The 144,179-nt window shown below is 41.3% G+C and overlaps 1 long non-coding RNA gene across 1 annotated transcript; it reads left to right on the top strand.

Moving 5' to 3' along the window:
• The first annotated feature begins 35,196 nt into the window (after positions 1–35,196).
• LOC311517323 lies at positions 35,197–122,435 on the top strand. Its single transcript, XR_014710662.1, has 3 exons — positions 35,197–35,253; positions 59,382–59,443; positions 122,348–122,435. It is a non-coding gene; the product is annotated as an uncharacterized lncRNA (long non-coding RNA).
• The last annotated feature ends 21,744 nt before the right edge of the window (positions 122,436–144,179 follow it).

Here is a 144,179-nt window from a genome sequence, read left to right as displayed (position 1 = left end):
ATTCTATGAAAGATTGCCACACACTGGTTTTAGATAAAGCAGAAACAAAAGATAAATTTTAAGTGATTATAAGGGATAGTACCCAGAGCAAAGCAGATTACTTAGCAAAGAAATAAAAAACCCAAACTAAGTTTAATATACTAAATACATTGGATATAAATAGCAGATCCTCACCTTAACTAATGATACAAGCAGGCTGCAGATTCTTAAGGAGCAAGCTGCACTTGCTTACAGCTTGGAATCCCCACGTGTTCCATTCACAGGCTAAAAATCCCTTTAGCCTGGGCCCAGCACTTCCCCCAGTTCAGTCTTTGTTCCTCAGATGTTTCCGCGAGTCTTCCTGGGTGGGGAGTCAGTGAAGAACCAAGATGATGTCACTCCCCTGCCTTATACAGCTTTAGCATAGGGCGGGAACCCTTTGTTTCAAAGGTTGGTTCCCACGCCACTAAGTGGAAATATACTGACATCCCAAGATGAAGTCAGGCACCAGGTGACGTGGTCACATGTCCCTGTAGTGTCACAGCAGCCACTACTCGGAAGCTGTCTGTAGCATCCTCAGGAAGGCTCCCTAGGTGGGAGATAAGCTTCTCCTAAGACCTATTGTTTCTTCCTAATGGCTCATTAACCTGAATGTGCCCTTCCCAGCCAGCCATCTAGACTCAGCGCATTCTGCCTAGTGGGCGTTGCCCCAGTGTAACTACATTTTGAAATACAAAAACATAGTCAATATTCATAAATTTGGATACAAAAATGACACGTGAATACAAATAGGATAATCATATTCAGCAAAACATAACCTTTTCAATGATATCTCACACAACCTATCTTGCATAAAATATTTAACAGTCATAATCATATCATAATATCACTTGGAAGACTATGGGATACAGTGTCACAACTACCAACATCTGATATTTATAAAGTAGCTCATGTGTGGTCTGTTTTATATGCTTTTTTGTGCTGCATCAGCTGTTATAAAGGGATGTAGCTCCATTAAAGTCTGTGAGGCTACACCATTTTATACAAGGTGTACTCCTGTGGGGATTCTGCATGACTGCGCGCTTGCAGAAAATGCCCCCCCACCATGGGTGCAGTGTTTGGGGGGGATTTTCCCCCTCCAAACAGAGGCGAGGCATGGGCGGCACACAGGGTTATGTGCCACTGCCCCCCTCGTTTCTGCAAGCGCAGAGCTGCCCAGCTGAAGGAGGTTGTGTCTGGGCTCCACAGTCAGATGGGTCCTAGTGCTAGTCATGCTCCCCTTCTGTGTGCTGGGAGCCTTCCCGTTTTCTGGGCAACAGTGAGTACCTGTGGTGGGGCTGGGTAAGGGGTGGTTGGGGAAAATGAGGGAAGAGGGGTGAGGGAGTGGGGGGAAGAGGCAGTGGGGAAGGAAGGGGGTGGAATGGGACAGGGGGAGGGAATGTGGGAGTGAAGGTAGAGGGATGGAGAAGAAAAGGGGATAGGGAAATCACTGGGAGAAGCGAGAGCCCAGTATGCAGTGTCCCCTTGGCAGCAGCTGGGGCTCCCCCATTAAGCAGGCCCGTCAAACCCTCATCCTGACAAGCCCCCCACCCCTATGACAAGCCCCCCACCCCACTGATCCTCAACCAGCTGCACCTGGACTCCCACCCCATCAAGCCCCACTGCGTCAGCACCTGGACCCCCCATTAAGCCCCCACACCCAGACCCACTGCTGAGCCCCATCTCCCCACACCCAGACCAGCCCTGCAGAGTCCCATGGCCCCTGCACCTGCATCCCCGCAATGAACCCCTTGCATCCAGATCTCCCTCTGAGCCACCTACACCCAGATTGCCCCACACAGAAACCTTTCTCCCCACACTCGGATCCCCCCACACTAAGCCCCTCCAAACTTGGATCTGCTGGGCTGAGCCTGCCTGCCCACACCTGGCGCAGAGGAGCAGGACCTTGGAGTGTTTCTGGGGCAGGCTCAGCCCTTGAACTGTGTCAGGGTCAGGTGCAGCTTCACTGACGAGTTCCTGTGCCGGGGAGGTGGGGGCTTCAGGGTGATCTCCCACCTTAGTGCAGCCAGTGTCCTGTGCTCGCCACTGCTGTGCTGGAGCCACGTTTATTTATTGACAAATAAAATTTGCAGAATTTTAAAATATTGTGCACATAATTTTTAATTTTTTGGCGCAGAATTCCCTCAGGAGTAAAGGTGAAGATCTGGCCCAGTGTTTGAAGACTCTAATTTCACATGAAAATTTAGTCTTTTAAAATGAAATCTGGAAAAATAAATTAAAAAAAATGTCTGACATGAAAGTAGAACTAGGATAAAAACTGAAAGATGTGTACCCCAGTTCTCCCCTCCACAATTTTTTGTTGAAATTTTAAAAAAAACCAACCACTTGATCAGCTACATAGCTGTTGAAGAATAGCAAAGATTTTGCTGACTTCTTTATTTTTCTTTCAATTTTTCATTGACATTTCAAACTTATTCAACCAACCCTACATAAAAATCTGAAGCGTAATTCTGGGCACAGAATTTTACCTCTGTGTGTGAGGTAAAAAAGGGAAATAGATAGATACACAATTAAACACTGAAATAAGAACTAGCTTTCAGGGAGAAAAACGTAGTTTATGATGATTAGTTAAATCTTTCAGGTTCCCTTATTTTTATCTAAATGACAGGAGCCATATTCACATCTATAGAATAACCAGTGTTGAACTGCAGCTTGTTTGGTCACAATCTAACTTTCCATGTGTTCAGTGAGGTGACAGTTATTGTAATTACCGCATACAAAAGCATCTTTTTTAGCACAGATGTGACAATACCAATGAAGTAGCTGTCGGCAACATTGCATCCTTTTCCCCCGTCTTTCCTAAGAAAGTAGAGCTAATCAGTTAATTCTGGTATGCAAGGTCAAGTCTGGACAAGTTTGATTATATTTTTTCAATATGCAAGAGACTAGGGAGATATTTAATTTCAAGTTTCACTGCTGAATATTATTGTGCTAGCATGAAGTAATTCTCAACAACTTCCCTATCCTAGGCATATCATAGTTGTAGCCTCATGCTTATAATGTAAACAGAAAATAGGAGGTGTTTGCTACAATTACATATTGCAGAAATGTCCTTAGCTGTATTAAAAAGTGATGGAAACAATCATTGTCCTGAAGGCTGAAGCAAGGCTCAAATAAAAGAAAGTCAGCTAAAGCACAGCAGAATCTCTCTCTTTCTTAGGAGCACCGTCACCATAGCAACCAAGTGCTTAGACTCTTCAGCGCAAACCTGTGCTTAGGACCTTCCGTCTTTATCTGAGTGTAACTCTTTGAATCAGTTTCCCAGGGCAAATACTCTACAATTTGAAACTCTTTGTTCATTAATATTCCTTGATATTTGGTTTAAAATGAGTTGTTTAGGTGAATGCTTCTGCCAGGATATCATTTACTAGAGTATTTGGGGAAAGCAAACATAGTAGAGTTAAATTTGTTTTTTTAAAACAAATATATATAGAAAATCTATTGCTGCCTTTGCCTTCTGTCAGTGGCTTGTTGGGGAAGTACCAATGCTTGTTTAGGTATTTGTTACTTGAAAGGCTCAAAAATCATGAGTCTCATCCCCCCAAATCATGAAATAAATTTTTGATTATTTTGCCTTCAGGTTTTTCAGCCTTTTAGGGTTCCCACAAGTCAAGTTTTCAAGATTTTCTCTGAAGCCATGGGGACTAGAAATTTAACTTAAAAAGAAAAAAAGAAAGCTGAGATTCTTATGGAATCACATGTCTCTGGTAGTTGGTGCTTTAAGTACAACTCCAGTTATCATGAGTCTTAAGATAAAATTTCAACCGTTGGCAACACCGATGTCTGGCTGCTTCCTCCCAATGTTGGCTATGGGTGTAATAAATTCAGACTGTATACAACCCAGTGGTCTCACCTTGAACATGCTTGCTTTCCTTCTTCCATGGTGTCTAGTGGAGGGCTGCTGAAGAGGCTTCTTCCACTGCATTGAGGGGGATAGAAAGCTGCCCCGACATGGGATCTCTGCCACTCAGCCTCACAGTCAGAGACTAATGAAACTCAATCTACCTGGATTTTCCAAGAGAAGATTAAAAGATGACTTGATCGTGGTCTTAAATTTCTACATGGGGAAAAGATTTCTGATAGTAGAGGGCTCTTTCATTTCGCAGACAAAGGCATAACAAGATCCAATGGCTGGAAACTGAAGCTAGACAAATACAGTCTAAAATAAGGTACAACTTTTAAACGGTGAGGGTAATTAAGTCTTTAAACACAGATTGGCTACCTTTCTAAAAGATATGCTGTAGGTCAAACAGAAGTTATGGGCATGCTGTAAGAATCACTTGGTAAAACATTATGGCTTGTTTATGCAGGAGTTCACACTAGAATTCAGGGGTGGCTAACCTGTGGCTCCGGAGCCACATGCTGCTCTTCAGAAGTTAATATGCGACTCCTTGTATAGGCACCAACTCTGGGAATGGAGCTATAGGCGCCAGCTTTCCAGTGTGATGGGGGTGCTCACTGCTCAACCCCTGGCTCTGCCCCCACTCCACCCCTTCCTAACCCCTCCCCTGAGCCTGTCGTGCCCTCACTCCTCCCCTTTCCCTCCCCCCAGAGCCTCCTGCACCCACAGGTGGGGCTGCCAGTGGGTGGGAGGTGCTTGGAGCAGGGTGGGAGAGTTGATGGGCGGGCTGCTGATGTATTACTGTGGCTGTTTGGCAATGTTCATTGGTAAATTCTGGCTCCTTCTCGGGCTCAGGTTGGCCACCCTTGCACTAGATGATCATGGTAGTTCCTGCTGGGCTTATAAACTATGAATCTGTTTATTAATAGTGAGATGGTGAGTTACTGATTGGTGGGTGGTGACAATGAGATCTTCATGCACCTCTTTCTTCTGATTAATTCTGCTGGGTTAACAGCAGCTCCTGAGTGTATGGCCTCCAAGGAACCCCAGAGTGGACCACATTTTAATAAAGAACTTGTCTTGTGGACCAACCAGTCTCCCATTCAGAGTTGCATGGACCAACTCCTTTCATTGGCGATGGAATAAACATCTGTGCATCAACTACAACAATTAAAGTATTTAATTAGGTTAATGGAATTTAGTAGCTAGAAATAAGGAGCCATGTGACCAGCTCGCTCTCAGCAGATCAAAAGCAAGTGCTCCATGTACCATCAACGGTCCAAACACCCTTCCATGAGAACTTCAGACTAATGCGCACTAACAACTGGTTTGCTGTGACTGGGGAGTAAATGCTAGGTCCTGCAGTATCCACAGTAGTCATTGTGCAACTGCTTACTAGGGCTTTAACACCGAAGTCATCAGTTTTGACCAATGTTCTAGTATTCATTGCCCGGTAGATGTTATTGGAATATGCTCATGTTTGGATGGTCACTTGGGAGTGGTCTGACATTTTATAGATGTGCTAATACCATACTTACATCATAGTATTTGAATGCCTTTCAGTTGCTTTAAGCAATGTGACTACACATCTGTCATATGTTGGTTTGTTTTCTCATTCCCTCCCCAGGGGGAGAAGTGTGTACAATGGCATGTCTTGTTTTGGTGAGGATTTTTTAAAAATATACATCTTTTTATTTCTTTGTGTAAGAGAAGGTAAGGTCAACGAAATGTACCCTGCATCTAGAGCAGAATATGGTGAGGTTTGTGATAGTCCCTAATTCCTGCGGAGTTCATTTCACAGTCTCAAACTGGTCCCCAAGAAAGTAGAGTTGTTGACTACAATCTTCATCCTGGAGCTTTACGTGGTCTTTTAGATATCTGGGGCCCAGGCCACTGAGTGTCTTGAAGATCAGGACCAAGACCTTGAACTTGACTTGAAATTCTATGGGAAGCTGGTGTAGAGAGTGGAGAATAGATGTGATGTGCTCGCAGTAGCTGAGGAGATGCACTACAGTATTCTATACTACTTGGAGTTTCCTAGTGCTGATGTCTTTGTGCCCAGGTATATCACATCACTGCAGTCCATCTGAGAGGTGACAAAGGCATGAATAATTAAGGCCAGGCATCATTTGCCAGGATGGGATGGAGTTTCCTAGCCAACCAGAGACGGTGGAAAGTGTTACTCATGCATGTTGCTATGTGATAGCTTAACATCAGCGAGGAATCCAAGAGTATACCTAAACTAGAGACCGAATTGACCAATTGTGAGTGTATATCTTCAACCAAAGCAGACTGCAAGCTCTTCAAAGTGCTTTTCTTTGCCCACCAACATCATTTCTTTCTTGTTCGTATTCAGCCAGCTGCTCTTCATCTATGAGTTAATCTCATCCAAGCAAGGGGCCATCTTTGTGGTAGTGGTATAGTTGTATGTGGTGAAGGATGAGTAGAGCTGTGTGCCACGTGCATCTTGCTGGCACTTAAGTCAGTATTGTCTGGCCAGCTCATGTATTTGGTTGCCTGTAGATACTGAAAAGATGGGTCTAGTGGTAGAGGTGGTTTCCCATCATTACTCGCTGGGCGTGTCCCTCCACTTAGGTTGCAAACTATTTTAGCACATTACCCTGGCCCCCCCGACCCACTTCCCAGGTGAGAGAGCAGAATCTCATGGACAACATTGTCTTATGTGGCTGTTCAGGTATTGTGGTGGCTCATTTGCCAAGAGATACGGGCTTCTGTTTTATACAGACAATAAAACACCTATTTTTACAGCATGTTTGCACACATTATAACAAAGGATCACTTTGTTTATTTCTCTCCTACTAGTTTCACTGTGATAACATCTGTCAAACAACAAATAACAACACATGAATTGTTTGTATAAATATTAATGAGGGTACTATATTCGTCATGGAGATCAAAGTAAATCTCATATAAGCTTTTACATTTTTAATATCTTTTATTATTTAAGGAAGATTACTTTTACTCACATCATTTCTTCACGTATTGCCTTGCTTACTCTGTGTGTGTGTGTGTGTGTGTGTGATTCCATTACTGGAGTAAATACAACTGGCTGGTGAAAATATTCTGGTGGGGGGGAGGGCTGAACCTGCCCCGCATTCACCCCACAGTGGCAGCTCCAGTCCTCTGGGCCTGGGCCTGGCTCCCCACTCCAACTCGTTAGGTCTCCCACTTGCAGATTCAGAGGCACCCACAATAGTGTGACTTGACTTGTGTGCAGGTGAGCCCCTCCCCACAATGCTCTGCCCCTACCTGAAGCTGCTGGATGTGGGGCTTCAGGATCTCCCCCTTCCCCTGGAACTCTCCTCCCATCCCGACAATAATCTCAGGGTTATTCTCCTCCCCAGGGACTACCATCAGTTTTGAATCCATTTAATATGATTATAATATATTCAGTATTTTCAATTATACTCTGATTTGTTATAATTGTATGTGTTTAAATCAGAACGTCGTGCAACACTAAGTTAAACGCTTTACCAAAATCTAGTATATTATGCGAACAGTTACTTTTTGTCAACTAAATTTCTGATCTCACCAAAAAAGTTGGTTTGTTTGACCAAACCTATTTTGCATTAAGCCAAGTTGATTTGCATTAATTATGCTACTACCCTTTAGTTCTTTACTGATTGTGTCCCAAATCAGCTTTTGATGTATGATATACATATGCATACACCTAGCATGTACATTCCCCACACCCACCCACGACCCTGACAAGTAGCTGTGCACAAATTTAAACTCATGCACTGTCAGCTTTCGAGTCTGCACACAAGGTGGAAAATTAGAGGTAATGTTGGTTTACACTGTGGAAAAGTTTGAGAACCCCTGCTTTAACAGACAAGCGACTCTTGTTCATGTTCTCTGGCTGCCTGGCAAATGAGAATCATTTGCCAGTTAAGTATCTTGGACTGATTTTAGATCACAGGCCTGTGCTCCAACACCACATGGTATGTGGCAGTAGAGCTGCAGGAATGCACTGTAACATCTTGCGACTCTGTGGCATCTCTTGTGAAGCCTCAATGGCTACACTATAAATATCAGTTCTTACCTACAGATAATCACCTTGTGGCTATAGAGTAAAATTTTCAGTTGTTTAGGTTCTTCTAAAAATTTTACTCACATGCTGTAACATGTTTTCTATTGAGAACGAGCATTTTCACGAACACAGTAGCTACTGGCCTCTGGCTAACATTCATTCGCTACATATCATAGAATCATAGAATATCGGGGTTGGAAGGGACCTCAGGAGGTCATCTAGTCCAACCCCCTGCTCAAAGCAGGACCAATCCCCAACTAAATCATCCAGCCAGGGCTTTGTCAAGCCTGATCTTAAAAACCTCAAAGGAAGGAGATTCCACCACCTCCCTAGGTAACGCATTCCAGTGCTTCACCACCCTCTTAGTGAAAAAGTTTATCCTAATATCCAACCTAAACCTCCCCCACTTCAACTTGAGAGCATTACTCCTTGTTCTGTCATCTGGTACCACTGAGAGCAGTCTAGATCCATCCTCTTTGGAACCCCTTTTCAGGTAGTTGAAAGCAGCTATCAAATCCCCCCTCATTCTTCTCTTCCGCAGACTAAACAATCCCAGTTCCCTCAGCCTCTCCTCATAAGTCATGTGTTCCAGTCCCCATATCATTTTTGTTGCCCTCTGCTGGACATTTTCCAGTTTTTTCACATCCTTCTTGTAGTGTGGGGCCCAAAACTGAACACAGTACTCCAGATGAGGCCTTACCAATGTCAAATAGAGGGGAACAATCACGTCTCTCGATCTGCTGGCAATGCCCCTACTTATACATCCCAAAATGCCATTAGCTTTCTTGGCAACAAGGGCACACTGTTGACACACATCCAGCTTCTTGTCCACTGTAACCCCTAGGTCCTTTTCTGCAGAACTGCTGCCTAGCCATTCGGTCCCTAGTCTGTAGCGGTGCATTGGATTCTTCCGTCCTAAGTGCAGGACTCTGCACTTGTCCTTGTTGAACCTCATCAGATTTCTTTTGGCCCAATCCTCTAATTTGTCTAGGTCCCTCTGTATGCTATCCCTACCCTCCAGCATATCTACCACTCCTCCCAGTTTAGTGGCATCTGCAAACTTGCTGAGGGTGCAGTCCACACCATCCTCCAGATCATTAATGAAGATATTGAACAAAACCCGGCCCCAGGACTGACCCTTGGGGCACTCCGCTTGATACTGGCTGCCAACTAGACATGGAGCCATTGATCACTACCCCGCTGAGCCTGACGATCTAACCAGCTTTCTATCCACCTTATAGTCAAGTAGAAGTCTGTGCTAATCACATTAACACTTCCCCATTTTGAGATTTACATGAGCAATTGAACAATGCTCCTGGTTCAGTGACCTTGATATAAAACCCCCATTCTTTTAATTCCCTGCCTATAATGTAGCAGATGATAATGAATACAAAAAGCAGCAGTGCATGTACGTCCTGCTGAAAATCACTATTCACGATCATTTCATATTGCACACAGTAACTCTGAAATGCTTACTGACTGTAATGTTATGGTTACATTTTTGTCAGAGTTGAGCATCACATATCTTCTGTGCAAAACTTTTTTTTATGTGTGAAACCACCAAACTTCGCTCCACTAGCCCTGTCGTCTTTCCATTTTCCTATTTTAAATAATGCCATCACCTTTTAGAATGCATCAGATGCTCATTCTGTCTACTGGTATCTGCATATCTACTTCCCTGCATAGTCCAGAAAAATTACTGATGACCAATTGTTGTAGCTTGTTGAAAATGTTCCATCAAAACTTTTTGATGGAAAATGGCTCTTCAGTTAAACAGGTATTCTGACACTTGTTTCCATTTTCATGGAAAATCAAACATTTCTTCATGTTTGACAACCAAAATCGGGGGGCAGGGGGGATCAATTTTAAACCAAAATATTTTTTCATCAGAAGATTCAAAAATATTATGGAAAAACAATTTTGTTTTTATCAAAAGTTTTCATGGGCCAGGATGGGTGGGGGGAATACTTTCTTGACCATGAAATCAACATCTCTGGTCATCATAGAATCATAGAATATCAGGGTTGGAAGGGACCCCAGAAGGTCATCTAGTCCAACCCCCTGCTTGAAGCAGGACCAATTCCCAGTTAAATCATCCCAGCCAGGGCTTTGTCAAGCCTGACCTTAAAAACCTCTAAGGAAGGAGATTCTACCACCTCCCTAGGTAACACATTCCAGTGTTTCACCACCCTCTTAGTGAAAAAGTTTTTCCTAATATCCAATCTAAACCTCCCCCACTGCAACTTGAGACCATTACTCCTCGTTCTGTCATCTGCTACCATTGAGAACAGTCTAGAGCCATCCTCTTTGGAACCCCCTTTCAGGTAGTTGAAAGCAGCTATCAAATCCCCCCTCATTCTTCTCTTCTTCAGGCTAAACAATCCCAGCTCCCTCAGCCTCTCCTCATAACTCATGTGTTCCAGTCCCCTAATCATTTTTGTTGCCCTTCGCTGGACTCTCTCCAATTTATCCACATCCTTCTTGAAGTGTGGGGCCCAAAACTGGACACAGTACTCCAGATGAGGCCTCACCAATATCGAATAGAGGGGAACGATCACGTCCCTCGATCTGCTCGCTATGCCCCTACTTATACATCCCAAAATGCCATTGGCCTTCTTGGCAACAAGGGCACACTGCTGACTCATATCCAGCTTCTCGTCCACTGTCACCCCTAGGTCCTTTTCCGCAGAACTGCTGCCTAGCCATTCGGTCCCTAGTCTGTAGCTGTGCATTGGGTTCTTCCGTCCTAAGTGCAGGACCCTGCACTTATCCTTGTTGAACCTCATCAGATTTCTTTTGGCCCAATCCTCCAATTTGTCTAGGTCTTTCTGTATCCTATCCCTCCCCTCCAGCGTATCTACCACTCCTCCCAGTTTAGTATCATCCGCAAATTTGCTGAGAGTGCAATCCACACCATCCTCCAGATCATTTATGAAGATATTGAACAAAACCGGCCCCAGGACTGACCCTTGGGGTACTCCACTTGATACCGGCTGCCAACTAGACATGGAGCCATTGATCACTACCCGTTGAGCCCACGTCCCTTATCCTTGCTAGAGCACCCATATTTATGGTCACTGCTTTCCTCTATCCCCAATAATGTAGCACTGTGATGATATTCCATAAAGGGCTCACAGCTTTGCAAGAAATACCAGTGCAACCTCTTCAAATGAGTTCTTATGAAAATATCTGTCTGTCTCCTGGCCTGTCTGTCTCATCAGAACTCTCCAGAGACCAGTTCTATTTATTTCATGTGAAATGTATAATTCTCTTTAATACCTGTATTCTCATATGGGTAGGCCAGTCATTTTCATGAGGTGCTTTTACACATCACGTTGCAATAATTTATGGGTATGGTGAAAAAGCAGGGAAGCAGGACTAAGAAAAAGAGGGTTATTTGCTCAGATTGCCTTTTCTGTTACAAAAAATCTTACAATGATGGTGCAGTGGTGTGCAAGGTTGGATGCTACATATATGAAAATGCTATTTATAGCACTACCAAGATTTTATGATTTGCTTTACTAAAATTATTTTATTTACCTTATGACCAGTAAGAAGTGATATGTGCAACAGGGAGTCATCAAATGGTTTACCTTCATCCAGTGCACACTAAATTCATTCGCTTAATGGAAACATAGTACAGTGATAGTGATGTGCAGTCAGTGTTTTAACAAGAGGTGTCGTGAAAATTCTCTCTATTAGTCAGTGATAAAACCGTGTACCGCCAGCGTTCATGAGAGCTTGGGCAGTCAAGGTATGAAGGAATGGGGAATCTATCACTTGTTTTCCCATTTCAAAACAAAGGAAGGAGGCACAATCATGACAAAGGAAACAGACTTCTACTTTAAGATGAAATTTGCTGCAAATATTTTTATTTTGTTCCTGAAAAATAAACTGTGCATACTGGTGACATAGTGTGATGGCGCCAGCCTCTTCCTGATGCGGGGGCTGAGGTTGGTTAGACAAAAAATTGGGGGGGAGATGCACCCTCCCCCACCACAAGCCCTCACCCCTTTCTGTGACCCTACCCCTTGCTCCTCCTCAGGTAAGTGCTGGCCCCTCCTTTTCCTCCTCCAAGGCTCAGCCCCCTAGCCAGGTTGGAATCTCGAAGCCAGAGCTGGGCAGTGGGGGGAAGCTGCTGCACTGGCTGATGCCATGGTGTGGGAATCCACAGCACTCCCCAATCTCCTCCTCCTGTTGTTGCTGCTTGGGGCAGGAGAGTGGCTTCTCCTCAGCTCCCAGCCGCCCTTCGACTGCTCACAGCCCATAACAGCCTCCCAGGTAGGAGGATACGGCTCTGGGGCTGGCAGAGAGCAGCAACCACAGAGTACTGGGCCCAGAAGCCCAGGCTGGAGTGGGTCAGTCTGGGCTGCTGTGGGGAGCCCCGGACCCTCCACCTGCCCTGGGTGGCACAAACCAGTGGGCAGGGACCTGGGCCAGGACCAGCTCTCCGGCCCCCTGCCTGGACTTACTTCTGCACTGCTGCTGGCGGCAGCGCTGTTTTAAGAGCTGGGCGGCTGGAGAGCGGCGGCTGCTGGCCGGGAGCTCAGATCAGAAAGCAGCAGTGGAGAAGTAACATTTGACCTTTGTGCTAGGAGAGGTGGATACAGAGGGGCTAAGGCAAATTTGGGGGTGGCTATAGCCCCCCACAAGCGCTGCCCCTAATGATGGCCACTATCTTAGCCTACACTGTATGGATTGAACCAGGGCCAAAAGGATAAGGCTCTGTTGCTTCAGCTAAAGATCCAGGCTCCACAGCAGGGGGCTGTATCAGTTATCTCCGGCAGAACAGTCACGGAGACGGACCTGTAATATATGTGCTAAACCACTGGGTTACAATAGTACAGTGTTCCATGTATGCAAGAGGATGAATAAACTGTGGGTGAGGGGAAAATGTTTTCTGGATATAAATCTAGGCATACACAGTTACCAGATTTACAGGGGTTTTATCCCATTTTAAGCAATAAACATCTCAAAGGTTATTTACCAAGTGCTTAACGTTGGTAAATCCCTTATTCCATTTTATTTCTCAACTTTCATTATTTTGCTTTCCTGTGCTTATAGCATTTAGTTATTTTATTCTGCATTCTGTAATAAAATTTCAAAATCCCATTTTGCTATAGCATCGAGTGCCAAGCACTTTTCTGCTCAGTACAAACTCTCTTTTTGTAAAAATCATGTCCTTCGCCACCTGGCAGCCTGTTCCTAATTCATGCACATTTGATTACAGCTGGTAGAAAAAGCAGAGTTTTCCAAGGACACTGTGCAGACTTGCCCAGTGGAAATTATAACCTCTATAAATTGTTTAATGACCAAATGTTGTTTTCTCAGGCCTATTTCATCAGACCGCAGCTCTGGTGGAAGTACTGGACCTGCTGAGATGCCAGGATGACATGTCTAACCGGAATCACACTGAAGGTAACTAAACAGCTCTGATTTAGGATAGCTATTTCCATAAGTTTTTATTCCATTCCATAGGCAAATCTAAGGACATATTTATATTTGTTTTTGAAAAATCAAAGATCAATTGCTTTTAAATTCTCAAAGAATTGATTATTTAAATTCTTCTAAAAAGTATTATTTGTAGTATAGTAACATCCAGAGTCACCCACCTCCATCAGGATGGATGGCCCTTTGTTCTAGGTGCTGGACAAACAATGCGTAACAGAACAACCTCTGTCCCAAAGAATGTACAATCTGAATTAAATAATATGTACAATCTAAGTCAAAACACCATGATATTTTTAAGTAGATGATCATTAAAATGAGATATACTATTTTAGGGACAGATTGTCATATCCTTGCTTAAATGGAATAATACTTTACTTCATAAGAATTCATATACTCTTTCTATCAGTAGATCTTAAAGCATATTACAAAGAAGACCAGCTGGGGAAACTACATCACAGGAAGACAAACTGACTTACCCAAGTGGCTAATGGCAGAACCAGGAATAGAAGACAGGTCTTCTGAGTCCCACTCCATTACACCTTCCACTAGACTACACTGCCTCCTCTTAGTCCCGTTGGTTTTAGTCCTAGTGCTCAAGAAGTAAGGTACTATTAATATAAATAAGGCTAGCACAGTATGGCTCACAGGGAGAAACTAATAGCATCAGTAAACTTTGATGCCAATAATATTCTTTAACTTGCACTTTTCTATCTTATGCCAGTTCATATTTTAAATTGTTTTGCCTAATTATCTGGTTATTATTTCATATGTTAGAAAATATATTTTGAGATGAAAGACTCAAGAAATACAAGTGTCTCACATAGGGCAGGTCTGCACTACGTGGAAAAGTCGATCTAAGCTACGCAATTTGAGTTACGTTAGTAGCATAACTCAAGTCGACGTAGCTTAGATCTACTTACCGCGGGGTCCACACCTTGCTGGGTCGACAGGAGAAATGTTCCCGTCGACTCCCCTTACTCTTCTTGTTCCGGTGGAGTACCGGAGTCAAGAGGAAAGCGATAGGCAGTTGATTTAGTAGGTCTTCACTATACCCGCTAAATCAACCCCCACTGGATCGATTGCTGCAGCGTCAATCCCACCGGTAGTGGAGACAAGCCCTCAGTAAAGTGATTGTAGCATATAAAGTCCTACAAATCAATAAGGTCAAATTTTCAAAGGTCTGTCCATTTGCGGCATTTACCACATTAGACATGCAAGTCACTGTCATACATGGTTTCTGTGCATCATTAATTGCATATACACACAATAGAATTTATACATACAAAACTGATTTGTGTTAGATTTGGAAAAGCAAATTTGCTTGATCCATGGGAATGCTAGTATGCAGAAAAATAGTGCACAAAAAGTGCACACAAAAATGATTATGAACTCAAAGAAAGAGGCCACATTTGAAAATGTGGTACATAGCGACGTTTTTAGATTTGCATGAGTCAGAAAATGGAATAGAAAAAATAAAATAAAATTTAACGATTAAAGAGCAAAATCCACTTCAGTGGACAGCTCTATTTCAGGTTTCAGAGTAGCAGCCGTGTTAGTCTGTAATCGTAAAAAGAAAAGGAGTACTTGTGGCAGCTTAGAGACTAACAAATTTATTTGAGCATAAGCTTTCGTGAGCTACAGCTCACTTCATCGGATGCATTCAGTGGAAAATACAGTGGGGATATTTATATACACAGAGAACATGAAACAATGGGTGTTACAATACACACTGTAAGGAGAGTGATCACTTAAGATGAGCTAATATGAGCAGGAGAGCGGGGGGTGGGGGAGAGGAATAAAACCTTTTGTACTGATAATCAAGGTGGGCCATTTCCAGCAGTTGACAAGAACGTCTGAGGAACAGTGGGGGGTGGGGGAGAATAAACATGGGGAAATAGTTTACTTTGTGTAATGACCCATCCACTCCCTGTCTCGATTCAAGCCTAAGTTAATTGTATCTGCTATGGGTACCCACATGGTCCCACACTATGCCAACATTTTTATGGCTGACTTAGAACAACACTTCCTCAGCTCTCGTCCCCTAATGCCCCTACTCTACTTGCGCTACATTGATGACATCTTCATCATCTGGACCCATGGAAAAGAAGCCCTTGAGGAATTCCACCATGATTTCAACAATTTCCATCCCACCATCAACCTCAGCCTGGACCAGTCCACACAAGAGATCCACTTCCTGGACACTATGGTGCTAATAAGCGATGGTCACATAAACACCACCCTATACCGGAAACCTACTGACCGCTATTCCTACCTACATGCCTCCAGCTTTCACCCAGATCACACCACACGATCCATTGTCTACAGCCAAGCTCTATGATACAACCGCATTTGCTCCAACCCCTCAGACAGAGACAAACACCTACAAGATCCCTATCAAGCATTCTTACAACTACAATACCCACCTGCTGAAGTGAAGAAACAGATTGACAGAGCCAGAAGAGTACCCAGAAGTCACCTACTACAGGACACGCCCAACAAAGAAAGTAACAGAATGCCACTAGCCATCACCTTCAGCCCCCAACTAAAACCTCTCCAACGCATCCTCAAGGATCTACAACCTATCCTGAAGGACGATCCATCACTCTCACAGATCTTGGGAGACAGGCCAGTCCTTGCTTACAGACAGCCCCCCAACCTGAAGCAAATACTCACCAGCAACCACACACCACACAACAAAAACACTAACCCAGGAACCTATCCTTGCAACAAAGCCCGTTGCCAACTGTGTCCACATATCTATTCAGGGGACACCATCATAGGGCCTAATCACATCAGCCACACTATCGGAGGCTCGTTCACCTGCACATCCACCAATGTGATATATGCCATCATGTGCCAGCAATTCCCCTCTTCTATGTACATTGGTCAAACTGGACAGTCTCTACGTAAAAGAATAAATGGACACAAATCAGACGTCAAGAATTATAACATTCAAAAACCAGTCGGAGAACACTTCAATCTGTCTGGTCACTCGATTACAGACCTACAATTAACAATTAGGATACAATTAACTGGATTACAATTAATTGGATACAATTAACTTAGGCTTGAATAGAGACTGGGAGTGGATGTGTCATTACACAAAGTAAACTATTTCCCCATGTTTATCCCCCCCCATCCCCCACTGTTCCTCAGACGTTCTTGTCAACTGCTGGAAATGGCCAACCTTGATTATCACAACAAAAGGTTTTCTCCCCCCTCCCCCGCCCGCTCTCCTGCTGGTATTAGCTCATCTTAACTGATCGCTCTCCTTACAGTGTGTATGGTAACACCCATTGTTTCATGTTCTCTGTGTATATAAAATCTGCCCACTGTATTTTCCACTGAATGCATCCGATGAAGTGAGCTGTAGCTCACGAAAGCTTATGCTCAAATAAATTTGTTAGTCTCTAAGGTGCCACAAGTACTCCAGCTCTATTTCAGTTACTTTTATGTATGCTAGAGGACGACAGTAACGATTTTTAAAATTTTAAACTAGTCAGAATGGAAATCTGCAGGGAGATGCCTTTGCAAAATGGACCTAACTATTTGTTATTGTATATTCAGTTTGAAGTTTGAGGGTGAGCGTAGAGAAATGCAACCTTTTCTCTTTGTAATGCATTGTTCTGATGCTTTCCTCACACTTGAGAGTAACCTAAAAATACATTAAACCACTGTGCCTGCCTGTATGCTTCAATATAATGAACACACAACCTCAAATTAGCAAGCTGTAACCACTCCAGGTAATATTTCAAATGGAAATGTGGATACCTTTTCAGTCAGGTGTGTCACTCTTCTACCGTTAAGTTTGAAAAGGCAAGTTGCATGAATGTGTTGCATTAGTAAAATAACATTCCAGAGGTGCAAATGAATAAGCAAACAAAGCAATTTTCCTGCATGCTGTACCTTTTTCATGGCCTTTTAAAAATGGTCCACTGTTTATTGTTACATTTTAGATACAATAGGCTTGATTCTCCTCTCTCTCACCTGGATGCAAATCAAAAGTAATTCAGCTGAAGTCAATAAGGTTACACTGGTGTAAAGCTAGTAAATGTGAAAAGAGAATTAAGTTAATTATATCTACTTCTCTTCTATTCTACACTGGTTTTACACCATTATAACTCCACTAACTTCACTGGAGTTACTGTTAATTTACACCTGTGTGAGTGGAGAAGCAGGCCCTTTGTTTTTATTTCCAGAAGCTAAGACACTTTAGGCCATGAGCATTGCTCTGACATATGCCCCACATATCTCATGTTCACACATAATTTACACAAGGAAGTTGCAATCAAAGTTACTTGAATTAATTGAACCTAATTCTGCCCTTCCTCTGATTATAGAGGAGTTTACATGGATGTTAGGAAGAAGATAATTTAGGCCAGCATTTTACCAACCACAAAACTCTCTCGTGTTCATTATGCAAAAAACCTTAAAGGCGGTAAAAGCTAAAAATAAACAAAAAAAATGGCTAAAACCCCAAAAATGTGTCTAAAAGTGTGAGTTATGTTTTATTTTGTTCCTGCAACATAAACCAGCTTTGCCTGAGTAAGGACAGCAGGATTAGGCCATGTTTTGGTGGGGCTGAAAGGTCAAATTCTGCCACTAGATTTGAGTGTGAGGATCCCTTTTGCTTCACTGAAAGCAGTACATGTTTATTGAAGCATTAAATTTGTCTTAACAGCAACTCTGACTAGAATCCATTTGAACCTGTCAGCATCGTTAGAGAATTGCTCACTCTTCCTTTTACAGCCTCCGGCATGTTTATAATGTGCAAAATAAAGATTATTTTACATTACAAACATGGGTCCAGGATCTCAGTTGCAATAGTCAATGCTTGATTCAATTGCCATTGGAGTTAATGGTGCTATGCTGATTTACGGATCTGGCCCATGGATTTTTGTCTTTACTGAAGTAACTTTTAATGCATGTCCCACGTGCTATGATCAGTGTTAACATTAGAGATGGGCCCAATACACAAAATTTAGATTTGGATCCAGAACTGGATTTCCACCCTTACCCAATGCTTGGGGTTGTGCTGAGGCAGAGCTTTAATTCTCTTCTATGTGCAGATCCATAGTGGTGAACTTTGTCGGTGAAAAGGTGAGAAGTCAAACAGTACTCATTTGAGTTTTTTTTTTTTAAAGGGGGCAATTTACTTTACAATCCATGCTTTTATATTTAAAAAGGAGTATCAGGGATCACCTAACACTATCTTAATTACACAGTTAGCACTTATACAGGAGTATGTAGAGAAAGTGCCTCATTTGAAACATGTTTTTCCACAGAGTGTGTTTTCAATACGTGAGTGCAGAAGATATGTCTTGTCTCATAACTGAAGCTCAGTCTTCTATTATGCACCCTTATATTATGGAATAATTAGTAGAGCTTTTCTCTAGTTCAGCTAAGATTTGGTCATGAGGTTAGAACCTTTGTACATTTGATTATTGCTACTCTGTACTTGTGGACACTCTGTAATTAAGCTGTTACATTAAATATTGTACGTTGTACTCAGTCCAGATAGATGATAAACAGCCACAGCTGCTAATAAAGTTATAGGACCAGAGCCTCAGCTGGTGTAAATTGGCCTAGTTCCACTGAAATCAATGGAGCAAGGCCAATTTATACCAGTTTAGCTCTGGCTTATCTTTGTAACCACATTCATTTGGAATGTCCTGAAGCAGAAAGTTACATACAACCATGCTGAGCTAAGTAGTGGTTAAACTTGTACATATATTTGGGGAAAAAATGTCTTTCATATGATGGATGAGGTTCAGACAACATGGGTTTAACTTCTGGCTCTGACACAAACGTCCTGTGTTTCCTTGGATAAATACCTTAATTGCTCTGGCCCAGATCCTCAAAGGTATTTAAGCACTTAAATACCAGGCTGTAGGGTATGGTGGGTCTTCCAATCTTTGCAGTTGAAGATATTCCACTTTATATAAATAATCATTAGAACAAAGACTCAGATTTCCCAGGTGAGTTCCTTAACAACTAGGCAATAGACTCATTTTCACTCTTGCACAATGAATATGTAATTAGTAATACAAAGTGGGATAGCTACAACACAAGAAATTGAGAGCAATCCATCCTAGAATACCCTATAGCCTGCATTCAAGTCCCTGTTCTATACCAGGTAGAACAGAGATTCAAACCCAGGTCTCCCACATCCCAGATAAGTGCCCTGACCATTAAGTATAAGGGGAAGGCTGGGGGTGGTCCATTTTTGACCGGGTGTTCGGTTGAAAACTGGACACCTGGCAACCCTTGGGGCACTACTACCACCTTCTTGTTGAGAGGCCTGGGGCTTAAGCCCTGTCCCCCTCCTTGGTATTTCCTACAGTCTCGTTAGTGTAGGCAGCTCCCTGCTCAGCTTGCTGCTTTCTGAGAATCCTTTTCTCTCTCCTTTGGGAGATTTGGCACTTAACCCAGGGCTGAGAATTCCATTAGGTGCGTAAAAGTTAGGTATTGCAACACTGAGCTCTGCAACACCCTTAAGTTCCTTTGTGGGTCTAGCCCAGAGATCCTGTGCATTTTTTCTTAGGTACATACTAAAAATCAGATCTGGAGTATGTACTTCTATGTGAAGGAATAAAAGCCATCTGATAGACCATGTCAGATAAGGTGAATATGTGGTTTTGCACCTGTGTGTCAAAATCATCGACATGGATGCTTACATCTTCTAAGATAGTGAGTTTAGGGGTCTGTTTGGTGGTTGGTAGATCAGCAGTATCTAACTTGACAATTTATATAGACATACTCAAATCTGCCATTTCCTCCCCATTGAACAACATTGAGTTCCAGGGTGGTGGGAGGGAACCTCTCCCTACCTACAGCTCAGGTGAAATGTTAAGATTACGGAATGGTGGCCATATAACAAAAGGTTATTCCAGTCCACACACTGTCACATTTGATGAAGAAGTCTTGTTTAAAAGAATGGACATTTTAATTATTGGGCTTTATGAAAAAATGACAAATATTAGTATATATTTGGCATAGATCCAGCTGTAGTTGTGAGTGTTACGCAATGAAACAAGAGGATAGTTGCTGATCAGAGATCGTAAGATGTGGTTGTATTGGTGTCTCCTACACATCTCACAGAAAGAATTAGGAGGACTTCAAAAGGAGTATTTGCAACAGATGTTCTTCAGACACATTCAGGCAGAACTTATTTAAGTTCCATACATAGAAGAAAGGTGACAGTCTAGAAAATATTATTCTGTGTGGTCAAGTATCTCTAACATGGTAAGATGGATGATGGGAAAACTATTTATTAAGACAAGAAAGTGAGTTACAATAATTGAGCAGTAAAGGCAGTACAAAACTGAAAACTGAAGAGCACTTGTCCATCTTGCCTGTAGGCCAGAAGTTGATGATAACATTTCCAAATTACTTAATATTGCCAGGAAACACTGAAAAACACTTCAAATTGTTGTGGATTTTTTCCCCCTTCTGTTTCTATTTTGCTAACACTGGAAATGTTTTATATGAAAATGACACTTCTAATGAGAAAAGATTAACTTTTCTGGTTAAGGTAGGACTAATTAAACATACCTGTCTTATTAATGTTTGTAAAACACTTGGAGATCCTTAGATTGAATGTGCTGTTATGCAGGGCACTGTTATCATCCTTTTCCTCTTCCTGTCAGATAAACTTATAACCAGTTATTGTACTTTACTTGAATGAAACAATAACCACATAACCACAATAAATAACCATGAGGCATAATCCTCAAGAAAATAAATATAAAACCATTTGGTGAAATTGCACATTTTGGTATATTTACTGGTGACGACATTGTGGTAAGAAATTTACCTACGTTTTGTGCCCAGGGTCTAAATTCTTGACCAAGGGAAAGGGTGAGAGAAGGCACTGGGAGTCAGAAAGTCTGCATCAAGATTCCAGTTGGTGCAAGATCTGTGCAATCTTGCATCCCATAGCCTCACTGCCTCAGTGGTAGGTGGCACGGACCATGAAGCAGGCAATGATTAGGGTGGCTGGGGAATGAGTTACTTCAGTTCATCCCCTATGCAGCTTCTGCCGTGGAGAATTCTGGGTGGTGACAAAAAGTGACTTCATCTGGTGGAAACCTTGAAGTAGAACAGGTAGCTCCTGTCCTTTGCTGGATGAATCCAAATGTCTATCAAGCACAGTTATCAGACAGGTGAAGCAGGAGATAACAATTTCAGAAGGGTTAGGAATTTGGCCCGAGTTTTTTGCAAAACATGTTAGTTTTTTCCTTGTTTATGTGCTCTTATTGGTGAAAACACATTATCACCCCACTGAGATCCCATTACATGCCTCATTTTTGCTTGAAGATTATTTTTAATGGGTAATAAAACACAAAAGTTGTCTTTCATGTAAAGATAAATAAATTATATGTACACAATATGACATATGTAGGGAAGTGTTTTTTTTAAATTGGATTAGTCTAGGAAGTCCCAAACAAAGACCTAACTGCATCACTAAGACATGACTGCACTAATGTCAGGCATAAGCCCAATGACATGGGTATTTTGCAAATGTATTTGCCCTCAGCTACTTTCATTTTTAAAAGTATAAATATATTGTAGCATACAAAACATAGACCTCTGTCATACAGAGTCTTGTCAAGAAAATACTGGGCACATAGCCCACAGTATGAATTCCAGCAATTTGCATGAATTTGACACTTTTAAGCTTTTGATTATGCACATGTTCCCCTGTATCTTCTGTTAAACATTTAAAACTAACTTCCTACTGCCCTTCCTTCTGAGGTGTGTTGTAATTGGCTGAAATAAAATTATGATTTTAAAAACATACACAATTATAAAATATCACTTAGCCTGTGATCTATGCTGCCTACTGGCATTTTTAAATATTTATTTTTATTTGTGTGGCTTTTCTATAACACTAGCAATGTCTTTGGTTTTTCCTGTCTCTTCCAGAGTATTCTTTAATTCCTCTCAAATGATGTCAGTTTATGGGATTACTTTAATTCTCTTAGATGTCTTTCCAGAATTCATGAACTTATACCAGTGACCTCACTCCACATGAGTGGACACTTGGAATGTGCAAATGTGCAGTAAGCTTCCTGCCAGTTAGTACCAACCATTCCGAGATGCTTTCAGCAAAAACCCTATTAACTGCTGAGTGTAAGGAAAGAAAATGATGTTGATGCCCAACTGCTTCTCTGAAGTCCTTGATGATTCTCAGCATCTGTTTTGCTTCTAGGGCCATTAAGTTATGCCTGACATTAGTGCAGTTACTCATTTTGGTTTCCACGTTTAAAAATAGAAAATATTTTAAATCAAGGTACATATTCAAACTGTAATTTAAATGAACTGGAGAATGATTCTAACTGTGAGGTCCGGGGACTGTTACATTTTTAAGCAATACAGAGACCACAATTCTGTGTCAATACCTCCCTGCTGAACACTTCAAAGGAATTCTTCTTTCCAGCCAGAGAATTTATTCTAGAGGGGAGGAAGTTTCTCCCTTAGGTTCAAAGGGTCATTGTGAGAGAATTCATATAATTTGTAGGGACTGGTGACTTGAGCCAGAAATCTGCAAAACACCATGAATATCAGCCATATACAGTGAGGTGATTGTTTCTGGGTGCCAGTCAGAAAATATTCAGCATGTGGATATTTGGGAGTGTGCATACCAAAAGAGGGGTGGGATGAGAGAGAGACTTTCAAGTGTGATAAAAATATATCAGCCAATGAATGTCTGGATTTAAACTCCTGAGGCCAGATCCTAGACTGCTTCTAAGGTCCCCATGCACCACTAGGCGTAAAGGCACCTTAAATCTGCTGTCAAGGGGTAAGTGAGGATTTCCTGAACATGAGGGAATCCTGGGCTGGTGTAAAGCCATCCCGTCTGACTTGGGCCAACACTTCCATTCCCCACACCCAAAGCAGGGGGAATGTTGAGGCTATCAGGATGGGGAAGAGAGGACATTACAAGAGCTGGAAGACATGGGGCTGGAGCGCAAGGCATTCCACTAATCTGCCATCTGCAGAAGGGTCCGTAAGGAACTGTTCTAACTAGCAAAAGCTAGTGCAGTCCTCTGCCCATAGAAGTGTGTGCTGGGGCTGATGTGGCCCCAGTCAACTAAAGATCAGGGAGGAACAAAAGTATTAGAACTGCCTTTGCTTCCCTCATCCTCAGCTATACCAAGCATGGGTTTGGCACACCTGAGGATTGTGCCCCCCCCCAATCCCAGAGCCTATACTATAGATACAAAGGGACTGAATTAGCAATTCCTAACTTTTTAAGTTTTTATTTTACTGCTATAATAGTAATCTTTTGACATAGCAGCTTGTATGTAATATATGCATGAATTGTGCTACTTGCTACTAAATGCCTTTGAGGGGAAACTAGACAACAGTTTAGGGCAGGACGTAAAGCATAATACTACCAGGAATAAGGCCCTGCAGCTGCAGCTGCTCAGTCTCCTGATGGCCTAATGAGCACAGCTGAGCTGCCCAACAGACAGCCCCACCTGATTAGCCAGCAGGCCTGTTCTTAAGCCCAGCAGTAGCTCAATGCATATGCCTGTGGATTCTCTATTTCCTTTGCCCTTGCCCTTCTCCAGCCCAGCCCAGGCCCTACCCTGCCTTCCCTGACTCCAGGTAATCTGGTTCTGATTTTAAATTCTAGTTCTTGTTCTGCCTGGACTCTGGCATTTGGGCTCTGATGCTGACTCCTGCTCTCCTTGCTAGACCAAACTGCCCATATGCTGATCTCCTGACAAATAACACATCCAAGTGAAACTGCAGGGGTAATTTATGAGAGTAGCCTATGTTTACGCAAATTAGTATTTTCCCAGGTTATCTGGATTAACAACAACACCTGTATAATTATTCTCTTTTGTAGTACTTCTGATCTATAGACCTTAAAGCACTTCCCAAAGGAAGGGAGCACTTTTATCCCGATTTTACAGATGAGGGAAATAGGTGATCTCTGGCAAGTCAGTCAAGCCAGGGGCAGAGCTGGGAATGGCTTGAATCCTTCCTGGAGGGCTGCACATGGTGTGTAGTGATGGGAAACTGCACCTCTACAACAAGACTCCCTCACTTGTATAGTCCCACAAGGATCAATTATCTCTCCAGTCCTACTCATTCAACAACATGCAGTCACTGGGTGAACTGGGCACACAACATGGACTACAATGCCAGCAATATGTGACTGGCAGACAGCTCTACCTGTCCTTCACCATGTACAGCTATACCACCAAGATGGCACAGTGCTTAGATGAGAACAGCTCATAGATGAAGAACAGCTGTTGTAGCTGAACCTGAGTGGGATGGAGTTGATGCTGGTGAGCAGACAAAAGCATTTCTGAAGAGTTTGCAGCCCTGGTGCAGACTCCTTTGGTTGAAGGCGGACACCCATAATGCTTAATTCAGTCTATAATTTAGGAGTGCTCTTGGATTCTTCATTGATGCTAAGGTATAACAGAACAGCATCTGTGAGTAATGCTTTCTATTACAGCTGGTTGGCTAGGAGAGACTGTCCAATCTTGGCAGATGATGATCTGGCCTCAGTTATTCACATGTCAGGGTACATCTATACTTCACCTAAGAGGTGTAATTCCCAGCTCAGGTAGAGGTACATATGCTAACTCTACTCAAGCTAGCATGCCAAATATACTAGTGTGGATATGGTGAAACAGGCGATGAATCAGGCTAGGATCTCAGATAAGGTTGTACTCGTGTGGCTAGCCTGAGCTGCCACATGTCCCTGTGTGGCCCCATGGCTAGGTTTAGCAAGCTAGCTTGAGCAGAACTAGAGTGTGTACATCTGTCTAAGGTGAGAATTATCCTTCCCAGCTGCAGTGTAGACATATCCCTAGTCACTTCTCAGCTGGACTACTGCAATGTGATATACATGGGCGTGAAGCTGTCAGTACTTAGGAAACTCCAACTAGTAAAGAATGCTGCAGTGCATCTCTTCAGTAACACAGGCTACTGCAAACATATCAGACTTGCCCTCCCATCTCTGGCTTCCTATAGACTATTGAATTTTGGCTCTTATCTTCAAAGTGCTCCATTGGCTGTGCCCACGATACCTAAGAAATGCACTAAAATTGCAGGTTGAAGACTGGTCAACCATTATGCTCCTCTGGCACAATAGAATGCTCTTCAATAGGGTAAAGCTTGTCTATGCAGGAGACCAGAGCTTTCGTGGGGATGGCTCCAAGACTGTGGAATCAACTCCCCTGGGAACTAATGACCATCACCTGTGTCACTGCCTTCTGCTCTAAGTGCACGTTTCTTTGACCTTGCCTTATCTAGTAGAAACTTATAACAGTGTGTCTAGATGTAAGCAAGCTTTGAATGAGCTCTGTCCTAACATCTAGTGACGAGCTGGAGGGAAAAGAGTTCAGGAGCAGACTGTATTTGCATAAACACCCCTACTCTGCCAAAGTCCTCAGCAGAGGGAACTCTTCTGCCAAAATGATGGATTTTGTCTGGTGTTGGGTTACAAATCACTCTAGTATTTGAGTACGGGGTAATGGAATATTATCCTAATCGTATGAGTAAAGGGAAGAAAAACTATACTTAGCCTGCTCTGATTGAGGAGAGCCACCCTAAGCTGAACCTCACTTGCTAAGGAAGGGGTAGGGAATGTCAAATCCTAATGAAAGAGAGTGAGGACTGCAGGCAGATGCTTGTGCCTGGTAGCGTGGGCTCTGCCTTAAGAGTTCTGGGCACTATTTGACCCTGCCCTATTCTACTGTTTAAAGAGAAAGATGATCAGACTCAATTGAGGGTCTTTATTTTGCTAGGTGATTGCTAGAGCTGCAGTCACTGATAACCCCAGGTCTAGCTGCTGAGCTTTAGACCTGGTGTGGGTGAGTGCTGCTGTGAAAGAGACTGCCCAGCCCACTGAGGCTCCCCCATACCTTCTGCAATCATTAAGAGCTGGTTTAAATGGTAGAACTTCAGAATGTGACATCAAAGTGATTGGTGGCATGGTTTGATGAAACATATGTGTGCACATTCTTGGGGTGGGAGGTGAACTTACGTGAATGCACCTCTGAACTCGGGGCCTGTGCTGACCAAGGACCGCAACTGTGCATGGGGTGCAGGGGAGGGAGAGGGCAATGGCAGGTTAAAAGAACATTTGTTAGACTTTCACATCTCAAGGTGAGAAACTGAGGCAAAGGACACTGCCCAATGTACCCAGGGGTGGGTGTTTGCTCATGGTCACATACTTTCATATTTTTCCAAATTAATGAGTCTTGAGGCAGTTCTGTGTTATATTATGAAGAAGAACCTCTAGATATTGAACCTGGCCCTCGGTGCTGCTGACTCCACCTGGCAGAAGGGTTACATATAATATACAAGTTCTACTTCTCTTTCTGTAAAAAAATTCTAAAACAAAAAACTCTTCATTATACACACTTCTCCCCCTCAGAAGTGGATGAGAGAAATCACATGAGATAGATATTAATCAAATTGCTTAATGCACTATTGGAAGGTACTCATATGCTATGGTGAAGAGCACAGTATAAGAACCTGTAGAGAACAGAAGAGAATCCAGGTCTCCCTAGTGCCAGGCAAGTGCTGTACTTACTAGGCCACATGCCTTCTGACTGCCTCATGAACAGTGCCATGGGTTGTTTAGTGACTATGAGCAGTCAGGAGAATCATAGATTTAAATCTCATCCAACAAGACAGTACCTTTAGAAGAACAGTTCCCTCTAAAACTCTGCTGGGCCTTTGGCCTAGTACTGATTTGGAGAGAAGAGCACGGTCTATTGAATCGCCAACAACCTTTTCCGTAATAGCCTGTGCTTTCGTCACACGTCTTTTAGCCAATCACTAAACAGACTCAACCTTACTAAAGGAACTTCCCTCCTTAGTACTTTCATCTTACTGAATTCAACACTCATCTGAAAGTTCAGATGAGAAATGCTTATTGCCACATATATGCAATACATGGTGTTTAAAAATAAAGATTAATTAAAATTACCATTTCTAGCCTATGTTTAGGCCACTGCAGTGTGAATGTTAAAAAGTTCTGTTTAAGAAGTTAAATATTAGCATTCTTCTGATTGTTAAACCAGTAATTCAGCAGAAAGGAAAAAAGAAAAAACACTTGCAATCTTTTATGTCAGGCTCCCACATTCTGGCTATCACAAATTAGTTTTAGAAAGATATCAGCTCAGAAATGATAGTTTTAATTGTTATTTTTAAATGCATTTCATTGACCATGTTGTGTAGTTGTAGCTGTGTCAGTCCCAGGGTATAATAGAGAGAACGTGGGGGAAGCTGATCCAGTAAAAGATATTACCTCACCTGGCTTGTCTCTTTCATTGAACATGCAAGACCCCTCTCCCCCCCCCAAAAAACACAAAACAAAACCCAACCTCTTCTCATTATATGTACTTATTTGAGCTAAATTGGTGCCACTTTCCTACATCCTTTCTCCATACAACCAACGGTACTTAGCCAGAGTAGTTTCTTCATCTTCCATGCTTAAGGCCATGAGCTGGGGCCACAAGCTGCATGTCACTTTAATAATATTTGGGCTGTATTGTTACTGGAAGATTTGAAACTTATTATTTTATCCTATCTATTCACCAGAATTGCAAAATATGCTACTGGAGGATTTGAACCCAATTCTATCAGGTCAATGATATTACTTAAAACCACTGCTTTTAATTTAAACCCTCTATTCTGGTATTAAAGGTTATGGTCTACCCTATGGACTTTCCAGAGAAAAGCCATTGACCAGGGCCAATTAAATTTCCCCTTAAAGGACACAGATACAGCCCTCCAATCAAGAATAGGCAGCAAGCAGTAAATTCTTTGAAAACAAAAATAACTTTTATTGTAATCTTTCACTTCTGAATAAGAGGAGATAGAGGTAAAAATAAATAAAACAAACAGTAAAGGTTACAGATACAATATAAAGGAAGTGGCATGATAGATAAAAACACAACACAGCAATAAGTTACAATTAACTATCACATAACTATAACAATATAATCATTTACTTAACACTATACTTCGTAACAATGTATCAAGTCAAATACATAGAACAATATATTAGTTAACACTTAATACTAAATACTTAACCCTAAACATCCAATAAATGCTGATCAGGCAGTTATCAGATGGGTAGGGAGATCTCACTCAAACCACAGGCATCCAGCTTTATTTACGTTGGAACCCCCTATGCCTCGGGATGTTAAATAGAAAAGAATTAAAACGTAGAGGCTTTTATAAAATCTCTCTGACTTGTCCCTGGAACGGTCCTTCTGCTCTGTCAAGTCTTTTGGAGAGCGGTGTCTGTTGGTGGTCTGTGCGCTGCTGCCTGCTGGGTAGCTCACTGCTGCCTTCCCCTGAGGTAAGTGTCCTCTCAGGCAGGAGAGAGGGAAACCTGCTGGCTGCTGCTGCAAAAACCTCCTGCTGGCAGGGTGCCAGGAGCAATCGTTGGTAAGGCTGCTGTTTTAGTGGCTGGGCTTCCAAGCAGTTCTTCAGCTTTACAGGTGGCTTCTCTTGCACAGGTATCATCTCATAGATGTTTGGCAGTGTTCTGCTCTCTTGCTGATCACTATCTCTGCAGAGTTAGCTGCTGCCTTTATATATGATATATGATTTTTGCAGCTCATTACATAATTTATTATCATTTGACCAATCAGCATGCAAGGATTTGCATATGCTAATTTATATCGCACGTACCGACGTGACAGTCAACTCAGCCAATTAGCGTCCAGATATTAGCGTATGCTAATTACTGGGTCACATATGCGAATGTGTACAGAAAGCTCCTCCCCTGTTCCTCCATTGTCTCATGGACTTCTATGGGCTTAATACATTTCTATGGGGTTTTTCAGATGACCTTTAGATGAACTCTAGCTATTTCCTGTCTGGAAGTCCCATTGGCTTCTATAGGCTACAATGTATTCCTATGGGATTTTGCTGAGTCATTCCCCACAGGAAACAATGTAATCCCTTGTCTAGATTGCATCATCCCTATTCATTTCTATGAGCTCCCATGTATTCCTATGGCCGCCATTACTGTATTTTCTAATTTAAACTAGTACTAATTTAATTAAAGCCCTATTCTTAAAACTAATTACTCTTCTAAAGATGTCAGAGGGTCCTGACACCATCACCACTCCTTTTATTAAAGCAAATTTTACAATTTTGGCAAATTTAAACCCCTTCTGAGGTTTTTCTGAAGATTCTCTCCATTCAGAGCCTGATAAGGTATTCTGGGCAACTGAGGAAAAATTCTCTCACCATAGTGTAATGCCTGGTAATAGCCTTCAAGAGGTGTGGTTATTTTTGTTTTGTTTTGTTTTTTTGTTTTTTTTTTTTTTTTTGCTATACACATACCTCCCCCAAGGATTCAAGGACAAAAATGTAATTATGAGCGATATGGGAAATGACTGGTCTAAAGTCTGCAGTTTTCAAAGTTAGTGCTGTGCTACTAAACTAATAAAACAACTCAATTTATGCCAACAGAGACTTCTTTATACTGTATCTAGTCCAGATAGCCTTATCTATTACTGAGTAGAAAGAGACCATTTTTGTTGCTGTGTAGAACATTTTCAAAGGATTTTGAATTCTCATGATTTTCTGTATCCTTGTATTTTATAGTATTCCCCAGTTTAGAGAAAATATTTTGTGGTTTTACCAAACTATAAATGACTTAAAGTGAACAAAATAAAATTAATTTCACAATGGAATGCCTAACTATGTGGACCCAGTACCTTTTAGGATTCAGCTCCATGTGTTTTCTTGAGCAGGAAACTAGTTGCCAGGATTACTGGAATCTAGTCCTAATTCTGCTACTCTCTTGCTGTGTGAGATTTATATTCTCCTTAGTTCTCCATTATAGAATGGGCTAAATAATGCTTATCCATCATGGTGTGGGGACTTAAATAAATAATGCTTATATGGTGATACTTTGAATTGAAAAGGGCTGAATAATTGCAAAATAATATATAACTTGGGACAAAATGTTCTCTCTTCCCTCTTCTCCCCCATCAAAAGTATACAATCTTTAATACTTGTGGCACCTTAGAGACTAACCAATTTATTTGAGCATAAGCTTTCGTGAGCAACTCACCAGCAACCACATACCACACAGCAGAACCACTAACCCAGGAACCTATCCTTGCAACAAAGCCCGTTGCCAACTGTGCCCACATATCTATTCAGGGGACACCAACACAGGGCCTAATAACATCAGCCACACTATCAGAGGCTCATTCACCTGCACATCCACCAATGTGATATATGCCATCATGTGCCAGCAATGCCCCTCTGCCATGTACATTGGTCAAACTGGACAGTCTCTACGTAAAAGAATAAATGGACACAAATCAGATGTCAAGAATTATAACATTCATAAACCAGTCGGAGAACACTTCAATCTCTCTGGTCACGCGATTACAGACATGAAAGTTGCGATATTACAACAAAAAAACTTCAAATCCAGATTCCAGCCAGAAACTGTTGAATTGGAATTCATTTGCAAATTGGATACAATTAACTTAGGCTTGAATAGAGACTGGGAGTGGCTAAGTCATTATGCAAGGTAACCTATTTCCCCTTGTTTTTTCCTACCCCCCCCCCGATCCCCTCAGACGTTCTCGTTAAACCCTGGATTTGTGCTGGAAATGGCCCACCTTGATTATCATACACATTGTAAGGAGAGTGATCACTTTAGATAAGCTATTACCAGCAGGAGAGTGGGGTGGAGGGAGGTATTTTTTCATGCTTTGTGTGTATAAAAAGATCTTCTACACTTTGCACAGTATGCATCCGATGAAGTGAGCTGTAGCTCACGAAAGCTTATGCTCAAATAAATTGGTTAGTCTCTAACATGCCACAAGTACTCCTTTTCTTTTTGCGAATACAGACTAACATGGCTGTTACTCTGAAACCAATCTTTAATACATGACTACTAGGTATGGGACTAAACAAAACTCCAGATCCAAACACATCTGAACTTTGGCTGAAATTCTGAACTTTGCAGCTAGCATCTGTTTTTATAATAGGACAATCTTAAACCATGGAGCAAAATGCCACCAGATTTTGGAGTAGCTTTAGCTGGATCTAGAATTTGTACGGATAATCTCTAACTACAGGTAAAATACAATATGTATCTATTTCTGTCCTTTTTCAAACATTCAATGTATATATTCATGGGTTTTCTAGGTGGAAAAAATCCAGTTACAGTTGAGTTATTTGTCTTGTTCTTATATTAAAGATGAAATAGTTAATTCTGGCATGTTAAAATTGTTAGTTAATTCTAGTACATTTGGGGTATTTTAGTCTCCCTCTCTTATATATAATGTGACTCATAAAAGAAACTAGGAACATTTTTCACTAATTCAACTAAATTCAGAATGATGAAAGCATCCAAATGTTAAAGATTTATAACACAAAATAGTGCAGTGGTAGCTTGAAATTAGAAAAGAGTGATGCAATCTAAGAGGGTATGGCATTTTAAAGTAGCATTACTTCGAAAGCCATTGGCAGTTTAAAAAAACCCAACACCACTACTGGACATGGTGGGAAGCCCAGGGAGTAATTGATTTCAAACAGGGTTACAAAAATATCTTTTTAAAGGGCATAATTAAAAAGACAGATTTATAGAGTATCTTCCAAATTACTATGTATTTTTTAAAAAAGTGAAGTACATAATTCCATATAGTGACATGGCTAAAAATTACAGCCCCATCACCTGTTTATATCTTTGATCAATAATTAAAGGGTTTTGTTTGATTTCATTCAATGGTAGTTTCTTTCTTAGTGGTTTACATCATTCAGGAAGATCAATGGTTTAATCATGTTATCATTCAGCCAGTTTGGGTTCAAATCCATTTGGTGGGATTTTTCACTGTTGAAAAGGGCATCTTTTCAGGTTAGGAGGATCTGAAGGGCTCAAGACTAAGGTCTAACAAAACCTCATGTATCCATTCAGTATTGATTTGCAGTCTGGAATGTAAAATCTGTAACATCCATTACAGATCACTCTGATTGCTAAGAGAATTTTATGAAGAACTTTCTGTTAGAGTATGTTAAAGTCATATTTAAACAGATAGGTTTCTCTTAGTTTGTATCTCACTTGGTCTGACAATCTCCTTTAGTAGTGGAAGAAAAGCCTCCCTCTCATGATATTCAAAAACTATACATTAAAGCCCCCATGGTACAATTTGTTCTGCCTGGGTGGACCCCTGCATCTTCGAGAGGCCCTATTAAATTTAATGGGGTGCACACAAGCATATAGGGGTCCACCTGAACAAATTACAGGATCTTTACACCTTTACACCTTTTTTGATCTTGCTGTGCCAAAATGTTTAATATTTCCTGTCTTAGCACAAATTAAAGTTTATTTGTATTTATGTAAAGATTTTAAAAGGAAACATAGAATACAAAATATGAAATGTTATGTTAATGCAATTCTCTGTCTTTTTTAAAATGCAACCCATAATTAATAAGACTGTTTGTTCGTTTCTGAAGTCCTCTTTGTCAAACTAGGAATCTTTGGGATAAATGCAACCAAAGGGAAGTGGCTGCAAATCTACTGATTTCATTGGGTCAGATCTTGCCTTTCTGTATGCATGCAAGTAGTTCCATTATCTTTAGTGGAGTTTGTCAGGCTGACTTCAGTAGTACTGCTCAGAATTAGTAAAACAAGCAGGATTTGACCCTGTTGTACCCTAGATAGCTGGAAACTCTTCATCTGAAGGTGTTGAAAACTTTACCTCCTATAAAAAGAAAAGGGGTACTTGTGGCACCTTAGAGACTTACAAATTTATTTGAGCTCATATATTTGAGCATTTATACAGCTCACTTCATCGGATGCATTCAGGCTATAGTGAGATAGTGAACTGGAATCAGGTTATGCAGTTAGCATCTGATTCACAGTTTAGCAACACTTTTAAAGATTTTGAATCAAAGCCTGCTCATGTTTCAAGGTAACAGCAGTCTTTACATTGATTTAGTTCTGAGCAAGATTGGGAAAAGTTCTGTTAATTAGATCTCTCCTTCTTACCCTGCATCTCTCATGTGCACAACCACACCTATGACTTCTTCCTGTTCATGCCTCCAGTAGGAGCATCCTTCTAGCCATTCACTGCATTTCTTGGTTTGCTTTCCACTAGTTTCCAGGTTTCTTCTGACTCCTCGTCATTCCAGTAACTCACAGCATGCTTCCTGAAAATTCACAACACTCACTTTCTTTCACTTGATCAATGGTGCCTTGTCCTCAACATATCACCTCTTCTATTCCACTGACTCTTATGACCTGATTTGGAGTCCACCATGACAATCCTTACCTTCCCACTTGAAATAATGTAGACCCTCCTACTTATACATTGTATTGTGGGGCACATCAGTGACCCACATTAAATTAACTCTTGAAATCAGTGAAGTTCTTAGGCCCCAGGAAAGAGGCCCATCATCAATTTTTAAATTTGGGGGGAGAGAAGGGAGGTATTTAGACATGCAAAAGATGGCCTGGGGAAACAAGTGCTTACTTATGGTATCAGCAGTCCTAAGTTCAAGCCCCAAGAAGCATTTACAGCACAAGTCAAAATGATCAAACATAAATTATGGACTTGATGCAGAAATTATTGTGAGGTTCCATGGCCGCCTTTGTGCAGGTGGTCAGAACAGATTATTGTAATGGTCCCTTCTAGCTGTAAAAATCTATGAATGCTTGAGTTGTGGATCCAGGACTAAGTTAAGGAGTTGTTGGTAGAGACTGAGAAAGGTGTAAAAGAATGAGAGGAGGTAGTCTCAAGAAGTTCAGTTATGGTTCAAACTTCAGACTGAATGTTTTGAGAGTCACCCATCCTAAGTGTAAAATGAGTCATTTAAACTTTTTGATACATCCTTTTTGTAATGTTCTATTACCTCAACATTTGATATTTTTCAGTTTAAACAGAACTGTGGGTCTCTGCTACAACAGTAACATTAAGTAAATAAATTACAAATTGTTTCATCTATGTAAACTTTTAGGGGGGGAAAAACCTGTTTAATTTAGTTTCAATTCACCATGTAAATTGGCATCATTTGTGTAACTGGTGTGGTTGGTTCGCTAAAAATAAGTTTAGACAAACTAAAATAAATTGGGTAAACATATGCAAATACAGGTAGTGTCAGCAGAAAGTTATAAATACAGGTGGCAGGTGGTTGGTGGATTTGCCGTCAAAAGATAAAATCTGACTCAAGAAGTCCAAAACAAACTGAGGAAAACAGATACTAACTGCTCTAGTTTATATGGGAATAGTTCTTCTACAATATTTATCTAAGCTCTTCAGAGTTGTTCTTAAAGGATGGCAATTTCCTCTTTAAAAGAGTCCAAGCAATTACACTGGCTTTACAGACACCTCTTATCAAAATATTTCCCACAGGTATTTTATGTAGCTGTAGGTTTTTCAGACTGTGGCGCCTGCTTCTGAGCTTCCCTCTGACTCCCTTAGGCCACAAGCTCATGAATCATTACATTACCTGTCTTCTGAGTAAGGCAAGAGGGACTAAATCAGCAGTTGTGGGCTGACTCATTCTCTCCTTATTGCCTTACTAAAAATAGGCCCAGTGGTTTTGTTTACTCTCCTTGCTTCTCAGGTTTTCCCTATAATCCTGCAGACTGACTTTTCCTAGGGCAGGAAATTGAAAGAGGACAATATGTTAGCTTGTTTTGACTGAGAGAGAAAGGCATGAGAGACCAATATAGGAGGATGTAAGCAGCTATGTTCAGATAATGAGTAACAGGAAATTTGAACTGGTGAATAGTAGCCATGGTAGCTGTTATCAACAGGTGGCTGTTGAGTAAAGCTTCAGTGATCCAGACAGATCAACACACAAGAAACAACCGCGGTATCACTTTAAAAAAAATTGAAACCATGTAAGCATTTTCTCATACTTTTGGAATGAATGAAAATGTATGTCAGGAGCTGTAAATAAAAAGGCATAACTGTTTGCAACATCATTGCCTTTCATTTAGTACAACCTTGTTCGTTTTGGGTTTCTTAATATATTTTTAATCCCTCTTGCTTAGCACAATCACTAGTAAGGAAAGGAGTAACTGCAAAAACTCTAATGATTTAAGTCATTGCTGTAGGTCCCTACCTGGCCATGAGGGGACAAATGTGGGATTCTCATCTGTGCTGTCTGAATCAAATTAACCCATTTGAATGGATATGTTCTAGATTTGTGGGATCCTTTTAATTTGTTTGTATTATTTATAGCCAGATTTGCTTTCCCCTTAAAGCTACTTCAAATTCCCCCTTCCATCCTTCAGTTTTTAAAACTGTAGGCTGCTTCTTCCCATATAGTGTACAGAGAAGGGTTTCCAAACTAACAGGTGTATCCCCTGGTGCATCTGAGTAATCCTACTTTTTCAGCTTGTGAATCACAGGGCCACTTTCAGCTCACTTACCAGTGCCATTTTCAGAGTAACACAGATGATTTCAGAGGAGTTAGTCTGGAATGGCACTGGAATAGCTGAGGTAAGAATCTAGTATACTGACTTCACTGGGACTACTCACATGCTTGAAGTTAGTCAGGTATTTAAGCACCTTGCTGAATCAGAGCCTTAATTTCTGTCAAGATATAAATTTTATAATATTATAGAAGCCTTTGAAACAGGTTTTGAATATAAACACGTATTCCATTTCTCTTTCTACCCTCAAATTCATGATGAGTAATCATTTTGCTGGTGAGCATGTTGTCACCATCAATGAATGAATGAATAATAGTTCTGGGGTTATCATGCCCTCTGGTTAATCTAATGATTTTTCTGCAGTGGTTTTTTAAAAATGTCATGTAAGTGCTTTTTGTCATAATTAGGTTTTATTGTCCCCCTGGAGGAGGTTTCTGACTGTTTTTGTGGCGGTAAAGTTCTCTTTCATTTAGCTGACCTTTGAAACTTGGAGCTGGGCTGTGTTAAGATCTTACAGCAATCACTTGATAGCTTTCAGTACCATTGACACTACTTTATTTTTAGTTTGATTTTTCAGTCTGTGTTTCCCTTCAAAAGGAAGCATGACCCATGTATACTGGGCTTGCTTGTGAAACAGATTCTTCTGTGAGCCATAGCAATTTGTTTTCTAGAAATCATTTTTAGAAGAGCAAAAGGCCTTGAAGATTTTTGGGTGACCCTCAGCCACACTGGGATTTTTATCACACCTATCAGCTGATATTTATGCAATCACCAGTTCAGAGAAACCCACTAATTAGTGGATTATTTCTGGTTTTAAAGAAACCTTTCTAGCTATTTCCCCTCCCACCTCCCTTCCATTGCTTCTCTCTGCTTTTGCTCTGTCTTGACTATGCCTGATGTCGTCAAAACCATCTGAGCATATTCATAATGAAATCTTTTTGAAACAATGACACTCTTGTTCTGTCCTCTTCAGTTCAGTTCCTGGCAAATGTTGATGACATAAGTCTAGGTTATTTCCTCTACTGATTTCTCTTTTTACAGAAAATTAAATCACTTTCTGACTTACTGTTTTTAATTATTAAAAACAAAGGCCAATTTGAAGCCACAGGCTGCTAGCACTTTTTACTCTGTAGTGAACTTTGTAAAATGAAAATAAGGTGACTTTGAAAGATTGTTTTGATTCTAAAAATATGGAAATGTTGATAGTAAAACAAGTTAGCATATTCAAACTATTCAGCACAACCTGTAATGGCCACTAGTGAAGAGTTACATCGGCCAGGGATTTGCTTACAATTTCTATGCATATAATTAGTGTGTAAGATAATATATACAAGTCTTCTGAACTCTGGAAGCCTATATTAGGATGACTTAATGTGGGGAAAGGTCTATTGACTTGTAAATATAATGGATGAGCTGCCCACCTTTGTATGCCCATAGGGACCCTGATTCTAATGTCACTCACACTGGTATTAATCAGAACTAACTTCCTTAAAATCAGTGGAGCTCCACCAATGTAAAACTAGAGCAGTTGGCTCTACAACTCCCCTTCTGACCCTCATGCCCCTGCTGCAGTTTTAAAAGCAGAGGATGTTTCTGAAGTAATCCAAATGCATAGCAGCGAGAAGAGAATAGGTGAAACAGGGAGGTGAGGTCCATGTTTCTCCTTCCTGCTCCAATTTTCAGAGTCCACAATGTCTCTCTCTACTCCCCAACTTTGAGCCTATGGTAAGGGAAGACCAGGTCAGCCCCAACACCAACCCTGAAAATGCTGCTACATATAGCAGCCTCAGCTAATGCAGCACTCCCTTCTCTCTCCATTGTTGAGCCACCAAAGAGCTGATGAGCTCATTCTCACTCAGCAGCTGAACTACAGAGGCTGACTCAGCCAGAAAGGGAAGCCAGAGGCAAGACTTCAACTTTGCTCTGGGAAATTGCACTCACAATAAGAATAGGAAGAAGAGTCCCCGTGCTAGATTCCCAGAGCACGTTGGAGGAAGCAGCTAGCCCCACTACTAATGTTGGGGGAGAGTACTGTAGTGCCAGGAGAGGGATAGACACTATCTGGGAGACTGGACCAAAACAGGGGTGAGGGTATGAGTGTATGTAGAGATTATGGGGAATGATCACCACTAAGTATGGGGGAAGGGATCAGAGCACAGTGGGGAGCAGACAGGGGTTAAGCAGTAAGGGGGAGCAGTCTGGAGCAACACTCCCATTCAGGTAAAACCAGATGGGAATCCTCCCTGGATCGGGCCAGCAGCACTGCTCCTTCACACCTCCCTCTCCTCCTCAGCTTATGCAGTGAAAGCTTCCCCATCCTGATTCAATCTACTTTAAGCACAGTGGACAGGGCACACAGAACACCCAGGAGGACAGAGCAGTGGGAGCACAGAACATGAGGGTTGCATGGGTAGGTAGAGCAACTTTGCTGGGGACCACAGAATGCAATACCCACGTGCATAGGCAAATGCACACACAGATGGACACACGCATTAATGATACACATCTGAGGCTAAAATGTCTTCACTGGACCCTCCCCCTACTTTTTTCTTTTTGAGTTGTAGCTACAAGGGAAGGCTCTTGTCTGGCCTGTAGACTATCTGTAAATATTAGTCTGTGCGATATTTGCTGTTTGCTACTCCCTGTTTGCCAGATGTGGAAAAGAGTCCTACCCTCATGAGTTGTTAGTCTCCCCCACTCGTTAAAATGGAGGGTCCCTTGTCCCAATCATACATTTGATGAAAAAGCAGTAATAGCAGGTGGAATCACCCATTACGGCCCCTCTTTTTTTCCTGGCATTGCTATGTGAGGTAGCTGTCAGCTAAAGAGCTGTTTTTAGGCCACATGACCTCTTTAAAATTTTTCTCTGTCTGGATTGAATTGACTGTAAGCCAGTCAGAGGAGAACTTACCACTGCATTAGTATATCAGAGGATGTTGTAAGCATGTTGAGGTCATTCCCATGAGTAAGTGGGCTACCTGGGTACTGGGTTAGTCAAAGCATCTGATTCCTCCTCTTTTCCAAGCTCGCCACTTAATGCATTATGTAGACACTACTGTTAGGGGACTGCTCCTTCCTTCAGACTAAGGAGCAACCTGCACAGCTATGGAACAAGGAAGGCTCATAGAACTGCTGTGAGTAAGCAACCTTGGAGGTGGCTGTCTGTTGTTGGATAAGGCCTTGGCAACAAAAGAACAGGAACATTGTACGTTACTTAGTACTTTGAATTGTTTGCCATGAAATACGTAGCGCCAGTTATACTTAGGTCCGAGTCTTTATGTGAACTCATATGTGCTGTTTGATTAAAGGAATTTTATCAGCCAATAGAAATTACATGGGAATGTGAGCTTTGCCAAAGAGTCCTGTTTTTATTGTAAAGAATGACTAATGAGTCTGTTGTGTAGACCAAGCCTATCTGTATAACTACGTTGCTCAGAGGTGTGTGGAAAACCCATGCTCCTAGATGGATGCAGTTTATACCGACTGAACCCCTGGTAAAGACAGCACTATGTTGATCAGCGGGCGTCTCCTGCTCTCAGGAAGGTGCAGTACCTGCGTTGACAAAAGAAGTTCTATCATTGGCGTAGGTAGAGACTTCACTAGTTGCTACAGTGGCACAAATGGATCAGTGCAGCTATGCTGATGCTGCATTGTATATGTAGACTGTTAGGGGGCTTATTCCTTCACTCTCCCACTTCCCTGGTCCTTCTCGCATGAACCAAGAGCAACAATACCCGAAGTCCGAAGGTGCAAACAATTCAATGTTATTGGGGTGAACTTCCAGCAAGCTTACATCCAAGTTCCTTTTTCCTTATTTTCAAATATCAATTTACTTCCTATTTGCCCCTAATTTATATAGTAATATTCTTAGCTATACCTTAACCAGTCATTCTGCTGAAATTTACCTAACCAATCCTAACATATTGTAACATGGTTAGCTAACCAATTATATCCCACCACCTTAATTAGTTTACACCCAGCAAAATTAATTATACAGCAGACAGAAACAATCACAGAACCAGACGGAGACCATGCAAATAAACAGTAGCAAAGTGGAAACTATAATGACAAAACAATACAGAAGTGAGGATTTCACAATTACATCTATAAAGACATAAGGGTTTCCCAGCTGTGTCTAATGATAAGTGAATTCTTACCAGACAGAAAACTATCAACCTAAATTTACTTTTACATCTTCTAGGCTCTTCCCTTTCTCTGGAGGTGATAGATCAGATCACCTTCCTAACAGCCCCATATTGACTAGTTTGAAATGTGAGGATGTAACTGTTCGCTTCCCAGCTTATGGCTGCCTCTGCTGCTTAGCCAAAGGCATTGGCCTAAGAACAGGGCCTCAGACGGTCACAATGAGAGAAGGCCCTTACACAGATTCTTTCTTGTATACCTCTATTACTAGCTAAATTACTAACTACATATACCTACATTCTTAAAGTATAGGCCTTTACAGGCAGGCCTGAATATCTATATCTTAACATAGACAAGCCCTAATAAGGTCTTACAAGTGTTGTGTGCTTTTCATCTTGAAATACTTTACAAACTATGGGCTCAAATCTGCAACCCTTACACATCTTAAGTAGTACTCACTCACTAGAACAGTCCCAATGAACTCTCCTTATTAGAGTGGTCCACTCCTACTCGTTTTCCACTGGGACAGTTGCCATCAGGTCTTTTTTATATGAACCTCATCCACCTTCCAGTCCAGTGGTGGGCAACCTGTGGCCCATCAGGGTAATCTGATTGCAGGCCATGAGACATTTTGCTGACATTGACCATCCACAGGCATGGCCTCCCGCAGCTCCCAGTGCCCACAGTTCTCTGATCCCAGACAATGGGAGCTGCGGGAAGTGACGGGCAGCACATTCCTGCAGCCCACCACTTCCTGCAGCTCCCATTGGCTGGGAATGGTGAACCGTGGTCATTGCGAGCTGCGGGGGGCTGTGCCTGCGGATGTTCAACATCGGCAAAATGTCTTGTGGCCCGCCATGAGATTACCCTGGTGGGCTGCCCATGGGCCACAGGTTGCCCACCACTGTTCCAGTCCATCCAAAATACTGCTGCCCAAACTCTTTCCCTGATGTCATTGTACAGACTCACTAATGGGAATGGTGCCATGAACTCTAGCAGAAAGTACTACTCAGCATGAAGAACAGTTAAATCTGGCTCTCAGTGCTGAAGGGGAGGAAACAGAAACAACCAGCACAGTACACTCTGCACAATAGTTGGTCTGAGGAGGAACATTTCAATATAGATTCTTAAAGGGAATTCTCATTGGTAGTTACAAGTAAGAAAAACTGTCTTCATGACACTGAAGCATATGGCATGGAAACAACAATATTTCATAGCACTGTTCTTCAGAGGATCTTTAACCCTATTAAACACTGGTTGATTAGTCTTAAGGAGAGCTGGTTGGGAATTTTTCAGCAAAATCCTTTTTCATTGGAAAATGCTAATTCATTGAAACCGAAACTTTGCAGGAAAGGGATTGTTCTGAAAAATCTTGGTTTAAACCATTTTTTTTTAAAGAAAAAAATCAAAATTGTTTAAACATCTTTTTTTTCATTTTTTAAATGAAAAATTTTGAGCGTTTGGATTCTAAATTTCTTTTTGCTTGGAAATTTAAGCTAATTATAAAAAACTAAGAGTTGAGAACAATTTTTTTTTTAATTATTGTTTCAGTCGACCCAAATACTCATGAGGTTTTTTTTAAAATGGTAATTTTTCATTATTTCAACCTTTTGCCCCAATTCAGGACAGGAAATTTTTTCAAATGTCAAATTTTTCCCTGAATGTCAAAATTGTTTCCCACATTACTCTTGAGGACATGATGATGGAGGTAAGCTATACCTAGATTGATAAATTGAAGCACAGAGAATTAAGTGATCCATGCAAGATCATGCAGAGAGTAAAAGGCAGAATTAGATCTCCCAGTCTTGTGCTTTATCCAGGAGACAAATTGCCATTCTTCACTTGACTTTAAAAAAAGAAGAGGAAGAAAACACATAAATCACAACACTCAAGGTTTTTAAAACTAGGGAAATACAACCTAGATGGAGCTACTATAGGGAAGGTGCATAATTGGCTGTAAAACTGTTCCTAGAGAGTAGTTATCAATGGGTCACAATCAACCTGGAAGGGCATACTAAATGGGGTACCGCAGAGATCAGTTCTGGGTCTGGTTCTGTTCAATATCTTCATCAATTATTTAGATAATGGCATAGAGAGTACACTTAAGTTTGAGGATGATACCAAGCTGAGAGGCATTGCAAGTGCTTTGGGGGATAGGATTAACATTCAGAAGGACAAATGCAAAGTACTCCATTTAGGAAGGAACAATCAGTGGCTCACATACAAAATGGGAAATGACTGCCTACGCAGGAGTACTGCAGAAAGAGATCTGGGGGTCATAGTGGATCACAAGCTAAATATGAGTCACAGTGTAACACTGTTACAAAAAAAAGCAAACATCATTCTGGGATGTATTAGCAGGAGTGTTGTAAGCAATACTCGAAGTAATTCTTCCACTCTAGTCCATGCTGATTAGGCCTCAGCTGGAGTATTGTGTCCAGTTCTGGGCACCACGTTTCAGGAAAGATGTGGACAAATTGGAGAAAGTCTAGAGAAGAGCAATAAAAATGATTAAAGGTCTAGAAAACATGACCTATGAGGGAAGATTGAAAAAACTAGGCTTGTTTACTCTGGAGAAGAGAAGACTGAGAGGGGACATAACAGTTTTGAAGTACATAAAAGGTTGTTAAAAGGAGGAGGGAGAAGAATTGTTGTTAACATCTGAGGATAGGACAAGAAGCAATGGGCTTAAATTGAAGCATGAGTGGTTTAGGTTAGACATTAGAAAAAACTTCCTAACTGTTAAGGTGGTTAAGCACTGGAATAAATTGGCCAGGGAGGTTGTGGTATCTCCATCCCTGGAGATTTTTAAGAGCAGGTTAGACAAACACCTGTTAGGGATGGTCTATAATACTTAATGCTGACATGAGTGCAGGGGACTGGACTAGATGACCTCTCAAGGTCCCTTTGAGTCCTAAAATTCTATGATTCTACTTAAAACAAGAGTTATTCAAAGAATAGTTGAGTATTAGTTGAGTCCAACCAAAAAATGTAATGAATTTCAACTTTTATTTTGTTCTGGAAAAAATTGCAATCATATCCATTATCTGTGCGGTATTTGTAAATATTTGCTTTATATTTCACATGAATAACTTTCAGACTGTGTCTTGTTTGTGAATTGTTCATCTCAATTATTTACTTATACTGAAGTGTGATTATTTCTGCCACCTGACTGGATGACAAATTTTTCAATAGGAAATTAAGAATGACAGTTTATAATTCATAATAATGTAATCACTTCTGTTAGGAATTATTGCAACTGCCAGGGTTCACAAACATATTCATGCATATGCAACTGTCCTCAGAATATTTGTGAATAATAAATAAAATTGCACCACAAATGGAAGTAAATAAAATTTGGCCTCTTTATTCATGGATATAATTATTACGTATATTACAAAAGTTTCTAGAGGGCCCAATTGTGCTATGTGCTGTACACACATTCTGGTCTCTGCCCCCAAAAAGCGTACAACCTGAATAGATGAGAGGAAATGTAGTAGAAGGAAAGTGTTGGTCATCTATATAATGGAGATGATGACTTGCCCGAGATCACACAGGAAGTATTTGGCAGAGCAGGGAATTCAGCTCAGGTTTCCTGAGTTCTGGGCCAGTGCTTTAACCACAAGAACATCTTCTCATATGTAGTTTTCAATATCCAACAAGCTTTACTTATAACAATAAACATAGCACATACAATTCCCATGGACTGTATATAGTATTCTGACTTTTGAGATGATATACCAGAGTCTATAGTACAAGCTGATTGTTTCTAGATATTGACTTTTTAGAAGTAAATTATTCTGGGACTTTTCTTTTTTGGCTTGGAACAGTATTTGCAGGGTAGAAGGATAGGGATCAGTAGTAAAACATTAATCCTTATACTCAGGGTTGATAGAAGGCAAACAAAGGCCCCTTTCAGTCTGTTATGCTGGAGTCCAGTGTCATGCATCGTAAGACCCTCAGGGTGGGGCAGGCATGCTGTTACATGGTTCAACAGAAAATGAATGCATCCAATGAAGTGAACTGTAGCGCACGAAAACTTATGCTCAAATAAATTTGTTAATCTCTAAGGTGCCACAAGTACTCCTTTTTTTTTTTAGAAAATATTGGGGAGCTATTTGTGTGCGGGGGGGAATCACTCAAATTCACGTAGAAAAAATGTTTTCATGAGTTATCTCTTATACAAAATACTATAAGGTTGTATAGTAAAGGGTCAAAATTCCAACATCTCCCATGTTAAACAGTGTTTTGGAAATTCACTCTAGGATACGCTAGTAGCTTTTTGTAAGAGTGAACAATGTGTTTGTTTGTTTCTACTGGTAGTATGCTCTATAGTAACTATTGCATGATAATGGCATTGACCTGGTTGGCTATCTACCCAGCATGCATTATAAAAGAGCTGCCTAACTACTTCTTTATTTGAGAGACATCAGCTGTTCATTTTGACTGGGATACTAAATCTTGCCTTTGCTATAATTATGGCTCAGTAAAGGCCTGATTTTGCAATGAGTGCCACATGGGGGTCTTTGCAGGATTGGGGCCTCAGACTTTTAACCTCTGTCCTCTCTGAATGTAAAGCAATTCTGTGAATGATTTCAACTGCAGCTTTTGGGCCTTCATAACATTTATTTTTAAAACATTCCTTTCCTGTCTCCCTTGGCAGACTTGAAACATTTACTGTAAAATAATGCTATAATTTTAGGGCAGTTCAGTTATGTTGGTCAAGTCCAGACTCAGAATGGAAGAGAATCAAAGCAAATTGAAACTTTGACCAGATAGGAATCAGACTCTAACTTTATAGGTATTGGATAAGAAACTAATTTTACTTTTAAAATCTTGAGACTTTAACATAATTCTCAGGGGTATGCAGAAAATATTAACTAATAAAATGTTGTGATTCCTAGACAGTAATAACATGTTAAAAAGGATTTTCAACCTCACTTTGATATTGTAACAAATTCATGTGTTGCAGACCTGAGACACAGTTGCTATCTGGCTCACACACACTGCTCCTCTAGGGAATCAGGTCTACAACCCTAGTTCTTCAGTTCAACAAAAATAGGCCATGACCACTTGAGCTAAAGGAAATCTATGAGTTATGCATTAGTAGTATTAGGTCTCTAAACTTCTTCTGTGGCCTAGATGCTGGAAGATTATCACATATGCTTGCATGCAAACACACAGTACAATGTCGTTTTTATGTTAATAGACTGAAAGGGCACACTTTTACAGAGAACAGATGCACCACTACTTGATCCCTTCCCCTTCTTTTTCCACCAAGCTGCTTTGTCCTCCCTGCCCAAATAGAGCAGAATCATGTGAAAAAACTGTGGGCCAAATTCTCTGCTGGTGTAAATGGACTTCAGAGACAATGTGCCAGTTTACACCAGCATAACATTTGGCAGTATTAAATTGCCAAGTCTGTCTTCTTCCCTATGGTCTACTTACTAGCACTTTGTCCAGTCTAATTTTAAATATTGCAAGTGATAACACTTGCATTACATCATTCAAGAGAGTGTGTCACAGGGACCATGTGTGGGCCATAGATTTTTTTTAGGCAGAACTCTTCATTGATTTAGGGCCTTTTGCTTAAAATGAATTCTATGAGGTGGCCCACTCTGAGGAAGACTTGCTGGTATTCAGCCCAAGTTTACTGATATTAAATTAATTCCATTACTACACTAAGTACTTTCTCTCTCTCTTCATGGCTTTTACGCCCTTTAAATATTTGTAGACTTATTATCTCTCCCCTCAGTCATCTCTCATCCATGCTATACATATAGCTAGCTCTTTTAATAATTCCTTAGATTAAGACATGAGATATAGGAGACAGGCTGCTTACAGAGAGTACTGATGTATGATTAGCCATACATGGATGGTCATCTAACACACCTTTCCTCTGTCAACCCCCCGCCCCGCTCCTCAGTCATGGTCTTGCTCTGATATTTAAAATGAATAAATAAATCACACATTGTCCTTAATCAGTAAATTAAAATATCACTTACGTCCTATTTTTGCTTCCTAGTTTCCACTTCATCTTCAGGAAGCACCTCTCCTTGAGTGGAAACCCTCCTCTGCATTTCCTTCATCCTTTTTCATTTTCACTATTTCCCCCTGCTCTTTACTTCTTCCTCCCTCAGTATATATAGCATGCATCCTACCCACTCACCTGCTTCCAACAAGGAGAAGGGTAGGAGGAGGGGTGTTGCAGAAGAGATCTTGCTGCTCAGTACGCTTGCACCCAGCTTATGGGAAGGATAGAGGAACAGAGTGGACAACTGGCCAGGGAAAGGAGAGGGATCTCAGCATTTCCTGTCTACCCAGTTATCAAAAGAGCAGGCACCACTAGCAGCAGACAGAAAGCAAAGACTAAAAACAAGCTGGTGAAACTGATAGGATAGCAGGGAGCTGGAGAGTAGAGGCAAAAGAGTCTGAGCCTCTGGCTTTCATCCAAAGGCTAGGCATGTTAGCACCTGCAGCCGATCAGCTGTGAATGGATAAACGTAACAGGCACCATCTGGTTTTGGATTATGATGATCACAGCGTGTTGGCTTTGATCAACTTCTGTCTTGTCAGGAAGTGAGTTAATTTTTTTTCCCTTGGGCGCACCCTCTTAATTTTTAGCCCCTTGGCTAGGGTACTCATCTAGGATGTGGGAGACCCCTGGTTACCTAAGTGCACATGTTGATTGGATCCTGGTCACCTATGTGAGTGCTATAACTGCCAGGCTACAGAGTTGTTCTCATGCTTGCTGTGGCTCACACTCTCTCGCTCTGGCCCAATGATTCATTCAGTATTGATCCACAGTGCAACAGCTTCACCAAGAGAGGCTGAGGGAGCCCCACATCGGAATACCAGGTAGCCCAGTGGTTAGGGCATTCATCTGAGAGATGGCAGATGCCTGTTCAAATCCCTTCTGCCCCCCCAGGCACACGGGGTACTAGGAGCAGCGGTCTCCTTCAGCTCAGGAGAGTACTCTAACCTCTGGGCTAAAAGTTATGAGGGAAGTTCTCCTCCTCCCCCAGCCTTCTTGCAAAAATGGTGTAGGTGCCTAACACCAAAAGAGGAGTTGCAGCTGAGAATCCCAAGCCTCCCTTCGGCCCAGATTTAGGCACCTATCTCTAAGAGGGGGCGAGACTTAGCACAAGCCCCTTGTCTTGACATCTCCCATTGAGTATCTTAGGTGAGTAGCCTCATAGCCTGCTGGCCTGTGTGAACCACATTCTGAGGTGCCAGTCTCTCTGCCGAACCCAGGCTTTGTGACTCCCAGTGATTTTCTAGGTGCCTTAAAATTAGGTGTAGTGACGCCCAGCATCACCACACCAAAGTTTCATTGCAAATCAAGTTTTTGTCTTGGTTTTGTAAAGCATCTACCCCACTTTTGGGCGCAGCATAAATAAGCAATAATCACTTATGGGCTAATTGGATATGGATGAATGTATCCTACCTTTTTTTTTTCCTGCCACAGGCAACCTGAGGTGTTTTTTAAGAGCAAGAGATTTGGAAGGTCTGGGCCAAAACTGCCGTTGCTGTAAATCAGTGTAGTCAATGGAACTATGCTGTCAGCTTACACCACCCAAGAATCTGGCTTTAATATTTCTGTTTACATCCTGTGACAAAGGGCCTTTTATTTCATACCCTATTGTACACATTAGGTTGTGACCTTTTCAGTGATTTACCATTTTTTAGGGTAAGTACACAATGGTTTTGTGTGGTTGATAAGACTCACTGCTTTCTATTTCAGTGTATCCCTTTGCCAGTATCTACTTCACATTGCCAGTATGGCAGTGTGCAGACCTCACAGAGAGTTCAACCAAGGGTGCTTCTTGTATTTTCTTGAAACATATCTTTATTACCAGAACCTTACTGTCTGACCTTTACTATTAGTCGGTGTCATTACAGCCTGATACAGAAGGATAAAAATATTCAAGGAATATGAAGAAGTGTACAGAGAACAAACATTCATAAAAATCTGGGAGAATCCCTCCCCCTGAAATATTAAACAATCTCTGAATAAAAAGGGCTGTAATTCAGACCCAGAAGCTGTATTTTAAATATAATGGGTTATAAATTCAGACAAATAGTTTAAAAAATACAACCAGCATTTTGAAGTCTGATAGTGTATTTATTTTCTACTCTGAGCACATTACCAAATAGGTATAAAGTTAATTCTGAATGCAGAATTAGGGGTACTTGAAGTTAGTGTTATGTCATCTTCATATCAGATTAGCACTTGATTAAATTAGGCTAACATGATTAAAGGCTAACTGATTCCTGCAAAGGATATTCAATGTGCCAACATATCTGTTTTATTTTATTAATTGTACTAGACTAACACAGTATGGTAGACATTGCTAATAGGACACAAAGGTTCCTTCTGCTTTTTAGAAGGAGAGGTGCTGTCATTTATAAGTTAATAGTCTTTGAACCCACTAAATTTGGTATAATTCACTATTCAGAATGATCAGTAAACATGGAAAAAAAATGATGTCGTTGGTACCTGTGCTGCTGTATCAATTATTAAGATAAACATTTCAAAATGAGTGGAGAGCACATCCAAATGTTTTGTTAAGAGCTACTGTAAGGATAGGCGAAGGATTAAACTAGAACAAACAGTAAACTAATTTAGGAGGAGGAAGGAGAACAAATTAATGTCTAGTAAACAGGAGGTTTGCTCCCCCAAAGCAGTTCTATTAGTTGCAACTGGTAGTATGTGCAGATTCATGGAAAGCTTGAACTTTACACTGTTCAATCCATTCCCATCTACTAGGTTTGTTTCAGATGTAATAATGGCAGCTCGTTGTTAGTGAATCCAAATTTTCTCATTGCTACTCACTTTCAGTTTTATCCTTGTGACAGAATGCACTGTGATGGAATAAGGCTGAAGGAACTGCAAAACATGGAATCAAGCCCATCAGAAGTTAAAAGTATCGTCTTCAAAATAAATATTTATAATGGATGGCCAATAAAGCCAACAACAGCATTCATAATTATCTCTGGCACAGTTTGCTTCCACAGATGATTGGCTACCACATCTGGATTTTAGTGTCAGCTGAGCTGTGAGAGTTGCTTTACTTTTTAACAAATGTGTAGTTTTTAAAATATTTATACTGAATAAGTTAGACTTAATTTTCTAGAACCTGTTGTTTCTTTGTCCATCATAGAGGAGAGCTCTAATATTAGAGATCTGTTTATTTTGCAATCTATACTTCCTGGTACCCTGCCCTCCTTTATAGTGTATTAACTTGAGTGAAACAGATAGAAAAATCACTCTCTCTAGCAAACACATTTATTTATCTTCCCAAGATGAATTTCTCCCCATTGAAATGCTTTCATCTGATCACTTACCAGGAAAATAAAATAACTAATGACCTGTTCACTATCCACAGTGGGTCTGATTTTCCTGTCACACTGCTGCAAATCAGGTGTAATTCCACTGAAGCCAAGAGTTACAGCAGTTTGAAACAGATGTGAGATAAGAATCACGTTCATCTCTCCACTGACATCTCTGTAGGAGGCATCACATCTTGTTGATAATCTGATCTATATTCATTTAGACACTCATTTCATAATTAAACTTGCTATTCCAATAAACTGGAAGTAAGGATGAACAAGTGTGACTTGCCTAATTCAAACACTCTGGATTCATGTTTCTACCAGCTAGAAAGTTATTGGGTTCACATTCTGCTTAGAATAAGCTAAGAAAGAAGCAGATGGGTCACAGAGAAAAAATATCCAGTGAAAAAAGGAGCAGAGCAAACAAGCAGAATGAAAAATACTCAGAGGCATTGACAAAGAAAGAGAGGAGAGAGAATGGTACTAAAAGAAATAAACACATTGGGCAAGATCCTCAGCTGCTACTGAGATATGCTCAGGGCAGCAGAGCATGGGGAGGACACGCTTCACTCTGAAAGTTTGGATTGCCAGGATTTATGGGTGGCCTGGTTATGTTCCTTTTCTCTTCAGAATGCCTCCTACGACAGCAACTTTGCCACCTGGGGATTCATCTTACAGAAAGGAAATCCAGTTACATTGTTTTTCTGGCTGTTTGCCTTACTGGAGTGGGTTGAAACAGCTGGAAAGGAGACTCAGGCCAGGAATACAGTATATTGTTCATCCTTACTTACAAATTGTGTCAGAATGATTTTTTTGAAGTGATGTGGTTTTTTCATCCCTTGTGCTTAGAACAGGTTTCTATTTAACATGAAACATTTTTTAAGCTGAATCAACCAAAACAAATTATTGGATTTAAATTGCAGCAACAACATAAAATTGAACTCTTTTTGTGAAATCTGCTGACTCCCCCCTCCCAAAAAAACCACCTGCTAACAAAACAGTTTGCAAAGTGTGCAAAACTTCCAAATCCATGAGATTTGATTAACCTATCACTGTTGCATTGTAAACATGCCCAGTTGATACCCTTGAATGAAGGAGATTTTGAATTTATAATGACAGGTTTCAGAGTAGCAGTCATGTTAGTCTGTATCCGCAAAAAGAAAAGGAGTACTTGTGGCACCTTAGAGACTAACAAATTTATTTGAGCATAAGCTTTCGTGAGCTACAGCTCACTTCACTTATAATGTAAATGATGATTATATTTTGTACTCTTCACAAGGGGAAAATTCTTTGTTTTAACTTAACTAAACACAAAATTACTTTTGTTGGGCTACAGGAGAATTGTGGGGCATATTTGTATCCATTATCTGATGTTTATGCCTACTGGAAAGGAATTCTTACATACTAATATGTCATTTAGCTTTTGAAACAATGAGCTTGGTGGCTGAAGAACTTGGTACTGTCTAAGGAGTTCAAAATCAGAATTTTTATTGATGATATATTAGGAATTAGAGCTGGATGGGTTGAGGGGAGTGAGTTGCAATATTTTCAGTGTATATAATGGTTTATACAACAGCTTTCAAATATCTCTTTACTATTTTTTCTATGGGGATCTTCCAAGCAGGTATTTAACTTTCATCACAAATCTTTTCAGGCCAACTTTGAACTTCATGGATTCTATAATATAAACATTCAGAGCCAGATCATCAGGAGGTCTAAACTGGTGTAGCTCCATTGAAGTTAATACAGCTATGCTGATTAATGCACGCTGAAGCTCTGGCTCTCCTTTTTAAACCATGCCTAGTTACTGTTGTCAATATTTGATAAAATCAATCACAGTAATTAAATTTATTCATACTTTTCATCAGTTTAATGCTGTTACCTAACCCAGTAATTTGTGGCCTGATCCAATACTTTCTAAAGTCAATAGACTCCTATTGACTTTAATGGGCTTTGGATCAAGCCCATAAAGACTTGTAGCTGAGCTGTCTATGGTCACTTCGTTTATATTAAGCTGACATTTTCCCATCCTGAGTTTATCTTCCTTAAACATTAAATTTATACCAAATACAGCTGATATCTTGCAAATCTAAAGCAGTCCATTGCAATTCTATTAGGAGAAATGAGTCTATTTTACATCAATGGTCTTTCTTTCTCTTTGAATAGCTGGGCCAATGCTGGTGTAAAAATATTTCATGTTACTGCATTGCATTAGTAATGTTATATTTTATACTGCTGCCATTCATTTTTCATTTGTTTCCTAATAGTCTTTACAGACATTCAGCTCTTTCAGATGGGTCACACCTGTCTATTGTGCGGCTTCGAGTTGCAATACACTTTCATTATTTCCAAAAATGATAACTCATAGTGGTAGTGAAGGATGACTCCAGGGGACAGCATTTGGTATTTGCAGTACTGGAGTGTTAGAATGGGTATTTTGAGACTAACCTTCACGCTTCAAAACCTTGCCAGTTGTCAGGTTGTACTGCCTGTCTGTTTCCCAGTCTGTCGTTCCCTCTGCAGTCTGCCACCCCCCCAGCCACAGCCCTTTATTTTTTTGTTGTTGTTGTTGCCAGTAGTTTGCCAACCCAATAGTTTGTACCTAAAAAATCTCCTTACTGTCCACCAAAACTTTAGTGATCCTGTAAACCTCCATTTTTGTGGTGCTGCCCACTGTATTTCATGTTAAATTAATATTAAATGACTCACTGAAAAAGCTGGGGCTAGACCGTAAGTTCTTTGGGGGATAGATAGTCTTTTCAGTATGTGGAGTTCTTAGTACAATGGGGCCCGATTGTGAATTGGCAGCCACAATATAGGTGATGATAATTTCACCCAAATCAACCATGTTAAAAGAACATTAAGATTGCAAAATCAAGCATGCAAGTTAGGAAATGCCAGAATTAAGATTGCTCTGTCAACCTTAATTCTGCCCCGTTATCCATATGCATTACAAGACAGTTTTTAATTATATGATCATGTATCAGTTTTTCCACAAGAACCATGCCTCATTCAGTGCACAGGATGGACAGTGCTCACTTAATAAGAAATTAGTCAATGTTTTGTTGTCTCCTCATTGTTAAATGTGTGGTGCATCCTTCATTTACTGCACAATATCCAAACCTTGCTCTGAAGACAGAATTGTTAATTTTGTCATGGACTTTTTTTATGGTACTCATCACTGTAGTACCTTCGCAAACATTAATAAATTTATCTTCACAATAAAGGTAAAGGGGTATTACTATCCCCATTTTACAGATGGGAAACCGAGGCAGGGATAAATTAAGGTCAAAAGTGTCCACCAGGTTTGAGTGCCCATTTTGAATGCCTAGGACCTGATTTTTTTCCAAGTAGTTAGCATCTTATAATACTTAATGGAAGCTATGATTTGAACATCTATCCTTCAGATCCAGCGGTGAGTGCCCAGCACTTCTGTCAATCAAACCCTAGGGTATCAAGCTGAGCACCCAGAAAATGGTGCCCATCTGTGAAAAGTAACTTGCAAGCCTTCTATTATCCGTGAGTCAGTGGCACTTTTGCCAGTATGAAAAGACTATTACCATTTGTACAATTTTTGAATGTTCATCATAAAAGATACATAGAAATATAATATACAACAGCAGAAAGATAATTAATCATCAGGACCAAAAGAGAGAGTCTGCAGTCATGGTCTTTGTAACAACGAAGTGTGCTGCTTCTGATGGGTGCAAAGCTTTACGTGAGAAAGTTGGATGAAAATACCAAAGCATTTTGCATGGGCAGATGGAGTATGTGGCCATTTTAAAACAGGAACAAATGTATGAATGTAATTAAAAAGTGATTTGACAAGCACTTGTTCATTGGTTGCATAATTCTAAAGAAACTTGGAACAATTAATTGCATGAGACAAAGTTAAATAGTTTTTTAATGTTTCCTTTTATTTAGTTGTTTCAAATGTCCTTTACAAACTAGAAATAAAGTTTCTTTCCCTATTAAGGTTTCCCTGTTCCATTGGCAGCCATTGCAGCATGTCATTTTTTTTACTTTTCTATGGATTGTTGCCATTGATTGTTGTATGTTTATGGAGAGCTTGCATGTTTACTAAACAGGCTCTCTACGTTCACTGGAATCCTCAGGGTTATCAAGAAATGCCTCTCTATAGGTACCTATGTAAGTAAATGGCCTGGCTTTCAAAGGTGCTCATCACCAACAAGTCCAAGTTTTAGATGTTCAACATCTCTGAAAATCATATACCATGAAGATGTAGTCCCTAGCTAAGGAGTTTGTGTCCATGCAAATAGTGGCTAGACATGTTTGTTTGTCAGCAGCACAGCAGTAGATTTAAAAGAAAATTCTAATCCCCAGTGAGGTCATTACATCTTCAAGTGAAGGGCCAAATTCTGCTCAGATTTCACAAATAAAGTAACTAGGATTCAGCTCCAGATATTTGATGGTGACTATATAATTGAGTGTGCGCCCCCAAAAGTCTCAGTGCACGATCAAGGCCTCAGTTTGCAATCACAGGATTTTCTCCATCCCTTCCTCCCAAAGTAAATATACTGTAACATTTTAATATGAGTTCTTTATTTGTTTTAAACTGACTTTGAAACTATTGTATAAAGCTGGTGGCAAAACAGAAAAAAAAAATTGCAAAATTTTCCCTTCCATTTCTCTTTGAAATTTAAGTTACATCATTTTTTTCCAACAACCAAAATGGGGGAAAATGTTGACAAAATGATTCAAACATTTATTTGGTGTTTTTTGGTCAACATTTTCTGATCAGCTCTACTGACTTATAGGCAGTTTCAATCTTATTGTCTACTTTATTAAGAGGCAGAATAATTACTAAGTAAAACAATCACTGAGATTTACTCCCCTGACTATATATTGGAGGGAAAAATAAGTATTTTACTATCACTCTACATTGGCTCTGTATTAAAATCCTTCCTGAACAAAATCTTTCAAAAATGTATTTAATTGGCCATTTCCATTGCCTTGATCCATTTTAAAAACAAGACAAAAATGATTGTGCACATATCTCTGTAATATATTCACAACTAATCCTGAAATTATGCAAAATTTCACTGGTTTTATGTTTCATTAAGTATTCAAAAATCAGGTCAGATTTGTCTAAAGGTAATGAACCTTTGGATTCAATTCTGGCACCAATTTCACAATAAATCAGTCATAGTTTTTTATTACTTTGCAAATGTTTTAACACAAAACTCAGTTCATTTCCTAAGGGCAGGTTTCCACATCACAAAACTTGAACTTGGCAGTTTCAGCAGCGAGGCCAAGTAGAATGAGCAAAAATACTGAATTCACCCTTAGAGATGTTCCCTATAGGTCAAGACTGAAGCAAGTTGGCCAGACTTTGAAGTGTATTTCCATTGCACTTGTTACACCTATTCTGGGAATATATTGAAAACATCATTCTCCTAGTCTGTGAATGTAGTATCTTTCAGAAGCACTAGATCCACTTGTTTTATTAATAAAGAAAAACAGACATATTCCATTATAGTGCTTTAAAAATGCAGGTATCAATGGGTTTTCTTATGGCATAAGTACTATGCCCAACAATCAAGATGATCTAAAACTGTCAGTTTATTTTTCATGGAAAGTTTTGAAAAATAGATTTTCCCCTAATGTTCTGTGAAAATATTTTGGTGGAAAAAATGGGTTTTGGTTAACAAATGTTTCCATTATCATCATCAATGCCTGGGAGACGAAGTCCCCATTGTGCTAGGCGAAGATTATAAAAAGATAATCCCCACCTGAAAGAGTTTACAATTCAAGTGTAAAACAAGGGACAGCTCCAGACAGACAGTGGGGGGTGAGGGGATAACAAGGAAACAATGAGGAAAAATTAAGATGTTTGTACACCAATGTGAGGAGCCTAGGTAACAAAATGGAGGAACTAGAGCTACTGGTGCAGGAAGTGAAACCAGATATTATAGGGATAACAGAAATATGGTGGTGTCATAAATATAAAGGGAAGGGTAAACCCCTTTGAAATCCCTCCTGGCCAGGGGAAAGCTCCTCTCACCTGTAAAGGGTTAAGAAGCTAAAGGTAACCTCGCTGGCACCTGACCAAAATGACCAATGAAGAGACAAGATACTTTCAAAAGCTGGGAGGAGGGAGAGAAACAAAGGGTCTGGGTCTGTCTGTAGTCGTCTTGGCCGGGGACAGAACAGGAATGGAGTCTTAGAACTTTTAGTAAGTAATCTAGCTAGGTATGTGTTAGATTATGATTTCTTTAAATGGCTGAGAAAAGAATTGTGCTGAATAGAATAACTATTTCTGTCTGTGTATCTTTTTTGTAACTGAAGGTTTTGCCTAGAGGGGTTCTCTATGTTTTTGAATCTAATTACCCTGTAAGATATCTACCATCCTGATTTTACAGGGGGGATTTCTTTATTTCTATTTACTTCTATTTTTTATTAAAAGTCTTCTTGTAAAACACTGAATGTTTTTTCATTGTTTTCAGATCCAAGGGTTTGGGTCTGTGGTCACCTATGCAAATTGGTGAGGCTTTTTACCAAACCTTGTCCAGGAAGTGGGGTGCAAGGTTTTGGGAAGTATTTTGGGGGGAAGGACGCGTCCAAACAGCTCTTCCCCAGTAACCAGTATTAGTTTGGTGGTGGTAGCGGCCAGTCCAAGGATAACGGGGGTAATATTTTGTACCTTGGGGAAGTTTTGACCTAAGCTGGTAAAGATAAGTTTAGGAGGTTTTTCATGCAGGTCCCCACATCTGTACCCTAGAGTTCAGAGTGGGGGAGGAACCGTGACAGGTGGTATAGTAGTCATGACTGGACTACACATATTGAAGGGTATGTGCTGTTTAGGAAAGACAGAAATAAAGGTAAAGGTGGTAGAGTAGCATTGTATATCAGTGATGAGGTAGAATGTAAAGAAATAAGAAACAATGGAATGGATAAGATAGAGTGCGTCTGGGCAAAAATCACATTGGGGAAGAAAGCTAATAGAGCCTCCCCTGGGATAGTGCTTGGGGTGTGCAATAGACCGCCGGGATCTAATTTGGATATGGATAGAGCCCCCTTTAATGTTTTTAAGGAAGTAAATACTAATGGAAACTGCATGATCATGGGAGACTTTAACTTCCCGATATAGACTGGAGGACAAGTTCTAGTAATAATCATAGGGCTCAGATTTTCCTATTTTCCTAGATGCGATAGCTGATGGATTCCTTCATCAAGTAGTTGCTGAACCGACAAGCAGGGATGCCATTTTAGATTTGGTTTTGGTGAGCAGTGAGGACCTCATAGAAGAAATGGTTGTAGGGGACAACCTTAGTTCAAGTGATCATGAGCTAATTCAGTTCAAACTTAAAGGAAGGATAAACAAAAATCTGCAACTAAGGTTTTTGATTTCAAAAGGGCTGACTTTCAAAAATTAAGGAAATTAGTTAGGGAAGCGGATTGGACTGAAGCACTTATGGATCTAAAGGCAGAGGAGGCCTGGGATTACTTCAAGTCAAAGCTGCAGAAGCTATCAGAAGCCTGCATCCCAAGAAAGGGGAAAAAATTCATAGGCAGGAGTTGTAGACCATGCTGGATGAGCAAGCATCTCAGAGAGGTGATTAAGAAAAAGCAGAAAGCATACAGGGAGTGGAAGATGGGAGGGGTCAGCAATTGAGGTTATTGAGGTCAAAACATGTAGGGATAAAGTGAGAGGCTAAAAGTCAAGTAGAGTTGGACCTTGCAAAGGGAATTAAAACCAAAAGTAAAAGGTTCCATAGCCATATAAATAAGAAGAAAACAAATAAAGAAGAAGTGGAATCACTAAACATTGAGGATGGAGTGGAGGTTAAGGATAATCTAGGCCCAATATCTAAACAAATACTTTGTCTCAGTCTTTAATGAGGCTAATGAGGATTTTAGGGATAATGGTAGCATGACAAATGGGAGTGAGGATATCGAGGCAGATATTACCATATCTGAGGTAGAAGCGAAACTCAAACAGCTTAATGAGACTAAATCGGGGGGGCCCGGATAATCTTCATCCAAGAATATTAAAGGAATTAGCACATGAAATTGCAAGCCCATTAGCAAGAATTTTTAATGAATCTGTAAACTCAGGGGTTGTACCATATGACTGGAGAATTGCTAACATAGTTCCTATTTTTAAGAAAGGAAAAAAAATTGATCCGGGTAACTACAGGCCTGTTAGTTTGACATCTGTAGTATGCAAGGTCTTGGAAAAAATTTTTAAAGAGAAAGTAGTTAAGGACATTGAGGTCAATGGTAAATGGGACAAAATACAGCATGGTTTTACACAAGGTAGATGGTGCCAAACCAACCTGATCTCCTTCTTTGAGAAAGTAACAGATTTTTTAGACAAAGGAAAAGCAGTGGATCTAATTTACCTAGATTTCAGTAAGGCGTTTGATACGGTGCCACATGGGGAATTATTAGTTAAATTGGAAAAGATGGGGATCAATATGAAAATTGAAAAGTGAATAAGGATAAAGGGGAGACAACAGCAGGTCATACTGAAAGTTGAGCTATCAGGCTGGAGGGAGGTTACCAGTGAAGTTCCTCAGGGATCAGTTTTGGGACCAATCTTATTTAATCTTTTTATTACTGACCTCGGCACAAAAAATGGGAGTGTGCTAACAACAAATTGTGGTTGATACAAAGCTGGGAGGTATTGCCAATTTAGAGAAGGACCCCCGGGATATCATACAGGAGGATCTGGATGACCTTGTAAACTGGAGTAATAGTAATAGGATGAAATTTAATAGTGAGAAGTGTAAGGTCATGCACTTAGGGATTAATAAGAAGAATTTAAGTTATAAACTGGGGACGCATCAATTAGAAGTAACGGAGGAGGAGAAGGGCCTTGGAGTATTGATGACCACAGGATGGCTATGAGCCACCAATGTGATATGGCTGTATTCCAGATGAGGTCTCACCAGTGCCCTGTATAAAGGTACTAACACCTCCTTATGTTTACCGGAAATACCTCGCCTGATGCATCCCATGACCACATATAAGCTAATGTGGTCATGGGATGCATCCGGCGAGGTATTTCCAGTAAACATAAGGAGGTGTTAGTACCTTTATACAGGGCACTGGTGAGACCTCATCTGGAATACTGTGTGCAGTTCTGGTCTCCCATGTTTAAGAAGGATGAATTCAAACTGGAACAGGTACAGAGAAGGGCTACTAGGATGATCCGAGGAATGGAAAACCAGTCTTACGAAAGGAGACTCAAGGAGCTTGGCTTGTTTAGCCTAACCAAAAGAAGGCTGAGGGGAGAGATGATGACTCTCTATAAATATATCAGAGGGATAAATACCAGAGAGGGAGAGGAATTATTTAAGCTCAGTGCCAATGTGGACACAAGAACAAATGGATATAAACTTGCCATCGGGAAGTTTTAGACTTGAAATTAGACGAAGGTTTCTAACCATCAGAGGAGTGAAGTTCTGGAACAGCCTTCCAAGGGAAGCAGTGGGGGCAAAAGACCTATCTGGCTTCAAGATTAAACTCAATAAGTTTTTGGAGGAGATGGTATGATGGGATAACACGATTTTGGCAATTAATTGATCTTTAACTATTCATGGTAAATAGGCCCAATGGCCTGTGATGGGATGTTAGATGGGGTGGGATCTGAGTTACTACAGAGAATTCTTTCCTGGGTATCTGGCTGGTGAATCTTGCCCATATGCTCAGAGTTCAGCTGATAGCCATATTTGGGGTTGGGAAGGAATTTTCCTCCAGGGCAAACTGGAAGATGCCCTGGGGGTTTTTTGCCTTCCTCTGTAGCATGGGGCACGGGTCACTTGCTGGAGGATTCTCTGCACCTTAAAGTCTTTAAACCATGATTTGAGGACTTCAATAGCTCAGACATAGGTAAGAGGTTTATTGCAGGAGTGGGTGGGTGAGATTCTGTGGCCCGCATTGTGCAGGAGGTCAGACTAGATGATCATAATGGTCCCTTCTAACCTTAGATATCTAAGTCTATGAGTCTACAGGTCAAAATGATGGGCATTGGTATAAGTGCACCAGCAGCCAAAATGCATGGCCCTTAAATCTTTTTCAGTGTCACTGCTTCCCAGAATAGAGTCCCCTATCATGTAAATTTAGCCTGTATTCTTTGTTCCTAGGTGTATGACTTTACATTTGATTGCAAGGAGTTTGAGTGACAGAGCATCCACCATATCCTCAGGTAAGTTGTTCCACTGGTTAATTACCATCACTGTTAAAAACAAGCCTTATTTCTACTCTGAATTTGTGAGGCTCCAGCTTCCAGCCATTGAATCTTTTTATGCCTTTGTTAATCTGCTAGATGAAAGAGCACACTAATATAAAAAAATCTTTCCCAAAGTCGGTATTACAGGCTATGATGAAGGCACCTGTTAAACTTCTGCATACTGGGCGAAGTAGATTGTTTCTTTTGTCTAACTGTAAGGCAGGTTTTCCAGATTCATTCTTGTAGCTCTTTTCTGAATCCTTTCCACTTTGTCAAATCTTTGTCAAAGTGTGGGCAGCAGAACTGGACACAGTGTTCTAGTAATGGTCTCATTAATTCTGTGAACTGTAGTAAAATATCTCCATCATTCTATTAAATAATTCTCTCCTTATATATTGAAGAACTGCATTTGCTGTCTTTGCCACCACATTGCATGGGAATTCATGTTCAGTTTATTTGTCTTGACCCCTAGTTCTTTTCTGAGTCATTGCTTTCCAGAATAGTCATCCAATCAGTGTGACCTAAATTTTTAGTTCCTAGATATGATTTTGCATTTAACTGTATTGAAATGCATGTTATTTAAATGAACCCAGGTTAGCATATTGCTCCATATGAGATTGCTCCATATGACTGACATGTCCTTTTATTATGTATCTCTCTGCTGCTTTTTGTGTCATCTGCAATCTTTACCAGTAATGACACATTTTCTTCCAAATCATTGATAAAACTATTTAAACAACTGGGCCAAGAATTAGTCTTTAGGCCCACACTGGAACCCCAAAGAATGATGATTTCCCATTTACAACTACTTTTTAGAGATCTGTCAGTTAGCCAGTTTTTAATGCATTTAATGTGTGCTGCATTTATTTATATTGTGCTATTTTTTTTAACCAGAATGTCATTAGGTACTAAGTGAAATGACTTACAGAAGTCTGTGAATACAATTACCTTTGTCAATTAATCTTGTAGTTTCTTCCAAGAATTATAACAATTTTGTTTGACGATCTATTTTCCATAAAATTATGTCGATTAGTATAAATTATACCGCCATCCTTTAATTCTGTACTGACTTCATCTTGGTATTTCCATGATTTTTCCCCAAACTGATGTGATAACTAATCTATAGTTACCTGGGTCATTTTGTTCATCCTTCGGCACAATAGCTTTTTTTCAGTACTCCGAGATTTTTTAATTACCAGCATCAATGGCTCAGAAAGTTCCCGTGTATTCTTTTAAAATTCTTGGGTACAAGCTATCCCGTCCTGAAGATTTAGAACGGTTTAGCTCTAGTAGTTGTTACCTTTGATATTTGCAGGTTATTCTGTATCTTTAGGACTAAATTCTCCCCTGGGCCACAGCTCTTTCTGGTGCAGGGAAGTATGGGTATCATTAGAGAGCTGGTACTGGTTCCTTGATTCTTCACCAGCCTGCTTTCTGTGTCAATTACAGTAGCCTAAGGGGTGCTCTAATTTATACTACTAGTGTAGCTCCACTGTCATCTGCCCTATTCCTATTATTCTTTACTCTTCTATTTTGTTATAAGGTATATACAGAAGCACAATGTGTGTACATGGCCATTACAAAAACTTAAGAAAACAAGGGGACTAGTTTTCCTCTTACACCAGAGTAAATCAGAAATATCTCAGTTGAAGACAATGGAGTTAGATAATTGTAAATGACTGGAGAATTAGGCAAATGTGTCTGCTCTGAGGAGGTTAAACCCTGAACCCAGTATTAGGGCAGGTCTACGCTACTGCGTGGATCGACGCTCTGAGATTGATCCACCGGCAATCAATTTAGCGAGTCTAGTAAAGACCTGCCAAATCAACTTCAGATCGCTTTCCAGTCGACCCCTTTACTCTACCCCTGATGAGAAGAGTAAGGTAAGTCGATGGGAGATTTTCTCCATCCCCCCACACAGTGTAGACCCCATGGTAACACAACCTAAGATACGTCAACTTCAGCTACATTATTTACATAGCTGGATTTGTGTAGCGTAGGTCGACTTATGCACTCTCCTGCTGACAACGCAAATGCCACTCGGGGGTGGAAGTTCTTTGTCAGCAGAATGGAGGTGAGGGCAGGGAATGTGATAAGCTGCGTAGTGTAGACATAGCCTTACACTGTAAGTAAGGCTGTGAGTTTAGCTCTAATCTTGCAGTTGTTACTCGGTTGAATGAGACTAATTGCCAGAGTAAGGATCACTCAGAGTGAGTATACAGGTATCAGAAGCAGGCTGAATATTAGGAAGAATAGCAAAAAAATAAGACCTCAGAAGAATGAGAAGAACAAATTAAAAGCAAAGGGAGCTAGAAAACTGCACTTGGGAAAGCTAAACAATAATAATCATAATATTAAATTTTTTCCTTTTTGTTTACTTTTCTTGGTGACTTCACAAATGTACATAACAAATCCAGTAATGTGGAAGATTTCTGTTGAATTGAAATTTTGATGACAAACCAACAAGAATATTGATAAGATACACGTAAAACTTTTTTTCTGTTCTACTCTATATTTAGTTGGAAACTTTTCATAGTAAAAGGTATTTCTATTGTCCTTCCATTCTATTTAGTAAGTTCTCAGTTTCTCTGCTAACTAAAACCTATTATTATTATTTTATTTGTATTATGTTAATACCTAGAAACTTGGATCAGAGTTTACAGTCCCATTGTGCTAGGTGCTGTACAGACAAATAACAAAGAAAGGAGTCCTCATCCCAGAGACTTTACAGTCCTAGGTGTCAAATAAGACATGACAGGTGCACAAAGCAGACATATGGGCAGTGCTTAATTGCTCAAGCAATTAGGTGCCGTGGCTCAAGCAACTTTTTACTTTCATAGCTGACGTGGCAGCCCAGAGATGCCGGGGCGATGGACTACCAAGCCTCATGGTTCTGGGGCTTGGTCCTGGCAAGCCCTGGCACAAAGTAAACACTGCATATGGTATAGGGTTGGGTGAGCAAAGGAGGTGACAAAATGAACAGTTTAACTGAAAAATGGAAGTCTCAGATTGCTATTTGTCTAAGCCAGTGTGAATAAACTATTCACCCTTCAACACCTATATTCAAATTCTGTTTGACTCTGCAGTGATATAATAAATCAGTGGTTTATGACATAGCCCTCTATTGCTCTGGACGTGACTGTGATGTCACGCATCAGTAATATAACTGTTTCTGCTACCATATGCAGTATTGCAGCCATCTGGAAGGAAGAACCATTGTTTAGACAACAACTATCTTTTCCAGAAAGTAAAAATTAAAAATGTGAAATATTTTGCTATTATGTACCATGAGCCAAATTTTCAGGTCCAAACGCAGCACATGACAACACAAATGAATGCACATCTGTTGTGAACACAAGTTGCCATATTTGTACATACAAACAGGCATTTCCACATATTAAATGGGTAACCAGAGATCCTCACTATTTATTTGTATGCACAATTGCTCATTTTGTGCATGTAAATATAGAGTTCTGCATGTGCAGAAGATATGCAAATATTTTTACTTGCATCCCCATTTTTCTCTTGACCTACTGATTGGGATGTTTTCTGCTTATTTTCAAAGTTCCTGTTTAAGTTGGTTTGTAGCTCACCTGCGGGACAGCAGATTGTATCAGTATAACTATGAGAACATTACACTGTATTCACATTGGATGGTATTATGTTCTCATGACTGAAAAAGCAAAGTTCTAGCACGTATAATCCATTATGAAGACCCAGGCCTCCTCCATTGTTTGACAGGAAAGCCCTCAGGCATTTGTAGTACAGAGCACTCCATTGTCAGGTATCCTGAAAACAGCCTGCTGAGAGTGAAGTCTCAATCAACCTGTCATTTTACAAACATTCCCCCCACTCTCTTCCTGGAGATTCCCCTTCTCTCTTTATACTAGTCATTCCTCTGCTTGGGAACAAGGTGGGCTACTAACTTATCAGAAAGCCTGCCTTCCTGTCTGTTCCTTGTACTCCTTTCTGGATCAAACTATACAATAAGGGTGATGGACACCCCAATGTTCATCACTTAGGTTTGAAATAGTCCTTTTACTCAGATAAAACTCCTGTTGATTTTCATGGCAGGTTTGCCTGCATCAGGACTGAGTAAAAACTGAATAAGAACCTCGGGATCTGGCCCTAATTACTTTAGCAAAGAAACTGCATCGCTGTAATGACCTCCTGATCTTGTTGCTAAAAGATCTTTTTGTTTTTAATGTCGTTTTTAATTCTTTCCTATGTTGTACTACATGTTGGCAGCTGCACATGTGTAATATTGGTGTAATGCAGGCATTGAATTATCACTAGTGAGTTGTACCAACTCTGCACTTTGGAGGTAATTCTCTGGTTGTATAAATAACTTGCAGATACATTGGGAGGCAAGGTGTAAAGTCCAAAGGAGACGTGGCAGAGAAAAGAATAGGCATGGCAATTCTCTGGGTAAGTCATTGGGTAAAGACATTGTGGCAATTCTTATCAGGAGAAGCAGCCCAGGAGCCAGCAGAAAGAGATGAAAAACAGGGGAGTTGGAGTAGAGATCTGTTGGAAGAGAAGGAGGAAAGCCCCAGTTCCTTAGGGGCAGTGAGTGAGTTCTTCAGAGTGTGTTTGCTTGCTCGCTCGCTGTTTTGTTTTCACTTTGAAAAGTCTGGTAGGGGACAGTGTGTTGTGTGAGAAGCAGAGCCTTTGATCACAGATGAACCTTGATTAGGATCCAGGGCTTCCTTAATCAGCAGGCCTATAAAGGCAGAAAACCAAAAAGCCAGCCAGTGGCACAGGAGACATCAAACAGAACTGAAAACAGGGGAGTTTAAAAGGAGAGTTTGGGGGAGTGTGTGTGTGTTTTTTTGGGGGGGTGGGGGGTGGGAAGAGTGTGTGTGTTGTTTTTTTCCTTCTTGAAGCTGTGGGATGTACATTATCCTGGAGAAGAGTACCTGAAAGGTGCTTTCTTTGTATGAAGTGCTGCATGATACATGTGTAATGGAAGAGAAGATCCGAGGTTTGGAGATGCAGCTAGAAACGACAGTTGAGTTTTGATGGGGATTTGAGAGGATGGTGGTGGGAAGGAGAGAAGAAGCTGAAGGGAAAACCTAAAGACTTGCAGATGCATGCGGGGCTAGAGCAATATGAGGGTAGACTGCTGGATGAAGAGTGGCTAGAGGAAGCATGTGACTACAAGAACAAAAGGTGGAGGAAAAGACTGGCTAGTGAACAACAAAGATTGCTGAGGAACAGGTTTGATGAAATGGAAAATGAAGGGGAGACACAGGCAATAAGAGAAGATGGAAGAGCAAAAAAGAAAAGAGTGAACAGTCCTACAAGAAGAGGGGAAGAGAATGGAGACTGCAATCTTCCAGGGGCTCTGAACTCTGGCTATCTTCTGAGAGTCATCTGCTAATGAGAACAGAAGATTTTCAGCCAGAAGGAAAAGAAGGGGGAAGGCTGCAGAATTGCACCAATATCAGGAAGAGGTAGGTCTACATGACTGAAGGCTCCCTATTAAGAATATAGAGAGAGATTTCTTAAATATTTTAATGAAATAAACACTACTGGGAATTGTGTGATTATGGGAGACTTCAATTTCCCATATATAGATTAGAGGACAAGAGCTACTAATAATGATAGGGCCCAGATATTCCTGGATGTGGTAGCTGACAGATTTCTTCAACAAATAGACACTGAACCAACAAAGGTGATGCCATTTTAGATTTGATATTGGTAAGTAGCGCGCACCTCATTGGCCTCTACAATGAGTTGTTCTATTTTGGACCAAGTGTTCATGAGTTAATTCAGTTTAAATTAAATGAAAGGATAAACTAAAATAGGTTTGCAACTAGTGTCCTTGATTTCAAAAGGGAAAACTTTAAAAAGTAAGGGAAGTAGTTAGGGAAGTGGACTCAACCGAAGAACTCAAGAATCTTAGTGTGGAAGAGGCTTGGAATTACTTTGTCAAAGCTGCAGAAACTACCTGAAACCTGCATCCCAAACAAGGGGGAAAATTTCATAGGGAAGGATTGCAGACAAAACTGGATGAACAAGTATCTCAAACAGATTATTAAGAGAGAGCAGAAAGCCTACGAGGAATAGAAGGAGGGCTGGATCAGTGAGGAAAACTACTTCTTGGAGGTCAGAAAGTATAGGGAAAAAGTGAGAACTGCCAAAAGCCAAGCAGAGTTGGACATAGCAAAGGAAATTAAAAAAATAATAAAAGGTTCATTGGCCATATAAATAAAAAGAAAACAAGGATAGAACAAGTGGGACTGCTAAGTGCTGAGGATGGAGTGGAATTAAAGATGACCTAGCTGTGGCCCAAGACCTAAACAACTACTTTGCCTCAGTTTTTAATAAGCTTAATGAGGAGCTTGAGGGCAATGGCAGGGTGGCTAATGGGAACAAGGATATGGGAGCAGAAATTCCCACATCTAAGGTGGAAGCCAAACTCAAACAGTGTAAGGGGACCAACCTAGGGAACCTGGATAATCTCCATCCAAGAATATTAAAAGAACTGGCACATGGAATTACAAGCTCAATAGCAAGAATTATTAATGAATCCATAATCACAGTAACTGGAGAATTGCAGATACAGTACCTACATTTAAGAAAGGACAAAAAAAAGTGATCTGGGAAACTACGGGCTCATTAATTTGACATCAGTTGCATGCAAGGTCTTAGAACAAATTTTGAAAGAGAAAAGTTAAGGACATAGTAGTAAACCGTAATTGAGATAAAATACAACATGGTTTTACAAAAGGTAGATTGTGCCCAACCAATCTGATCTCTTTCTTTGGAAAGACCACCAATTTTCTGGACAAAGGAAATGCAGTAGATCTCTTCTACTTATATTACTATAAAGCATTTGATACAGTGCCACATGGAAAGTTACTAGTTAAATTGGAGAAGATGGGGATTAATATGAGAGTTGCAAGATGGGTAAAGAACTGGTTAAAGGTGAGACTACAACAAGTCATGCTGAAAGGTGAACTGTCTGGCTGGAGGAAACTTACTAGTGGAGTTCCTAAGGAATCTGTCTTGGGACCAATCTTATTTAACATTTTCATTAATGATCTTGGCACAAAAAGTGGGAGTGTGCCAGTAACAGTTGTGGATGACACAAAGTTGTAAGGTATTGCCAATACAGAGTAAGACCGGAATATCAGACAAGGAGATTTGGACAACCTTGAAAACTAGAGTAATAGAAATGGAATAAAATTTAATAGTGCAAAGTCATGCATTTAGGAAGTAACAAGAAGAATTTTGCTATAAACTGGGGATGTATCAGAAGTGACAAAGGAGGAGAAAGACCAGGGTGTATTGATCAATCACAGGATGACTGAGTCACCAATATGATGCAGCCGTGGAAAAGGCTAAGGGAATCCTGGGATATATCAGGTCACGTGTTTCCAGTAGAGACAGGGAAGTATTACCATTACACGAGGCACTAATGAGACCTCGTCTGAAACGCTGTGTGCAGTTTTAAGAGAGCTCAATCCAAACTGGAACAGGTTCAAAGAAGGGCTAGTAGGATGATCAGGGGAATGGAGAACCTACTGAATTAGAGGAATCTTCAAGAGCTTGGCTTGTTTAATTAGCAAAACAACAGATGCAGGGAGAGATGATTGTTTCTATAAACACATCAAAGGAATAAACACCTGGGAGGGAGAAGAGTTACTTAAGTTAAGGGCCAATATTGGTACAAGAACAAATTTATATAAACTGGCCATCAGTAAGTTTAGGCTTGAAATTAGACAAAAGTTTCTACCCATCAGAGAAATGAAGTTCTGGAATACAGTCTTCCAAGGGAAGTCGTTGGGGGGAAATCCTAATTGTTTTAAGGCTGAGCTTGATAAGCTTATGGAGGGGATAGTATGATAGTATTGCCTACAATGACATATGGCACATCCATGATGGCTTTTAGCAAATATCTCTAATGGCTAGAGATGGGACACTTGATGGGGAGGGCTCTGAGTTACTGCACAGAATTCTTTCCTAGGTTTGTGTCTGGTGGTTCTTGACCACATGCTCAGGGTCTAATTGATCACCAGATTTGGGGTAGGGAAGGAAATTTCCCATGGTCATATTGGCAGAAACTCGGGGACAGGGTTCGCCTTCCTCTATGGTGTGGGGGCACAGATCACTTGCTGGTTTGAACTAGAGCAAATGGTGGATGTTATTTAACTTGAAATCTTTAAATCAAGATTTGAGGATTTCAGTATCTGAACCAGAGGTTATGGGCCTATTACAGGAGTGAGTGGGTGAGGTTGTCACATGCAATGGGGCAGGCCAGGCTAGATGATCATGATGGTCCCTTCTGGCCTTAAAGTCTATAAGCTATCATTAAAGAACCCCCTCAGTAATCTCCACATTCTATGCTCTGCAATTGCCCTTCTGCTGATGTCCATTGATTAGACCAATTTTTTTTATGCTCCATTCCCTGCACTACCTTTCTTGTGTTTTTTGTTTGTTTGTTTGTTTTGTAATTGTCTGGCCTATAGACCATGGGAACTGCAATGTTTGTCTTTGTGTATATGGATGAGCATGCTCCTGGAAGACATTTTCATGGGTGCAACATGTAAAAGTACTAGGAACATGGTGTAGACAGTGTTACCCCAAAATTTGGACGAAAGGCACCCTAACAGTGGCCTGTCTGTAATTGTTAGCCGATTGTCAATTTGGCCTACTTCAGTGGGTAATAAGGGGTGGCCTGCCTAGAGGAGTTGCTGGGGTTTTACCAGGGAGTTTGTTTCTGAGCCTCAGAGGACTCCCCAGAAGAGTTGTGTTCTGTTAATCTGTGAGAGGACACAGATATAAGCTTTCCCTCATGCAGTAGTGCTTTGAAAACCAACATTTATTTAAAGGCAATAATCAGATACAATTACACTTAATTGGAAAGAATACACTGTAATATATTATATATAGTATAACAATTGCATTCTATTTAGAAATCACACACTAAGGCAGGGCAATAGAATACACAGACCATATAAAGTATCTACAATATAATACTTATAGTACAAGGAGACCCTTCATACATAGTATAAAGCTTTAATATAATGCTATGACACAATAATGCACCTGTTACAATGTAACATGCAGAACCTCTACACATATGCATACGAGAACATGACAATATTACACATTAAAGAAGCATTTACCAGCTAACACTAACATTCTGTGAGCACTGGCCAAATGATCACAGAATGGGTGGAGTGAAATTAGGGTTGCCAGGTGTCTGGTTTTTGACTGGAACACCCAGTCAAAAAGGGACCCTGGCTGCTCCGGTCAGCACCAGAGTTAAAAGACCGCTCGGTGGCGCAGCAGGGCTAAGGCAGGCTCCCTGACTGCTGTGGCTCTGTGTGGCTCCCAGAAGCAGCAGTCTGTCCCTCCTCTGGCTTCTAGGTGTAGGGGCAGTCAGGGGGCTCTGTGCGCTGCCCCTTCCCCAAGTGCCAGCTCTGCAGCTCCCATTGGCCAGGAGCTAGAGAGAGAACATGCCACTGCTTCTGGGAGCTGCCTGAGGTAAGTGCTGGCCAGAGCCAGCACCCCTGCCCAGCTTCCATGCCCAAACCTCCTGCCCCACCCCTGATCCCCCTCCAATCCCCCAGAGCCCGCACCCCCAGCCAGAGCCCTCACCACCACCCATACCCCAACCCCCTGCCCTAGCCCGGAGCCCCTTCCCACATCCTGAACCCTTCATTTCTGATTTTCAAAGTCATTTAGGAGTGTAAAGATGCAGCTAGTCACCTGATGAGATTTCCCTAAGGGCCTAAAGAGATTAGGCACCTAAATCCCATTGAAATAAATGGGAGTTAGACACCTAATCTACTGAAAATCCCACCAGGCACCATTTGCATCTTTAGGATCTTAAATACTTTTGAAAATCTGACACTTAAGTCTTGTTTACACAGCCCTGCAGTGCGGAACATAGGGGTGTGAGTTGCAGTACACTGAAGAGTAGAGCTGTAACTGCCCTGTGTAGACCCTGCTAGTGCAAACTAAAAGGTATCTATTTCATGCTAGCAACACTGCTGTGTGCTGCAACTCGCTCTCATAGTTCACACTGCACAGTTGTGTAGACATGCCCTTAGATCACCAGGGATCTCACAGTTTTTAGCCAATGACATTATTATGTGCTCAACAGTATTATTCATTGTGTTACCAATAATACCATAACATATTATCTATCTATCTATCTTATAGATATGGCCTGATTGTCAGCCCAGTCATAGCCAAACTTCCCTTTTTTGTGGTTGCAGATAAGCATCTGATTTACATGTGCAAATTGAAGGTTTGTCAGTTGAAGTTGTCAGTCAACTGAAGTTGTCAGTCAACTCTTCTGGAATTTTAACCTGTAGCTTCTGAGAGTGAGGTGGGTTCTGCCCCCTCACCCACACCTCTACCCTTACCCCCAAGCATTCTCTATCTTAGGCTTTTGTATAGAACCCATTCCCATAGCACTGAAGCACTTAGAACATTCCCTTGAGCTGTGATTAACAAACATCTTTTTTATTCTAAAAATCAAATATAAAAACAGTTTTATCTTAAGAGAATAAACAATCTTTCCTCTATGTTTTCCTTTATACTTACTTCTGGCTGGTACAGGGGAAATTTTCTTGTGTTCATTCACAGTATAAAGCATTTTGAGACTCTGACTCTCAAAATAACTATAAAAATTGAAATCCTGTAGTATTTTATAATTGCTTTGGACCTTTGTGTCATCTACAGAAATATTTTTAATGATCAATCAACCATAAAACTCTAAACTTACATCTGAGGTCCCTCATCAACAAATTGATTCCACATTTCCATATGATTATGGAACAGGTCCTTTTAGATAGGGAATTGCTTTAAATGCTAGAGAAATGGTGAAATAAAGAGACAGATCTGGGAAAAATCAGATCTAAACTAATAGTATAGTAAGATTACATACCTGTGTATTTAGTTGGCTGTTATGGTGTGTACCCATGGTAGTTGTGATCACAGCTTCCATGCTAGGATTAGAGAGTCAAAGAAGTGCATTGCCTTGCACACGCCAGCTTTCCACTGGATTACAGGCCTACAGGAATGGATGCTGAAAAAAAGCAGAGTCCAATAATATGGCACCCACACAACTTTGTCTAACAGTAATGAGGTTGGGCTGGATTATGTGTTTGTATAATACAGAAACAAATGTCATATTTTAGCATAAGCTGCAAGGTGAGCTGTATTAGTAATTCCTTTCTTTGTGGCCTGTCTAAAATAAGTGCATGCATCTTCTTGTGCTTGTAATTTAGCTACTTGATTCATTAATATTTAAAAAATCTTTTAGGCAATGACCATCATTTCGATGCTTTGCTGGTTCTTGGAAGAAATATGTGTAACAGCCATTGATACACCAAAACCTTGTCAGGAGAAAATACCTATAGGCAGTAACAAATATGCATGTTTAATGGTATTTCCAATCTACATCCATTGTACAGCAACATGGCAGCTACACCTTAATAGTATGACCATGTTTTCACTAATTGCCATTGCTACATTAAAAGCGTGTCTTACGTTGCAATGCAAGGCACGATGACTGCTTGGGTAGATACACCTGCACTAGCTTTACTCACACTAGCATGGCTAAAAGTAGCACTGAAGATGCAGTGGCACGGGCTTCAGCACAGGTTGAACAAGCACATTCGGTAAGGGTGACCAAAAGGGTGACCCATTTTTAAAGGGATAGTCGCATTTTTGGGGACTTTTTCTTATATAGGTGCCTATTACTCCCCACCCTCTGTCCCATTTTTTCACAGTTGCTATCTGGTCACCCTAACACTGGGGACCCTGGGTACATATTTGTATTGTTAGCCCATGTTGAAGCCCATGCCCCCACATTTACACTGCTAATTATGTACAGTTCTCACATTGAATGACCAGTAGTGAAGTAAACAATCAGTACAACAAGTTGCATAACATAGATATGTCTGTTATCCTACAGTAACAGGGATTTTTTTAAAAAATATGTAAATAGGTGTGTAGTATATCAGGTGAAATTTGGATTTTTGGTTCACAGAGACCCCACAAAGACTTTCCATAGCTGTTCCAGTCTGGGTGAAGTTATTGCTACAGAGCTAGATTCCTCCTTTAGAGGGGCAGAACATACTGATTCTGCTGTACACCTAACTTGTGATGGCCAACAAGTGAGACATGGGCCTGGGAATTGAACATGGCTCTTTCTTGAGGCAGTGTAGTGCACTGACCACAGTGACATCATTCCATCCATCTGATGTTACTATTCTGTAGCACTGTAATGTTGTAGGTATTTTTGTTATGCTTATTGTCTCATGGTGACTTATGTGACAATAGCTGACGACTGTTGGAAGACCAAATGCTGTACTGAGCATTCTCCAGCGGGTTGTGGGAAGGGAGGGAATAAGGAAGTTTTTTCCAAGATGGAGACTGATTAGTTTTTTCTATGAACCTGTGCCAGAACAAAGATCTCCTTTTTCAGTTCTAATCTGGTTTGGGTCTCCATGTATTACAAGCACAGTTTCTCCTGGAGTTCCGACTGGATCAGTGCAGCTCCATGCTCAGGCCTCTGTGCAAAATGCACAATCCAGCCCACAGGATGGAAAAGTGATTGGTCTCTGGACAGTACTCAGTTGTTTTTTATAACCTATGTACAACATCTAGACACTACAGTGATGGGAGCTTTACAAATGCTGAAAGAAAGCATGATGAGAATTTCCTTGGTAAAGAGAATTTTCTGTTATTTTTACATTCAAGAATTTGTATACATGACTCTAATCTATACTACATCACTACACTTCCAAGAATTTGTGCAGTTTCACATTATTGCACTTTTCTTTCACATTTCAAAATGTAAGAAATGTAATTTTTTCAGTAATTCTTTGATATCACCACATGTGTTTAGTGTCTTACATGCAAAATCTGAGGCGTGAAACATGGAACTGAAAGTATGAGCTGTAATTGTTTTGGGAAATGTTCCAGAGACACACAAACATGTTTGCACTAAATTGTCTTCCTTTTCCTCTTTGCTTCTTTATGAATTGTAATTACAGTATTGGTTAACACTGTAAGATTAGTCCTTGACTTAAAAAGAAAAGGAGTACTTGTGGCACCTTAGAGACTAACAAATTTATTTGAGCATTCGATGAAGTGAGCTGTAGCTCACAAAAGCTTATGCTCAAATAAGTTTGTTAGTCTCTAAGGTGCCACAAGTACTCCTTTTCTTTTTGCGAATACAGACTAACACGGCTGCTACTCTGGATCCTTGACTTAGTGAACATAACCTGTTTTGTCTGGTTAAATCAGTAACCAAGAACAGCCTATTGATTTTTGAGCATTTTGTTCCAAGTAGTAATTAGAAAATAACTTATACAAAAATCACTTGGTACTTCTTGAGAAATACTGAATTTATGGGTGCTGCCTTCAGATGTTAAAGCTCATTTTCTCTAAAACAGCTAATATATTTCAGAGGATATTGGGTTAGTCGTTACATCCTGGCTTTGACTGATGATGAATACAACCTGTAGAAAGGCACTAAACTGGAAATTGGTCCATCCTGAAAACCTGTCTTGCTTCAAATGATGCAGTCTTCTAATTTTACAAGAGATTTCAATACCCCTTTACTATTTCACCAGGGGATATGATATATGTGTGACTTAGAACTAAGTATCATTTCTGTACATCGTTTTCTAGAATAATACCAAGTTGAAATTACAAAGCCTTTCTGAAAAAACTGACCAATCTGTTCATTAAGAACACTTACAACTGAATGAGGCTTTGCACTTTTTAAGCCATCATCTCTGAACTTTGATTTTCCTACCAGTGTTCATATTCAGGTTTTCCTCTTTGGTTTAGACACTATTTGCAAACAACTTTGTTTTGAAAGATGCACCTTGCTTCTAATCATTCTAAAAGTGTCTTTCATGTGTACAGCATTTCGCTAACAATAGTCTTTTACGTCTGTTATGTAAAGGTAGCAAATACATTTGTTAGAAGAAATTATTGAGCCAAATTGTCAGTATGTAAAATGGCACAGCTCCACTGATGTCAATAGAGGTCTGCCAACTTATACCAGTAAAGTCTGGGCCATAATTTTGTTCACATAACATCAAAACAAATTGCTTTATGAGTACAAAAATAGTTTCCTTCTGCAAAACTGCTGCGCTGGGTGAGGAAAGGGGAATAGGCTTATTGGAATAAATCCTTGCTAAAACCTTCTTTCATACTATGAGCTAAAACCTGAGTGAGAACAGCTCTGATCACAATAGAACAAGGAGGAGCATGGCTGGATTTTGGGAGCCTGCACACTACAAAGCACAACTCCTCAGGTCTCCTTGAACCACAGCATGCAGTGTAGGCTTGGGACAGGAGAAGGGCAAAGCTGGCAGATTCATGACTACATGGTTCCATTCATCACTCCCCAGCCTGATGTAGGGGATGGGAGGGCACAGCAAACTACGTGCTGATGGTGCGTTAACACTGTGGACACAACATTAAAGGATTCTAAAAACATTTGAATAGGGGCACTTTCAAAGACTAATAGTATGGCATACAAATAAGTATTAGAAAATAAAAAGCAGATATGTTAGATCCAGTAAATAATTTCCTAATCTGTAAAAGCTAAGGCAACTTTCCGTACTTTCCATTCATAAATTCAGCAGAAGATCAAACTTTGATTATATATTTTTAATAAAGCAGGCATCATATCTCTCTCCTTCTAGTTTTCACTCTGTAAAATATCGCTGCTTTGTAAAATGTTGATAAAAGTATTTCAAACGAGCCCAGCACTTCATATTATCAATAGCAAAACTGGTTCCCCTGAATGCATGATAACAATGGGAGGGAATGTGTTGTGTATTGGTATGTTGGTATTTTTTCTCACTGTGCACAGAATGGGCGACAGGGGACGGATCACTTGACGATGACCGGTTCAGTTCATTCCCTCTGGGGCACCTGGCACTGGCCGCTGTCAGAAGACAGGATCCTGGGCTAGATGGACTTTTGGTCTGACCCAGTAGGGCCGTTCCTATGTTCTAATAATCTGTTTAAACAATCTATCTTTAAAATGATGGGATAATGGCAGCCATCTTCAGTTTGTGACCTCTGCAATAAATTATTATTATTTGTAATAGTAATCTTAATATGGTAGCACCTAGAAGTGAGACTGGGGCCCAATTATGCTAGGTGTTGTAGAAATACAAACATGGAAAGAGAAAGTCAGCCGCTGCCTTTAAGAGCTTACAATCTAAATAGACAAGAGAGACAAAGGGTAGGAGGGGAAACAGAGACTTGCCCAAAGTCACACAAGAGGTCAGTGGTAGAGTTTAGGTCTGACTCCCAGTCCTATGGCCTTACACATTGGACAATATCATGCTGCATCTCCATAAATTAGACTTTGTATAGACTTAGATTTAAAGGTGTGTTTAGAATATGCTAACTAACATGCTGTAAAAGTCTAGTGTACAAAAGACAATGTATACATTCTACGCTTTAACTCAGCCAGCATCGCGCATGTTTAAGTACACACTGTTTTGTCGATACTAAACTTCTAGAACAAACATGTTGTCTTGCACATTCTCACCACGCACCTTTAAACGCATGTCTAGACAAAGGCTTAAGAGCTTTGATGTTGAAATGCCACTGACGTATTCATTTCTTTATTTAAGAGTCTACTTAAATTCCAAATGTAATAGTTTTAAAATGACTTATTGGTAATAAAATATTACTTTGGTAAAGTTGTTTTTTGCGGGGAGGCAGGGGGTAATCTAGATGGGTCTTTGCAACACAAAAGCAGCAAAAGAATTGAAAAGTAGGTCAATGGCCATAACTGTAACCAAAGCAGCTGATCAAGAGGGGAAGAATGGGTTCGGATACTGACTGCACAGGAGAGTTTCAGGCCTTTGGTGACTGTTATTTATTCTGCCTCAAATCTTTCTGAAGTCTGCAGTAGGTTAAATTCTGCTGCATTGTAGCTGATTAAGTCTTTTCAATTTATTCTGCTTAAATTATTCAACATCTAGTTATACAATATTAGAACATTTATTTCAGGATATAAATTTTTGCATGGAGTTTCATAGGTGCAATTCTTTCAATTCCATGGCAAAAAGTTATTTGTTACACTGTTTCACCTTATTTAGCATGATAAATCAGGCATTAGGGATTGGTGGTTTTAATAATATGGGCTGCAGGGTCCCTATAATATCAAATATCCTTGAGTTCTGTCAAAGACTGTAGTGTTCACAGGGATCTTTTACAGATTGTAAAAATAAGGTCAGTGTGTTAGTTATAATTGAAATCCACTCTTTAAAGGACAATGGAGTGATGTGGTTTGTGTTTGGTTTTTAGTCACCAACTTTTCTTAAAGGTACTAAAAAAATACTGGTGTTCAAAGTCTTTCAGGCATCCATAATGATTAATTATGGTAGTGGCTAAGGATCAACTAAGAATGAGGTACCATTGTGCTAGGCCATGTACGCACACCGGTCAGTGAACAGTTCTTGCCCTGAAAAGCTTACAAACTAAATAGATAAGACAGACATGGAGTGAGGGAAAGGAATATAGCATGCAAGCAGAGTGAACAAAGGCGCAAGGAGTAAATCAATAAGGAGAGACTAATTGTTATATTTGAAAACAAGAAGATAAATAATAAACTAGAGAACTAAGGGCCGTGAATACAATTAAGAAAAAAAAAAGATAGTGGTGAATCCACAATGAAGGAGGTGGAAACTAGAGATAGTGCCCATCTGCTGTAGCCATGTAGCCTGAGGGAGAGATGGGACTGAACTTGTCCCACACTGGAGAGCAAATCAAATCCTGGTGCATTTTCATCAGCTGTCAGAAACAGACAGATATTTCTGCAGGACCAGGCAGGAAATTAGGCTATTAAATTACAGCTTTTTCTCAGAGCCCTTGTCATTCTCTCTCCTTTGCTACAGATGTTCTATCAAAGCAAGTCATTGTAGCCATTTATCTTTCCAAACTTAAAATACCTTCTCTCAAACTAATTTTTCCCCTCACTACTTGAGTCTTTGTACTCTGTCTTGCTTCCCTGATCTTGTATGGATCTAAGATTAATTTGCACTAGCTAGGAGTTCAACAACAAAATCAATTTCAATTGGGTCAGGTGAGGTCACTGCCAGCTCAGTAGTGTGAGGAGAGAAATAGATTATTATCATTCTGGGAACACACTACTGTGCTTCGATATATGGAAAGAAAGAAAGAAATGTCCATAAAAGAGATTTATAATTATTTTCAAGGCATTGGAAACAAGGACTTTTTGGTTACTTTCTTCAACATGGGGATAGCCAGCAATATACAAATAAACTCTACTACAACAAGCTTTTATATTCCATGAGAAGAATGGAATAGAATGTATCCAACTAGTAGCATTTCAGTGTGAAAATGTGGTGCTGTCAAACTGATATAACAATGACTTTAAAAGATCTTTTTATACCCCTAGCACATAGCAGGTGTAAATTAAACAACATTTTCGCTGTTAGCTATTCCATGAACCATATCACACAAGGATGGTTATAGTAGGAAATATAATTACACCTTCAAAAAAAAAAAAGGTTTCAGCTTTAAAATACTTTGAATTCAAATTTGTTTTTTAAAGTTTAATTTACAAGGAAACAAATACCCAACTCTCTACAGCATTAGCTCTTTAAATATCTACCTGCCGTTGCAGCCTTTACAGAAAAAGGTGAAGCTAAAAAAGGATTTCTTTTTATATATCAGATGGATTGAATTCTAATAATTTCCATGAAATGGGAAGAGTCCTAGTTAAAATGGCCATTTGTGCATGTGTGTGATATATGTGTATTTGCACATGTATTCTCAGTTGGTGTAAATCCATATGGCTCCTTCAATTTCAGTGGAGCTATGCCAATCTATGCCAGCTGAGGATCTGGCTCACAGATAAGAAAGAGGAAAGATTGTTTTGCTGAAACCAGTGGGCCATATCCTTGCTTATGCTTTATGCATCTTTAATTTTCATGTAATTTAAGATGAAGAGTGCTATTATATGTTTGATGCTCGTTGTTTAAATAGAAATCTATATCCTGCTGTCCATGTAATAACATATGTTGAGGTGAGGGGTTGCACATATCTGAAAGCAGACAACGAACAGGGAAAAGGAGTAAATTAGACATATTATTTTTGTTGAAACTAAAACAGACAATTTGGGGGTGGGGTGGGGGGAACTGATGTAAGGCCAAATTCATCCCTGGTGTAACTGTTACCTTGGCTGTAGTTATATTGGGTGAATTTTAGCCTATTAATTAGTACTGATCTTGATCAGTTTTATTATGTGCACAGAGAGTCAGATTTTGTGGGTCAAATTCTTCCCTAGTGAATCTCCACTGAAGTCTGTGGAGTTAAACCAATGATGAATTTGACCCACTGAACTCAAACTTCCCCCATCACCTAATCCTGACTACACCATCAAAACATGCAAAAGTAGATAATCCTAATAATCTTTCCTTACAGGAAGAGATATTTAGTTAAATCCAAGATACATGTTTCTGTATCTAAATCTAAAAGATCAGAATAAGCCTCTTTGCCCTTGCTCATCTTAGTTTATGCAAGCTTGTTTTCAGGAGATTGTTTAAATAATATCTACTTAAACAGTCACAACCCCATCTACTGCAGTTTATGAAGAGACAGATACTTTGAAACAGCTAATCCCATAAAACCTTTAGTCAAATCTTATTCTGTTGCATAATATTAAATAAATTCTCTCCGTCTAGTTGTGGTTGGAATTTTTAACAAGAATTAAATTCAAGTTTTTAACCCTTTAATGGGAACAGGCAAGATTTTTTTTATGACTGAATTAATTTTCAATGTGATATATTGTTTAGTAACACAGCTCTCATTACTAATATCACTGGCTACTAATCAGACTACAATAGCATACATATAATTGAAAATGTATTTCTAAATGCTTTTGTATTTTGCAGTAGCACATCTAATGTTTAGCACTTATATAGCACTTTTTATCTTTAAAATGCTGTACAAACATTCACTAATAATCTGCATGACTCCCTTGTGACATAATGGTGGTACAGTATTAGTATCTCTGTTTTACAAATGGGGAAATACACATGGAGACATTAAATGCCCTATCCAGAATTACACAGTGAACCAGAATTATATCTGGATTAGTGCTCCAAGTTCTTGAATCATGCCACTGCATGCATATATATATATCTCCTGATCCAAAGTCCAACTGAATAGAAAAAAATCTCTTATTGATGTTGATGGGTTTTGGATTAGACCCATGAGAGTCTAATTCAGTTCTCATTAATTTTAATGAAGTTGGATCAAAACCATAAATAGAAAAGCCATACTTCAAGCATCTTGGATTTAAATTTGTTTGGTTTGGTTTCTTTGTGGGGTTTTCATGTTAGAGAGAAGAGACTTTTTATTACTGAAAGCTGCACCTTAGGCTGGGCTCATCTTAGTTCTTACAAGCTAATTAAATTGGAGTCTGATGAGTAGTTAGATGGGAGACCTCAAAGGGAATCCCTGAATGCCGCAGAAAGTGATTTTGATGATAATCTTTGAGTGAATACTGAACCGGTGCACCTACTTGGTGGTAGAGGGCTCTGTGTTGGAGTTACTGTGCCTGATTCTGATGTTATACTGCTTTTTACATTGAGGTAATATTAACTTAACTGAGTTATTCCAGATTTCACCAGTGTTTGTGATATCAGATCAGACCAGCCCCGGTGTCTTTCAGATGTGGCATGAAACTGTAGTCCTTATTATTTTGTGGGCACATCAATGTTTGGATGAATAGGGGTGTTTACTCATGTCTGGGCTAAAGTCAGAGTAAATAAATTCCATTCTACTTGCCTAAATTCCTACTGTTTCAATTGGATACAATATTCTTCATTTCCTGTCTCAGATTATTTTACTGTATTGATATTGTCTATCCTGTTGTGCAGTATCTTCTGCATCTGAAAGGACAACACTTCAGTGATTGGTGAAGTGACTCCTGAATATGTTTACAAGCACTTTGGAATGAAAGGAACTATAGGAATATAAGATAACAATAGTGGCAAAAGTAGTAGAAGTAATAATGCATACTGCTATTTCCAAGTGAAAGCTCTTGTCACTCAGTCCTTACTAAAGCAAATCCCTAAGTCATGATCATGACATAAATTATTTCCATGCACAGGATGAAATCCTGCTTCCACTAAAGTCCATGGCAAAATTCCTATTGACTTCAATGGGACCAACATTTCACCCCTATTTTTTACGATGAAGCATTCAGGTATTGAATGCTTAAAATGATGCTGCCTTGTGTAACTTACTCATTAAGGGCCTGATCCTCTCATGCTGGGTATGTCTACATAGCAAAGAAAAACCCGCAGCTGGCCTGGGCTTACGGGCTTATGGGGCTCAGGCTGCGGGGCTGTTTCATTGCTGTGTAGACCTTCTGGTCTCTGTATTTCATTATCCTAATAAGTTACATTGTGTGTCTAACTCCATTTCTGAACCCCTATTTTATTCTCCTTATGAGTGTCCTCATAGCTTGGTGGTGGTGGGTTTTTAGGGTTCCTTGATTCATCCCCACCTATCACATCTACATAGCTGGACACCATGCCTCAGTATCAGCCTTACACACAATAGACCAGATTTTCTCCTGTGCCAAGATATATTCAGCACAGAATAGTGAGGTATCAGCTATGGGTCCTTGATTTTCTAGATGCTTCTGCCCTGACCTAAAGGATCATACACCAACTGTTAATTTGCATAGGGGAACATGTGTCCCTTTTCCATCCCTCTCCAGTTTCATTAGGCCCTTCCCCTCAACCCAACATGCTCCGTATTCTGGAGAGAAGAGATGGACATTGAAGCCACTTCAGCCAGGTTTAACATGTGTTGAGAATTCTCCTTTACTCAGACAATTCTCAGTTGGCCAGATGCAGCCTTGTACTGCTCAGGCAACAATAATGTGATTGAACTGGGGGGGGGGGGGTAAGAATCTGGCCCACTGAGTTCTGTTAAAACCAGAAGTACAACCATATTATTGGTTGGTGATATATTCCTCCCTGCCAGCTGTGATACTGCTGCTGTGTCCCATACATCACCCCACTTTGTCCATCCTATGAGTAAAATACCACTGACTGTGACTAGTGGTTTTGCTTAGCGTGAATACCCTACCCGTGCCACTCCCAAAGGTCAGCTGCAACATGCCTGTCTGCTGATAGTCAGGGTTGGACCTTAGCTTCTCATTGGTTCTGCTCAGTGGTACAACTCGGGATGGCCTGACCCAAGTATTTGGTCCAGGCAAATGAGAAGGAGGCAGGATGAAAACTTCTCCTGCAATAACTGCCATGGTTTATTGAGTTGAAAAAACACAAATTAAATTAAGGAGATTAAGAATACTAAAATTGTAATGATGTGGTTCTAATGTGGAGCTACAAGTAAGATTTAATTGGTTTATTTAAAATTGAAAATCTTAGTATTTTAAAGTACAAGGACTTCAAGGCTTTGATTGCTACAGGGCTTATGAGAGCAAAAGATTTTTCAAGATCTTTCATGGTGTTGATGTGTAGGTCACTATCATGTTATCAGACATCTGAAACACCATCTTCATCCCAAAGCAGAGATGCTAATCAGACTACAGCATCTTCATCCCAAAACAGAAAAACTAATCAATAAACTTTCTCCAGAGACAACTAGGATTTTGCAGCACAACTGGCAAAAATAATTATTATATGAAATTAATTAAATGAATGGGCCACATAGCAATGATCCTATAGTTTGGCTCTCCATTTTTCTGATGTACCTGCTACAGATAGTTCTCCTATATGTATTGATGAATGATGAGCTCAGCATTGTCAAGGTATTTTTTTTTCTTATTTAAAAGTTAGGATATCTGGGCACAAAATAGAAATGTTTTTTCTCTTTCTTTAGACATATTTACTATGAAAGTTACTCACTGTTCATATTTTAAAACTTATTTTGTAGCTAAGTTTGAGAATTTACTAACAGGAATGTATTCTCTCCCTTTAGCTGTTTTGCCCCCAAGGCTTATTCAACCAGCTGGTTTCCATTGAGGCTAATCTCAGTTCTTATCATCCATGTTTGATAGCATTACTTTTGCAAAGCTCTGTCTCAAATCTGATAACTACCTTCTGAGTTGACCCCAAGTAATCTGTTTCCTATCATGGTGATTGGACTCTGCACAACCTAAGGAGTTTTAACACTACACTATACCCTGCATCTCTCTTAAATTCTTGACAGGTTTCAGAGTAACAGCCGTGTTAGTCTGTATTCGCAAAAAGAAAAGGAGGACTTGTGGCACCTTAGAGACTAACCAATTTATTAGAGCATAAGCTTTCGTGAGCTACAGCTCACTTCATCAGATGCATATCGTGGAAACTGCAGCAGACTTTATATATACACAGAGAATATGAACCAATACCTCCTCCCACCCCACTGTCCTGCTGGTAATAGCTTATCTAAAGTGATCATCAGGTGGGCCATTTCCAGCACAAATCCAGGTTTTCTCACCCTCCACCCCCCCCACAAATTCACTCTCCTGCTGGTGATAGCCCATCCAAAGTGACAACTCTTTACACAATGTGCATGACAATCAAGTTGGGCTATTTCCTGCACAAATCCAGGTTCTCTCACATCCCCCCCCACCCCCATACACACACAAACTCACTCTCCTGCTGGTAATAGCTCATCCAAAGTTTGGATGAGCTATTACCAGCAGAAGAGTGAGTTTGTGTGTGTATGGGGGTGGGGGGATGTGAGAAAACCTGGATTTGTGCAGGAAATAGCCCAACTTGATTGTCATGCACATTGTGTAAAGAGTTGTCACTTTGGATGGGCTATCACCAGCAGGAGAGTGAATTTGTGGGGGGGGGTGGAGGGTGAGAAAACCTGGATTTGTGCTGGAAATGGCCCACCTGATGATCACTTTAGATAAGCTATTACCAGCAGGACAGTGGGGTGGGAGGAGGTATTGGTTCATATTCTCTGTGTATATATAAAGTCTGCTGCAGTTTCCACGATATGCATCTGATGAAGTGAGCTGTAGCTCACGAAAGCTTATGCTCTAATAAATTGGTTAGTCTCTAAGGTGCCACAAGTACTCCTTTTCTTAAATTCTTGTTCATGTTCCTGCTATGTTCAGTCTTCCTAATTTTGTTACTCCCTCAAGTCTCACTGCGGTGAGCTGAAGCTAAGAATACTCAGCACATCACAGAAGAACATCTTGTAAAAGGCAGCCCCAGAGATCAAGTTGTTATGCTGTGGCTAAGCATTTTGGAAGTAGAACCTTTGTGTTCTAGACAGAAAAAAGGGGAAAAAGAACAGGAGTACTTGTGGCACCTTAGAGACTAACAAAACAACCTATCTTGACAGATGATCCCTCGCTCTCACAGTCCTCGCTTACAGACAGCCACCCATCCTGAGCAAATACTCACCAACAACCACACACCATACAACAAAAACACTAACCCAGGAACCTATCCTTGCAAGAAAGCCCGATGCCAACTCTGTCCACATATCTATTCAAGTGATACCATCATAGGACCTAATCACATCAGCCACACCATCAGGGGCTCGTTCACCTGCACATCTACCAATGTGATATATGCCATCATGTGCCAGCAATGCCCCTCTGCCATGTACATTGGCCAAACTGGACAGTCTCTATGTAAAAGAATAAATGAACACAAATCTGACATCAGGAATCATAACATTCAAAAACCAGTAGGAGAACACTTCAACCTCTCTGGTCACTCAGTAACAGACTTAAAGGTGGCAATTTTGCAACAGAAAAGCTTCAAAAACAGACTCCAATGAGAAACTGCTGAACTGGAATTAATTTTCAAACTAGATACCATTAACTTGGGCTTGAATAGAGACTGGGAGTGGCTGGGTCATTACACAAATTGAATCTATTTCCCCATGTTAAGTATCCTCACACCTTCTTGTCAACAGTCTGAAATGTGCCATCTTGATTGTCTCTGCAAAAGTTTTTTTTTCTCCTGCTGATAATAGCTCATCTTAATTAATTAGCCTCTTAGAATTGGTGTGGCAACTTCCACCTTTTCATGTTCTCTGTGTATGTGTGTGTGTATATATATATAATCTTCTTACTATATGTTCCATTCTATGCATCTGATGAAGTGGGCTGTAGCCCAAGAAAGCTTATGCTCGAATAAATTTGTTAGTCTCTAAGGTGCCACAAATACTCCTGTTCTTTTTGCGGATACAGACTAACATGGCTGCTACCCTGAAAGAAGGGGAAGAACCTCAAGATTGTTTAATTGAGGGTAGTGCAGCTGGTATGGTTGGTTTAGGTTGAAGTATTCTGTTTTTGTTCTGTCCCAGTTTAGCTGATTTTGAGATGGGACTGTTTAGATACTAATTCCCTATACTGACAATAAGGGTATTAGACCCTTTTATCTTTGCCTGTCATACACAGAAGATACTTCGTTAATTTATATGAAAATAATATAAAAATGTGGTTAAGCTACATTCATATTTAATGTACTGTTTTGGGAGGGGTGGGTGGAGTTGTAACCAAAGGATGCTTTTCTTTGTAACATGAAAAAATGAGTGTGTGTGTGTGTGTGTGTGTGCGCGCACACACACATATATATATATATATATATATATACACACTTACCCACCTAAGATGATTTAAACTGACTATTTTTAAAATCTTGTTTACTGTTTAGTATTTATATTGTTTGTTTTTTCTCTCAGATTGACCAGTTAAAATAAATGAGGCCATTTCACTATTCAGTTTCTAGTAACTTTTGCTTTCATAGGCCAAGCTTTTGTAAAACCCTTTGATTTGGGCCAGATTTGACCTGCCAGTGACTCTTAAACTTTGCTGGGACAGGATTCCCAAATCTCACTATGGGGCTAGCTTAAACCAATTTGAATCTAAAATAAAGTTTGTGTTTGGTTTGAGGCAAAAGCCTGAGGCCTTGTCTACACTAAAGGGGGCGATCGATCTAAGTTACACAACTCCAGCTACGTGAATAACAAAGCTGAAGTTGACATACTTAGATCTACTTACCATGGGGTCCATACTACACGATGTTGACTGGAGACGCTCTCCCGTCAACTCCCCTAGCGCTTCTCATTCAGGTGGAGTACAGGAGTCGTTGGGAGAGCAATCTGCGGTCGATTTAACGGGTCTTCACTACACCTGCTAAATGAACTGCTGATGCATTGATCGCCGTGCATTGAACCCCCAGGAAGTGTAGACAAGGCCTTACATTCATGCTGGTTTGTTGACTTTTCCAGCTAGTTTGTCTATGCCTGCCAACAATATGTTTCTTCTCTCTTGCTTTTGCTGGCTGCCATGGGTTGTACTCACTCTCCCCCTAACCCTAACTTCATGGAAAATGTGAGGGTCAGGGTCATTTGAAGCCAAAAATGGGCATAATTCAGAAACATAATTTGAGGGAGGGTTCATAGAAACCACCTCTCCCTTCCCATTCTCTATGACACATGAGAGAGACAGGAAAACCCTCTGATCTGAGATAGCCGAAAAAGGGCTAGCACAGATCCCCAGCAAACTCCAACGGGGGCCCGCCAATGGGGGCGGGGGCGCAGCAACATTAAAGTGCCACCGCGGCAAAGGACCATCCGTAGAGCGCTGCCATGGCAACGCTTTAATGTCCCTGCCTCTTTTGCCTCCCCTGTTGGTGGCGGCACTGGTACGGACCCTACCTGCAGGGCAGCCGACGGGGAGAAGGGGCAGCAATGTTAAAGCACCGCCGCGGCAGCGCTTTGAGGTAGCGCTTTAATGTGGGCTGGGTATGGGCTGGTGCGGGTTCTGACCGGTACACAGTACCGGCCCGGACCAGCTCACTTTCACCCCTGACTGTGCCCTTAAGTCTGGGCATGGTGCTGCAGAAGCTCATGTTGGAACTGAACACATAATAATTGATAATATCTAAACCTTATATGGCACCTTTCACCAGTAGCAGATCTACTATCATCATTATGGATATGTCTATGCTGCATCTGGGCGCAAGCCCCCCACCTTGCACTAGTGCACTAAAAATACCTGTGTAGTGGTTACAGCTAGGGCTGGAGCTTGGGCTCTGAAGCCTGCGGTAGGCGGTGGGCTTCAGAGCCTGAGTTCCATCCTGAGCCACAACATCAAAGTGCTGTCTACGCAGCTACTTTTAGTGCACTAGCCTGGGCCCTGCTACTGCAAGTCTGTGGACCCAGACCAGGAGGCTTGCTCCTTGATACTGTGTAGACATATCTTGAGTGATCGCTGAAGGCCACATGTTACCACAATATGAGAGGTGTGCTTTTCTGCTGTCACCCGTCCTGGCTCAGGCAGAATGAGTGATGTTGCTGCAGTACCCACCAAGAAACATCTGGTATTTGAAATGCTTGATTCCCACATTGCCTATCCCCTGGCTGGCTCTGGGGTATAATATTTAGTAAGCACTTGGGAGTCAGTGTCAGGCCCAACACTTCCATTAAAAGGATGGGCAGCCAGCTTCAACATCTAATTCATGCTATGCATGCTCCAAGGCTTAACCTAAGCATTAGTAGTCATTCCCTATGACGGTTTGGGGATCACCCAGGCAAGTCAAGGGGTTCTCACCACCTGCCTTTTAACTTTGGGTGCCTTAATGTTATGGCTCAAAGCCCTGACACCAGTAGTCAGCCTGTAAGCATAAGGGTTTTAGCCTGGCTTACATCAGCCTAGTTACCCCTTTGCAGGGTGACCCAACGGCCTTTCTGGTCCCAAGATGCCCCAAATCGGTTTATCCTCCATTCTTAACTACTAGGCACTCAGACTTTTCACATCTGGTTTGTTATTTGCCGAAGATGTGAAAACAGCCCCCAGTTATCAGCTCTCTTTGGCATACAGAGTTTGCACATCGGAGACCTGCTGGGGTAAAAATAAATAAAAGATTTATTTTGATAGAAAAATCACAGATTCAAAGACGAAAAAGTAAGGGAAACAGACACATACAAGTTACACAGAAAATACACACACAGACACATCTTCAGGCTTTACACTTCTGTATGGAATAAATTCCCTTTTCTTCCTGCCCCCACTCCACCTCCTCTCCCCAGTGCCTCCCACTCCCAGCCAAACAGCTGATCTGCAGGTGGCTGGTGGGTGCTGAGCACCACTATTTTTTTTCCATGGGTGCTCCATCCCCAGAGCACCCACGGAATCGGTGCCGGAGTGTGCCCCCTAACCATAAGTGGGATCCAGTGTTCACAGACAGTCCCCTGCCTTTAAGACTATCCCTCAGTTCCGGATGAGGACTTCAGTTTCAAGCCTCCTTTTAAAAGAGGGTTTTTTCTTTTCTTTTCTCCTGGCATAGTGATTCATGATTACTTAGGGTGGGGAAATTCTAGCCAGGATGTCTGTGTTTTCCCATTAACCCTAATGGCCCATCATTTGTCTTTTCTTGGGTTGTACAATGCTAGGTGCTTGGAGCTAGTATTGTCTGGGTAGGGAGGCAACCCCTCCCTGCCTGGCTGACTGCCATCCTGTTGTGAGGTAGAGGCAAAGTTTTATGAGCTAGTTCTCTATTTATATAAATTCATAACCATAGCCTGTAGACCTATCTCATAATTGTTAGGTTTAGGACATTACAAGCTTTCATAAAAGATCTATCTTGATATTTTTTTATACGGAGTTACATCGTATACTATCAGTTGATTCAATTGCTTATTCTTTGGGTTTCAGATCCCTAGTTCTTCCCTTGGAGTGTTTCGACCCTGATTGTCACACTCCCATATTAAAAACATCATTTACATAAAGGGCTCTTGTTTCTGCTCTCCCTAACCTCTGTGCCATTTGAGGCTTAAACTGTGGGAAAGATCCTGAGCTCTGCTACATCAATATAAAATTTGGAGTAAAACAAGAGCAACTGAGAGCAGAATTTAGTTCACAAGACATAATAAACCTGTTAAGGCTTCAACCTTAAAAATGGAGAGGTTAGCAATCAGTAAAATATGCCTTTTAAAGATTCACTTCTTTTCAGTGGTGTAATGATTTTAACCTCTTCATTTGTGTGTGACTTGGGTCACCTCTTTAGAGCTCCAAGGATGGACAATTGTCAGAATCTTCACGCTGGCCAGGATTTATTAACAGTAATGCAGTGTTCTCTCCTACCAGCCCCTTAAACATTCATCCTCTACTGTAGCCAAGTTCAGCTTTGTATATGAATTCTTCATTTTCATAAACAGGAAGGCTTTCTGTTAGAGCGTTAATCTGCAAGGAAACGACTCCTGGTAAAAGAGTTCAACTGAAGGCCAATAATCCAATATATGTGTCTTGGGGGAGGGAGAGGGGTGGATAGGGAGGGTGGAATCCTGTCTTTCACTGAAAGAGAAATAAAAATAGCAGTGAATGTTATCATTTTCAAATTGTTACTAGCACTGAGGAGACGTGATCCAAATAACAAGTGAATACATGCATACATTGGTGTGAGATAAAGACCCCAGATAGGAATTTGATTAAGTATTATTATCAGCCACCATACAGAGAATGGCAGGCAGCCAACAGAGCATTCAGTTTTCTGTCCATCTGCCTGCTGGCTGCTTCTGCAGGTTGTCATAAAGGTAACCTGTAGATAGGACTGTGTATCAGATAGTGGAGGGAACATTTTCTCCATAAGGGGTCTCCTTAAACATTACTTTCATTGTCAGAGGAAAAGTCAGGCTTGTTGCTTAAATTACAATGGTTTTTGCTGGCTTTTTAGTTGTGTTGACAATCTAAGAATTTTTCATGGTTCTCTTCTTCCTTATGGTAGCTGATATTTAAAGCCTACACAACCTTTCTTGTATCTACCCCATAAATGGTCTGTCACATAAAAACAAAGCCCTTAATGTTAGGGAGAAGAAGAGAGCATTCATCATTGACAGCAAAATGATCTATTTACTCTTTTTATTCAAGTACTCAGGACTCAATGGTGAGCTTTCTTGTGCACCCACATAAGGCAGTAATGGGGCATAAGAAGCTGGAACCTGTGTAGGTGGGTAGGAACCAGAGCCAGTTTGCTACTCCCTTTCCCATGTAGGTGGGTGGGGAATGGGCAAACAGGGCTGGGGAGTGGGTGGAGTCTTGGATCCACTTCTCCTAATGCACCATTATGTGCACATGAGCCGCTACAGAGAGGAAATAATTTGTGCCAGCTGTTTCGTTACTGCATATTTAAGTCTCAACTAGAGCAAGAGCAAAAAGGAACCAGATTGTGAGTCACAGACCTGTTCCTGCCTTGGTTGTGAAACAGGGCACCTATGCAATATCACTTACTTCATCTGGGTTGTAACTTCACAATCCAGCCCATAGTGTATTGTTTAGTGCTCAAAAGAGCAAGGCACAGCATTATCAAAGACCAGACACTGTAGGGTAAATTCATCCTGGACCCTTTGAAGTCAATGCAATCAATTTGGCTCAGTGTGAGCAAGCATTACATAGTCTTCCACATAGCACTCTGCCAATTTGCTGCACTCCTTACCACTGGTATCCTTGTTGTGAACAAAACCTGACTGCCATGCCATATTGTAGGCTTGTTCAGCAATGTAAGTGAATATTCATAAACTGAATTCATATCATAAGCAACCCCTCTAACCATTATAAGTATATTAATTAAATGCTTCTGTTTGGCTGCACTGAAAAAAGGAACTTGGGTGCTTGAAAAACTAAAGGGATGCCAAAAAGGAACATAGCAAAATTGTTCTTTGCCACTGAGGGCAGGATAAGAGGCAATGGGTTCAAACTACAGCATAGCAGATTTAGATTAAATCTCAGGAAAAGCTTCCTAACTGTAAGAACAGTAGGACAATGGAATAGAATGCCTTGGGAGGCTGTGGAAGCTTCTTCACTGGAGGTTTTCAAGAGGAGGCTGGGTAGCCATCTGTCTTGGATGGTTCAGAAACAACAAATCCTGCGTTTTGGCAGGGGGTTAGACTAGATGACCCTTGGGGTCCCTTCTAACCCTATGGTTCTATGATCAATTGCACCTATTATTTTTTATAACTATTCCCTTCACCAAAACATTTAAAGCTAATAAAGTGTTCTGCAGCTCACTGCTGTCTGAATAAGTAGATAGTTGTCAGGGTTCAATTGAATTTTTCATTGTAAAGTTGAGAACAAGTGATGGGATAATAGGTTTCAGTCTATTTTTTATTCTGATGTCAGATTGTTCCGTTTTCTAGTAGTTTATAGTGACTGAGTGCAAAAAGCTCACATGTGCCAGGGTGCAAACATGCATGAATTGAATCCTTTGGTCAGATCCAGTTCAGTGGGAGGAAGGTTGATTTTTATTCACATTTGGCTAATTACTGTTGATCACACCTCCAATGCTCCCTTTTTTTGGTGTGGTTACTTTCCTTTCTCTTTTCATTGCCTGTCTCAGGTTTCCCAAAGGAACAAAATGGCAAGAATCTTTTCAGCTTGGGTGAAGTATGCTCATGGTGCTTGCATAAATGGTTAGATTTTGGCTGCTAAAAATACTCCACTGCTTGTGAATCTAAAACATAATCAATATTTTTCACAGTGCTTTGAAGATGTAAAGTGTGAGCACTTGTCACCAGCATTCCTTCCCCATGGTGCTCCCTAGGTTCTGATGTCTGGGTGATTTTCCCACTCCAGTTCCAGTCCAAAGAGGCTCGCCCTCCGACTGGCCCCCAGACAGCCTGTCCCTTCTGGGGTTGTCAATGAATAGAATAAAAAGGAATTAACGCAACTGAATCATCCCAAAATTGGATTTAGGCTTGCTTCCTTCAGAGGGTGCTTGCCGGCTGTGGCCCTAAATCGAGTTTGCAAGTAATAGAGGGGAATGGTGCCTTCTCAAGGTGAGTCAGCGTGGACCTCCTTTCCTTCCTTCAGGGAGGGACCATCCGGCAGCATCTGAGAAGCTCCTGTCTTTAGCTAACCCCCTCTCTGGGGGCTGAGGAATGAATGTCTGCTCTCTTCCCTGAATGAATGTCTTCTCTCTCTCCTCTGGGGCACCTGGCATTGGCCACTGTTGAAAGACAGGAAACTGGGTTAGATGGACCTTTGGTCTGACCCAGTATGACCATTCTTATGTTCCCTCGTCTGTCATCAACAGGGATTTCCCTCTTAAGTGTCTCCCTTCAGTTCTGACCTCTCTCTCAGGTGTGATGGGGTGGTACTACGTGAGCACATGTTAGCTTGTTAAGCCTGTGTGGCCCAGAGTGGGGTTTGTACGTCCCATCACATTGCTTAATATTGTTATTTACTAAAAAGTCTCTGTCTTTCCAGTATATGAGAGTTGTAACCACCCTCTGAATGTGTCCTGATAGGTGATGGGAATATATGAACCAGAAAATCAAAACAAATGTTTTATGGCTGTATTAAACTGATGGCATAGAGCTAATAAGTGATATTATATCCTAAGAGAAGGATTTCAGCTAATCACAGTCAAGGAAGGTCAAACGTTCTCTTCTTTCACACAACACTGAAATAATTTGTGTCACTGTGAGCCAAGTGTTTGCAGCTCACCCCCTAACCTGTTCCCACCTAGCTTGCCCATTCAGTCATTGGTTATGCTAAACCCATATTCATAGAATCATAGAAGATTAGGGTCGGAAGAGACCTCAGGAGGTCATCTAGCCCAACCTCCTGCTCAAAGCAGGACCAAAACAAACTACATCTGTTTTTCTATATTGCACCCACAAGCTATCATCTGCATGAGCAAAAGGATAAAGGTGAGTATAAGTTCTTAATTATGTATTTGACATAGATCAATGCTTGCTAGTCTTCAAAATGGAAGGGTTTACATGCACAATACCCACAATGTATGCAGCCAAGTTTGAAAATTTGTTGTCTGTGTGTGTCTAGTCACATTGCTCTGAGCCCAGGTGAACTGACTGAAAAACTTAGAATTGTGTGTAATCCCTTTGGAGATACTACTCCTGAAATACCACAGTGAGGCTCAAGGGGACTCATCCCAGACTACAGCAGCGGCTACAGAGGCTCAGGATGCTATTCCCCTGGCCTAGGGCAGCGGTTCTCAAACTGAAGGTCAGGACCCCTCAGGGGGTCGTGAGGTTATTAGGGGGTCATGAGCTGTCAGCCTGCACCCCAAACCCTGCTTTACATCCAACATTTATAATGGTGTTAAATATACAAAAGTGTTTTTAATTTATGTGGGGGGGAGGGGTTTGCATTCAGAGGCATGCTATGTGAAAGGGGTCACCAGTACAAAAGTCTGAGAACACTGGCCTCGGGTCTGTGGTGGAGATAGAGCCAGCTGGCAACACTCCCGGAACCAATCATAAGCTAGAACTCAGAGACAAAGGGCTTGGTTTCACTTTCAGTTGTGATTGTATTTGGAGCGTAGTGGGGTGAGAAGGATCACAGCCAGATGTGACCTGTCTACCCTCCACATTCTTATGTATGGGAAAACTTTGAGACCTTTTGGGATTTCTGGGATATTGAACATGTCATCTCAGCAGAGACCAGAAACCCAGGAGCCTGAGTAGAGTCATGGTCAGGCTACCAAGAGCCAACCTAATGGTCAGCCAGACCAGAAACTGTGAAGGATGAGCTTATCATCCTTGGTGTGGATACTTTGTAAGAACACCCCTGTTTGTTTATTTTGTATTAAGCCAGCCACTGACTTCAGCACAGCACCACCTATCAAAGACTGAGCTTAAAGTGTGTATTTGCCCGGGAAGATGCTGGAAGGGAGCATAAGGTGGGCTGTACTGGCTGTACATTTGGGAGAGGTGGAGTTTATGTATTGTTGTGTTTGACTTCTATTATCCCGATCCCTTTTTCCATTTCCCCCCCATCCTGAGTTCGCCATACCTAATAAAGCCTGGGTTACTGTTTTATTACTCTGGGAATTGTGATAAATATTTTATTTTTGTGTGTGCTCTGACTGACATTCCTCTGTAACAGACTGTGTTAAATATTTCCCCAATGGACAAGCCCTCTGTGTTTTCTGCACCCAGAGGGGTTTCCTTGGGCAGAGGTACCAGGCACCCTTATAGGTGAACCCAGGACCTGTAACTCTGAGGAGAAAAGGGGGAAAGCTGCAGTTATGCCTCAGGTTACATGCAAATTGTGTAACAAAAAGGGGGGAACCTTTTCATATACATTTTTGTGATAAAATCATACAATATCAAGGTTGCAAGGGACCTCAGGGGATCATCTAGTCCAACCCCCAGTCCCCATTTTTTGCCCCAGATCCCTAAATGGCCCCCTCAAGGATTGAGCTCACAACCCTGGGTTTAGCAGGCCAATGCTAAACCACTGAGCTATCTGTTTCCCCTGTTCTTCTAGCAGCTCTAGGGCCTAACCCTGTGAGGTCCTGAGTACCTGGAATTCCCTTCTGATTCCAATAGGAGCTGAAGATGTTTGCTCCTTTGGAGAATTAAGCCCCTTATTTCAATATAGATCATTCACTGCAACACGTATTGACTTGTATTGGGCAGTAATTCCTCTCCCACCCATGCCTGAGAATAGACCAACATTTTCCAACCATGTTTAGGCACCTAAGTAAAAGGCTTGGTTTTAAAAGGGCTGAGCACCCAGAGCTCTCACTGATGTCCACATTTTGAATATCAATCACTGAGTATTAAGTGCCTAAATATACATTTACATGCCTACCTTTAGGCTCTCCACTTAGAAAAAAATGATTACATTTCAGTATTGGGTGCAGGGATGCAGAGGCACAGTGCATGCATATTTTGTAATTCTGTAAATCCCCTGATGCTTGCAGAAAGGAGTATGCATTTCTAATATATATCTGATCTTCTGTGCCCATAAAGCATTATCATTTTGATCTAAGGCTGGGAGGAATGGAGTTAAACTAGATGAGAGCCCAAGAAGGATCCACATACATGTGCTATGCTTTCAGAAGGGGGAAAAAAAGCATATGCAGAATCAGACTGAAATAGCATGGTTCTACAGGATGGATTTTGGTGACCCAGATCAACCAGAGAACTTATCCTCACAGGCCTACTTCACTGTCCTATCCTGGTAGGCACAGAGTGTGGTGGTCCATTTGCAGCTCAGAGTCAGTGTATTCCTCCCTAGTTAGAACTCTGCTGCTTTAAGGTTGCACTATTGATGATACTAAAATACCCAGGGACCACCGCTAGTCTTCACCATATGAGACATTTAGCAAATCTAAAAATGTTAATCATGTTGAGGGCATTGTCACCTTAGGAGATCAGAGATTACTTTTGACTGTGTGCCTGAGAGATTTACTTCGCTTTCATTCCATCAAGTTGGGATATAATGAAGAAGATTTCATTAAATGAAACCCAATTCACCACAATAGGGATTTCAGGTCCAACTGTATTCTCTACCATGGGATACAATGTAATTTAATAATAGTCTCTCTAGGTTAGCTCTATCTATTTGAATGTCAGCTTATTAACTAACTACATGCTATAGTATACAAAGCATCTCAGAGATTGCATGGCCAGCTTTTTACTCCTCTTTTTTTAAAGAGGTCTGTTGATGAATTTTAAAGTACATTATTACAGTATGAGATTTGATGTTAGTGGTGATGTAAGCCTTTTGGCAGTGATCCAGGGCAATGAGACTTAGTGGATTGTTAATGCTGTCTAGCAGGGGTGTGTTGTTTCTACCACAATGACAGCTGCTGAGAGACTTTCTATTATTATCTTACTTTTTTTTTAACATTAGAGTATAATGATTTACCAGCCTCTAATGTGGTAGAAAATGTGTGAATTACTGTGGCTGCATTTGTATGCTCATCGACATCTGGTTTACAGGTGTGAGGATGTGGATTTTGCTAATTAGTAACTGGTGGTATAATTTCTGAGTGAGGATATACTCTGGGACATAGAGAAATATCTTCTGTTCCTCTCAACACTGCCATGACATTTAAACCTTCCTGGGAAATCAAAAAGAGGCAATGTACGGTTCTTTCTTCAAAAGGGAAGATTCTTCCCATAATGCAGTAATAACTCCTTTAGTACCTAGGTAGAAGATGTTTTATTCATGGGATTTATGACTGTGATCATAACTAAATTACTTTGGTCAGATTAGGACATAGAACATTAGCAACGTTGTGATGGTCATGCAGGGACTCTTCAGTTCCCTTATGGAAAGTTCCTACAGAACTGAAAATACCACTTTTCTAACGTGGTTTTTTGTTTTTGTTTTTGTTTTTTAAATCCTGTAGAACTTGATAGAGAATTTTATCCCTGTTGTACAATTCTGTGGGATGATTAAGAAAAGCTACAGAAAGGATATAATTCTCTGTTAAATTCTCTAGGTGTAAGCAGTGTCAGGATGAGCTCCACCCTGACATCTGGTGGTGAGGTGTGGCAAGTTGTGGAAAAGAACTTCAGGGGCCGATCTCATTTGCATAGGCACACCCACCACGCCTAGAATGAGACCATAGCTGCCCAAATGGTCACTTTGGCTGCTGTGGGATCCCCAGTGTCTCTGTTATTGGGGCAGGAAGAATAAATTGTTATTACCCTGATTATGGGAACTGTGCTTGGAACTGCACGTGGCCTTTTGTTATGATGGAGGGATTCACCATCAACTAAGTAGCACTCGCTAGGCAAGGGTCATGGGTTCCAAAACTGTGTGAATGGAGAGAGGCTGGGGACAAGTACTAATACTTGGTGGCATGGGCCCCTTGGTGAGGGCCTTACATGCTAATTGCGCTTCCTCCTCTCTCCACTGTGGAATATCAGAGCTAATTTTGATTTCATTAGAAGTCTAGTTATAGGCTGCTGAGCTCATTTTGGGCTGACAGTGCACCAGCACTGGGGCTTCCCTACTACAAGCTGACTTCACCTAAGAGCTGAAATCACTGAGTGTTGTGTTAAGTAGTGGGGGAGCCTGAAGATATATTGTGGAGCAGTTGGCGGGCCGGCTGGAGTGCCTTGCGGACCGGCTGGTGGAGCAGTTTGTGGATGGCAGGAGCTGCTTGTGGGCCGCGCAGCTGAGCGACGGAGTTCGTGGGGCGGCTGGCGGAGCGCTGCTATGGAGCTGTGGGGCGGTCAGCTTCAGATCATGTAAGGTGCCTCTTACCTCCGTCCCATTTCCACCCAGGTTGGGAGATAAAGCTCCGCAGATAAACTTTCGAACTCTGGGGCTGCCCTGACCAGGGACAGAGACTTTGGGGCATTGGACTTTTGGGACTTTGGGTGATTTGGGGTTGCTGGACTCAAGAACCAAAGGGAAAAGGGCATGCCCCAATTTGCTTGTGGTGTGTTTTTTGCTCATGGGTTTTGTTATGAATCCTGTTGGTGGTGTTTCCCAAACATAATGCCACATTGTTTCTCTCTGTTATTAAAAGGCTTTTGCTACACTCAGACTATGTGCTTGCGAGAGGGGAAGTATTGCCTCTTGGAGGCGCCCAGCGGGGGTGGTATATATTTGTCCCAGGTCACTGGGTGGGGGCTCGAGCCGGTTTGCATTGTGTTATTGGAATGGATCCCCTAGATATTGAACCCGGCCCTTGTTGCTGCCAACTCTGACGGGCAGAAGGGTTACATAGGATTTTAGAGTAACTTCAATTTAATTCTGTTGGTTTCATCACTATTCTATGGGCTGTTTCCTTTAATTCAGCATTTGCCAAACTGTGGGTGGTGACCCCATACAGGCTGTAGTGGGTCGAGGGCACTATTGGGTTTACATTCTTAAATGCTTAAAATGGTAACATTTCCTAATGCTATGTTCAACAGTACCTCATTGAGAAACTGAGCATGTCCTAGGCACATAGGGCCATTGAAGTCAGTGGAAAGACTCCTGTTGATTTCAGTGCAACAGGCCAATCAAGGGTGTGAGAATGAGCACTGCTTGTAACGCTGGCAGTAGCTTGTGAGTCAAATGGATGGCATGTCCACTTGAACTTCATGTGGGCTGTGCTGAACTGCAGCATTACCCTTACAAAAAGGAGAGGACTCTCTGGGTATGTCTACACAGCATGGTAAACCTGGACTCAGACTCAGGTTTGAGCCCAAACTTGCCTGTCATCCCACACAAATATGTCTGACTCAGATCAACAAGCATTCAGGACCTGAGTTCTAGGACATAGTTGGGCAGAGGGGAGGGAGGGCCTGAGCCTGACTCCCACTGAGATTTGGATCCAAGCCCTGTCATTTTGCAATGTGGACACAGCTCAAGCTGCAAACCCAGCCTTTGAGTCAGAAGTTCTGCAGAGCACAGTATGGATACATTACCACAGTTGAGACCCAGGTTTACAATGCAGTTTGGATGCTCAAGCACAGGCATGGAAACACCAATCTTCAAGTGCAGGTCCCACAGACTAGGGTTTACAATGTAATGTAGACATACCTTATTAGATCCATAACCATGACTGCAGCTATCATAAACATAAAGGGAAGGGTAACAACCTTCCTGTATACAATACTATAATATCCCTCCTGGCCAGAGGCACAAAATCCTTTTACCTGTAAAGGGTTAAGAAGCTCAGGTAACCTGGCTGGCACCTGACCAAAAGGACCAATAAGGGGACAAGATACTTCCAAATCTGGGGGGAGGGGAGGTTTTTGGTCTGTCTGTTCGGTGTGCTTGCCAGACACAGATCAAGGAAGCAAGCAATCCAACTCCATTAGAATTAGTAAGTACTAGCAAGGGAATGCGTTATCTTATTTTTGTTTTGGCTTGTGATTTTCTCTAAGCTGAGAGGTGTATTCCTGGTTTTCTTTTTGTAACTTTAAAGTTTGGCCCAGAGGGAAATCCTCTGTGTTTTTTAATCTGATTGCCCTGTAAGATTATCTTCCACTCTAATTTTACAGAGGTGCTTCTTTTACCTTTTTTTCCTTGATAATAAAGTTCTGTTTCTTTTAGAATCTGACTGGGTTTTTTTAGTGTCCTAAAAAAACCCAAGGTTGGTCTGTGCTCATCTTGTTTATTCTCAAGCCTCCCCAGGAAAGGGGGCATGGGGGCTTGGGAGGATATTAGGAGGGAGTAGGAACTCCAAGTGGTCCTTTCCTTGAGTTTGTCTAAATCACTTGGTGGTGGCAGCATTACCTAATCCAAGGTACAAGGGAGAATTTGTGCCTTGGGGAGTTTTAACCTAAACTGGTAGAAATAAGCTTAGGGGGTCTTTCATGCGGGTCCCCATGTCTGTACCCTAGAGTTCAGAGTGGGGAGGGAACCCTGACAGCAGCCTTTTTATTCCCCCTCCTATGCATTTCATTTTCTTTTATTTTTAAATTGCAAAAAATAGCAACCATATTATAATAATGGAGACACACAAAATAAGCATAAATAACCCTTTAAAGCAGAGCAAGACCATAGGCTGTCTTGTAGAGAGGTGAATCTCTCAGCTGGCACATTGAGCTAACCTAGATCAGGGAGATTCAATCTACATCTCCCTGGACCAGTTTTGCTGAATTTGGCTCAGTGTTTGGAAGTGTATGGATATAGTTATTAATTAATATGAGTGCCTATCTATCCAATATAAATGGACATTCACAAAAGAGGTCATGATGGGGAAAATTTTGAGACCCTTTTAATCAGGACATGTTGGGTTTCTGTCCATAAATGTCATTCAGCCAAAACTCTGTGCTGCATTTTAAGCATTTCCTCCATAGACACAGCTATGGCAGCTTGACATCACCGTTTATCTATCTTAGGTACTTGTATGGCCTCTATTACTGTGGTATGTAAACTTAAGAGCCTTACAATATTTAATCAAGGGGACTTAGGTGCCTAGGTGTTTTTGGACTTAGGCTTCTATCTACATCTTTAGGTGTCTTTAAAAATCTGGCCATAAGTAACTTGATCAAAATCACACAGAAAGTTGCTGGCAGAATAGAGGCTTGAATCTTGGTCTTCCAATTTCTAGGTTAATGCCCTAACCACTGGGCAATCCTTCCTTCTCTTGTTTACTAACAGGCAATTGTATAGTCTTTCCATTTTAATGATCTGTTCTTGTGGATCATGTTTGTTCAAATTCTTTGTTTTTAAGAACATAAGAACTGCTATACTGGGTCAGACCAATAATCCAACTAGTATTAGTATCTTGTTTCTGACAGTGTCCAGTAGTGGAGTTTCAGGGGAAATGTATAGAATATGGCAATTTGTGAAAGCTTTTTTATTTAATGGTCACCCCGAACATGGGAGTATGACCCTTATCATCTTGGCTAATAGACATTGATGAATTTATCAAGTTCTTTTTTTAACACAGTCATATTTTTGGCCATCAGAACATCCCATGGGAATGAGTTCCACAGGTTAATTATGCATTGTGTGAAAAAGTACTTCCTTTTATTTGTAATAAACCTGCTACTGATTAATTTCTGGTGACCCCTGGTTTTTGTATTGTGGGAAAGAATAAATGATACATCTTTATACACTTTTTCCATACCATTCATGATTTTATAGACTTCTATCATATCCCCCTTGTAGTAAACTCTTTTCTAAAATGAACAGCCCAAATATCTTTTAATTTCTCCTCATATGGAAGCCATTTCATACCCTTGATTATCTTTGTTGCCCTTCTCTGAACCTTTTCCAGTCTCACTATATCTTTTTTGAGATGGGGCAACCAGAACTGAACACAGAATTTATATAGTGGCATTATGATATTTTCTGTCTTATTTTCTATCCCTTTTCTAACAGTTCCTAACATTGTTAGCTTTTTTTTTCATTGCTGCTGAACACTGAGTTGGAGTTTTCAGAGAACTATTCACAATGATGCCAAGATCTGCTTCTTGAGCAGTAACAGCTAATTTAGAACTCATCAGTATATATCTATAGTTGGGATTATTTTTTCCAATGTGCATTACTTTGCATTTATCTATATTGAATTTTATCTGCCATTTTGTTGCCCAGTCAGACAGTTTTATGAGATTTCCCTTGTAACTCTTTACACACAGAGCTTTGGACTTAACTATTTTTAATAGCTTTAGGTCACTATTAGCAAGCAGTTTAACTATGTTCACCTCTTAGACCAGATCTTGTGCTCCACTTAGGTTTAAATCAAGAATTGTGTCTCCCCTTGTGGGTTACAGGAATAGCTCTCCCCTCTTGTCCCATGACTACTAAGAGCCATTGGTAATGGACCTTGTCAAAGGCTTTCTGAATATCCAAGTACACTATGTTGATTGCATCTCCCTTATCCACATGCTGGTTGACACCTCGAAGAATTTTTTTATATTGGTGAGGCATGACTCCCCTTTACAAAAACTGTGTTGGTTCTTCCCCGACTAGTCATGTCTGTCTATGTATCTGATAATTCTGTTCTTTACTATAATTTCTACCACTTTTCCTGGTACTGAAATTAGACTCACTAGCCTGTGATTGTTAGGATCACTTCTGGAGCCCTTTTGAAAAATCAGCACTACATTAGTAATTTTCCTGTCATCTGCTACAGGGGCTTATTTCAATGATAGGTTACACTATAGTTAGTAGTTCCTTATTCGAGTTCCTTCAGAACTCTTGGGTGAATGCCATCTGGTCCTGGTGACTTATAACAAATTTATCAATTTGTTCTAAAACCTCTTCTGCTAACAGCAATGTGGGACAGTACTTCAGATTTGTCACCCTTAAAAGTATAGGCCTCATGTGCTCTCCCCCATCTCCTTTGCAGTGAAGACCAATGCAAAAAATTCATTTTGCTTCTCTACAATGGCCTTGTCTTCCTTGAGTGCTCCTTTATCACCTTTGTCATCTAGTAGCCTCCATGACTGTTTCTTACTGTTAGTTTTTGCATCTTTAACAATTTGCTTCTCACATTCTTTCTTGGCCTGCCTTATTATACTTTTACACTTAACCTGCCAAAATTTGTGCTCCTTCCTATTATCCTTACTAGGTTTTGACATCCAAATTTTAAGATACCTTTTTGCCTCTAATAGTGTCCATTACTCTGCTGTTTAGCCATGGTGGCACTCTTTTGGTCTTCTTATTTTCTTTGATTTCAGATATACAGTTAGTCTGAATTTCTATTATCATGTTTTTAAATAGCCCTCATGTCGCATTTTAAATAGCCCTCATGTTGCATTTAATCCTTGTGATGGTTCCTTTTAATTTCCATCAAAAAAACATCCTCATTTTTGTGGTTTTCCCCTTTTTAAAGTGACTGTGGTGGGGTCTTTTGGCATTATTCTCCAATAAGAATCTTAAATTTAATTACCTTAGGTCAGTATTCACAAGCGGTTTAACTATGTTCACCTCTTAGACAAGATCTTGTGCTCCACTTAGGTTTAAATCAAGAATTGTCTCTCCCCAGACAGGTGGGTTCCAGGAGTAGCTACTCCAAGAAGCCGTCATTTATGATGTCTAGAAATTTTATCTCTGCATCACGTCTTGGGGTAACGTGTACCCAGTAAACATCAGAATAGTGGTAATCACCCAGTATTATTTCACTTCCTGCTTTTTGTATCTTTTCTAACCTCCCTTAGCATTTCATTGTCACTGTCACCATCCTGGTCAGGTTGTCGGCAGTATATTCCTACTGCTATACTTTTTATTCAAGCATGGAATTTCTATCCATAGAGATTCAATGGTTCTGTTTGATTTAAGATGTATACCTTATTTGACACTCTGCCTTCTTTACATATAATGCCACTCCCTGCTTCAGGGCAACCTACTCTGTCATTTATATATATTTTATACCCTGGTATTTCTGTGTCCTATTAATTATCCTCATTCCACCAAGTTTCTGTAATGCCTATTATATCAATATCTTCATTTAGTGCCAGGCACTCTAGTTCACCAGTCTTAGTATTTAGACTTCTAGCACCTGTTTGTAAGTACTGGTACATTTTGTCAATATTCAGTTGCTTGTCTTCATTAGTTATTTTTAAATATGACTCTGTTTTGTTTGAGTGTTCCTCTCTAGCTCCTACCTATACTTTACCAACTTCTTGCCTATCTTCTTTACTAGGATAGAGTTCCCCCTTTAATAATTTCATCCCTAAGGGACATCTCCACCCAGACTATGTGCTTCTCCATACTTGCTGCCTTTCCCCATCCCTCAGTTTTAAAAAAAAATCCTCTGAAACAGTGGTGGGCAACCTGTGGCTCATCAGGGTAATCCGCTGGCAGGCCACCAGACAGTTTGTTTACACTTGTACGGCCGCCCGCAGCTCCCAGTGGCTGCGGTTCGCCATTCGCCAATGGGAGCTGTGAAAAGCTCATCCCTCCTGAATAGGCCATTACTTCTCCAAAGTTTCCCTAGTTCCTAATAAATCTAAATCCCTCCTCCCTACACCATTTTCTCATGCATACACTGAGACCTTGCAGTTCTGCATGTCTTTTTGGCCATATGCATGGATCTGGAAGCATTTTAGAGAATGCTACCGTGGCGGTCCTGGATTTTTCATCTCTTATCTACCTGCCTAAATTTGGCCTCCAGTCCCTCTCTCCTACTTTCCCTGTGTTATTGGTGCCTACAGGTGCCAGGACCACAGGACTACACTGTAAGAGTATCTAGATGTCTTATGAGATCCATTATCTTTGCACTGAGCAGGCGGTTCACTGTGGTGGTCTCCTGGTCATGACAGACCTAGCTATCTTTCTATATTTCTAATAATCAAATCCCCACTAGTATTGCCTGTCTCTTCCTAATAACTGGAGTCCATGCCCACAAAAGGATATCCTCAGTGTGAGAGGATATCATGACATCATCTGGAAAGTAGGTCCCAGCACACTCTATCTCCCATTGCCCCCTCCTGTTCAGCCACAGTGGCCTCCAGAGTCTGTACTCTGTCTCTGAGGGCCATGAGTTGTTTGCACCATATGCGTACATACGCCACCTGCCCACAAGGCAGGTAATTAGAAATGTTTACTTATTACAATGCAAAGAACTGGGTATGCCCCACTCTGCTGCTGCTCTTCTGACTGCATTTTTATTCTTGGGGCTTTTCTATTTAGCTTAAGTTTAGGGTATGTTTGTTAAGTGTATTGAGTTTTCTTTATTCTGTCAGTTGGTTTTCTTGGGGCCTTTGTGCCTTTCTAATTGTTAAATCCAGCGGTGAGCTGGAGCCGGTTCACACCGGTTTGCTAGAACCAGTTGTTAAATTTAGAAGCCCTTTTAGAACCGGTTGTTCCGCGAGGGACAACCAGTTCTAAAAGGGCTTCTAAATTTAACCAGCCAAAAGTGGCGCCTTAGGCACCAACTCCATGGGAGCACCCAAGGGGAAAATTTGGTGGGTGCAGAGCACCCACCGGCAGCTCCCCACCCCACCCCTGGCCCCAGCTCATCTCTGCTCCGCCTCCTCCCCTGAACGCGCCGCCCCGCTTTGCTTCTCTGCCCCCCCAGGCTTCCCACGAATCAGCTGTTCGTGCGGGAAGCTGGGGCAGGCTGAGAAGCAGGCTGCATCTTCCCGCTCAGGCCCAGGGAGGCGGAGGTGAGTTGGGGTAGGGGGTGTGAGCAGGGCCACCCGCTCCGCAGCAGGTAACCTGGCGGGGGGCGTGCAGGGGAACCACTCCCCACCCCAGCTCACCTCCACCACCCTCAGCCTGAGCGGGAAGCTGCTGCCTGCTTCTCAGTCCTCCCAGGCTTCCCGCCAAACAGCTGATTCGCGGGAAGCCGGGGGTGGGAGGGGTGGCGCGGAGAAGCAGAGCGGAGCGGTGTGTTCAGGGGAGGAGGCAGAGTGGAGGTGAGCTGAGCTGGGGCCGGGCGCGGGGCGGGGAGCTGCCGATGGGTGCTCTGCACCCACCAAATTTTCCCTGTAGGTGCTCCAGCCCCGGAGCACCCAGGGAAGGTCGGCGCTTAAGGCACCACTTTTGATGTGATCAGTGGGGGAGCAGGCGCTCCCCCCGCACCCCTGCTAGCTATGCTCCCCTGCCCTAGGAGCCAGAGGGACCTGCCGGATGCTTCCTGGGAGCTGCCCCAGGTAAGCACCTCTGGGACTCCCCACCTCGCCCTCTGGCAGGTGCCTCTGGCTCTTAGGGGTGGGGTGGGCACCCACTACGGTGGCCCACGAGACCCTCCTGCCCAGTTCTGGGGGCAGTCAGGGGACACGGGAGGGGTTTGGATGGGGCAGGGGTCCTGTGGGGGGGCAACGACCCTGTTGTGAGGTGAGGAGGGAACCCGTTAAGATTTTGGCACCTCATCACTGGTTAAATCCCTCAGACTTCTCTTCCTGCAGCCAAGCTCTCAGTGCAGCTAAATTCTCTTTAACTTGGCAGCTCACTCAGTCACTAAACTCTTTCTCACTCTGTCACAGGTTCTTTCTGATCAAGAACAGGCTCTTGCAGGAAGCCTCTAAATTTATAGCTGCAGCTAGACTACATACCCCTGCTATCTCCTGTGGATTACTATAGGCTATCCCTTTGGTCAGGGAAGTATCAGTAATGAGTGATTTACTCAGCTGCTACATTGCTTAACACCTCTAAGGGTGCAGCCTCTTTGACCATGCTTGGAAGTTCAGGTTTTGCTCCACCATTACAAAAATGACCAAAGTTGTAGATCTGGGGGTGTGAGAGAAATATTTCCCAATCTTGAGTGAAAATAGTTATAGCAGCTGGGCTTTTCTAGTTGTGTTTATAGAACATCACACAAAATGCTTAGTTATTAAACTGCATTGTTTTGGGTGAAAACCTCACTCAAGTGAAACAATTATCTGTCATGTATGATTCAAATCAGTGATTTCTCACTGCTGCTTATTATTTCCGCTTAATTTGTTGTGCATTCCGCCTTTGTAAAAAGACATTTGATAAAATTATTTGATTTCAAGGTCAGGAATTTTGTTCAGTTTCTTTTCTTTGTGATGTAGATTGTTTATAAACATAGATTATGTACATTATTTGTGGTTGAACTAGCATTTCTCCTTCTCTGTCCCCTCTCTGCAATATATACACACAAGTGTTTGGCTGGTTAGATTACAAAGGGAAGAGGGATTTCCTTAAGGATGAACCAGTTTGGAACCAGTGAGAACTTGCCTGATTCAAAAAAACATTTGTTCATGTTCACATTGGTTCAGATAAAGAACCAATGTGCCTAACTGCCTGCAAGTCAACAGCTCCTTCTTCCTATGCAATCCTCCAAAAGCATCTCTATTCATCCATCCATCCATCTCGGTTCTTATATAACAACTGTCACTACATTATCAATCCAAACATCCTTCCCTTACTGTGACTAATCAGCCTACAACACACTAAAAGACTTTGGTTCCCTTCAGTCCAACATGGTCACTGAGAAAAGGGAAGGTCACAGAGATGGAGGCAAAGGGCGGAGCCGAAGACTTGCAGGTGATTCATTCAAATGGGGTTACATTTTCAAAAGTGCCTATGTCCCATTTTTTTATTCTCTTAGTCTCGCCAAACAGAACTTCCAAACTTTTTCAGGCTACCTATTTTAATTATTTGGTCTATGACTGGGAAGCAGATATTTTGCGTCCCATACAATGCAATAAATTGTATCTCGACTATCTACATGCTTATTAATAAGAACTATACTAATCAAAAGGCCTTGGAGGTTCACTTTGGATAGCATTTTTATTTATTCACTTTTAAATAATATAATTAAAGACACCTGATTACAACTCTGGGAGCCTTTGACATAATTTAAAAAAAGCGTACAGCCAAAACAAAATCAGTAGCAAAGTCCACCAAGCATAACTCCGTCCCTGACACATCCCTATGGATGTGACTTTCCCCAATAAAACTCCTGTCCTCTATAAAGTCCTCCCCCATCAGGATCCACCCTCTATGAACCCCACCAAGAAGATAGACCTTACAGTATGGACAACAATCTCAGGCTATTTTGAACTGGGAGTAGAAACTTGTTCCATAGCTGAAGACCCTTCATGGAGAAGTCTCTACGGGCATCTTAGTTCTTTATTAAATCAAGATACTTCCAACTGAGAGCTTCTGCTTACAGCATCTGCAACAGTATGGTCTGGGAGAAATGGAGGGTCTCAAGTAGGTAGACCATGAACTCACAGTTTGGATTATTCTCCAAAGCTTCTCCAAATTGTCTGAACTTCTTGTGCCTGATCCAGTCCATGCTATACTTCCATTGAGTTTAGTGGGAGTGAAAAGTAGTGAGCACCATGCAGGATCAAATCTTAAGTGTATTGTAGGTGACTAAATAAACTGTTACCCTGTTTTGGGGAGAAGAAAGGTGGCTTGAGAAACATTATTTAATTTGAATTAACAGAATTTCCAGAGTGACTGAAGCACATGTACTCAAGATAGAGTAGTGAGCAAGACATAGATTGAGATGTTTTCAATAGAAAACTGGGACACACATTTCTTAATATTTTATTATTATTATTATTACTATTTATTTTATTATTTATTATTATCAGAGGTTAAGAGGAGGGAGTGAGGGCCTGAACATCAAGAGCAAAAGTTCCTTCAGTGCAAGTGTTTGCTTTGAAATTGGGGCACTCAAGCCTATAACAGGCAGACCACAGAAAAAGTACAGACAGTATATAGTCTAGTGTCCCCAAGACAAGATACTCTATTATTGTGAATAATGTGTTATGGGTTACTGAGGAAGAGCAGAGGTGTACACCTCTGCAACTGACAAATGAAAATGATGGCCACAAAAAGATAGGTAGATAAGACACAAAAATCAGTGGCCAGTCACTAATACTAAACAAGCAGAGCTGAAATTTCTGCTTGTGACATCATAAGCTAAAAATAGAGTAGAGAACAGAACCAGGAAGCCTTGATCATAGTCATTTCTTGTTTTTCTTTGTCTGCCAGATGTCCATCACTGTCAGATAACAATACAGAATACAATCCTGCAAAGTACCATATTTCCTGAGAGGTGCTGCTGAATATTCATGACATTTCAGGAGACACTCAGCACTTTGTAAGGTTGAGTCTGCAGTTGGATGTAAGACAGGGTCTAGCTGAGATCTGTGATTTCCGTCTTTTCCCTCCATTTATTTTTGAACAGCTGAGTAGGATAACTTGATCCAAACATTTTCTTCTAGCTATCTACTGAAAACTGATTCTTTGGGAATCTGTCTTTCTTAGGTCCTTGTATGGCCCAGTCACCATAGTATCTGAGCACCTCACAATCTTTAATGTAGATATCCTCATGAGAAGTAGGGCAGTGCAATTATACCTATTTTACAGATAGAGAACTGAAGCACGGAGAGACTAAAGCCCAGATCTACAAAGATATTTAGGTTCCTAACTTCCATTGATTCCACTGACTTGCCCAAGTTCATACAGGAGATCTGTGTCTGAGCGGGAATTAAATCCCAGAGTCTAGGTTAGTACTCTAAGCACTGGGATGTCCTTCCTCTTTAGGAACTGAGGAACTAAAGAGATCTCTAGAATCAGTAGCTCACTTAAAGTTGGTGAACTACTTCTTCATCTTATCACATCATCTGGAGCCTGGTCTTCATGTAAGCATCTGCTCTCTTGGTCTGCCTGTAGTGGGTCTAAGGCTTACCATCTTCTTTAACGCAATCCATCCAGCTCTTCCTCAGCTTTCCTCGGGGTTTCTTTCTTACCACCTTCCCTGCATGCTTTCTTCCCCAGGTCCTCTTCATTCACTCATCCTCTGTGTGTCCAAACCAGCGAAACCACACTTCTTGAATATTGTCACACACATTATGTCACAGACATCCTAATGCTTTGATTCTGAAATCTGCCCCTTCCTGAAACTCCTTTTTTATTACACAAAGACATCTCATCTCAACACCTGTAGGCATTGAATCTGCCGTCTCTATACTGCCCAGGCTTCTGCACTGTACAGCATTGCGGGAGGTGCACTACTCTTCTATACAGCTGGGCTTTCCATCTCAGTGGTATATGCTTGTAGTACACAATACCTGTGAGGCTACTCCACACTGGTCCAGCACTCCTCAGCACTGCATCTCACATTCAAGCTCACCATGTTCTGTAATCCAGCTGCCATAGTACTTGAACAGACCAGTCTGGTTTAGTCATACTCCATTAATCTCTCCATATAGTTGGTGATCTAGACAAAAGAGTTTGTGACAGGATTAGCATACTGTAAGCCATCATCATGGTATAGTCAATCGATGAAAATGTGCATGTCAAATGTTCACTGTTAAACGGTAGTTAAACTGGTACAGAATCAGTGCCAATCAACCAATAATCAAAAGGCAGTGGATTTTCCTCCTAGTTTACTCTCCTCAAAGACAGGCCCATGCAAGAGGAGAATATCAGGTTCATGGTCTCTTGTGAACCGAGGATCCTTCAGTGGAAAAGGAAAGCTTACCTTTTGGGTGGACCTACCAATATAGGGAGCACATGACAAAATATTTATTTAATGTCAGTTTCAGGTGGGAAGACTATTTATTTAATTTGTGAGTCATCCAATGGTGAGTTTCACTTCAGCCCTCTGAAAACCTTCAGTCTGAATGCTGCTCATTTCAGTGGCAGTAAGATGATAAAGCAAATCCACTGGCTATTTGCTGGTGGGTTATTTTTTTTAATAGCATTTATCTTAGCTATAGTAACATCTGGATATAGCTGTAACATATCCATTACAGCAATTACTTTAAATGCCAGAAATAGCCCAGAGCAGAGAACCTTAATTTATGTTCTACAATATATTGGAATACATGTTCATTTTATGGAAAAATCCAATATGTATTTTAGATGATTAGCACATTTATTAACACTTTTTAACCTATTTTTCTCTCTGAACAGATTCAATCTTACCCCAAATAAGCCGACACATTAGTTATGAAATACTGCGAAGCTGTGTTTCCCTAGCTATTTAACACAATTCTCTGCAGCTTCCTTTTGCAAGACTAGAACTGGCCTTCCAGGAAAGGACTGGAGAGGGATTCTGGGAGATGTAGTTCCCTGTAAGGGACTGATGGGAAAGGCAGGTCCAGAGCACATGACCAAGATAAAATCATGTGACTGGCAGACTATCTATGGGGGAAGCTTGTGGCTCAGTTTGCAGAGAGACCTGCAGGGAGCTGGAGTAATGGCAACACGCCTGTGGATTGGTAGGAGAAAGGAGGACTCCCCTGAGAGGTGAGGCCAGAAGAAAAGGTCTGAGCAGTATAACACTGGAGGCCAGTGTTGGGCCAGTACTTATATAAGGGTTCTAGGCTGAAGACTTCTTAATGAAGGAGGGAGAAATCTCCCTTTCAACCTTGCATTATCAAGGTAAGAAATCATTTAGCCTGGCATGGACAAAGGACTGCTGACTGAGTCTGGGGAGAACAAAAGATTATGGTGTTACATTCTCATGTTAACAGGAGGTCATAGCCTGGGAAGGGCAACAAGGAAAAGGCGAGGCAAGAAGCAGAGGTGTGGGCAATATATAACCTTGATGAACATCAGATTAATAGCAACATAATGGTTTTGAGTAAGGCTTCAAAACACTTCTCTGCCCACCGGGACTACTTGTATCTTGCCCGGATTAAGTTTCAGGAATCTTTTTCATCCAAATGCTCATTTTGTTTGAGCACCTGAAGAGCTGGGTGATGGGGCTGTAGAGGGATATTCTCTACTTAATGCTGGCTGTGAAGTCCGTGGCTTGTTATGACTTCCCAAAAAGACTATAACCTATGCATTGAATCAGGTGAAAGAAATGGGACTGAGTCTTGTGGGATTTCACAGGTGAGTAGTTGTCCATCAAGTCCTCTGAGATATGTTTGCTTGCTTACATCCAAATCTATCCACTCCTGCTAGGTCTTTTACCTTTACGGGTGACTGTGTCTAATAGTTTCAAGTCAGTCCTGCTCACCAGACCTCACTGTTCATTTTTCCTTTCTTTAAATTAAAAGGTTTTTGTTTATTACTTTTGTTTGTTTTTTAAATTAAAGCCCTCCTGTGTTTATATTTTGGGAGCTTTCATAATGGTGGGCTTGCATCTGAAACAAGGGATAATACCCACTGCATAATTTTTAATATGCTGGGGAAAATCCTGCTATGCAATCTACTCCTGAAGAGCACATTGCTTCAGGAACCTTTAGAAACAGTGAGATGTGGTTGGTAACACTGATTTGAAACAAATAGAGGGGCACGTGTTCTCACAGCAGCTGTTGGGAAGTTTGCAGTGCTGGTGAAAATGCAGTGGCTAATACATTGTTCAAGTTCTTACTGATTATGAGAATATTTTAACAATATGCGGAATCCCAACATTGCTAGTGTCGATATTCCAACACAGATAATTAAGGTGATGCGAAAAATATGAAATAGAGTGCTCAGTTTCTTGCTTTTCAGAGGGTTTGATACCTAGATTAGAAACAGCAGACTTTACTAGGTGAGGAAGAGTTCTTTGTCAAGAGAATATAGATGAAAATATTTTATTTTTCTCCAACTTGATTTTAAATATTCTAAACCAGTTGTGGCACCCAGTACAATCAGAATGAGTCACCAGCTTACACGGTGCTCCCTAAAACAAAGCAATCAGTTAAAGCAGTGTATACTATATTGTAGTCTGAGGTGTAGCTTTATTTTTTTTGAGCACAACAATGATGTAGTGAGAATCTGAATCCAGTTGTCATCTTGTTTTGAGGAAATGTGAGTGAAACTGAGAAGAGGCCATAGAGAATGACTTCAAATGTGGATGTCAGTGCAATGAATGATCCAGCAAAGCAGACTCAATTCAAGATAGTAATAGATTGACCTGTTTGTTGACCTGGTTTTGGAAAAAAAGAGGCTGTCAGACACCTATAAAACAGGCAGCAATTGGTTGTTCCATACAAAATGAGAAGCAGAAGTGACTTTATCTTAAGATCTTAGATAGCTTTCATCATCAGTAGCTTCCCTTCTTTAATTTTCTCTGATCTATCAGTGAGAATTCAAAAACACAGGAAAGTGAGATACCACATCTTCTAAATTGCTACGATGCAGTAATAGCTTCAGAGATTAGACATAGCAGAGAAACTGCCATGGAAATAAAAAAGCAGAAACTGACAGAAAATTAGGTGAGCTTACAGCAAGAAGTTCTTGGTATTATAAATGAGCTAAATGGAAAACAAGGTTGAAAGATCATTGGATTGGAACCAATGAATGACGAGATTGCTGTTCTTCTACATCAAAATATTTTCAATTTCAGGAGCCTGTACACACAGATGAAAGAACAATGACAATATCTTGCATGAAAAGATATTAGTCACATTGCTTGGATACTATGGTGAGGAAGGTAGTATAAGAACACAGATTACTAGTGTAAAGGCTGACTTTCAGACTGTAAGGCATTGAAAAAACAGAGGGGCACATGATTTTAATGCTAACGGAGAATAGATTCCAGAAAAGAGAGATGAAAAGCATACTTGCAAGAAATAATTCAGATATTAAGTCAGGGGAAACATTTGGATCTGTGTAGAACCACAACCGTAGCACTTAAAATGATGGTTTACTGAAAATTACAAAAAAAAAAAATTTGGTTTCCCATCTGAATTGAGAGATCTGTGTGAGCACGTAAACCGATTGTCATCACCAAATAGGCAGTTGTGAGAACCGGAAGATAAGAGTTCCAATAACATACAGTTGACTGAAGTGAAAACAGTCTGAAATTTCCACTGAATTAAATGAAAGAAATTCAGTGTAGAACAAGAAAAAAGAATCAGGTGGCTAGAAAAGCTGAGTTATGAGAGAAGGTTAGATTAGCTAAATAGCTGTATGAGGGGGTGGGGTAATTGTAAGAGAACATCAGAATGGCCGTACTGGGTCAGACCAAAGGTCTGTCTAGCCCTGTATCCTGCCTTCTAACCTTTGGCCAATGCCAAAGAACAGGTAATCATCAAGTGATCCATTCCCAGCTTCTGGCAAACAGAGGCTAAGGACAGCATCCCTGCACATCCTGGCTAATAGCCATTGATGGACCTATCCTCCATGAATTTATCTTGTTATTTTTTGAACCCTGTTATAGTCTTGGCCTTCACAACATCCCCTGGCAAAGAGTTCCACAGGGAACAGAGGGAATAGATTTGATAATCTACAAATACTAGCAGGAGGGAGAATTATTTTAGCTTGGTGCAGGGGTTCAACATCATTAGTAGGAATTACTATCTGATAGCACAGTAGTATCTGGAAACTGTGGAGTAGTCTCTCAGAGGGAATGGTGAAGCCCCATTGTTAGGCACATTTAAAACTAGATTACCAAAAAACAAAAAAATAATTGCAGGGAACAATTCTGCATTTGCAGGGAGATGGATTGGATGATCTAATTCTTCTTTCCCATCTACAGCTTGTATGATTTGATGAGCTATCCTGAGTGAAGCAAATGAAACTAGGAAATTCAGAAGAATAAGTGTCAACAGCCAGGAGTGAGCCAGAAGAGGAATGTACTAATGATGCTGCTAATTCTCATGGGAGCTTTGGCTTCTGCTGCTATTGTGCCACTAGTGTTTAATAACTATAACAAGGAAACTTTGGTGTTTGACATTTATGAAAAATAATGGTCTCTAGATTCAGGTCCAAGTGTCTGACATAAAAATAAACATTTCCTCAATGTAGTTAATAGGAATAAATACAGGCATGGGTTCTGTAATGATGTCAGTACTGGGTGGTAGCAGTGGAGACTATTAATCAACAGATCAGCCTGGTTAGTCAAGAGCAGCCTTTCAGTGAGAGTAAATAAAACTGGGGCTGTGGTTAGCATCTACATAAAAGAACACAGGAAACACACAAGAAAGAGATGGGCATGAATCTGAACACACCTCAATTTGGGGCTGATGTGTATAGCTCAGGCTCATCTCTAAAAAAACATGTCTACTAGCTTTTAAACTCAATTGCTCTCATTCAGACTGTTGTTTTGCAGGTGAACTTATTCTTATGCTTTTGCCTTAATTAAACAATATCAAAATTGTCACATGGCTAAATTAACTGAATATTATTTGGGTAACTTGCCAACTTCCATGGGGCATGTGCCTGTTTTCTCACTTGCATTTACAAAATACATATTGATCCAGTAATTATTAATAAAATATGGACAGGGAAGCTTTTTTATTTCTAAACTTTCTCTTCACATAGCATCTTAGGAATTACTGGCAGGAATTGGGATCTCACTGTGGTGCACTTTTGGAGAATAGACACATGTAAAGATAGTGCTGTGTCTTCTGGAACAGAGTAATAAATATAGAAGGCAATAGGAATGGTGCCTGAATGAGGATTGTAGAACTAGACCCATCTTTATCCCCTTTTGATCTTCAATGTGCTTTAAATGTTAATTGATCCTCAGTTACACTACCTATGTTGAACAGATGAGGGAAACTGAGGCAGTGAAGACAAAACAATTAGAAATAGCCACTCCATATTTGGGTTCCCTGAGGCAGAAGGACCTACTACTTCCCCTTTTCTCTGTTCAAGAAGCAGGGCAGTATCACTACTGAGCTCTTGAGAGAGCTCCAGGAATAGGACCTATTGCCCTGCCTGCCAGCTCATCGTGGTCACTGTGGAGTGTGGCCTGCTGACCAGGAGATGTGTCCATACTAATTGGCCATTCTGTACACTAGTGTTTGCAATACATGTTAGCTGCAGAAACACTGTACTCCTTGCCAAATGTGCACAGCAGGATGGTCCATGTATTTGACCATGGGTGAATTTGCTTTATCATCTTCCCTCCCCCACTCAAACATAACACCCTTCCAAAGGGTAGGATTTCACATGCAGGTTTGAAGATCTGAGGCCACTAGAATTCCTAGACAGAAGAGGCCATGTAAAATACTGTCAGCATGCTACATTGACAACACCATCGATATCCGTGAGAGCTATGCTGTGGATAGAGGAGCTAAAGATGGAAGTAGAGCGTGGTGTTCGGGAGGTTCAAACCCGAACTCTCTGTAATATTGGCTTCTGTGTGAATTTTCTTATTTCATTTGAGTTACAAATAAATGTAATATGACGCTAAAATTGTTTGAACCTTCACCAGGCAATGGATGGATTTCAATGTATGCAGGATTGGGCTAATATTATTTCCCAATACATGATACAAAATATCTCTTCTGAATTAGACCATTTAAGAAAAAGTGGTGTCTGAAACCATGAAAGCAGCGATCTGTGCTTCTAAAATCATACCTTTTACAAATATTTATTTTTCTTTTAAATTGGCACATTTTAAATTGGTCACTTTTAGGTTGATGAGCTGGTATCCACTACTCCCTGAAAGCTTCTGGAACCCACATTGCTTATTCGGGGGGAAAAAGGCCAATACATAAGCTGACTTTCCTTCAGAAGCTAACAGTAGCCTGTTTGGGCACCAGTTATGGGAGGATCTTAAGGCAATTTTCTGGACCACCAATAGGTGGGTCAAAGAGTTGCCTCTGTTATCTGCACCAGGACTCAGCAGGTTTGAAACCCTGACAGGTAGGGAAGAAACATCTGAACCAGACAGGTTCCTAATTTCATGTATTGTAGTAACTAAACTAAATAGCTTAACAAAAAGCATATATTGGAAATACATGTAGGCAAATTAAATGAAAGTGGGTTAATATCAAATTAATCTAATCCTTCATTTGTTTCAGTTTTTGAAGATAGTGGCCTGATTGGGTCCTCTTCCGGAGTTTTAGTGAATCAGAATGTGGTACACCCCCTCTGAAGACATTTTCATTACCCAGTGGAGTTTGATTAAGTCATCTTCATGCAAACAAAAAAAGCATGGTGTGAAATTCCGTGGATCCAAAAATATAGCCAATCAACAGGCCAGTCAGTATTCTGAGACTTTTGAGGTCATGGATTGGTCTACAGGTATTATTTCCAACACTGCACAAAAGTCCCAGCTCAAAGATAGCTTTAAAAAATGCAAACAAATATTAATTTCATACATTCAGTCCCTTGCTCCCCTCCCCCCCCAACACACACACACACAGAGGAACAGGTCATAATTCCTTGACTGTTCTTGTTCTACAGATAGATGCTTATAATTTCCTTTTTATATTTTGTTGTTCAGTATTTCAGCTCTGAATAGCATTTCTAACCCACAAAATTTGGGCAAAAGGTTAGACTTTAACCCAGTCAGAGCAAAAAGTCTTTTCCTCCTAAAATCACACTCTTTTGGGGGTTCAGTTTTCATATACAGGCCCACCTACCTCACAACTTTTTGCTCTTAGACCAGGAAATTCTTTGCTACTCTTCAGCCCAGAAAAAATGTTAATAACAAAGTTTTAAACACTTGCAAAGTGGTGTCAAACTTCATACTACTTAAGATTAATTAACTGGTGAGCACTGTTCCCTCTAAGCTGTGTGCATGGGCGTGCACACACAGATCCTAAACCCCGCATACGCGGCGAAACACTGCACGCACAAAAATTTGCACAAAAGCACAAAAATTTGCACACAAGAAATTTTTTGCACACATGGCCTGTCAAAAATGAGAGGGAACATTGCTGGTGAGCTGTTACTGGGAAAAAAGTAGTGCTAAATGAATGAGTCTTTACATTCTATGATAAAATAATGAAAGATTAAGCTGTGGACCATGCTAGAGTAGGAGGAGCTCAGAGAAGTAATTTGTGCTGACTCCACTAAAATTCTCACAGTGAAGTCACAAGCCCGTCGCCCTGTGTTAGATTGCAAGCATGCCATGCGTTCTCCATGCCTCTCCCACTTTTGAAAGGCTAGTGGAGCAGGCTTGTGCATTTGATCCCCAGCTCAATTTTTACCTAGACCCCGTGCAGAGATATATATGGCTAGGAGAAAACTCCAGGAGCCCTCTCCCTTCTCCCCTCCTCCTTTTCCCCGGTATGCACTCATGAGCAGATGTCGCAGGATGCCTGGTGTCTCGGTATTCCTAATAAAGGGTTAAGTTGTGGCCAGCTCTTATGCAATTGTGAAGAGATGTGGGGAGATAGGACTGTTATGTCTTGCATGACCCATATAATGCTGCTGGTCTGCATCATATCCTCAAGGTTGTTCAGGGATAACTACTGAATTGGCTCCTCAGCAGCAATTCATAGAAGAACCAGGAACTTATCTAGTGGTCAATGCTGGGCTTAGAGGGGAATGTGACCCAAATATTACAAAATTCCTAGCTGTCCAAACAAAAGGGACCTCAAAGAATAGTAGCTAGTTTGATTTAACACACTGTAAAATGGTTGCTGTGTTTCCCCACAGCAACCAGATAGGTGGTTATCTTTGGGTGGTGGATTAAGGGCCTGATCCAAGACCCACTGAAGTCAGTGGACCCATTGATTTCAGGTTTCAGAGAATCAGGCACAAAGTAATCCTTTCTAGAATTTCTTCATCTCTGACCAGAATATATAGTGCCCAGCAGCTTCCATTTCCTCAGTGGGAGCTGCCAAGTATGGAAATTGGATATATATTCAATAAATACAGGATTGGGCTCTTTTAAAGTTAATGGCCAAATTTTCATTGCATTAAGTATGTCTAGGAATGACCTTTATACTTATGAAGAGCTTTGGGATGAATGAAGCTATACCCTTCTGTGTGAGGTAACAAAACAGAACAGAATCGTTAGACACAGAAAAGACCTGTTTGTTTGACACTGTTCCAGTTATAACTATTAGTTTAGAAACCTTCTAGAGAAAAGCAATATTTGTAATTTTAACTCTACAGCTTGTGAACTTGTCTGTCCATCAACTTCAACCTTTCTAGCTGACATCTTGTATCCTGGGAAGCACTGAAGTACCAAATATGACCCAGCATTTTTTGATTCCCTTGAAGCAACCTTTTGTTAACAGAAATGCCTCCCATCCACGGATACTCTCCCCAAACTGCTCTTAGGCCACAATGCGTATGACAGAGTCCTAGTGTGCCAGTCACTGAATTTCCTTACCATTCGAATGCAAATAGTTGTTTATTATAAAGGGAAGTTTGCCATTGCTGAGCATGTTGCCACACAGTATCTATGTAGTCAGCATATCTCTACCCCAAATACTGAATTTACAAACAGGCTAAAAATGAATGCCTTGCATCAGCTTTAATTTTTTTTAATGCAGTGACCCATTCTACTGCTGTGTAATAACAGGTCCCAGTGTGACAATTAAAATAAATCACCCAACAGAATATGCCATTAGATGCATTCATGCCTCATCAGTAACTGAATTGTCTTATATGATATATCTCAAGAAAAGGTTTATAACTTTAGCCTGGTCTCCCCAAAGCACAAAATGATTAATAACAGGCATCCCATATTCTGGAATACTGTGAGAATGAAACAGCTGAAATCAAATAAAAAACTCTTATTTATTGGTTGACAGGCTATTTTATTCTTAATTAAACACCAGTGTGCGGGTAATTTTCAGCCAGGAATAATTAATCTAAAATGGAACCGGCTAAGTCATCTGACACTGTTTCAGCTGTCACAGCTCCTAGCACTTCTGTCATGAACAAACTAAAACGTACAAAAAATGAATTAAAATATGCATATTGCTAAGTCAAATCACATACTGATTTTTACTCCACCTGAAGACCTGGCTCACATTTTCTTTGAGCATAATCCATCAAGTGAAGCCAGCAGCATTTTTATGCATGATCCTCAGAGATGCATATGGAATCCCACAGACTATATGCTAAAGTGTATGGGCAATCTAGAATGTGAAACTGAATTTTACAGGTACAGTAGATTGGTAATTAAAAGTTTGTATTTCTAAGTGATGTAAAGATTTCATGAATTTAGGAAGGGCCCAATTAGCTTTCTTCCAGCTCTCTCCAGACTCGGTTCTGGGAGCTTTTGGAATTAAAGTGTTTATAGTGACCAGACTTTCTCTTACTTGTTTTTACATAGAATAGGCAACCACTCAACTACTTTCCATTCCAGAGCAGAAAGGGCACTTAGTTTATGGGTTTTTCACTTTCTGTTTTCCCTTCACCCCATTCGGGTCAGCAAGTAACCAGGCAGTTAACCAGTGGGCAAAGGGTGAGTTTGCTTCCCTTCTCTGAAGAAGGCATACGCAACAGAATGAATGTGCCTGATGGCAGCCTGCATGTGCCTATTGGCTTGCAGCTCTAGACTTTGATCCTTGAATGACTCTTGAGGCTAGGGTCAGAGCACACAAAGCCAAGCCAGGTCTTCAGGTCAGACCTCAGTGACGGATGTAGAAAATGGGCTTATCAGACCCAACCTACCTCAGGCTCAGCCCATATGAGATTTGGGCTCTCTAAGAAGTCCACCAAGTAGAACACAGTGTGCATGTTGGATTAAACACTCAACTAGGATGGCTGATTAAATTAACCCAGCTTGTTCCCTTCATGGCCATGACAGCTCTAACTTTTATTAAAGAAATTAGGTTCCAACCCCTGCCGTTGACGAGAGAGAACAGGGAAAATCTAGTGTACCTTCTCCAATAAATGTGCCAGAAAGCATGAAGAAGATTGTAGTGGAAATGAACCTAAACTGAAACATGCATTTTCCCTTCTTTTCACAGTGCACATCTTGTGTGTTCCTAAAAGAGCACACTAATATGTAGTCTAATGCCATCAACAGCCTAACTAATAACTGATTTATATATTCTTAGCTTTTGATGAATTCATTAAATTCTTTTAAAAACCTGATTCTTACTGAAGATAAGCCAATGGTGTGCTTAACAGGATATTAAAAATATTAGAACTTGAAAATAAGCATAGACTAGCAGGGTTATTATACAGTACTTACTCCAAATGTTGAAGCTGAACACCAGATGCAGTTTTGCATAATAAAAGCAGCTAGTGATTAGCCCTCAGAGGCCCCATGGTGGCTGAATAATAAACCCATTTTTCAAAGCTGTCTGATATTTTTTTCTTTCCCCTACAAACACCCTATTTTAAGACTAAGCTTCCTACACCATCTTGTAGCCTAAATTTAATTTGTAATCCTTTTCAAAACAATGTGATTCTCCACATCTGACATACAATGTTGGGGGAGGAAACCATTTATATGTGTTATAATTTTATAGAGATTATATTCCTAACTTGTATTTTTTTTATCTAAAAATAGAAGAAAAATGTTCAGATGTGTGGGCAAAATCCTCAGCTGGTATAAATCAGCGTTGCTTCACTGACATTTATGGAGCGATGCTGATTTACTCTAGTCGGGGATGTGGCCTGTTCTGCTTAGCAGGCCTAGCAGTTTAGGGAAGGAGGTGAGGAGGGGAAAGCCATGTGCTGTGATACAGAGGAGCCACACCTTTTGAGGCATGTGGAAATTAAGTAATCTCCCTGTTTAGTCTCAGGCTCAAGGAGATTTATGCACCCACTGCATGTGTCCCTGTTTTGCACATTCCTCCTAATAGATAAGGCAAGCTCATGACGCTACCCTGCTTCCACACTGGTATACAGAGCAGACTTAACTTGCTGGAGGAGTGCCTGCCCTGCACACTTTTCAAGACTCAATCCCTCCCTGAGCTGTGGTGCACTAGAGGGAGCTGACAATAGACTGAACGCATGTCAGTCTCTGTGGAGATCCTGGCGTCTAGCCCTCTGTGAAGAGAAACTGAGAATTCAGTCCTTTAGCTGCAGGGGAGTTGCTGAAATCAAAAGGTACCAGACTTCATTCCCTGGGGCTCAGAATAGGATAGCCCAAAACACATCACTTCACTTTCCCTGGGGAGCAGTGGTTCTCCAACCTGTCATCAGATTCTGGGCTTGGGAGTGGGGAGAAATGGTTTCTCAATTATTTGCCACTCATCACTTGGATTAGCTGCTCTCTGTGATGTTGGTCAACGCAATTTCTAAGCTGGTGTCTCTCCTGGATGTTCTTTCACATGAAGACAAAAGTAGGATCCACAACTTGGCCAGAAAGATAATATAGTGACAGAGAGTCTAAGAGAAGTGAAGTAGCGTATTGTGAATGAAGATAGCAGAAAGAACGAGGAGTAATTCTGGCACCTTAGAGACTAACAAATTTATTTCAGCATAAGTTTTCATGGGCTAAAGCCCACTTCATCAGATGCATGCAATGGAAAATACAATAGGAAGATATATATAAGAGAACATGAAGAAATGGGGGTTGCCATACAGACTCTTAATGGGACCAATCGATTAAGGTGGGCTATTATCAGCAGGAGAAAAAAAAACTTTTGTACGGATAACCAGGATGGCCCGTTTGAAACAGTTGATAAGAAGACGTGATTAACAGTAAGGGGAAAATTAGCATGGGGAAATCGTTTTTAGTTAGTGTAATGACTCATCCACTCCCAGTCTTTATTCAAGCCTAATTTAATGGTGTCCAGTTTGCAGATTAATTCCAGTTATGCTGTTTCTCGTTGGAGTCTGTTTTTTAAGTTTTTTTTGTTGAAGAATTGCGACTTTTAGGTCTGTAATTGAGTGTCCAGGGGGGTTGAAGTGTTCTCCGACTGGTTTTTGAATGTTATAATTCTTGACCTCTGATTTGTGTCCATTTATTCTTTTGTGTAGAGACTGTCTGGTTTGGCCAATGTAAATGGCAGAGGGACATTGCTGGCACTTGATGGCATATATCACATTGGTAGATGTGCAGGTGAAAGAACCTCTGATAGTGTGGCTGATCCTATGATGGTGTCCCTTGAATAGATATGTGGACAGAATTGGCAACGGGCTTTGTTGCAAGGATAGGTTCTTGGGTTAGTGTTTTTGTTGTATGGTGTGGTGTGTGGTTGCTGGAGAGTATTTGCTTCAGGTTGGGGGGCTGTCTGCAAGCGAGGACTGGCCTGTCTCCCAAGATCTGTGAGAGTGAGGGATCGTCCTTCAGGATAGGTTTTAGATCTTTGATGATGCGCTGAGGAGGTTTTAGTTGGGGGCTGAAGGTGATGGCTAGTGGCGTTCTGTTACTTTCTTTGTTGGACCTGTCCTGTAGTAGGTGACTTCTGGGTACTCTTCTGGCTCTGTCAATCTGTTTCTTCACTTCGGCAGGTGGGTATTGTCGTTGTAAGAATGCTTGATAGAGATCTTGTAGGTGTTTGTCTCTGTCTGGGAGGTTGGAGCAAATGCAGTTGTATCTTAGAGTTTGGCTGTAGACAATGGATCATGTGGTGTGGTCTGGATGAAAGGTGGAGGCATGTAAGTAAGTATAGAGGTCAGTAGGTTTCCAGTACAGGGTGGTGTTTATCTGACCATCGCTTATTAGCACTGTAGTGTCCAGGAAGTGTATCTCTTGTGTGGACTGGTCCAGACTGAGGTTGATGGTGGGATGGAAATTGTTGAAATCATGGTGGAATTCTTCAAGGGCTTCTTTACCATGGGTCCAGATGATGAAGATGTCATCAATGTAGCACAAGTAGAGTAGGGGCATTAGGGGACGAGAGCTGAGGAAGCGTTGTTCTAAGTCAGCCATAAAAATGTTGGCATACTGTGGGGCCATGTGAGTACTCATAGCAGTGCCGCTGATCTGAAGGTATATATTGTCCCCAAATGTGAACTAGTTATGGGTGAGGACAAAGCCACAAAGTTCAGCCACCAGGTTTGCCGTGACGTTATTGGGGATGCTGTTCCTGATGGCTTGTAGTCCATCTTTGTGTGGAATGTTGATGTAGAGGGCTTCTACATAGACAGTGGCCAGGATGGTGTTTTCTGGAAGATCATATGAATGAAGATAGTTAAGTAGGTTAGAGACCCTAACTTCTGTAAATGGTTTATATGAGAAACCCTGATTTTTGCCCCCTGCCTATTTAATGCCCATTGCTTTATGCCTTCTGTTACCCCTACCTCTTCCTTGGCTCTCAGATATTAAAACTTCCTCTGTATCTATATTGCTCTCTTCTTTACTCTTATTGTATGCAGCAGTCTTTAAATAAGGTAGCAGTCACCTTGATAGACTTGGAAAGAAATTTATTTCAAAGTCACCATCTCCTGATTATGATTCTACTGTTCACCTTTCTCTTTCAAGATGCTGCCATTGTAGGTGAGCTCCCATACAAGTGAAGACAGTTGAGTATAAGCTCATGCCTCAGGAAGACTCTATTATGTTATCCTTTCAAGTGTTTGTAACTAGGAGCAGTCTAGGTTTGGTGCAGATATGGACAAACAAGAACATACTGCAGTGACAGATTTGGTTCAGTTATTTGACAGTCAACAAGTATTTTTGTTTTAGTGACAGTTATCTGTAGTCTGTTGGGTCTGCAAGCTGGTGGCAAGACACTAGAACAGACTTAACCAACCCATCTGGTGCCTGGAGTTATTGTGTATTTGTGTGCTGCATATTATTGTTGCCAAGGCTGTAACGAAAAAAAACCAAAACAAAACAGCCTTTTGGGGCTCTGAGGCAGTTGCTTTGCCAGGTAAGGTCAAAAGAAGCCAAGCCAATAGGGCTGTGATAAGATTCCGAGCTGAAAGTCACTTTTTGCAAATATGTAACCTGTGGTGGCTGAAATGGAAAAGAGATGGAGTTCAGAAGAGAAAACTGACACACATCATGAACAATTCTGCAAAGGCTGCAATGGGCACCAGTTAAAAGAATCCAACAATGCCATATTATTTGACTCTTCCTTTGCTTGGAATGGGTTATATTGTGGGTACTGTGGTAGAATCAAATAACCTCAGTGTAATGCATTTCCTTTTTTTAATAACTCACATTGAAATCCTTGGCAGAAAGTTTTCACATTGTATTGGTTTTCCCTTCCAAACCCTTTCTTTCTATTATTGTTGTTTATTATTGGGGTAGCAACCAAAAGCCCTGTGTGCTATTTGTGAGAATAATAAAACTCAGAACAGAAACAGTTCATGAAATTATAGCATTCACATGTGGCACCATTGCTGCATTCACATTCACTATTTAGTATTTATATGTGTATTAGGGAATATGTGACAGATCATAGACAAACAACAAGACAGATCCCTGCTCAGAGAAGCTTGCAATTTAAATTAGAATTAATAGAAGAAATGATCATTTTAAAAAAAGTGGAAGAGGAATTAGGATGAATTGAACGTTATGAGGTACCACAGCATAATATAATGAGATGTGCTTTATGTCCCATATCATTGTATTAATGCTCTTTTATTTTTAAATACACTTTAAATAAATCTGATATTGTTATGGCAGATGTTACCAGATGTCACTGTTACATAATCTTCCAAGTATTCTTACTAAGTGAACAAGTTTTTAATCCCGGGAGAAATGCTGTATCATTGTGGATTTTTTCATTATGTTGTTGTTGGTTCAATTGGTTGTTTTGTTGTTGCAGGGGTCTTCTGTATAAAGAGAAGCTGTGGAGAGCAGCAGATGGGTTTGTTCTCTGTTACTGTAAATGTGTGATGCAATGTGGATTCCTGGAAACCAAACATTGGTGTGAGAGCAGAGGCAATTTCCTGCATGCTGTTTGTGACTACCCCTGTTCTAGAACTTGTGTATGTATGTAAATAAAATAATTTACCCTTACAATAAACCCAGACTCCATGTTGCTGATTTTGCCACCACTGGGAAGCCAACCTGCAAGGCCACAGACATCTGCTACCATTTGGCAGAGGGGTGACACTGGTGAGAATGAGAACTGGTGTTGGAAGAACTGGCAGCAATATATTATGGAGCCATATAGGCTGACTCCTGGAGAGTCATTGATGTCAGATTCCCATGCGGGTCCAAGGGTCCACGCATGTTCTGATTGCAGGATCAATGTCAATGTTTGGAAATAAACCCAGGTCAGCAAAGTAATTAAAAAAACATGCTACTTGTTGGGATAGCATTATGCATACTGTAGAAGAGCTAGTAGGACTGTAGTGTTGTTGTAGCCATATTGATCCCAGGATATTGGAGAGACAAAGTGGGTGAGGTAATATGTTTTATTGGGCCATATTCTGTTAAGAACATAAGAATGGCCATACTGGGTCAGACCAAAGGTCCATCCAGTCCTGTATCCTGTCTACTGACAGTGGCCAATGCCAGGTGCCCCAGAGGGCATGTATAAGTAGGGGCATAGCGAGCAGATCGAGGGACGTGATCGTTCCCCTCTATTCGACATTGGTGAGGCCTCATCTGGAGTACTGTGCCCAGTTTTGGGCCCCACACTTCAAGAAGGATGTGGATAAATTGGAGAGAGTCCAGCGAAGGGCAACAAAAATGATTAGGGGACTGGAACACATGAGTTATGAGGAGAGGCTGAGGGAGCTGGGATTGTTTAGCTTGCAGAAGAGAAGAATGAGGGGGGATTTGATAGCTGCTTTCAACTACCTGAAAGGGGGTTCCAAAGAGGATGGCTCTAGACTGTTCTCAATGGTAGCAGATGACAGAACGAGGAGTAATGGTCTCAAGTTGCAGTGGGGGAGGTTTAGATTGGATATTAGGAAAAACTTTTTCACTAAGAGGGTGGTGAAACACTGGAATGCGTTACCTAGGGAGGTGGTAGAATCTCCTTCCTTAGAGGTTTTTAAGGTCAGGCTTGACAAAGCCCTGGCTGGGATGATTTAACTGGGAATTGGTCCTGCTTCGAGCAGAGGGTTGGACTAGATGACCTTCTGGGGTCCCTTCCAACCTTGATATTCTATGAGGGAGTGAACTTAACATAGTTCCCCTTTCTGAAACTAAATGCCACAGTGTTGGGCTTTTGAGGTGTTCTTCCCACCACAGGAATGTTAAATGTTATTATATTATGGTCACTATTTCCAAGTGGTCCTGTTATAGTTACCTCTTAGACCAGATCCTGTGCTCCACTCAGGACTAGATCGAGAGTTGCCTGTCTCCTTGTGGGTTCTTGTACCAGCTACTCCAAGAAGCAGTCATTTAAAGTATCGAGAAATTTTGTCTCTGCATTTCGTCCTGAGGTGACATGTACCCAGTCAATATAGGGATAATTGAAATCTCCCACTACTATTGAGTTCTTTATTTTGATAGCCTTTCTAATCTCCCTTAGCATTTCATCATCACTATCACTGTCCTGGTCAGGTGGTCGATAATAGATCCCTACTGTTATATTCTTCTTAGAGCATGGAATTACTATCCATAGAGATTCTATGGAACATGTGGATTCATTTAAGATTTTTATTTCATTTGATTCTACATTTTCTTTCACATATAATGCCACTCTCCCCCACCCCCCCTGCATGACCTGTTCTGTCCTTCTGATATATTTTATATCCCGGAATGATTGTGTCCCATTGATTGTCCTCACTCCACCCAGGTTTCTGTGATGCCTATTATATCAATATCCTCCTTTAACACAAGGCACTCTAGTTCACCCATCTTATTATTTAGAGACAAGTTTTTGAGCCTATTCAGAGCTCTTTTTTGGGTCTTGAAGAGACTGATGCTTCTCCAGTTCCTCCTCTTACTGTAGATCAGAGATTATCTGAAGACGAGATGAAGGAGAGTGGGTAGTAGAATACAGATAGGGACCATAGTTGAAAAACCTCCAGTTATGAAGGGTAAGTAACTTCCCTTTTGTCTTCAAATGCTGGACCCTATGTGTATTCCACTCTGGGTAACCGAGAGCAGTACTTTAAAGAAGAGGAGAGTGTGAGGATGCAGGTGCTTGCAGAACTGCCATTCCAAAGGTTGTTTCAGTGGAGCAGTCTTGGACCAGAGCACAATGTCTTGTGAATGTGTGGACAGAACTCCACCTTGCTGCCTTGCAAATAACAGAGATACTTCATGAAGTTCCGTTTCTGAGACTGGCTGTGCTGTCATAGAGTGAGCCTGTTCCCCATGTGGGGCAGGAAGGTATGCCAGCTGATAACAAAGTAGCAGATGGCCAGAGATCCACTTGGAGATCCTCTGAAAAGAAGCAGCTTGTCCTTGGACTCATTCTGCTATGACAACAAACAGCCTAGGTGACTTTCTGATCTGTTTTGTTCTCTGTAGGCAAAATGCAAAACCTTATCTCTCATCAAGGGAATGAAGTCTCTTCTCTACGCTGGAGATATAGGGCTTCGGGAGGAATTCAGGACAGTCTGGTTTATATGACATTCTAGAAGTACTTTGGGGTGAATTTTGGATATAGTTGTAGCGAGAACTTGTCTTTATGAAATAGAGTGTAAGGGGGAGTTTGCCATTAGGGCCCCCAGTTCACCTGCCTGTCTGGCCAAGGTGATGGCAACAAGAAAGGCAAACTAGATAGACAGGTGAAGCATTAAACAAGTGGCCAGTGGTTCAAAAGGTGGCTTGGTAAATGCTGAAAGTACTAAATTAAGGTCCCATTGAGGGGTTGTTCAGATTAAGCCCTTTGGGAACCTAGAGGTGTTTGGTGAGTAAAAACAGAGTAGCCATCCGTTGGTGGGTGAAATGTGCTGATTGCCAACAGGTCAACCCATATTGACCTGGGGAAAGACCCATTTTCCTGAGCGTAAGGAGGTAATCTAAAATATCAGGAACACCTGTTGTCTCAGGAGACATACAGTGTATCCAGATAGAGAAATGTTTCCTCTTTGCTAGGTAACATTTACTTTTGGAGTCCTTTCTGCTATTAGGAAGAATGGCTTGCACAGTTTTGGAACAACAGTGTTCTATGTCTGATGCTCATCCAAATACCAAATTGTGAGGTGAAGAGCTTCAGGCTTGGGATGTCTGACCCTGCCATTCTCTTGAGACAAGATGTCCGGTGTGCGTGCCGATGGATGGCCAGGCTGACATAAGCAGAAAACCTGTGAACCAGAACTTCTTGGATTATTTGGGTGTGATGAGAATAACTCATGGTCTTCTGCAGTACTCAAGGAAGTAGTGTGATAAAAGAAAGGCATAGTTCAAATGGACCCTCAAAGGGAGTAGATCATTTTCTCTGGAGAATAAGACCTGAGCTTTCCAGGAACTGTATGTGCTGCACTTCCTGTTTGTCTGGGAGGCGAACAGCTCCTGGGTAGGGTTCCCCACTGATTGAAGATACTTTTTCACCACTGTTCTGTGTAACTCCCCTTTGCAGTTGGTGGCAAAGTGCTTGCTGAGGCTGTCTGCCAGCAAATTCTGCGTTCCTGGGGGGGTACGCTGCCAATAAGGTACAGTGGTTCCTGATACACCAGTTCCATAGACTGACCACTTCAGTACACAGGGGAATGGATATTGCTCCTCTCTGTTTATTTGTTTATGTAGAATACAGTTGTCATATTGACTGATGTTATGAGAATGTGGTGAGACTGGATTAATGGTAAGAATGCCTTGTATGCTTCTTGGACTGCTCTGAGATCCTGGTTTCTGGGGCATCCAAGTGCACTGTGCTGTGCACCCGTCAGACCAAGCCTCCCAACCTAACAAAGAGGCATCTGTGATTATTTTCCTGTTAAGTGCAGGCAGGGCCATCCCTAGGAGGGTGTGGGGCCTGGGACATTAGAAACTCAGCACCTATTTGCTGGGGGTCTGTCCCTGGCTCTGCCCAGGCCCTGCCCCAACTCCATCCCTTCCCCCAAGGTCCCACCCCTGCCCTGCTTCTTCCCACCCTGCCTCTTCCCACCCCACCTCTTCCCCACCCGGCCTCTTTCCCATTACACCTGCCCAGTTCCACCCCCTCCCCCGAGCATGCTGGGCCCTCACTCCTTCCCCCTCCTCCTCCCAGTGCCTCCTGATGCCGCAAAACATCTGATCCGCAGCAGGCTGTAGACGCTGGGAGGGAGTGGGAGGTGCTGATCAGTGGGGCCTGCCAGTGGGCAGGAGATGCTGAGGGGAAGGGGAGGTTCTCATGGGGGGCTCCTTCTTGCCCCCTGCCCTCCTGCCTGCCACTCGCCTCCCCATTCGCCGTCTCACCCCACTCACCTACCCGCCTCACCTCCCCACCCGTGGGGCCCCCCAAAGCACGAAGCCCAGGGCAGGCACCCCATTTTGCCGTACCCAAGGGACAACTCTGGGTGCAGGGGATAATAAAGGAATGTCCAGGCACTCTTGTGCAGGATCTTCCCATCAAGTCAGAGAGACCCTTATCTTGATAAAAAGAAAAGGAGTACTTGTGGCACCTTAGAGACTAACCAATTTATTTGAGCATGAGCTCATGCTCAAATAAATTGGTTAGTCTCTAAGGTGCCACAAGTACTCCTTTTCTTTTTGCGAATACAGACTAACACGGCTGTTACTCTGAAACCTTATCTTGATGGGGATTGTCACCACACATTCATTCTGTGTTTGCTCATATATATATATGCCAAAGCCAAGCCTGGTGAACAGTGTTACATAAGTATTTGATGCCATGTGACCAAGGAGAATAAGGCAAATCTGAATCGATGTCCAACGGTCGTGTTTAATCTGATCTGTTGGTCTGCCTATGACTTGGAATCTGTCCAAAGGGAGATAAACCTTTGTTCTGACTGACTCTAAGGTTGCTTCTATGAAAACTATGGTCTGGGTCAGAGTCGGAGTAGACTTTTCCATGTTCCCAGAGATTCCCAGGGATGCTAGGAGATATAGCATTGACCTCATTGCTGCTCTGACTTGTGGACATGTCCATCCTTGTAACGAGTTGTCTAAATACAGGAAGATGGTGGAACTGCCGGTCTGAGTTGTGCTGCTACTATGGAAAATACTTTCATGAAGACGCTGCGTGCAGTTGCAGACTGAATGAGAGTACTTTATATTGATAGTGGTCAGGCCCCACCACAACTCTGAGGAATCTTTTACAGGAAGGGGAATATTGGCAGGAAAGTACGTTTCTTTCATATCAAGAGCTGTTCACTATATATCTTTTTCTATGGATGGTATTGATACTATTGTGACCATGCAGAAGTTTAGCTTGTGAATAAAAACATTGAGTTGCTTCAGGTCAAGGGTGGGTCTCCACTCCCGTGTCTTTTGGGGGACTAGAAAATATTTGGAATAAAACTCTTCCTGGATGTTGAAGAGGTACCTAATCTATTGCTCCCCTGTGGAGCAGGTATCTACCTCCTGAAGCAGGATCTCCTCACAAGAATGCAGGAGAGGTTTTAGAAGGGTTGCTGAGAGAAACTCTATGTACCGCCAGCTCTGGCACAGCATCAGTCTCCGCTCTGGCTTCAGTGAAGCCCATCAACATCCTCTGAGGCTCCTTGCTTGATCAAAACCCCAGCAGGTTCTCGTCAGAAGCTTCTGGCTTTCCAGCAGCAATTTAGCAGCACCTCCAGTCCTGATTTGGATAGAACTCCACAAAGTGATCTCAGCTCCTCTCCCAAAATGGAGCTCACCACATGCTCTCCCTGAATTCCCTAGAAGAGGAAGAGTCTCTCTCTCTCTCTCGCTCACTTTCACTCTTTTCCCCAAGGCATCATGGCAGTTGTAGTCTTCAAGGCTGGATTGCAGCACTCAGGATCTTCCCAAATTTGGAACACTCCAAATTAAGTTCAGAGGCCCCTCTAGTAAAGGGTGCCTACACCTGCTATTGTTATAACACCTAAAATTATTTTAACTGATATGCTCGTGAAAAATGTGGTGTGCAGGTTAACCAGAAATTGAAGGGATGTTCAAGATGCTCACTACTGGTCTAATACTCTTTCCAGGAGGTGCTCTGTTCCCAAAGGGTCCATCTCCTGAAGCACTCAGGGCTGCTGAAATGGATGGCAGCCCGATAAGCAATTCTGGAGAGGATGGTGAGGTGGGGAATAGAAGAAACGGGAGAAGGGAGAATCAGAATCAAAGATTTCAGGAGAAGCAGCAGTGCTATGCCAAACAATGGGTATATAAAGTGTTCCAACTCCCTGCTTCAAGCTGAGCCGCCAAGAGCTTGCATCTTCTGCAAATATATTCACCCTAGCAAACTATGTTTATGTACACACCATGTTGCTTTGAAAAAAAATGATGATTTATACACTTTTCAGATATACATCTTTGTAATGCAGCAAACCACATCAGATCACAGCATACAGGTACTACGCCAGTGGCGAAAAAGGTATTACACCCATAACACATGATTTTCTTTGGAGGTCTTCCAATTCTGCTTAGCATACAAAATCTGATGAGAGTAGAGCCTAAGGTGGTTAGGCTGCAGGCAAAAGGAGAATGTAAGTTACCTGTCAGTAGTAATAACAGGCATATGAATGAGACCAACACAGTAATACATCTGGCCCTTCCACTGGTTTTCTCTATGTTCAGAGGCACCCACAGAGCACTGAATGTGTGCATCCCAACTTCACGGATGCAAAACACTTGTCCATTTTGTGTCGGAAAGAAAACAGGTGTATTTAGTGTTTTATGATTGCACGGTGCTTACACCAATATTTTTATATTTTGCTTTCAGGTGATTCCACTTTAAATTTTGATCTAAAAGTAGCAATGCCTACTCCTGTCACTAGCAGACTGGTGATCCCCAAACACTGAAACAGTCACTCTTCTTACTGAGGACCCCATTGTAGTTGGTTGGTTAAAGTTTTTGAATCAAACCGTACAAATGGGCTTGCGCCTGCTCCCATTAAAGTCAATAGGAGATTTGCCATTGTCTTTAGTGTCCCTACATCAGTGTCTGTCTTTTCTTTTAATACAGACTTCAGACATCTCAGGCCTTAGAGTCACATGAGCTACTAAAAGAATAACCCTCACCCACCAGCAGTACCTTATCCCAAGCATCTACATACACTGAAGGGAGCCCAGGCTTAGTCCTTTGTAATTAAATTAATATCCACTTTGTCTCAGTTCTGCGCTATACTCCCAGATTAATTTGAATATCTAGTAAACTCACAATTAATCTGCTGCTTCCCCACCACCACACATGACAAAATACATAATTTACAGTAAAAAATACAGTGGTTCTTTGGTCTAGAAATAATATATAGCAAATGTTCTTCTGCAGACAGCCCAGTTACCCTGCAAAATGCTGGAATCTCTGCTCTTTTGAAATCTTGGTGCTTTTAGGGTTTTGTGTTTTTGTTTTTTGTTTTTTTAATTTGGCAATGATTGACAGGCAAAGAACTTTAAAATGCATGGCCATATGACAGCTGCAGTACAATATTGAGCATGGAAATAAAAGCTACTTTTCAAAAATAGGCAGACAGATTCCCAGCTAGAGCTCATAGACTGTTTAACATGTCTGTACATTAATAAGAGGTCAAAGGACTCCTCCTGTTGGGATTTAGCTCACATCCCATTCTGCTTTTAAATGTTAAGTCCAGCCACCTGCACAGAAGATACACAAAGATAAACTGGGCACATAGTTAATGTATTTATTCAAAAAAAAGGGCAGATTGTGGACCACTTTACCAGATGCCACAGGGTGTATGCAGGGCTACCATAATCTTGTTTTTGTAACTGCTGCATCTATTAAAAATAATAGCAGAGGCTAACATGTTTGTAAATGAGGACATCATTGTCTCAATGGAGACTTGCTTTTGGAATCATTCCATTTTTTGGTTAGTGATTGATATCTCCTCATAACCATCAATGCTTCAAAATTTACTAAATAATCTCAGTAACCCCTTACTTAAAAAGGCTACTTTTTTCATTTCTAAATATTCACATGATTCTCTTGGTATGGTATTAGAAGTTAACTATGTGACTAAAATAGTCAAGTGTAAAACTTTGACTCTGTCTTGACAGGCAAAAGGCGGTGTGTTTTCCAGTTATGTTAGCTTAACATGTATGAAGAACCCTGTGAAGACAAAGTCTAGCCCATCTGAAGCCATGTTACCTAGCTGCGTTGTGCCCTAGGGTTCCTTCAGAAGGAAGCCTAGAAGGGGCTTTTTAAATGTGTTAAACTAACTCAATTGAGCTAACATGATTACAAAACACAATCTTGTTGCCTGCTGCCACCCCTACCCAAGTTGACCAGTAACTTACTTGGCATTTAGGCCTATAGTGGGACTTCTCATGGAATAAAACACTGCTCAGTGTGAGCAGGAGTGGAAAAAATCTGATTCTCACCTGGTCTCAGGTAGCTATCATGTAGATCATGACTTTCAGGGACAGTGCTGATCAAGGAGTAGTGTGTAAACTGCCTTGGGAGGCACTGTACATCTGAGATACCTCTTTGAAGGCCCTGTTCTCTCCCTGCTTCTCCCTTGGTCTGATATGTGTGTTTACTGCTGGCCAACTAAGCCCTGTTGGCATGCTGGCATAGTCCCACGCTTTGGGGACCTACCTGAAATCCATGTAGTTCATGCAGGGGCATAAGTGTGTTTGTGTGACAGACTCCTTTTTACTCCCCTGCACAGACATGAAGTCCATTTTACAAGCCATACAGTTTCACACAATTAAACCATTAAATGAAAGACTTTTTTACAATATACACTTTTTTTACAATATACAGAATGCTATAATTAGCCAGTTACAGGATATGAACTTGTGCAGAATAGCTGTTGTTGTTATTGTTCATAAGACCCAGCTCACTTATTATGAAAAACCAGTTCTGTTAAATACATCCACATCTTCCAAGCAAAATGGGATATCTCAGGGTAAGAAAACCCAGCATATAATTTATGAAGAGGCTGCATGATTTACAAACAGAAGGTAGGCTTGAGCAAACTGTCCCTCATACTGTTGTGGCAAATTATCCATTAAATATTTGATGCAGTTGTATAACATGCAAGCATCTTCACTGCTAACCAATGCATTTATGGGGCTGTGTCCATTTTGAGGGAGAATCCGTCAAAAAAATATTTTTCTTCAGGCACAGTTTTCCTTCAACAATTCAGATGATGACAAAGCATTAATTTCCTCAGTCAAGCACATTTGTCTTATATAGATTGTTGAACCTAGAGTATAGAGTCCTTAGAAAATATTTTCCTATGAAAACACTGTTTTTTGGAATTGGTAAATCCAATAATGCAGAATAGTTACCCTGTCCCCCATAACTGTACTCCCCCCACTTAACTATGATGATGACTTGTCATTTTTATGTATGAAAAACAACGAGCATTATCTTTGCCTGTATATCTCTACAATAGAAGAATGCTTTTCAGTAGGATACCACTAATAAAGACAGACTGGTGAAACACTGGCTGCCTAGCTCAGTTGGTGCAATATGGTCTTGGCATGGCTTGCCCTGTCATTATCCATTAGACATAACACTAGATTACATCATCCAGAATGGATTTTTTTCTAAACATGACTAAACTGCAATACATATCAACCTCGCTGTTTTTTCCCCAGCATGGGTATTAAAGGGACATTTTTTTATTTTTAAAAGTATTACAAAAGAAGACTATGTATTTTTGTGTGTGTGAAATTCATTTCACAAGAGAAATTATATGGAATTTTTATCACCAAGCAAAGGCCTTGATTCATATTCTATGCTAGAATCCCAATATGTGCTTTAGTCTCGCTAAGATAAATGTTTCTAGTATATGTAGTCCATGCATTTACTAATAGAGTTGGTCAGAAATTTTTTGTTGAAACAATTTTCTTTGATAAACTAAAATGAATTTTTTTTAATAATTGTGTCAATTTCAACAATCTCATTTTGAAAAAAAGAAGATGAGGGAAAATGTTTTGAAAATGTCAAAACATACTGTCTTGATATTTTTGTATGAGAAATTTCAATTTTTCATTTTAAAACAAATGGTCATTTCAAAATGTACTTTATTTTTGTAAAAAAGGTCTCAAAATCAAAATGAAACTTTTCAGTTGACCTGAAACGAAATTTTGGGGGAATTTTTTCTCATTACTAATTTAGAAACTTTGGCTTTTCATCCCCATTTAAGACAAAAAAAGAAAAAAAGAAAACAAAACAAAAAAAACCCCTTCAAAACCTCAATTTTATTCACAGGATGGAAAATTTTCTAACCAGTTCTTTTACTAACACAATAGCATATGAAATGGGGTCCCAAATCATGTGGTATCTGTATCAGATGAACAAAAAATAATTTTCTGATATCTGAAGTCAATCTGATAACAAAATAACTCTAAAACCTAAAATATACTTTGGAATTATAAAAAGGAAAAGGGCAGAAATTTTAGTTTGATCATTTACTTTGCAGTACTGCAAGTTCAGATTCTGCACCCTGCTTTCTTCTGGTCCTATCATAATTCTGTGCTGCAAGGATTTGAGTCTAGTGCAGACTAGCACACAGTGTAGACAAGCCCTAAGATTCTTACACTTTTAGAGTTAGGTTGCCCTTTAATCCACTGCCCGTGTTGAGTGTAGTCATGGTTAGGATAAGGAAGGCAAAATGATGGCAACTCTCAGAGACATTGCATGTGAGGCAGGCCCCATGTCTTGTGCTCTAGCATCTGGCACCAGCTCCTGAAAAACTTGCTTTGGCAATCTTTCTCCACTCATCCGACCCACATGTCCCACAAACGCCAGTGTTCTTTCTCTGATCATCTTGATAATACCCAGTATCACTCCAGTTAAATTCGGGCAATTACCTCCTTGTTAGTTTGGTGTGCGAGGTATAGCTAATGTGAAACAATTGCAAGTAGCATTTTAATTCAAAGGGTATGTCTACACTGCAGCTGGGAGTGAGACTCCCATCCCAGGTAACACTGATTCACTATAGCGGGACTTGAAACAGTGTGCTAAAAATAAAAGGAGGACTTATGGCACCTTAGAGACTAACAAATTTATTTGAGCCTAAGCTTTCGTGAGCTACAGCTCACTTCATCGGATGCATTCATGGGATGTTAGATAGGGTGGGAGCTGTAGCTCATGAAAGCTTAGGCTCAAATAAATTTGTTAGTCTCTAAGGTGCCACAAGTCCTCTTTTTCTTTTTGTGGATACAGACTAACACGGCTGCTACTCTGAAACCTGTGCTAAAAATGTGGATGTTGCAGCTCGGGCTTGAGATCAGGCTCTCACGACTAGGGGATCAGGTGGGCTTGAGATCCTGGGTGGTAGACAAGCTACTGGGGCTTGAAGTATTATGCATCTGTCTACCCAGGAGTCTGTCTACCCTGAATGTCCTGTTTCCTTAGTGTCCACGTCTCTCATAGAGCAAGATGCTGAAGACAGGAGACTGCAGCAATTTCACCTCTCTCTCCAGTATTTTCAACTGCTACACATTCATTAGTCCACGCTTTTTCCCTTTGTTAAAATGAGCTTACTAAAAAATTGAGGTGAAGCAGCTCCAGTTTATCACCTTGTAGAGAGAAGTCATTTATTTATTATCCATATATGCATCCCAACATGCCTCAAAAATGACCTGGAGGAAGTGCATTCTTTCTGCCCATTTATTCACTGGCCTTTCTTCTGAAATTTCCAACCCAAAGGTGCCATATAGTGCTAATTTTTAATAGTGGCTTTTCGGTTGTAGACATCTGTTCACTAGGAACTGGATGGAGACCATCAGCTGAGTTTCTGCAGGCTCCTGAACTGCTTTTGAAATTGTAACAATGCTCAGCCATTCTGACCAGGCTGTCCTTGAGCCTGTAGCCATTTCTTGGCATCATGTTACTAGTTTGCTGAGCCAACCATCTAGTCCTTATTGTTCATTTATTTTTTAGAACCATAATGGTTAATACTTCCAAATAATAATTTAACACTTTACATTTTTAGTGCTCTAAAAGCATTTAATATAATTCAAAATTTTTCCTTTGTTAACATTATTTCTTTAGCACAATCAATTTTCTAGCATTGTTCAATAAACAAAAATAAAAACTGTCCTTGCTTTGAATAGTTTACAGTCTGGATGAGACAAACATAAATTAAGCAAGATATAGTGAGCCCCAGGAGAGTGAATGTTTAAGAACTTTTTATTTAATGAATGTTAATATTGAATTTCTCATCAGGACTGAATTTTATTCTTTTTGGACAACGTGGATATGGTCATCTATATGTTTGCCTTGGTGGCTAAAACCTTAGGCAAGCCACAGGCTTTTCTCTATTTAAGCAAGTCGAGTTCAATTGTACAGATTCTCCTTTCTTGTACAGGGTGGGATTAACCTGCTTCCTTCTGGTCCTATCATAATTCTGTGCTGCAAGGATTTGTGTCTGGTGGTTGGACTGTCTTTCACATGGCTGTCAACTCTGGGCTGATCCTTATTACATGATGATACTGCGGGAGCTGACACTTCGTTTTAACATCCTGTCATGTTGGCTCCTGACATGTTTCCCTCCAGAACTGTGTCTGTATTCACCATCCGGCCTGTTTTACTGATCTCCTGGGAAAATACATTCCCCACCTAAAAGAGTTCATGTTTAATTTGAATTGGGTTACTTCCTCCAGGACTGTCCCATAAAATTGGCATGCCGGGTCCTATGCATCAGCTGCATGAGTGGTTTAACTCACTTCCACTATGCCCTATCTTCCAGCCCAATTCTAGCCTCACCTCTTGGCTGTTGAACTCTTTCTCTGTTTGGGCCAGCAGCCATTTAGTGATTTCTCTCCATGGATGTCGTTTCCCCTAGCTGCCCTCAGCAGCACGCACCCTTCACCTCCTCTCTCCAGAAGTTCTGTTGGACGCTATGTCATGGGCAGTGCTTTTCTTTCAGCTGGCCATGCTGTCTGGGGAGTTGTGCAGAGCTTCAAAAAAGCTTCCCACATCTTTTTCATAGCTACAGTGCAGCTCAGCTTGGCTTCCTCCAACAGGCTGCATCCCAGTTCCATTTCTGCAGCTGTCCATGCCCTACTGAGCCACAGCTTGCAGCCCTCTCTTCCTCTTGGTTGTCTGCTTTGTGATACTGCTCCCAGCTGTGTTTTTTGTCTTGTAAAGGCTGAGGTCACCAGCAAAAGCACTCTCTGCAGACACTGTTGTATATATGTAATGTAAAGCAATAGACACTCTGCTTCATTATGCAACAGAATTAAGCAGAAGTTTAGTCTAGCTGATCTGTATTTTAAGATATTGGGGAGGGGGAAATTGGAAAGTGCCCTTAAAAAATCTACCACAATGTATAAACATTTTGGGTAAGTAGCTTGAACAATTCTGACCATTCACAATAAAATACTCAGAACAAAGCTCAGATGTGTGTTTACTAATAAGGCATAATGTATGACTGAGAGCAATATTCCCAGTATGAAATCTAAAAAATAAGGTTTTCTTATCCTCAAATATTAAGAACCCTGCCACTATGTAATGAAATAGGATTGAAATTAAAATGTGATCTGAATGGAGGATTATTCATTTTTCCTTTGCTTCTGCCACTTGCTTAATGGTAATTCTCCACAGACTCCCAGTTTCACTCCTTATCAAAAGGACTTTAACACTAATTTAACTACTGATAGATATCAAAGCTTGCATGCATGTAATATCATGCATTCACAAATAGTCTAGCATGTGCATACCAATGTCAAAGCATGGTAAGGAGGGAAGTGTAGGTCATCTTTGACCCAGTTTGACTGTGACTCAGGTAATTTATCCTCTTACCCAGATCACTTTTAATTTAATCAGAACCACACTTGGCCTTTGGTGAAAAATTCCTATTTACACCATGATTCCAGCTAAGCCTGAAACCAAGTTTTGAATAAATTCTATTAGAGGTATTACTGTACCTCTCTCCCCCATGGCACAGACAGACATGAAATGATATCACTAATGAGTGGTGGAGGATTCTTGGGAGTGTCCACCAAGCTCACAAACACCAAGTGAGTTAGCCAAAATGGAGGAGTTCCTCCAAGTTAGACACAAAGGGTGATATTCATAAGGGGGACGTAGGTACCCAGCCACTTAGTACAATTCACAACTGCTGTCTCCTTATACCGGGCACTGGAAGAGTTAGGCACCTAAAAAGGGACTCCGAAAAAAAGCAAGCACACTAAGCAGGGAGCCTAAGTTAGCCAACAGGAAATGCTGAGGATAGAGGTGTGACCTAAGACACACCCCTCAAAAGGAGTTAGGTGCCTAAATGCCTTTGAGGATCTGGCCTTTTAGGTCTGCTCCGGCACCTACTAAAGTCAATAGTAAAATTTCCATCAACTCCAAAAGAAATAGGATCTGGCCAGTCCTTAATTTGTGCTGGGGCTTGCTGGGGCTGAGACTTGGCACCTCTGGGCTTGCTGCATGTTACTCATCCTGGCGTGGGCAGCAGAAGGTTCATGCTGGCCACAGAGCACCCTTTCTGCACTGGAGCTGCAGCCGCTTTGTCCACAGGTCCCAGCATCTCCACCTCACCCGCACCCCTGCGCAGGGCCAGCAGCACACTGAGCCTGCCCGCTGCCCAGTGGGTGCAGCTGTGGCTATACTGGAACAAGCTGAGCTCCCACGCCGTGGACAGCGAGTCCTTCAGGGCTGGGAACACCACCCCCCATCAGCGCTTCTGCCAGTGCCCCCTTGCCTTTGGGAGGCAGGCGGGGGGGCTCCTGCAAGGAGGCTGCTGCCCTCTGGGAGGCCCAGGAGAGGCAGAGACTCCCCAGTGCTGGCAGCGAGGGAAGAGGTGAGGCATCAGGGACTGTGGAGGTGATTATGGAGTTGGGGCGCAGTGAGGTGCAGGAGTAGCTGGGCACCAGGGCAGGAGGGAAGCTCCGGGAGGCAGAGCTGTGGGCAGGGCCCCCCTGGGGGTGGTGGAGTAGGCGCACAGAGCAGTCTGAGCAGGGTGCACAAGATGCACCAGGCAGGGAGGCAGTTCTGTGCTCCAGCCAGGGGGCACTGATCCTCCCTAGTGCCTGCAATCCTATTGCCACAGCCCCCAGCAGCAACCAGGCTCAGCAGGGGGGAGGGGCACTGTCCAGCCCATCCCCCAAAAGAGACCGACACCAGAAGGAGGTGAGAGCTGGGTCCAATCCTGGACCCACTTGCGCAAGGGGAGGGGTGCTCTCTGCCCCCCCCAGGGGATTCTAGCTGGGCAGGTGCCCGGATCCAGGCTGAAAGCAGAGCAATCCAGGTTCAGATGGTGGAGCCCACAGCCCCTTTGTGCAGGAGCAATGGATCAGGTAGGGTGGAAAATTAACACCCCCATCCCAGCACTGAGAGAGTGATGGGGACAGGGGCGGTTGGAGGGGCAGCATTGCTCTCCCCCACCCCCTTTCCCATTTGGAAACCAAAGCACCAGCCCCACACCCAGGATAATTACACAGGGCGTGGGGATATGTTTGGGTGGGTGTTTGTGATAGGGTTTAAGCTTGGGGTGCATGGGGGATTGGGGTGCCTGGGGGTTAGGCGGGGTTGGGGGTGCATGCGGGATGGGGGGTGCATGAAGGATAGGCAGGATTGGGTGTATAGGGTGTGTGGGGCAAGGGGGTGCATCAGTGCTTGATCTGTGCTAGGGCACCTCTTTCATTACAAATTAAGCACTGGGTCTGGCCCTTTATTGAAGGATAAAGGAGGATGAAGAGCTGAGACAATCCCACTGGGATTTGATACTGACCATGCGGAAGCTTGGGATTTTAAACTTAATTCTGGAGATATCCCCTCTAGCCATGGCTTAGATCTTGATTACAGCAAATAGTTGATTGCACACAGCTGAACATCAACAACAGAAAGAGAGTCTAATGGCTTGTCTACCCTGTACACTAGCCCACGCTAGAGGGGTGTGAATTCTAGTGCACGCTGGTGTGTTGCGCGCTCCCTGGCTCATGTGGACCCTGCTGACATGGTATGAAAAGGTCCCTTGCACACATTAATGTAGCCCTGTGTCACACTGTATTACGTCAGCATGCACTAGGGAACTTTTAGTGGGCACCAGCAGGATCCGCACAGGCCAGAGAGTGTGCTACACACTAGTGTGCTCTAAAATGTACAGCCTTCTAGTGCAGACTAGCACACAGTGTGGACAAGCCCGAAGATTCTTACACTTTTAGAGGTAGGTTGCCCTTTAAGCCCCTGCCTGTGCTGAGTGTAGTCATGGTTAGGATAAGGAAGGCAAAATGATGGCAACTCTCAGAGACATTGCATGTGAGGCAGGCCCCATGTCTTCCACACGTTTGGGGAATGCACACAGTAGCAGCATCTTTCTGTTGTATTTAGATTGCCCATCACCAGCTTATGTAGGATGCAGTTTGCATTCCTGTCCATGCTAGCCTCCTCCACCAGTCAATGTGGAAGTGGAGCCTGCCTATAATTTCACCCTTTCCCTCCTATTTTGTATATGTACTTATGTACTGGTATGACTTTTTCCCCACACCCTATACCTTTACATTTTTAAGAGTCTGCTGCTACAGAGGACAACTATTTCATCAGGCAGAGATGAGGCAGCGTGGTACAGAGGAGACATATACACCGTGCTCTCTTACGGAGACTTTATTTTTGTTCTTTCTTGTTTCTGCCCTGCACCCCCCAATCTAAAATAACAGTAATTCCAACTGTTCCATTTTTCACAGGACTCTTTTTTTAATAAGTGGGGTGGGATCTAATGCTCACTATGTCCCAGAATGATCTAGTTTTCAGGCTGTGCCTAAAGAGCTTCTTTCCTGGTGGACAAAGAAAGCAAGCAAAAAAAGGCACCCTAACTCTGAGTTCTCCGCCTTATGTATTGTGATATCGGATGCATATATAATGGCGTTTCATCACAACAATACAACATTGCAAAATAAATGCAAATCATGTGACCCCACAAAACCCCAACATCAACATAGCGATAATACATTAAAAAATTCCAATACCAGGATCCTAAAGATTTGAAATGCAGGAACTTGATGCATGTCTAAAGAATGTTGACTCTAACCCAGCCTCGTAGCCCTGGCCCACACAACAACCTTTCTGCCATCACTCCCCAACTTGTTATCTTCATGGAAGGGAAAGCTAGTGGTCTGCTACCCTATTGGTGGTTCCTTCTGACTAACCTGAATCACTCCAGCATCTTCATGGCAGCTGGTGGCATGCCCATTCCTCCTTCTGGCATCTTTAGGCAGAGGTTGGCAGGCCTGTTTCCCCCTCACATCTCCTCTAATGTGTTTAGGGAGCTACCTCTCCCACTGACCCTGCTTGCTCATGCACAAATCATACTTGGCAGCAGATAGGAAACCCTTATTTTTTTACCCGTGGGGGAGCCAGGGAGCTTAATATGCAAATGAACTTGGCCTCAGATACTACTACAAACACGCCATTTATTTTCCCTTTTTGTCTATAAAGGGAGATAGGGAGTTGCTGCTCCCAGCAAGTCTCCCGGTCCTGGGCTTAGTCATATGCCTACACTCCTCAGCTTCATTAATGAAGCCTATTATGCCCCCCTTCCTATCACCATGTGCTTTCTCCCCATTCTGGGCTGGTCCTCTCTTCATTCCTGGTGGTTTCATATCTCTTGCCTTTTTGAGTTTTGAACAAACCCTCAAAACTCAGCTAAATCTCTGCCTAGTTTCACAGCAAAATCCTGTGAAACCATCACCTGTGTGTATGTGTTTTCCATTTGTGGGCGGGGCGGGGGGGGAATCCCTAGGGTTCAGCCAGAACCTGGCTCAGATTAACCTGAGAAGTTTGGGGTTGATAACAAAACATGGAAGCAAGTGAGATATGCCTGGTATGAGGTTTATTATGGATCTTTCACCCAGCTGTAGTAATTTCATATGACTTCGGAAAAATATGAAACTTGTCTCTTACTTCAATTGAGATTAAAATATTAACAAATACATTTGTCAGTTACATGATTAAAGACTCTGTAAAACAAATTAAGCCAGTCAAGGGAAAGTATCTCAAAATTGGGTAATACCTCCTCTTTAAATTCACTAACTGGCAACAAAAAATATGTATCCTCTTCATCACAGTTTTAAAGAATAACATGAAACCTTTTTTAAAAAAATTCCTGACAGAAAAAACGTGAAATTTATATCATCATGCTTTTAATAACATTAAGTAAAACCCTCACCATGTTCAACGTCGCTATATTAGAATCAACAGTAATGCCACTTTTAATTAAACTAGGTATTGCAAAGAATCTGTGCTCTCTTACGTTGATCCTTATAATCTTATTTCATATTTTACCCACTGAAGTATTTTTATTAATAGTGCTATAGAGGTTTTGGCAGCAGGGCTTCTTAGATCTTCTAATAACCTTTTGAGCCTGAGCTTGCTTCCTTTCATAATCTACCAAATCCTCTAACTTTAAGGAATGTCTCGCCTTATTCAAAGCCTTTCCTTTTTCTTTGACTATCCTTTCACAATTCTTACTCTAGAAAGGGAGACTTACTTTTCTTCCCATGCAAGTTAGTAATAGCCAAAAAAGTGATGGAAATACCCAGATAAAAAGCCTCTCGACATTGTCAGTGACAGTTTACATAACCCCCTTAAAATAGGACAGAATAAAAAGAGATCCAGTCAATCTTTTAAAAGTCTATCTTTCCTTTATTGCAATAGAAATTTAGAGGACAGACATAAATGAATAGATGTCGGAAAATGGTCATTCCACCTCTAGGAAAATCAATTTCAAACTGTAAAACCAACTGCTAGTATTTACTAGCAACTTCCTGGAAATTTATATTCTATTGATGCTTGAGTAAAACAGTCAAAACAGTAAAACTATCAAAACTAATGCCAGATCCATCATTCCTAGCAGATGATGGAATGTCCAGCTATTAAATTTTCTACCTAAATCCCCATACCAGTCAGTAGTTTTTCTGCACTACCTTTAAACTGCACTACCTTTAAACTTTCCCATGGCTACCAGTTATGAAAATATTTGTATGTATTTAGAGTATAATTCTTCCTGGGTATAAGTGACCTTTGATTGTCACAACCTTGGCCTTTAAAATACTGCTTCCCAATTGTTTCCGTACGGAAGCTTATTTTTATATAGTTGTGGTGAGGTAGCCATGTTAATAGCTGCTATGATAGCACTTGCTATAATTATATATTTTTAAAGCCCTAATTACTAATTTCCCAGGACCAGTATTCTAAGTGTAGGTTAAATCTCTTACATACCACTTGAATGTTCATAGGACATGACCCAAAGCCAGCTGAGGTCAATGGAAACACTCCTATTGATTTCAGTGTGGCTTGGATCTTTCTTTTAGTCCAGATTCTGCTTGTCCCTTTCATGGGAGCACAGTTTGGGGTGGAGGTTGATAGTAGACCTCTCCTGCCCCCCTTTGTGGCCTGTGTAAACCATAGATAGAATTGTACCATTTTCCTCTGTGCTTGCCCAGCTCTGCTAGCCCATGCAAAGGGAGAACAAGGCCTGGCCTGGCCCTCTCCTCACCACCTTGGGGATCTGAGCACTGACAGAAGTGCTGTCAAATCCATGTCCTCCTTGAGCATGAATTCTCTGCTGTGTGGGGTCACTCTGCTTAGGAATTCACAAGAAGAGGGAGAGTCTCCTGCTGCCTGTCCTTTCTTATACAGCAGATCAGGGGCTCGACACAATCGGGTCTATTCTCTGCTTTAAAAAAACAACAACATATGGCTGCCACCACATAACTATTTTATTTTTAAATACTGTAAGAAGTATAAGAGATACGAGGCCCTGCTCTAGCTCCAGCAGCACCAAGCAGCCATACAGTGTAAGAGGAAGTGCTTAGATGGCAAAGAGCCAGAATAGCTTCTCTACACCATCCCCCCTTACTCTCCACTGCAGTAGGCACTCCTGGGCAACGGGAGCATGACCAGCAACCCCTGGCTGTCAAAATGGCCCCTTGGGTTTGGACAGCTAGGCATAATTAAGAGAAGCATTCAGATGGCCTCATAATAGATTCATAGATTCCAAGGCCAGAAGGGACTGGACCATTGTGATCATCTAGTCTGACCTCTTGTATACTGTAGGTCATAGGGCTTTGCCTAAGTCCATCCTAGAGCATAGCTTTTAGAAAAACATCAAATCTCAATTAAAAAATTGTCAGTGATGGAGAATCCATCATGACCCTTGCTTGGTAAATTGTTCCAAAGGTTAATCACCCTCCCTCTCAAAAATGTACGCCTTATTTCCAGTCTGAATTTGTCTAGCTTCATCTTCCAGCCATTGCATCATGTTGTGCCTCTGTTGGCTAGATTGAAGAGCCCATTATTAAATATTTGTTCCCCACGTAGATACTTGCAGACTGTAATCAAATCACTCCTTAACATTCTCTTTGTTAAGCTAAATAGATTGAGCTCCTTGAATCTGTCACTATAAGGGGTGTTTTCTAATCCTTTAATCATTCCCATGGCTTTTCTCTGAACCCTCTCTGATTTACCAACATCCTTCTTGATTTGTGGGCACTAGAACTTAACGCAAATATTCAAGCAGCGGTCACACAAGTGACAAATATGGAGGTAAAATAACCTCTCTATTCCTGTTCATGATTCCCCTTAGGGTGACCAGATGTCCCAATTTTATAGGGACAGTCCAGATTTTTGGGTCTTTTTCTTATATAGGCTCCTATTACCCCCCCACCCCCGTCCCAATTTTTCACATTTGCTACATCTCAGGACCACATTTGAGCTCTTTTGGCCACAGTGTCACACTGGGAGCTCACGTTCAGCTGAGTATCTACTACAACCCCCAAACATTTTTCAAAGGATAAGGACAGAGGCCCCCATCCTATCAGTATGGCCTACTTGCTTTGTTCCTAGATATATCTGTTACATTTAGCTGTATTAAAACACATATTGTTGGCTTACACCCAGTTTACCAAGTGATGCAGATCACTCTGAATTAGTGACCTGTCCTATTAATTATTTACCATTCTCCCAATTTTTGTGTCTTCTGCAAACTTTATCAGTGGTGATTTTATGTTTTCTTCCAGGTGGTTCTACAGCCAAATGGTCAGACTGGCCTTTAGCTGACCCCAGGAGCAGGGTATCATAAAATCATCCTTAGGCCCCCTACACCAGGGCCAGCTCAGCCAAACTACTGCTGCTAGCCCTCAACGTTCAAGACTACAGGTGTATTAAGACTGTAGTCACTGGGTGTGCAGACATAACTGAGTTAGTTTTAATCCTGGAACAGTGAAGCTGCAGTGAATGAGCTTCAGCGTAGGCTGTACAAAGCCACTGGGTAATTACTCTCAGGTGTAGCCCATGCTGCAAAGAAGCTCACTGTTCCAGGACCAGAGCTAACTAGATTAAAGGTAGCTCAAGAGTGGTAGCTCGAGCTGCAATCACAGCCAATGATTGCAGTCGAGACATAGTCTCAGCCTGAAAGCCCCAAAATAGTCTAAGAGGCAAATGTTAGCCTCTGAAGGGAAAAATACAGGGGGAAGAATATTCTTCTTCAAAGTTCCCATTTAACAACCTTTTAAGCATTTATAACCTCGAGCAATTAAAAAATTATGAGTTCATCCATATTTAAATCTGTAGACGTGTCTTAATTGCCCTTCTGCATGTGCAATAGTCACAAACCGATGAGCACCATATCTGGATTTGATATCCTTAAATCCCTTATGTGAAATACCATGTCCATCTGCCCTCTGCTTTTACAGTGAAGTCA

Source organism: Lepidochelys olivacea (genome assembly GCF_965140295.1).
Source record: "Lepidochelys olivacea isolate rLepOli2 genome assembly, chromosome: 3".
Lineage (NCBI taxonomy): Eukaryota > Metazoa > Chordata > Testudines > Cheloniidae > Lepidochelys > Lepidochelys olivacea.
The sequence above is the reverse complement of the archived record's forward strand: the minus strand, read 5'-3'. Positions and strand labels throughout refer to the sequence as shown.